We start from the raw sequence: 144,179 nt of genomic DNA, 5'->3' as shown, positions 1-144,179 counted from the left end.
GGGACCCCTTGCCTGGGGGGTCCACACCCTCCTATAGGGATCAGATTTTGCACTTGAATTACACATTATCCATATGTTACATTATACTGCACAGGACTATGATGTACTTTCTACAGTGTTATTGCTATATATTAACAAGGGGCCCAGAACATGCAAGCCTCTAAGCATGGGCCCCTATTGCTGTATTTCCCCGGTGGGCCCTTCATGCCCCAGTCCGACACTGAGTGGGGGTGCCCCCACCTGCCAGAACAGCCAGCGGCCACCCTCACAGACGGTAACAGACGTACTATGCACTGGAACCTAGATGGAGACATTGACCCTGTTGCAAGCGCTATGGCTACCGGGGCAGGAGAGGTGTGATGCTGACCCGCCGCCAGACCAGTGAGTGAAATGAAAGAAAAAAAAGAAAAAGTAATAAAGATAGCTAGTAGCAACCTGTAGAAAATGTAACTAAAAACAGGTCACCTAGGCTGGGGGCGGGTATAGGGGATAGGGAATCTGTGCTGCTGGGAAAATAAGAGTTATGGTAGACTTACAATGGTTAACTTTATTTCTTCAATGTCCATAGCCTCTACAGGAATACCATGGGGTTTAGGTGGCTTGGAGCGAACCGGGCACCAAACAATTAAAGCTTTTTGGACACAGAATACACTGGGTCCTCGTCACTTATAACCCCTTCCCAGCCCCAGGCCATTCAGTTTAGTAAACAATCCCAATGCAGGAGCAGGATGGATGAGAAGGAGGAATTGAGCACTCAAGAAACGCACTCATATTAGAAGAGAATTAGTGACCGAATAATAATAGTAATACCAGCAAACCAGGTGCGTCAGTGTGGGAGCTCTGTGGAGACTATGGACCTCGAAGAAATAGAGTTAACCATGCTAAGTCTACCATAACTCTTATTTTCTTCTTCAGGGTCCATAGGCTCCACAGGAATACCATGGGGATGTCCTAAAGCAGGAAGTGAGGGGCGCTCCAGAGCAGAACGGTGAACCCATCGTCCAAATGCAGCATCCTGGGAGGCAAAGGTATTGAATGAATAGAAATAGAGGAAAGTATGGACGGACGACCACGTGGATGCTATGCACAACTGTTTGGCAGATGCTCCACGACTAGCCGCACATAAAGGCCCCACAGACCGAGTGGAATGAGCCTTGAACACCATAGGAACAGGTAGATCTGCTTCCATGTATGCCTGAGCAATGATCATTCAAAGCCATACAGCCAAGGTCTGCTTGTTAGCAGCCCATCCTCTTTTGTAAAAACTATACAAAAGAAAAAGAGCATCATATTTACGGACAGACTTAGATCGCTCTACATAAATCTGAACTGCTTATATCACATCCAACAATACATCACTTGCGGAAGGGTTTGGAAATAAAAAAAGGAGAGCATCACAAAAGAAATCAGACACTCTGCAAGCAGAGGCAATAGCCAGGAGGAAGAGAGTCAGACACTTTAAATCCACAGAGTCCAATGGTTCAAATGGAGCTGCTTGTAATGACTGTAGTACCAAAGACAAGTTCCACAGAGCCACTGCAAGTCCAATCCTGGCTTGAAGGAAAGCAAGTATTCTTGCTACTCTGAAAGTAGAAGGATTGTAGTTTCTCGGTGAACACCACTGGAAATAAGTGTGAAAAATCTTGAAAGAAATCCTTGCTGAGGCAGGCTTGTGTACTTTAAGCACTGTCTGGACAACCAAGCTCGAGAAGCCCTTAGGTTTTAAAAGGGATGTCTCAAGCGCCACACCGTCAGAGACAGCTGAGCCAGGTCCTGGTGTAGACACGGACCCTGTGTCAACAAATCCTGCCTTAAAGGCAGTCTGAGAGGAGTGTTAATTAACAGACCCTACAGGTCTGCAAACCAAGGATGCCTCGGCAAGTCTGGAGCTGAGAAGTCTTGAGCCTCCCTTCTGCTTGAGCTTGCTAAGCACCCTCGGAAGAAGTGAAACTGGAAGGAAGTTGTATACCAGACTGAAGTCCCACCATACTGCCAGAACATCTACAAAGGCGTCTGAGGAATCCCTGGTCCCGTACCCATATACTGGTAGTTTGTAGTTGTGGCGTGATGCCATGAGATCCACTTCTGTACAATCCCACCTGTCCACTAGATCCTGAAAGACCTCTGGATGTAGAGACCACTCTCCTGAGTGTATGTCCTATTGGCTTAGGTAGTTCACTTCCCAATGAGAACTCCTGGGATGAACACTGCCAACATTGCTGGAAGATAACGTCCTACCCACGTGCGTCACCTCTATCATGGCTGCTAAACTTCACGTATCTCCCTGATGGTTTAAGTAAGCTACTGTAGTCGCGTTGTTGAATTGGACTTGCACTGGCCGACCCTGAAAAAGGTCCTGCGTCCGAGTGAGTGCACTGAACACTGCCCTGAGTTCCAGTATGTTGATAGGCAGTCAACTCTGTATGTTCAGTATGAATTACTGGTTCAGTATGAGTGGTTCAGTATGAATTACTGGTGGTCGGGATGCCGACCGTCAGTATACCGACAGCGGCATTCCAGTCACCGGTATGCCGGCAGCGGGGCGAGCGCTAGAAAGCCCCTTGCGGGCTTGCATTTGCCACGCCGCAGGCACGGTGGCTCGCTGCGCTTGCCACAAGTTATATTCTCCCTCTATGGGTGTCATGGACACCCACAAATGGAAAATAGCCTGTGGCACCGGTATTCCGGCGCAGCATTTCATCGCTAGTCGGGATTCTGGCACGATCATTGTGACCACCGGGATCCTGACTAGCGGTATTTTAACCGCTTCCCCTCTCAAGGACTGTCCAATGATTGTTGGCTGGTCACTTCACCCCACCCCAGGAGACTGGCATCCGTGGTGATTAGTACCCAATCCGAAATCCAAAATGGATGACCCTTGTCCAAGTGGGATGTCTGAAGCCACCACAAGAGTGACAGCCGACCCTCTTGAGACAACACCATTGTCTGGGCTCTGAGAAGATGTGTTACGTTCCTGATGCTCAGAACTAGAAAGATGTTGCGAAGTGAGTCCAGAGCACCAGGACGTGACGCTGAAATAGGGAGGGAACGGGAATAGCCCCTAGCACCCTACCTCCGTTGTTTTACCCGTGTGGTCAGTTAACGCCTGAGTGACTATGGTTTCTTGGGCCCACGGCAGCCACGTTTGAAGGGCGGATTAGGTCTGCCCAACTCCGATGCCCCCAGGTCTTAGAGTGAGACAAAGCGTGAACCGAGACAGGATAATAACAAGGGGACCTCTAACTAAAGCAAACAGAAGCTAGGGGCTACTAACTACCCTAAAACTAAATATATGTGCGGCACGCCGCCAAAGAAAAAGAACAACAAAATATATCACTGTCCACTCCCCCAGTTCCGGGGAGGACAGTGAAAAGCGGAAACCTCCGCAAAAACCACCAATACAAAAAGTACCAAAAGGACTAAGCGGCCTAGGCCGCAACACGCGGCAGAAGCCACTACTCACGAAACCGGGAGAGAACCCCAACAAACGAGAACCCCCAGATGACTGCAACAGGTTCACTTGAACAGGAAGGATTCCCAGGACCGGCTTCAGAACTCCAGGACTCAGGAGCACAGGGAGCAGGATCGACCAGATACAGCTGACCAGGAACAGACGTTACAAGGCAGGAACAGCATACAGGAAGCTATCACCGGCGTCTGTGCCAGGTAGTGAGGGAGAATATAACAGGAAGCCCTCCAATAGCTGCAGCGAAGCTTAATTAGTAATGTCGTGCAGCTGCCCTGCTGCACGACCAGAGCTAACAGGTGTATTGATTGATAGGAAGCAACGGGGAACGCGGTTCGTCTGTGGCGTCCCCGTTGCTAAGGGTCCGGCGGCTACGCGCGCATGGCGTCCCAGCGTTGCCAGGGACCCGGCGGCTCAGCACGCACGGCGTCCTGGCGTTGCCAGGGACCCGGCGGCTCAGCGCGCACGGCGTCCTGGCATTGCTAGGCGCCGGGCGGGCAGGAAGGGAGGTTCGGCGGCCGTGAGCGTCGCTCGGAAGCAGACCGAGCGGCGCCGCGGACCGCGGCACCTAACAAGATGATGCTGTCTGTTCCATCGTGACCAAATTAGGTGCTGCAGAGGTCTGGAGTGAAATTGGGCATATTCCACCATTTCAAAGGTGGAGACCATGGACCCCAGGACCTGCATGGCTGAGTGTATGGACACTAGCCGGTGTTGAAAAAAACTGCGTAGACGAGAGTGGAGTACCGTTATCTTGTCTGCTGGCAGAAAAATCCTCGGAGCCTGAGAATGTAGGATGGCTCCCAGATGTAATATTCTGTGAGTCGCAGCCAGGGAGGAGTTTTGTTCCAGTTGATAATCCAACCATGCATCTGTCATCTTGGTGTAAAGACCTGAGGGGCCGTAGAGAGCTGAAGGGCAGCACCAGACACTGATAATGCTGGTAAAGAATGACAAACCTGAGGTAATGCTGATGAATGGCATTCATAGGTACAGTACATGCAGGTTAAACATCCTGAATATCCAAGGAAGCAATAAAATTCCCACGTTCCAATGCCAGAACAATGGAACAGAGGGTTTCCATGTGAAACCCGGGCACTCGGACAAACTTGTTGAGAGCCTTGAGGTTGAGTATGGGTCGAAAAGGAACAGTGTGGAGTAAAACCCTATCACAGCGCTGTTCTCAAATCCGTCTCCAGGGATTTTTAATTGCCACACTCATATTTGAAAATACTGAATGTAATCTGCTTTTTATATCCACTTTAGCGGTTTTAAGCGTAAATAGTTCCAAAAGAGTCCAGCAAACAAAAAGGTGAAATATGCTTAAGACACACTACTTTTTTATTAAAATCCTCTGTTAAAAATCTTTTCACTTGCACAGAGCAATTCAGTCCCGCAGGACAGACGGATTACAGGTCTGGTTTAAATAGATGTTCCCAAGTGGGAGCTCACCTGATCCTCAGGACGCCGTTGATATTAGCGGTGCTTCCTACACCGGGATATACTTTACCCGTGGACACTAGCACTTCCACAGCTGGCTGCCCTCCAATCGTGAACCTCCCAGTGATGCATGCGCCACCAGACTGCTCCGCTCTCCTCCCGTCTCTGAACGCTCCCGCTGCACACAAAATAGTGACCAAGTCCACCTGCTGCCGCCGACGCATTTCCACTCTAATTGGGTCTTTGTCAAGGCACAGGTGGACCTGGTCTGGTCACTCCTTATATTCTACTTCCACAAGGATCCGGCATGCTCATTCCTGGGCACATCTATACATAGTTCAGGGTTTCATTAAAGGTACTTCATACCGTATAACATTCCAATCCCGGTTCACATATTTAAATCTACCCCATGTGTTATAAATATCTCTCCTTTTATATATGTTACAACTGCAATTCTTCTTCATCTATGCAACATTAATGAGTTATATTTACAGTACATATTTCAATTCACAGAAAAATATATACACAATGTTACAACTATTTCCTTCATATTTGAAGATACACGACTATTATTGCAAGAAAGTATCACTTTAAATGTAAGGAGCATTACGCCGCATTCTAAAAATGTATTACGTCATAAGAAGCATTTTATCTCAAAACTACCATTTAGACCCCTCGGCAGGAGTGTTTTCAGTTCATGGATCCACCACATCCTTGCTAATGCCGTGGCCACATAATTTCTGCTCCAATTCCCCTTTACATGATCAATTACTTTACAGCTTATGATACTGTCTATAGAACAGTTGTGTACTTCTTTACAGTGAGCTGATAAACAGTGTTTCTCTACCCCTTTTTAATATTTTTAACGTGTTCCCCCATTCTAGTTTTAAAAGGGCGACTAGTTCTTCCAATATACTGTTTTAGACATTTACATTGTATCAAGTATACTACATTGCCGCTTCCACACGTCACAAAATTTTCTATTTTATATTCTTTCTTTGTGCTATTAGAAACAAGTGTATCAATTTTATTCCCCTCTTTACTTTTAATACATCTGCATCCCACACACAAACCACACCGGAAAAAAACTTTTGATTTTATTCTGGTGATCATAGTGGGTTTGGGGGCGATCGCACTTTTAACTAAATGGGTTTTTAGATTGGGTACCCGCTTGTAAATTACTCTAGGCCTATCAGGCAATATTTTCTCCAAAATAGGATCTGTTTTTAAAATCCGCCAGTGTTTTCTCAGGGTAGCTTCAATCATTTATATTCACTATTATAGGCAAACCCCTTCTTGGCTCGGATATACCACTCAGGCCGTCCGGTAACTTATCCCTGCCATCTGGGGAGTGAGTGTGTGAAGTCCCGGAGCCGGAGGGGGGGGCTCCTGATTCCCTGCGGGTTGGGGCCTACGCGCTCTCTGGAGACCGGGGGCTCGATTTGTGCGGTGCATGGGACTCCTTGGAGCCTTAATGGAGATGGCTCCTACTCCTATCCAGCGCCAGTGAATATCATACCCGGCTGCATCTCCTTCAAGTTGCCCTGACTGGACTGCTGAGCCTGACCACATACCTGCAGTGTTGCGCTGGGAGAGTATGTGGCCGCGTTGGACTCTGACCTTTGCCGCTTCCATCTTCCTCCTGCTGCGGACCGCGTGCACTGCTGCCCGGGATCCCTGCCTGCTCGTATTCTCCTCAGCGGCGGCCCAGCTGTGAGTTGCAAATACACGGTGGCCATTCCTCCTACGGCCAGGATGGGTGCCTGCCGGGGCTGCTGGGGTTCGCTCGCTGCAGCGGGGAGCAGGGGGGTCTCAGCGGCTCCACTGATACTACTGATCGCATAACACTGAGCGATGGGGTCACGGCCTGGGCACGGGGGGCTGTGGGCGTGCTTCCCCTGAGCTGTCGCCCTATCTCCCAAACCAGGCTCTAGCACCCGGTACTGGAGCGGCTGTTCTCCTTTGCCCTGCTTTCCCCCATGCCCCTGACTACCCCTGCCAGAATTGCACAGATACTTTGCTTTGGCTCCATATGGGCAGCGGTTTCTCTGCTGCATCAGAACCCAGGTTCAACTATTGCTGGGGAATGCTCAGCAGGCCCGGTGCATCTGCCCCCCGGCCGCCACCTCTATACAGCCAACCTGTGAATGGCACTGCTGCTATCCCTTGAGTGACGGTCACTGCCCCTGGAGCGGACCCCCCTTGTTTACCAAGCTGTAGGTGGGCCCGGACCTCCTCTTTCCTGGCTGAAACTAACTGAGTGTGATGTGGGGTGCCTGTAATGGAGGCCGGGAAGCCTCCCCTTTGGTGGGCGGTGAGTCCAGTACATGGGATGCTCTCCCTCGCTTTCCTCCCCTCAGTGGTCCCTATATCTATATATGTAGCAGCACATTTGGGTCTCCTTTGTCCCTTAACCGGCTCTACTCCTGCAAATTACTTCACTGATATACCTATTACACTGGAGAGGCTCTCAGGAAGCTCTTTCGAGACTGTGATTTCCTTTTCTTTCATGATGTCATAAATATCTCGGTACGAGGCCCTCACATTTCTATTTGCGATACACGGATCCCTACATAAGTTCCTGAGGTCTTGCCATTTCAATACTATGCCCTGTAAAGTGAAAAAGGTCTCCGCCGCAATGACTCCTGCCATGTGTACCCCCAAGATCAAAAGTATCCTGAATCTCCACCCGACCTATCGATGGACCCACATATTCAAACGATTCTTTCCACCCTTGTGGAAGGGATCAAAACGACGTTTCAACAAGAACTTAAAAAGGCAGTGGATGACTTTAAGGTTGAACTGACCTCTCTCGGATTACGGGCCGACGCCTTGGAGACCAAAACCGATGACTTGTGCAGATATCAAGGAGTGGTGGATAGAGAACTCTCTCTTCTGCGCACAGAAATCAATGATCTCAAAGAAAAACAAGAAGATTTCGAAAATAGATCTAGGAGGTATAACTTGCGAATCCGTAGTGTACCAGAGACGATTTCTCCGTCTGCCCTCGCTTCTTTCCTCCGAGATCTGTTCAAACACATTGTTCCTGACCTGCCGGACAACAAACTACTTCTGGATAGAGCGCATCGCGCTCTCAGGGCGAAACCTACATCTGGACAACAACCGAGAGATATCATTACGAGACTACACTACTATCGCACCAAAGAGAAATTAATGGTGGCAATTAGAGATACTCCAGATATTCTGTTTAAAGGCATGACTATTCAAATATTCCAAGACCTTGCTCCTTCAACCATACAAGAAAGGAGGGAATTACAGCCGGTAACGAGACTACTCCATCAAAATAATATCAAGTATCGATGGAGCTTTCCTTTTCAGCTTCAGGTCCTGGCAGACACTACTACTCGTACAGCTAAAACCTTAGAACAAGGGCAGAAGCTGTTGTTGGACTTAAATATTCTTCCGGACCCCCCCATGTCTGCCTCTTCGCAAGGGTCACCCAAGCCTCAGCGTTCCCGTCCTCCGCAATGGTCCACGGTTCGTCGCGGCAGACTGGACGATGCTAATCCCTGTGAGCTGATGAAATGGTATTGCCTGGGAAATACTTTTTCCCTTTGATTTACTCTTCCTCTGTGATAGCTGGGACTGTTTAAATCTGTTGCTTTCTAAATGCTAGTGTTAAGGGTTAATCCCCGATCTGCAACTTTTAGTGTGGATCCGTTACTTCTTTTAGAATTCTAGTTTTGATTTGAGGGCCTCGTATAGGTTTATAATCTTTGACATAAACCGCCCCTTACCCTGATATATGTTTATAATATTTCTAATGTATGTTCTGGTTGGGCCCCTATGTTGTTTTTTTTTCTACAGGGTTTTGGCCTATTTAGGCCGCCTTTTGTCTCTCTTCTTTTTCTCTTCTTTTCTTTCTCTCTTTCTGACCCTCCTGTCTCGCCCCCCTTTCCCTGAAACCGACTGGTCTCCCCCTATTGGGCATAAACTGATATCTGAGCCCTATCTGTGTTTCCCATACTCAAAGTATCATGGGGATTAAAATAAGATTTTAAACCTACCGGTAAATCTTTTTCTCGTAGTCCGTAGAGGATGCTGGGGACTCCGTAAGGACCATGGGGATAGATGGGCTCCGCAAAAGACATGGGCACTTTAAGAAAGACTTTAGGTATGGGTGTGCACTGGCTCCTCCCTCTATGCCCCTCCTCCAGACCTCAGTTAGAGAAACTGTGCCCAGAGGAGACGGACAGTACGAGGAAAGGATTTTTGTTAATCCAAGGGCAAGATTCATACCAGCCACACCAATCACACCGTATAACTTGTGTATATACTAACCAGTTAACAGTATGAAAACAACGTAGCATCAGTCCAAAACCGATGAAAACTATAACATAACCCTTATGTAAGCAAAACTATATACAAATCTTGCAGAAGTAGTCCGCACTTGGGACGGGCGCCCAGCATCCTCTACGGAGTACGAGAAAAAGATTTACAGGTAGGTTTAAAATCTTATTTTTTCTTACGTCCTAGAGGATGCTGGGGACTCCGTAATGACCATGGGGATTATACCAAAGCTCCCAAACGGGCGGGAGAGTGCGGATGACTCTGCAGCACCGATTGAGCAAACAGGAGGTCCTCCTTAGCCAGGGTATCAAACTTATAGAACTTTGCAAAGGTGTTTGAACCCGACCAAGTAGCAGCTCGGCATAGTTGTAGTGCCGAGACCCCTCGGGCAGCCGCCCAAGACGAGCCCACCTTCCTAGTGGAATGGGCCTTGACCGATTTTGGTAACGGCAATCCAGCCGTAGAATGCGCCTGCTAAATCGTGTTACAGATCCAGCGAGCAATAGTCTGCTTTGAAGCAGGGGCGCCAACCTTGTTGGCTGCATATAGGACAAACAGTGCTTCTGTTTTTCTGACTCTAGCCGTTCTGGCCACGTAAATTTTCAAAGCCCTGCCTACATCAAGGGACTCGGAATCCTCCAAGTCTCGCGTAGCCACAGGCACCACAATAGGTTGGTTCATATGAAAAGATGACACCACCTTAGGCAAGAATTGAGGACGGGTTCGCAATTCCGCTCTATCCATATGGAAAACCAGATAGGGGCTTTTATGAGACAAAGCCGCCAATTCCGACAGTTCTATGTGTGTAAGATTGAAGGAGAACGCCTATAAACTTTTCTATAGGTGGTATTATGTCCCAACTAGACTTAACAAAATGAATCCCGAGATCTCTCCACTGTGTTGGAGATGCAAGAATATGGATGCCACATTCCTACATATTCTTGCTCCCTTGTGGAGGGAGATGGCGGCATTGGCCTCTGCAGTCCTATTTATCCCAATTCCTTTTAAGGCCAGCTATTTCCTTTTATCAATGGACATTCCTGAGACTACACGCCACCAAAATAAATTATTTACTCACATGGTCCTTGCAGCTAGATATTGTATAGCAGCGCAGTGGCGGTCCTCGGGACTTCCCAAGATAGATGAGATAATAGGTAAAATATGGCATATTTATTCAATAGAACATGTTACTAGTATTCTGAAGAACTCTTCTGTTTCATTTATTAAGGTTTGGAGCCCATGGTCCACATTGTTTAACACTCCCCTCGCCTTTAATTAAAGGGGTGGCATACTATCTAGAGTGTATTAAACCAGTTTAATGTGTCCAAATCCCCTGGGCATATCGGTTGGAATTTAGGATGACCAGTCGGATTGTTCCCTCCCATTCCTTTCCCTTCCCTACTTTTTATCTTCTTCTTTCTACGTTTTTTCCTTTCCTGTCTCTTCTCTGGACCTGTCACTCTGAGCTTTAGTTTCTCTAGTGACTCCTTCTCTTTAAAGGCCAGTACTCACTGGCCGATTTAGGGAGAGATGTGTGCTGAGCGAAACGCTCAGCACACATCTCTCCCGCCGCTCAGCACATCGCGATGTGTGCTGAGCGTGCAGGGGGAGACGGGGGGCCGTTCATTTCACCCAGCGGGTGAAGTGAGCGACCCGCTAGATTGGCCTGCACGGCAGGCCAATCTAGCACTAGCGATAGCGATGCGCGGGGCTACGCATCGCTATCGCTGTGGGGGCTACACACGGAGCGATCCTGCTTAAAATCTAAGCAATCTAGTCAGATTGCTTAGATTTTAAGCAGCGATCGCTCCGTGAGTACCCCCCTTAACTGTTTTTTACAATATTAACATAAAATGTGAGAACGACATAAAGAAGTATCACCAACAATTCTTTTATTAGTTTTGGTATATTCTTAGATCTGTGCCCAAACGGCCTACTAGGATATTCTAATTAGGCTTTGATGTAAGCTGTTTGTTCACATCTTCAATGGCCTCTGTGTAGGTCATCTGTGTTTTTCATTTATGTTCATGTCTTCTCACAAATAAAATTTATATTGAAAAAAAAAAAAAATAAGATACATACTGTATCTCAGCATTTTAATAAAAAAAAAAAAGAAGAAACATAAAAACAAAAGAAATGCAGCGCTTAAAACTATTAAGAAATGGATAGTCTGTCAAGTTTGTACAATTTAATAGATATAAACATACATATGTCTTAATAGACTGCTAAAAAAGAATTAATAAAAAAATTGATGTAATAAATTCTACACCCTTTGATCAACGGTGTGGACCAAATTACATCTCTAAGGGATTATAGAGTGATGACAGAGCATTCATCAGTAAATTGTTGTTTGTTTGTTTTTAGTCTCATGTATGTTTGATTGCACATTGTTTTTAATGTACTGCAGTGGTTCTCAAACTCGGTCCTCAGGACCACACACAGTGCATGTTTTGCAGGTATCCCAGCAAGTGCACAGGTGTATTAATTACTCACTGACACATTTTAAAAGGTCCACAGGTGGAGCGAATTATTTCACTTGTGATTCTGTGAGGAGATCTGCAAAACATGTACTGTGTGGGGTCCTGAGGACCGACTTTGAGAACCTGTGATGTACTGTATATGTTGCATACCCTCCAACTGTACCTGTTTAATAGGTACAGTACCTTTTTTTAATGGTCTGTACCGATTTTTGGCTCTGCAGACTTCCATATGAAAGTATAGGAAAATGGGCGTAGCCACGCCCCTTTACCCATGACCACGCCCCTTTTGGGATTTTTTTTTTTTTTAACCGCTTTTTATGTGTAAAATGTTGGAGGGTATGAAATTGTAACTATGGCTACTGACAGTATTTCATGTTCAGACGTCTGAATGAATAGGACGTGGGGGGGTGGCCAGCAGGTGGTGGGTATATAAAGTTGTGTCAGCTTGCATTGCATATATTTGGCTTGATAAAGGCACTGAAACATTGCCTACCAAGCTGTAGCCTGAGTGTTTATTTATCTATCAAGAATGCCGCCATTAGAGCATACCTCCAAACATGACCCTCTCCAGGAGGGACACAATGCTCTGCTCCTGGACTTTTCTCTTAATAATAAGATTTTACTTACCGATAAATCTATTTCTCGTAGTCCGTAGTGGATGCTGGGGACTCCGTCAGGACCATGCTGGGGACTCCGTCAGGACCATGGGGATTAGCGGCTCCGCAGGAGACAGGGCACAAAAATAAAGCCTTAGGATCAGGTGGTGTGCACTGGCTCCTCCCCCTATGACCCTCCTCCAAGCCTCAGTTAGGATACTGTGCCCGGACGAGCGTACACAATAAGGAAGGATATTGAATCCCGGGTAAGACTCATACCAGCCACACCAATCACACCGTACAACTTGTGATCTGAACCCAGTTAACAGTATGACAACGTAGGAGCCTCTGAACAGACGGCTCACAACAATAATAACCCGATTTTTGTACCAATAACTATGTACAAGTATTGCAGACAATCCGCACTTGGGATGGGCGCCCAGCATCCACTACGGACTACGAGAAATAGATTTATCGGTAAGTAAAATCTTATTTTCTCTAACGTCCTAGTGGATGCTGGGGACTCCGTCAGGACCATGGGGATTATACCAAAGCTCCCAAACGGGCGGGAGAGTGCGGATGACTCTGCAGCACTGAATGAGAGAACTCCAGGTCCTCTTTAGCCAGGGTATCAAATTTGTAGAATTTTACAAACGTGTTCTCCCCCCGACCACGTAGCTGCTCGGCAGAGTTGTAATGCCGAGACCCCTCGGGCAGCCGCCCAGGATGAGCCCACCTTCCTTGTGGAATGGGCATTTACATATTTTGGCTGTGGTGGGCCTGCCACATAATGTGCAAGCTGAATTGTACTACACATCCAACTAGCAATCGTCTGCTTAGAAGCAAGAGCACCCAGTTTGTTGGGTGCATACAGGATAACAGCAAGTCAGTTTTCCTGACTCCAGCCGTCCTGGAAACCGATATTTTCAGGGCCCTGACAACATCTAGCAACTTGGAGTCCTCCAAGTCCCTAGTAGCCGCAGGTACCACAATAAGCTGGTTCAGGTGAAACGCTGACACCACCTTAGGGAGAAACTGGGGACGAGTCCGCAGCTCTGCCCTGTCCGAATGGACAATCAGATATGGGCTTTTGTGAGACAAAGCCGCCAATTCTGACACTCGCCTGGCCGAGGCCAGGGCCAACATCATGGTCACTTTCCATGTGAGATATTTCAAATCCACAGATTTGAGTGGTTTAAACCAATGTGATTTGAGGAATCCCAGCACTACGTTGAGATCCCACAGTGCCACTGGAGGCACAAAAGGGGGTTGTATATGCAGTACTCCCTTGACAAACTTCTGGACTTCAGGAACTGAAGCCAATTCTTTCTGGAAGAAAATCGACAGGGCCGAAATTTGAACCTTAATGGACCCCAATCTGAGGCCCATAGACACTCCTGTTTGCAGGAAATGCAGGAATCGACCGAGTTGAAATTTCTTCGTGGAGCCTTCCTGGCCTCACACCACGCAACATATTTTCGCCACATGTGGTGATAATGTTGTGCGGTCACGTCCTTCCTGGCTTTGACCATGGTAGGAAAGACCTCTTCCGGAATGCCTTTTTCCCTTAGGATCCGGCGTTCAACCGCCATGCCGTCAAACGCAGCCGCGGTAAGTCTTGGAACAGACATGGTACGTGCTGAAGCAAGTCCCTTCTTAGGGGCAGAGGTCATGAGTCCTCTGTGAGTATCTCTTGAAGTTCCGGGTACCAAGTCCTTCTTGGCCAATCCGGAGCCACGAGTATAGTTCTTACTCCTCTACGTCTTATAATTCTCAATACCTTGGGTATGAGAAGCAGAGGAGGAAACACATACACCGACTGGTACGCCCACGGTGTTACCAGAACGTCCACAGCTATTGCCTGAAAGTCTCTTGACCTGGCGCAATACCTGTCCAGTTTTTTGTTCAGGCGGGACGCCATCATGTACACCTTTGGTCTTTCCCAACGGTTCACAATCATGTGGAAAACTTCCCGATGAAGTCCCCACTCTCCCGGGTGGAGGTCGTGCCTGCTGAGGAAGTCTGCTTCCCAGTTGTCCACTCCCGGAATGAACACTGCTGACAGTGCTATCACATGATTTTTCCGCCCAGCGAAAAATCCTTGCAGTTTTTGCCATTGCCCTCCTGCTTCTTGTGCCGCCCTATCTGTTTACGTGGGCGACTGCCGTGATGTTGTCCCACTGGATCAATACCGGCTGACCTTGAAGCAGAGGTCTTGCTAAGCTTAGAGCATTATAAATTGCCCTTAGCTCCAGTATATTTATGTGTAGAAAAGTCTCCAGACTTGATCACACTCCCTGGAAATTTTTTCCCTGTGTGACTGCTCCCCAGCCTCTCAGGCTGGCCTCCGTGGTCACCAGCATCCAATCCTGAATGCCGAATCTGCGGCCCTCTAGAAGATGAGCACTCTGTAACCACCACAGGAGAGACACCCTTGTCCTTGGAGATAGGGTTATCCGCTGATGCATCTGAAGATGCGATCCGGACCATTTGTCCAGCAGATCCCACTGAAAAGTTCTTGCGTGGAATCTGCCGAATGGAATCGCTTCGTAATAAGCCACCATTTTTCCCAGGACTCTTGTGCAATGATGCACTGACACTTTTCCTGGTTTTAGGAGGTTCCTGACTAGCTCGGATAACTCCCTGGCTTTCTCCTCCGGGAGAAACACCTTTTTCTGGACTGTGTCCAGAATCATCCCTAGGAACAGCAGACGTGTCGTCGGAAACAACTGCGGTTTTGGAATATTTAGAATCCACCCGTGCTGTCGTAGAACTACTTGAGATAGTGCTACTCCGACCTCCAACTGTTCTCTGGACCTTGCTCTTATCAGGAGGTCGTCCATTTTCTTCGAAGAAGAATCATCATTTCGGGCATTACCTTGGTAAAGACCCGGAGTGCCGTGGACAATCCAAACGGCAGCGTCTGAAACTGATAGTTACAGTTCTGTACCACGAACCTGAGATACCCTTGGTGAGAAGGGCAAATTGGGACATGGAGGTAAGCATCCCTGATGTCCCGGGACACCATATAGTCCCCTTCTTCCTGGTTCGCTATCACTGCTCTGAGTGACTCCATCTTGATTTGAACCTTTGTAAGTGTTCAAATATTTCAGATTTAGAATAGGTCTCACCGAGCCTTCTGGTTTCAGTACCACAATATAGTGTGGAATAATACCCCTTTCCTTGTTGTAGGAGGGGTACTTTGATTATCACCTGCTGGGAATACAGCTTGTGAATTGTTTCCAATACTGGCTCCCTGTCGGAGGGAGACGTTGGTAAAGCAGACTTCAGGAACCTGCGAGGGGAAACGTCTCGACTTTCCAATCTGTACCCCTGGGATACTACTTGTAGGATCCAGGGGTCCTGTATGGCTCCAGCGTCATGCTGAGAACTTGGCAGAAGCGGTGGAAGGCTTCTGTTCCTGGGAATGGGCTGCCTGCTGCAGTCTTCTTCCCTTTCCTCTATCCCTGGGCAGATATGCTTATGGGGACGAAAGGACTGAGGCTGAAAAGACGGTGTCTTTTTCTGCTGAGATGTGACTTAGGGTAAAAACGGTGGATTTCCCAGCAGTTGCCGTGGCCACCAGGTCCGATGGACCGACCCCAAATAACTCCTCCCCTTTATACGGCAATACATCTTTGTGCTGTTTGGAATCTGCATCACCTGACCACTGTCGTGTCCATAAACATCTTTTGGCAGATATGGACATCGCACTTACTCTTGATGCCAGAGTGCAAATATCCCTCTGTGCATCTCGCATATATAGAAATGCATTCTTTAAATGCTCTATAGTAAATAAAATACTGTCCCTGTCAAGGGTATCAATATTTTCAGTCAGGGAATCCGACCAAGCCACCCCCGCGCTGCACATCCAGGCTGAGGCGATCGCTGGTCGCAGTATAACACCAGTATGTGTGTATATACTTTTTAGGATATTTTCCAGCCTCCTATCAGCTGGCTCCTTGAGGGTGGCCGTATCTGGAGACGGTACCGCCACTTGTTTTGATAAGCGTGTGAGCGCCTTATCCACCCTAAGGGGTGTTTCCCAACGCGCCCTAACTTCTGGCGGGAAAGGGTATACCGCCAATAATTTTCTATCGGGGGAACCCCGCGCCTCATCACACACTTCATTTAATTTATCTGATTCAGGAAAAACTATAGGTAGTTTTTCCACACCCCACATAATACCCTTTTTTGTGGTACTTGTAGTATCAGAAATATGTAACACCTCCTTCATTGCCCTAAACAAGTAACGTGTGGCCCTAAAGGAAAATACGTTTGTTTCTTCACCGTCGACACTGGAGTCAGTGTCCGTGTCTGTGTCGACCGACTGAGGTAAAATGGGCATTATAACGTCCCTGACGGTGTTTTAGACGCCTGGACAGATACTAATATGTTTGCCGGCCGTCTCATGTCGTCAACCGACTTGCAGCGTGTTGACATTATCACGTAATCCCTTAAATAAGCCATCTATTCCGGTGTCGACTCCCTAGAGAGTGACATCACCATTACAAGCAATTTGCTCCGCCTCCCAACATCGTCCTCATACATGTCGACACACACGTACCGACACACAGCACACACACACAGGGAATGCTCTGATAGAGGACAGGACCCACTAGCCCTTTGGGGAGACAGAGGGAGAGTTTGCCAGCACACACCAAAAACGCTATAATTATACAGGGACAACCTTTATATAAGTGCTTTTCCCTTATAGCATTTTAATATATGTAGTCATATCGCCAAATCAGTGCCCCCCCTCTCTGTTTTAACCCTGTTTCTGTAGTGCAGTGCAGGGGAGAGCCTGGGAGCCTTCCCACCAGCATTTCTGTGAGGGAAAATGGCGCTGTGTGCTGAGGAGAATAGGCCCCGCCCCCTTTTCGGCGGGCTTCTTTTCCCGTTTTTCTGAGACCTGGCAGGGGTTAAATACATCCATATAGCCCCCAGAGGCTATATGTGATGTATTTTTAGCCATAAAAAATAAGAATTTACTTACCGATAATTCTATTTCTCGGAGTCCGTAGTGGATGCTGGGGTTCCTGAAAGGACCATGGGGAATAGCGGCTCCGCAGGAGACAGGGCACAAAAGTAAAGCTTTTACAGGTCAGGTGGTGTGTACTGGCTCCTCCCCCCATGACCCTCCTCCAGACTCCAGTTAGGTACTGTGCCCGGACGAGCGTACACAATAAGGGAGGATTTTGAATCCCGGGTAAGACTCATACCAGCCACACCAATCACACCGTACAACTTGTGATCTAAACCCAGTTAACAGTATGATAACAGAGGAGCCTCTGAAAGATGGCTTCCTAAACAATAACCCGAATTAGTTAACAATAACTATGTACAAGTATTGCAGATAATCCGCACTTGGGATGGGCGCCCAGCATCCACTACGGACTCCGAGAAATAGAATTATCGGTAAGTAAATTCTTATTTTCTCTATCGTCCTAAGTGGATGCTGGGGTTCCTGAAAGGACCATGGGGATTATACCAAAGCTCCCAAACGGGCGGGAGAGTGCGGATGACTCTGCAGCACCGAATGAGAGAACTCCAGGTCCTCCTTTGCCAGGGTATCAAATTTGTAAAAATTTACAAACGTGTTCTCCCCTGACCACGTAGCTGCTCGGCAGAGTTGTAATGCCGAGACCCCTCGGGCAGCCGCCCAAGATGAGCCCACCTTCCTTGCGAAATGGGCCTTAACAGATTTAGGCTGTGGCAGGCCTGCCACAGAATGTACAAGTTGAATTTTGTTACAAATCCAACGAGCAATCGACTGCTTAGAAGCAGGTGCACCCAACTTGTTGGGTGCATACAGTATAAACAGCGAGTCAGATTTTCTGACTCCAGCCGTCCTTTAAATGTATATTTTTAAGGCTCTGACAACGTCCAACAACTTGGAGTCCTTCAAGTCGTCTGTAGCCGCAGGCACTACAATAGGCTGGTTCAGGTGAAACGCTGATACCACCTTAGGGAGAAAATGCGGACGCGTCCGCAGCTCCTCCCTATGTCGAATGGAAAATTAAATAAGGGCTTTTATAAAACAAAGCCGCCAGTTCAGATACTCTCCCGGCCGAAGCCAGGGCCAGTAACATAGTCACTTTCCATGTGAGATATTTCAAATCCACATTCTTTAGTGGTTCAAACCAATTGGATTTGAGGAAATCTAAAACTACATTTAGATCCCACGGTGCCACCTTAGGCACCACAGGAGGCTGTATATGCAGTACTCCTTTGATAAAAATCTGGACCTCAGGGACTGAGGCCAATTCTTTTTGGAAGAATATTGATAGGGCCGAAATTTGAACCTTAATAGATCCCAATTTGAGACCCATAGACAATCCTGATTGCAGGAAATGTAGGAAAACGACCCAGTTGAAATTCCTCCATCGGAGCACTCCGCTGCTCGCACCACGCAACATATTTTCGCCAAATACGGCGATAATGCTTCGCGGTGACTTCCTTCCTTGCCTTTATCAAGGTAGGAATGACTTCTTCTGGAATGCCTTTTCCTTTTAGGATCTGGCATTCAAACGCCATGCCGTCAAACGCAGCCGCGGTAAGTCTTGAAAAAGACAAGGACCCTGCTGAAGCAGGTCCCTTCTCAGAAGTAGAGGCCACGGATCGTCCGTGACCATCTCTTGAAGTTCCGGGTACCAAGTCCTTCTTGGCCAATCCGGAGCCACTAGTCTTACTCCTCTTTGCCGTATAATCCTCAATACCTTTGGTATGAGAGGCAGAGGAGGAAACACATATACCGACTGGTACACCCAAGGTGTTACCAGCGCGTCCACAGCTATTGCCTGCGGATCTCTTGACCTGGCGCAATACCTGTCCAGTGTTTTGTTGAGGCGAGACGCCATCATGTCCACCATTGGTTTTACCCAACGGTTTAATAGCATGTGGAAAACTTCTGGATGAAGTCCCCACTCTCCCGGGTGAAGGTCGTGTCTGCTGAGGAAGTCTGCTTCCCAGTTGTCCACGCCCGGGATGAATACTGCTGACAGTGCTATCACGTGATTCTCCGCCCAGCGAAGGATCCTGGCAGCTTCTGCCATTGCCCTCCTGCTTCTTGTGCCGCCCTGTCTGTTTACATGGGCGACTGCCGTGATGTTGTCCGACTGGATCAACACCGGTCTTCCTTGAAGCAGAGGTTCCGCCTGGCTTAGAGCATTGTAGATTGCTCTTAGTTCCAGAATGCTTATGTGAAGAGACTTTTTCAGGCTCGACCACACTCCCTGGAAATTTCTTCCCTGTGTGACTGCTCCCCAGCCTCTCAGGCTGGCATCCGTGGTCACCAGGATCCAATCCTGCATGCCGAATCTGCGGCCCTCCAATAGATGAGCCTCCTGCAACCACCACAGAAAGGATACCCTTGTCCTCGGCGACAGGGTTATCCGCAGGTGCATCTGAAGATGCGACCCTGACCATTTGTCCAACAGATCCCTTTGCATGGAATCTGCCGAAAGGGATTGCTTCGTAAGAAGCTACCATTTTTTCCCAGGACTCTTGTGCATTGATGTACAGACACCTTTCCTGGTTTTAGGAGGTTCCTGACCAGGTCAGATAACTCCTTGGCTTTTTCTTCGGGAAGAAAAACCTTTTTCTGAACTGTGTCCAGAATCATCCCCAGGAACAGCAGACGAGTTGTCGGCATTAATTGGGATTTTGGAATATTCAGAATCCATCCGTGCTGCTTTAGCACCTCTTGAGATAGTGCTAAACCCATCTCTAGCTGTTCTCTGGACCTTGCCCTTATTAGGAGATCGTCCAAGTATGGGATAATTAATACGCCTTTTCTTCGAAGAAGAAATATTATCTCGGCCATTACCTTTGTAAAGACCCGAAGTGCCGTGGACAAACCAAACGGCAGCGTCTGAAACTGATAGTGACAGTTTTGTACAACGAACCTGAGGTACCCCTGGTGTGAGGGGTAATTGGAACGTGGAGATACGCATCCTTGATGTCCAAGGATACCATAAAGTCCCCTTCTTCCAGGTTCGCTATCACTGCTCTGAGTGACTCCATCTTGAACTTGAACTTCTTTATGTACAGGTTCAAGGACTTCAGATTTAGAATAGGCCTTACCGAGCCATCCGGCTTCGGTACCACAAAAAGAGTGGAATAATACCCCTTCCCTTGTTGTAGAAGAGGTACCTTGACTATCACCTGCTGAGAATACAGCTTGTGAATGGCTTCCAAAACCGTCTCCCTTTCTGAGGGGGACGTTGGTAAAGCAGACTTCAGGAAACGGCGAGGTGGCTCTGTCTCTAATTTCAACCTGTACCCCTGAGATATTATCTGCAGGATCCAGGGATTTACCTGCGAGTGAGCCCACTGCGCGCTGTAATTCTTGAGACGACCGCCTACCGCCCCCGAGTCCGCTTGCGAAGCCCCAGCGTCATGCTGAGGCTTTTGTAGAAGCCGGGGAGGGCTTCTGTTCCTGGGAAGGAGCTGCCTGTTGCTGTCTCTTCCCTCGTCCTCTGCCTCGTGGCAGATATGAATAGCCCTTTGCTCTCTTATTTTTAAAGGAACGAAAGGGCTGCGGTTGAAAAGTCGGTGCCTTTTTCTGTTGGGGAGTGACTTGAGGTAGAAAGGTGGATTTCCCGGCCGTAGCCGTGGCCACCAAATCCGATAGACCGACCCCAAATAACTCCTCTACGCATCGCCTGTCCACTGTCGTGTCCATAAAGCTCTCCTGGCCGAAATGGACATAGCACTTACCCGTGATGCCAGTGTGCAGATATCTCTCTGTGCATCACGCATATAAAGAAATGCATCCTTTATTTGTTCTAACGACAGTAAAATATTGTCCCTGTCCAGGGTATCAATATTTTCGATCAGGGACTCTGACCAAACTACCCCAGCACTGCACATCTAGGCAGTCGCAATAGCTGGTCGTAGTATAACACCTGCATGTGTGTATATACCTTTTTGGATATTTTCCATCCTCCTATCTGATGGATCTTTAAGTGCGGCCGTCTCAGGAGAGGGTAACGCCACTTGTTTTGATAAGCGTGTTAGCGCTTTGTCCACCCTAGGAGGTGTTTCCCAGCGCTCCCTAACCTCTGGCGGGAAAGGGTATAAAGCCAATAACTTCTTTGAAATTAGCAGTTTTTTATCGGGGCACCCCACGCTTCATCACACACGTCATTTAATTCTTCTGATTCGGTAAAAACTACTGGTAGTTTTTTCACACCCCACATAATACCCTGTTTAGTGGTACCTGTAGTATCAGCTAAATGTAACATCTCCTTTATTGCCAAAATCATATAACGTGTGGCCCTACTGGAAAATACGGTTGATTCGTCACCTTCACCACCGGAATCAGTGCCTGTGTCTGGGTCTGTGTCGACCGACTGAGGCAAGGGACGTTTTACAGCCCCTGACGGTGTTTGAGGCGCCTGGACAGGCACTAATTGAGTGTCCGGCCGCCTCATGTCGGCAAACGACTGCTTAAGCGAGTTGACGCTATCCCGTAATTCCACAAATAAAGGCATCCATTCTGGTGTCGACCCCCTAGGAGGTGACATCCTCATATTTGGCAATTGCTCCGCCTCCACACCAATAACGTCCTCATACATGTCGACACACACGTACCGACACACAGCAGACACACAGGGAATGCTCTATACGAAGACAGGACCCACTAGCCCTTTGGGGAGACAGAGGGAGAGTCTGCCAGCACACACCAAAAAACGCTATATATGACAGGGATAGCCTTATGATTAAGTGCTCCCTTATAGCTGCTTTTATATTAATATATTGCCATTTATTTTGCCCCCCCTCTCTGTTATACCCTGTTTCTGTAGTGCAGTGCAGGGGAGAGACCTGGGAGCCTTCCTGACCAGCGGAGCTGTGACAGAAAATGGCGCCGTGTGCTGAGGAGATAGGCCCCGCCCCTTTTTCGGCGGGCTCGTCTCCCGCTATTTAGTACATTTAGGCAGGGGTAAATATCTCCATATAGCCTCTGGGGCTATATGTGAGGTATTTTTAGCCTTTATAGGTATTCATTTGCCTCCCAGGGCGCCCCCCCCCCAGCGCCCTGCACCCTCAGTGACTGCCGTGTGAAGTGTGCTGAGAGGAAAATGGCGCACAGCTGCAGTGCTGTGCGCTACCTTAAGAAGACTGCAGGAGTCTTCAGCCGCCGATTCTGGACCTCTTCTTGCTTCAGCATCTGTGAGGGGGCCGGCGGCGTGGCTCCGGTGACCATCCAGGCTGTACCTGTGATCGTCCCTCTGGAGCTTCATGTCCAGTAGCCAAGAAGCCAATCCATCCTGCACGCAGGTGAGTTCACTTCTTCTCCCCTCTGTCCCTCGTTGCAGTGATCCTGTTGCCAGCAGGAATCACTGTAAAATAAAAAACCTAAGCTAAACTCTCTAAGCAGCTCTTTATGAGAGCCACCTAGAATTGCACCCTTCTCGGCCGGGCACAAAAATCTAACTGGAGTCTGGAGGAGGGTCATGGGGGGAGGAGCCAGTACACACCACCTGACCTGTAAAAGCTTTACTTTTGTGCCCTGTCTCCTGCGGAGCCGCTATTCCCCATGGTCCTTTCAGGAACCCCAGCATCCACTTAGGACGATAGAGAAAAGGTATTATACATTGCTGCCCAGGGCGCCCCCCCAGCGCCCTGCACCCTCCGTGACCGCTGTGTGAAGTGTGCTGACAACAATGGCGCACAGCTGCAGTGCTGTGCGCTACCTCAGGAAGACTGAAAAGTCTTCTGCCGCCTGCTTCTGGACCTCTTCCATCTTCGGCATCTGCAAGGGGGGTCGGCGGCGCGGCTCCGGGACGAACCCCAGGGTGAGACCTGTGTTCCGACTCCCTCTGGAGCTAATGGTGTCCAGTAGCCTAAGAAGCCAATCCATCCTGCACGCAGGTGAGTTCACTTCTCTCCCCTAAGTCCCTCGATGCAGTGAGCCTGTTGCCAGCAGGACTCACTGAAAATAAAAAACCTAAAAACTTTTTCTAAGCAGCTCTTTAGGAGAGCCACCTAGATTGCACCCTGCTCGGACGGGCACAAAAACCTAACTGAGGCTTGGAGGAGGGTCATAGGGGGAGGAGCCAGTGCACACCACCTGATCCTAAAGCTTTATTTTTGTGCCCTGTCTCCTGCGGAGCCGCTAATCCCCATGGTCCTGACGGAGTCCCCAGCATGGTCCTGACGGAGTCCCCAGCATCCACTAGGACGTTAGAGAAATATGATTGCTGCAACTGTGCTGCAACACCTTTCTTATCCATTACCCTGTTCACTAAAGGTGCCGGCAATCATAAATTAAGAGAAAAGTCCAGAAACAGAGCATTGTGTCCCTCCTGGAGAGGGCCATGTTGGGAGGTATGTTTAGAGGTTATGTAACACGCAGCCCATGGCCTGATGTTGAGGAGTGCACTGGATACAGTATTCTGCTGTTGTCAGTGAGTGCTGGAGCTTGGAGAGTGTATGTATATAATCCCCTATACATACACACACAAAATCAATAGTTAATACTGTTTGTGCAGTGCATACTGTACAACAGAGTTCCCTGCACTGCATCACCACGGCGGTAATATACTTTTAGCTGGTAGAAAAGCATTTGCCCCACCGGCTAAAAGTTGCCAGCCAGCCCCGGTGTGGCGTCATCACTGTGCCATACACATACTTGCCTACCTGCCCCTCTCCATGAGGGAGAAAATGCTCTGTTCCTGGACTTTCCTGGTAATGTATGATTGCCATCACCTGTGGTGAGCTAGCTAATTGATAAGAAAGGTGTTTCACCACAGGTGATGGCAATCATACATTACCAGGAAAGTCCAGGAACAGAGCATTTTCTCCCTCATGGAGAGGGGCAGGTAGGCAAGTATGGCCATACACCAGGCTCACACACACATATCGCACAGCAGCACAGCGCTGCCAACTGACTGTGACCTGCCAACCAACCGGTAGCTAGCCATGTGCTCCATCATGTGACCCATGCCATCCCGCCCACTCCTCTCTCACCGTACCGTGACGTGGCGGGGCGATGCGGCGTGACGCGGGGGGCGTACTCCGGTAGCACAGCAGGACACAGGAGGCCGCTGTCAGACAGACATGGAGGGTCGCTACAACCTGAAGAGCCCGGGTAACAGGGGAGCGGGTGTGATGCGTGCTGTGACCGGGTGATTAGGTGGTTGTGCCCCTTAGTGCTATGGCTGTGTGTGTAGGGTAACCCCAGGGGGCTCCTCTGCCGCGGTGTCAGCTTGCTGCTCTCTGTCATTCTTTATTGAAGTGTGTGTCTGTCAGTGAGTGTGTCAGCCTGTGTAATGCCCATGCTGGGGGTCAGTCTGGCAGACCTGGTTTGCCCCATAGAGGCGGAGGGGGGTTTCCAGGCTGAGTCTGGGCATTGTGGTTCTTTAGTGACAGATGTGATGAGTTGTACAGTTTGCATGGCCTGTCCCTTTCTCAGGTCACACCATTTCCTTTGTAGCTTTTTTGGGGGGATACAGCTATAATTTTAAGTTAATATATAGTTGCATTGGAGCAGCTAAAGGGATTGAGAGCTAAGTTAAGATATGAGACATTAATGTCATAGGTTTCATTTTCACTGGGCGTATTTTACTGGTTGGACGTGTGCACCGAGTAAATAAACATGTTTGCATGTGCCCATCACCCTTTATGTGGCTTCCTCTGATTGGCTTGTATAATATTGTGGCTTTCAGTGCCAGTGCTTCCCATGTAACCACAGTATGTTTTCCGGTCCTCACTAATCTGCTTCTGTAAAATGTTACTGGTTTTTTAAGCATTTTCAAAATGAGGACTATTCTGTAGAAAACTATGGAAGAGCAAGGTCATATCTAGTATGAAGTGTTTTTGGCCTACTGGCCTATCACCTGTTCTGTGGGAAAAATAACAGCAGGATACTCTGGTAGATTATTAATGCTTTATTTATATTGTCCCGTCTCTATTATCAAAGGCTATTTTCTGATATTCAAGTGTTTGTGTACTGTACCGTATACTTGGTCTTTTTATATAATATTCAGACTGAGGATTTTGCCTTAAATACTTAATTTTTCCATAATGTATGACAGACACATGGAGTCTCTATATAATGTATAATGCTTTACAATATCTGAACAAAGGGTATTCAACTAGTACCTTTTTGAGTGGGCCACTCCAAAAGTTAGGGAGATTTGGGCGACCGGACATTACAGTTTTAATACAAAAATCCAAGTAAACTTTAAAATACGTATTAGTATACTTTTTTTTTAAGTAGAACTTTTCTTGTCGATGTAGTTCAGTTTCAAATTGAATAATGTGCCTCAATAGCATTGCCTCTATACTGCTGTTTTTTTTTCTCCCTCTTCTCAGTTATTGTAGCCTATGCATATTACAGTAACCCATTGTTATTTACAATGTGGTAATCTGATACTCAAATACTTTTTTTGAACATTAAGATAACCGATAGGAGGGTCATTATGTTACCATCTTGTTATCTAGATTGCTTTTCACCTTCCCTTTCGAGTTATTTCCAAAGGGTTTAATTCAGCTGACCCCAATATTAGTATCTGCCACCCAGTATCACCTTGCCCCATAATACATGTAGAATGTATTCAAACATTCACACTGTGCATCATTGCTTACTGCAGTCATACCTTGGTTTGGGAAAGTGGGCGAGTGGGCTAACCAAGTTAGCCCAAATTGGAGGTTGTAGTGGCATGTCATTTACTGGTGGCTATGGCTCATCCCTTTACTCTGTCCCTCACTGTCTGGGGACCAGAGCCGGCCTTAGCTATAGGCAGGCTAGGCATTTGCCTAGGGCATCCAAGCATGCTAGGGGTATCCAAGCATGTCCCTGCAGTATCTCATGCTGGGAGGGACAGTCTGCAAACTAACTGTTACGTTCCAAATGTATTCAATCAGTACTTTTATACACTGCTGTTTACATTTGTCAAATAGAATGCACACTGTCCCTTAAAGTTCATTAAACTCCCTATGACATGTTGAATGCCCCTGACTTGTGAGTAACTGCAATTACTGGACATGTGACATTTTCACTGACTATATAAGATTACTGGATGGCTCCTTATGATACCACGTGTGTATTTTGGAAGACTGCTCCACATAAATCTGACATCACCTATACTGCTTGTGCACATGGGGGAGGGGGACCCTGCCATCCTGTGTGTGTCCCTTATCCCTGTGCAAACTCCAGGTGTCTGCAGGGACATAACATTGGCAGTGTTCTCCCCACACTATATTTCCTAGTCAGTCCATGCCGTAAAATTCCCCTGCCATACGTGGTCAGTATTTCTACATGAAACATCAATGCAGCGTGACTTTCGGACACATCAGACTGGAAGGCAGAGCATATCATGCCCACAGTATAAAATAAAGGGCATGCAGTTGCCGTGAGTAACAGACACCAGCAAACACACTGAGCAGTGAAGAGAATGGATAGTTGCTACATGTTTGATACTGGTCTTTTTGTATAACCAGCAAGTGTGGCAGTATCTAGATTTCTCTGACGTCCTAGTGGATGCTGGGGACTCCGTCAGGACCATGGGGATTAGCGGCTCCGCAGGAGACAGGGCACAAAAATAAAGCTTTAGGATCAGGTGGTGTGCACTGGCTCCTCCCCCTATGACCCTCCTCCAAGCCTTAGTTAGGTTTTTGTGCCCGTCCGAGCAGGGTGCAATCTAGGTGGCTCTCCTAAAGAGCTGCTTAGAAAAAGTTTTTAGGTTTTTTATTTTACAGTGAGTCCTGCTGGCAACAGGCTCACTGCAACGAGGGACTTAGGGGAGAAGAAGTGAACTCACCTGCGTGCAGGATGGATTGGCTTCTTAGGCTACTGGACACCATTAGCTCCAGAGGGATCGAACACAGGCCCAGCCATGGAGTCCGGTCCCGGAGCCGCGCCGCCGACCCCCTTGCAGATGCCGAAAAGTGAAGAGGTCCAGAAACCGGCGGCAGAAGACTTTTCAGTCTTCATGAGGTAGCGCACAGCACTGCAGCTGTGCGCCATTGTTGTCACACACTTCACACCAGCGGTCACTGAGGGTGCAGGGCGCTGTGGGGGGCGCCCTGGGCAGCAATGAAATACCTATACTGGCTAAAAGATACATCACATATAGCCCCTGGGGCTATATGGATGTATTTAACCCCTGCCAGGTCTCAGAAAAACGGGAGAAGAAGCCCGCCGAAAAGGGGGCGGGGCCTATTCTCCTCAGCACACAGCGCCATTTTCCCTCACAGAAATGCTGGTGGGAAGGCTCCCGGGCTCTCCCCTGCACTGCACTACAGAAACAGGGTTAAAACAGAGAGGGGGGGCACTTATTTGGCGATATGATTATATATATTAAGATGCTATAAGGGAAAAACACTTATATAAAGGTTGTCCCTGTATAATTATAGCGTTTTGGTGTGTGCTGGCAAACTCTCCCTCTGTCTCTCCAAAGGGCTAGTGGGGTCCTGTCCTCTATCAGAGCATTCCCTGTGTGTGTGCTGTGTGTCGGTACGTGTGTGTCGACATGTATGAGGACGATGTTGGTGAGGAGGCGGAGCAATTGCCTGTAATGGTGATGTCACTCTCTAGGGAGTCGACACCGGAATGGATGGCTTATTTAAGGAATTACGTGATAATGTCAACACGCTGCAAGGTCGGTTGACGACATGAGACGGCCGGCAAACCAATTAGTACCTGTCCAGGCGTCTCAAACACCGTCAGGGGCGTTAAAACGTCTTTTTACCTCAGTCGGTCGACACAGACACGGACACTGACTCCAGTGTCGACGGTGAAGAAACAAACGTATTTTTCTTTTAGGGCCACACGTTACTTGTTAAGGGCAATGAAGGAGGTGTTACATATTTCTGATACTACAAGTACCACAAAAAAGGGTATTTTGTGGAGTGTGAAAAAACTACCTGTAGTTTTTCCTGAATCAGATAAATTAAATGAAGTGTGTGATGATGCGTGGGTTTCCCCCGATAGAAAATTATTGGCGGTATACCCTTTCCCGCCAGAAGTTAGGGCGCGTTGGGAAACACCCCTTAGGGTGGATAAGGCGCTCACACGCTTATCAAAACAAGTGGCGGTACCGTCTCCAGATAGGGCCGCCCTCAAGGAGCCAGCTGATAGGAGGCTGGAAAATATCCTAAAAAGTATATACACACATACTGGTGTTATACTGCGACCAGCGATCGCCTCAGCCTGGATGTGCAGCGCTGGGGTGGCTTGGTCGGATTCCCTGACTGAAAATATTGATACCCTTGACTATAGAGCATTTAAAGGATGCATTTCTATATATGCGAGATGCACAGAGGGATATTTGCACTCTGGCATCAAGAGTAAGTGCGATGTCCATATCTGCCAGAAGTTGTTTATGGACACGACCGTGGTCAGGTGATGCAGATTCCAAACGGCACATGGAAGTATTGCCGTATAAAGGAGAAAAAGACAACGTCTTTTCAGCCTCAGTCCTTTCGTCCCCATAAGGGCAAGCGGTCAAAAGGCCAGTCATATCTGCCATGGGATAGAGGAAAGGGAAGAAGACTGCAGCAGGCAGCCCATTCCCAAGAACAGAAGCCCTCCACCGCTTCTGCCAAGTCCTCAGCATGACGCTGGGGCCGTACAAGCGGACTCAGGTGCGGTGGGGGGTCGTCTCAAGAGTTTCAGCACGCAGTGGGCTCACTCGCAAGTGGACCCCTGGATCCTACAAGTAGTATCCCAGGGGTACAGATTGGAAGTTCGAGACGTCTCCCCCTCGCAGGTTCCTGAAGTCTGCTTTACCAACGTCTCCCTCCGACAGGGAGGCAGTAGTGGAAACAATTCACAAGCTGTATTCCCAGCAGGTGATAATCAAAGTACCCCTCCTACAACAAGGAAAGGGGTATTATTCCACACTATATTGTGGTACTGAAGCCAGACGGCTCGGTGAGACCTATTCTAAATCTGAAATATTTGAACACTTACATAAAAAGGTTCAAATCAAGATGGAGTCACTCAGAGCAGTGATAGCGAACCAGGAAAAAGGGGACTATATGGTGTCCCGGGACAGATGCTTACCTCCATGTCCCAATTTGCCCTTCTCACCAAGGGTACCTCAGGTTCGTGGTACAGAACTGTCACTATCAGTTTCAGACGCTGCCGGTTGGATTGTCCACGGCACCCCGGGTCCTTACCAAGGTAATGGCCGAAATGATGATTCTTCTTCAAAGAAAATGGACGATCTCCTGATAAGGGCAAGGTCCAGAGAACAGTTGGAGGTCGGAGTAGCACTATCTCAAGTAGTTCTACGACAGCACGGGTGGATTCTAAATATTCCAAAACCGCAGCTGTTTCCGACGACACGTCTGCTGTTCCTAGGGATGATTCTGGACACAGTCCAGAAAAAGGTGTTTCTCCCGGAGAAGAAAGCCAGGGAGTTATCCGAGCTAGTCAGGAACCTCCTAAAACCAGGAAAAGTGTCAGTGCATCATTGCACAAGGGTCCTGGGAAAAATGGTGGCTTCTTACGAAGCGATTCCATTCGGCAGATTCCACGCAAGAACTTTTCAGTGGGATCTGCTGGACAAATGGTCCGGATCGCATCTTCAGATGCATCAGCGGATAACCCTATCTCCAAGGACAAGGGTGTCTCTCCTGTGGTGGTTACAGAGTGCTCATCTTCTAGAGGGCCGCAGATTCGGCATTCAGGATTGGATGCTGGTGACCACGGAGGCCAGCCTGAGAGGCTGGGGAGCAGTCACACAGGGAAAAAATTTCCAGGGAGTGTGATCAAGTCTGGAGACTTTTCTACACATAAATATACTGGAGCTAAGGGCAATTTATAATGCTCTAAGCCTGGCAAAACCCCTGCTTCAGGGTCAGCCGGTGTTGATCCAGTCGGACAACATCACGGCAGTCGCCCACGTAAACAGACAGGGCGGCACAAGAAGCAGGAGAGCAATGGCAGAAGCTGCAAGGATTCTTCGCTGGGCGGAAGATCATGTGATAGCACTGTCAGCAGTGTTCATTCCGGGAGTGGACAACTGGGAAGCAGACTTCCTCAGCAGACACGATCTACACCCGGGAGAGTGGGGACTTCATCCAGAAGTCTTCCACATGATTGTGAACCGTTGGGAAAAACCAAAGGTGGATATGATGGCGTCTCGCCTCAACAAAAAACTGGACAGGTATTGCGCCAGGTCAAGAGACCCTCAGGCAATAGCTGTGGACGCTCTGGTAACACCGTGGGTGTTCCAGTCAGTGTATGTGTTTCCTCCTCTGCCTCTCATACCAAAAGTACTGAGAATTATACGGCAAAGGGGAGTAAGAACGATACTCGTGGCTCCGGATTGGCCAAGAAGAACTTTGTACCCGGAACTTCAGGAGATGCTCACGGAAGATCCGTGGCCTCTACCTCTAAGACGGGACCTGCTTCAGCAGGGACCGTGTCTATTCCAAGACTTACCGCGGCTGCGTTTGACGGCATGGCGGTTGAACGCCGAATTCTAAGGGAAAAAGGCATTCCGGAAGAGGTCATTCCTACACTGGTCAAAGCCAGGAAGGAGGTGACTGCACAACATTATCACCGCATTTGGAGAAAATATGTTGCGTGGTGTGAGGCCAGGAAGGCCCCCACGGAGGAATTTCAATTGGGTCGATTTCTACATTTCCTGCAAACAGGATTGTCTATTGGCCTCAAATTGGGGTCCATTAAGGTTCAAATTTCGGCCCTGTCGATTTTCTTCCAGAAAGAATTGGCTTCAGTTCCTGAAGTCCAGACTTTTGTAAAAGGAGTACTACATATACAGCCCCCGGTTGTGCCCCCAGTGGCTCCGTGGGACCTTAATGTAGTTTTGGATTTTCTCAAATCCCATTGGTTTGAGCCACTCAAATCGGTGGATTTGAAATATCTTACATGGAAAGTAGCCATGCTACTGGCCCTGGCTTCAGCCAGGAGAGTGTCAGAATTGGCGGCTTTATCGTATAGAAGCCCATATCTGATTTTCCATTCGGACAGGGCAGAACTGCGGACGCGTCCTCCAGTTTCTGCCTAAGGTGGTGTCAGCGTTTCACCTGAACCAGCCTATTGTGGTGCCTGCGGCTACTAGCGATTTGGAGGATTCCAAGTTGCTGGACGTTGTCAGGGCATTGAAAATATATATTTCAAGGATGGCTGGAGTCAGAAAATCTGACTCGCTGTTTATACTGTATGCACCCAACAAGCTGGGTGCTCCTGCTTCTAAGCAGACGATTGCTCGTTAGATTTGTAGCACAATTCAACTTGCACATTCTGTGGCAGGCCTGCCACAGCCTAAATCTGTCAAGGCCCATTCCACAAGGAAGGTGGGCTCATCCTTGGCGGCTGCCCGAGGGGTCTCGGCATTACAACTCTGCCGAGCAGCTACGTGGTCGGGGGAGAACACGTTTGTAAAATTCTACAAATTTGATACCCTGGCTAAAGAGGACCTGGAGTTCTCTCATTCGGTGCTGCAGAGTCATCCGCACTCTCCCGCCCGTTTGGGAGCTTTGGTATAATCCCCATGGTCCTGACGGAGTCCCCAGCATCCACTAGGACGTCAGAGAAAATAAGATTTTACTTACCGATAAATCTATTTCTCGTAGTCCGTAGTGGATGCTGGGCGCCCATCCCAAGTGCGGATTGTCTGCAATACTTGTACATAGTTATTGTTACAAAAAAATCGGGTTGTTATTGTTGTGAGCCGTCTGTTCAGAGGCTCCTACGTTTGTCATACTGTTAACTGGGTTCAGATCACAAGTTGTACGGTGTGATTGGTGTGGCTGGTATGAGTCTTACCCGGGATTCAAAATCCTTCCTTATTGTGTACGCTCGTCCGGGCACAGTATCCTAACTGAGGCTTGGAGGAGGGTCATAGGGGGAGGAGCCAGTGCACACCACCTGATCCTAAAGCTTTATTTTTGTGCCCTGTCTCCTGCGGAGCCGCTAATCCCCATGGTCCTGACGGAGTCCCCAGCATCCACTACGGACTACGAGAAATAGATTTATCGGTAAGTAAAATCTTATTATTGCTGCTATGTTTCCAATGAGCAAGTGAAAATAAAGGATAAGCCTTGCAAAGGACATACCCTGTGAGGTCACATCCCTTCTATGGGTGACCCTTTAACGGGTGCGGGCGCAAGCATGCACCCACCCATCCTGCCACCCCCTTCTCACAAAATGCAGTCAAAAGTTTTATAAAAAAAAGCTACTAGCATTACTAATGTGGGGCATATGTGTACGGCGCATTACTGTGTGGCATTATGTGTATTATGTGCATTACTAATGTGGGGCATATGTGTATGGGGCATATGTGTATGGTGCATTACTGTGTGTGGTATTATGGGCATTATGTGCATTACTAATGTGGGGCATATGTGTATGGTGCATTATTGTGTGGAATTATGTGTATTATTGGCAATACTAATGTGGGGCATATGTGTATGGTGCATTATTGTGTGGAATTATGTGTATTATTAGCAATACTAATGTGGGGTATATGTGTAAGGTGCATTACTGTGTGGAATTATGTGTATTATGGGCATTACTAATGCTGGGTACATGTGTAAGGTGCATGACTGTGTGGAATTATATGTATTATGGGCATTACTGTGTGGCATTATGCAGGGTTGAAGTGGCCCACAGGGTAAACTCCCGGTGGTCCCCACTGCCCGAGTGTTGCTGGGTCAGGTGCAGAACTAGCGGCGGTGCTATGGGGCACCAGACAAAATTTTGCCTAGGGCATCAAATTGGCTAGGGCCGGCTCTGCTGGGGAACATTTGGTGTGGAAGTTGCAGGCAAGTGCACCCACTCCAGTTGTGCATGTCGATCTCAGGAAATGCTTTGGAGATTTATATAGATTTTACAAACTGTAATCGGTGTGTATATTTCTACCGAATTGGATTCAACCTAAAAATGCCTCCCGACTGTACAGCCTAGTAATGCCCCTAACTGGTAATATGCCACACAGAGCCCCCTCAGTCTTGTCCTTTTGTATACTAGCCTCCAAGCATTTTCAGTCATGCCCCTTCATATGATCATAGATGCCATTATATGCTAATACAGAGCTTCCTCTAATGACTCTCTTGCCTTACCTTCATCGCCAAAGTGCTCCTCTCCACTGTCCATGGCTACCCCAAGCCTCTGACTCCAATCATACCTGCGGATTCCTCAGAGGAGGTGGCTGCAGGGCAGACTGGAGGCTGAGCAGAAGAGAGGGCTAGCCCAAAAGTGACACCACGCTGTTCTAAGGCAAATCTGTTATACACCACCTCTGGTCTGGAGGAATCCCTGACGTTCTTTCCATATATAATAAATTATGGAAACATTAAGCAAAAAAAAGAGGCATCTGAAAGCAAAATCTTCAGTCTAGTAATATCCAAATTACATTTTATATGAGATCTAGCAAGATTAAACTCTCTGTAGCTTGAACACTGTGTAGTTTTATTATAAAAAATCCATTGCCTTGGTTTTGCGATGATTCTTCTTTGTACTGTTGCTTTTATTATTATTATTTTATCCTTTATATGGCGCCACAAGAGTTCCGCAGCACCCAATTACAGAGTACATAATCAAAACAGGAAAACAGTGACTTACAGTTGAAGACAATATAGGACAAGTAAGGGTAACTAAGCATAACTACATCAGTAGACGACACTGAGATAAGTATCAAGGTGGCCGAAAACTGCAGGATTTGGGCAGTTGAGGGTTATAAAAGTAAGAAAAGGATAAGCACATGAGGGAAGAGGGCCCTACTCGTGAGAGCTTACATTCTAAAGGGGAGGGGCAGACAGACAGGGGTGACACAGATGGTGTGTATATAGAAGTGTTCCTTATGGAGTTTTATTTTGTAGTGCGTTAACTGCCAGTACAATAGATTGTAAAGCATGAAAAAGCAATTTTTTTTATTGCATTTGAGTCCATTTTCACATCTTATATGTAACATACCCCTATTGTTTTTCTTGAATGCCATTGGTAAGTTACTAGTTTTCATTGTTGTCTTTGTCATTCCTTCCAAAATCTTTGCCAGTTTACAGTTTGATAAAGGACATAATTGAAGAGTATTTTATGATGAAATGATTTAATGTTTAGTGTATATAGGGCCTTATTCTGGTTTGTTAGCAAACCAATAAAACACACTATTGGGCAAAACCATGTTGCACTGCATGTGGGGTAGATATAACATGTGCAGAGAGAGTTATATTTGGGTGAGGTGCAAACTGAAATCTAAATTGCAGTGTAAAAATAAAGCATCCAGTATTTACTATGCACAGAAACAATATAGCCCAAACAAATCTTAATCTCTGCACATGTTACATCTACCCCACCTGCAGTACAACTTCGTTTTGCCCATTAGTGTGCTTTTTTTGGTTTGCTAACAATCCTGAATAATCCCTGTAGGGCTCGGTTCATTTACTCACAATTGTAAGTGCAACAATATGCAGCATTTAGGGTAGTTCCTGGCCTGCGGATTTTGCATCCCCATTCGTCTGTGTAAAAAAACAAAAAAGGAGTTTCAGTACCCTAACCCGAGTTTGTTTAGCATCTTTGCGTGGCTAACCCCAAGGATGAAACAATCTAATTGCTCCAGTGGGCGCCCACAAAACAATTGAAATACCTCCCAGGTGGCAATTCATTTGTTTTTTGGGCGGCAATAATAAATGGCGGCCCGATGGAGCAATTAGATTATTTTGAATGCCCAATAACTGTCTCGCTTGTTGCTCCCAAAACCACTGGGTTTAGCTGCGTAAACCAGCTAATCCGATCTAAAGTACTGGTTAGGGTGCCCAAACCACATACCTTTTGCTCATTTTGTGCACCTTCTCAGTAGGCTCTGTTGGCACCCATTAATTAGCGCTGCCTAAAAAACAATTTAATCACCCACATAGAATCATTTGCTTGATACATTTGTAGCCCATCTTTTGTAGATGTAACTGCCGATCTCACTTGTGTCATTGTTTTTACAATGGATATCAAATTTTGTTCAAGAATTTTTCCCAACACTGTTGTAGAAGTCCTCACAAGTGTGTTACACTTGTAGGGTTCCAACCAGGATTTTTTCAGGGCAGGGCACCAGTACTGCGGGGGCACTTCACGCACACATGTAAAGGGGGGCGTGGCCAGCCTGGGAGGGACACTGCCCCGCTGGCATCACAATTAGGTGCTCAGCCCGTCGTGTCACTCGTAGGGTAGGTGCTGGGCTTCCCCCGAGCTCTCACTTGAATGTGGATAGATGCCATGTGCACGGCATCTATTCACACAGCGGCATCAGGCACTGGGCAGGCTGTGTTAGCTGGGGTGGCAGAGCACATTTTGCCCTCTAAAAATCGGGCGCGGCGCCCTGCTAAAACTGCCTAACGTGAACACTACACTTTTAGCTTACTTTGCTTTCTTCGCATGGAATGCAGTTACTCTCTATAGGCAATGAGTGGGTACTACAGGACACATTGTGGCCAATCTGATCTTCCCATTCAATTGCTGCCTCAGGCCTGCCTGTCGTCTCACACAGATCCTGTGCTGTAAGGAGCTGTCGCCACTACTGGGTTATAATGATAAAACCTCTCCTTTAAACAAAACAAAAAAGTGTACTTTGCCAATGTTAGCATCTAGTTCAGTGGCAGTGAGTGTAAAAATGTGGAAAATCACTGCCTTAGCAGTTAACCGCTTACCTTTGTACCATTTCAGGTTATTCACTGATCTTCAGTTGCTTAAATGTCAATAGAAACTGGAAAAATTGGGGTGTTCTTAAACATACGCTTGATATTTGCGTGTGTGTATTTTCTTCTCTCGTATATCTTTTAATACCATGTTAACTATTACAATGATCTTTGGAAGTTCTGCTTAATGGTGTGCTATGTTTCAGAATGCCAATATGTGACCATTGATTCAAACCCAACCTGATGTGTGCAGAATGATAGAGCGGTTATGCGGAGTGTCACTCAATGACCTAAATCATCGTTTCATAACTCGGGTGATAACAGACACCTTCTGCATAACCTTGGGTTTATGCTCTAATCTGTCAAAAATAGTTTTTCCGAGAGTTTATCACGTTTCATCAACCAATCTTCATGTGTGTATGTGCTTTTGTGTTACAGTGTTTATTTTATTCTCAAGGATAAATTGTATATATTTTGATGTGTTTTTTTTTTTTTCTTCCCCTCAGCGGTTAAACGACTGATGAAGGAAGCTGCAGAATTGAAGGACGCAACTGATCACTACCATGCTCAGCCTCTAGAGGTATAGTATGTGCAATATTGTTACTGAACTGTACTGGTAAATAAAGTATACTTGTACTTAAATCTAAAACAACATGTGTCCCCTTCACACAGTGGATGTATATTACAATGAATCTTGCAGAATTTGCACCAGTTTACCTCGGGGATCCATCCTCTACACTTCAGTTAGCATGTCTACTCTCCCCTCTCCAGAGATATTGGAGACTCTTCAAAAGAGGCTTTGCACAAAAGTGTAAATGCCAAGAGTCAACTACTACTCTCCTGGCAAGTCTGTCTGATTCGATAATTGAAGGAGAGTGTTTGTAGACTTTTTTTTTTTTTTCACCATTTTATTGCTGAAACAATTATAACCTACAGACTACACAATAGAACAAATCGATTACCTGATTATTTCCAAATCGTCCCAATAATTGTATAGTGTGTACCTAGCTTTAGATATGGCGTAAGCTGTCCAGGAGAGTGAGAAGGGACATGTGGCAATTCTGTGACCCCCACCCCCCGACCCATTAGCTGCCTGGCATAGTCGCAGCAGACGCGACTATGCCAGTTACACATTGTTTACAGTTGCAGGAAAAAATAAAATGTGAAAAAGAGAAATATCCCTCTGCTTCTGCTCTCGGAAGTATCGGAAAGGTCCCTCTGACTCCCTCCCCCCAGTGTTTGCTATGCTGCTGATCCTTGCTGATCGGTCAGCACGGCAGGGCCCCCCACACAGCGGCTGCATTGTAGATGAAGTGTAAATTAAACCCCCCCCGTGTACCTGGCGGCTGCTTGGGCTGTTAAAACTAAAGTCGCAATGTTTCCAATGTTAAATACATGAACTTCACCTAATCACTCATAAAAAACCCCCAGACAATTTCTGAGAGTTTTTTTGGAGAAAAATTGTCCGTTAAGTGGTTAAAGTATAGGATGAGACCTGATATTTACCAAATTTATTTTATTGCAAAACGCAAATCCTTTTGCGTAGTTCAGATTGTCATGTGCTTCCTCCACTGGTTAATGATTGATAAAATTGTTTTCTAAAATCATATACCGATGTAGTTGTTCTCTGTGCTAGCATTTTATTTAATATTAACTTTTCTCTATCATCCATAAGGGATACTGGGGACACTTAGTACGATGGGTATAGATGGGGTCCAAAGGAGCCGGTGCGCTTTAAATTTCTTCAAACAGGGTGTGCTGGCTCCTCCCCTCTATGCCCTCACCCACAGCTCAGTTTAGAAAAATGTGCCCTCAGGAGAGGATGCACGCCCCCAGTACAGAGCCTGAAGATCAGAAAAGTGGTGAGTGCTGCCAGGGGGTAGGATTCCACTAGCGGGGAGCCCCCTGGTTCTTTGTGCGGCTCGGACGCGGAACGGGCACATGGACTCCCCCTGGGGTGATCCCATAGCCCCCCCCCCCCCGGGCAGACTGGCAACGCTGTGGAAATAGGTGTTGGGGCCTCATTTCACACTCTATTGGGAGACTTTTGCCAGTATACAGATTACTATAGCTCTGGCTCCATTGCAGGGGGTGGTGCTATCTCAGAGCAGGACCACAGGCTTCCTGGCGCCATTTCTCTGCATGCAGCACTGCAGCAGATTGCCTGCTCCTCAGGGATACTCTGACAACCTACACTTGGTACAGGAGTTATTATTAAGGGGAGAGCCGCTGTAGGAACCTTAACATTCTTACTGAGTTTAAGGCTGGTGTGCTGGTCCCTCCTCTCTGGGTCTTTCTCCACACATACTGGACTGGGCAGACTTGCTTGTACCTCTGTCTGGATGTCTCCCTGTCAGCATGGTGGTCGGCATATCACTCCAGGTTTCTCCCCCACCCTTGCTGGGTGACAAAATTGGATAAATCTAGCTCAGACTGGTTTTTCTCCTAGATGGTGTGGTGTTCCCACCTTATAAGTGAAACAATGTTGTCTAGCCTACAGAGGATAGACAAGGCAGCAGTGGGAGGGGGAAATACACATGGCTCTGAGTGCCTGTTGTCTTCAAATAATATAATGTCTGACATGTATACTAACTAGCTGCTGTTAAACAAGGAGTTTTTAAAGTCTGTTACTAATCCCAGAGGTGTGTGTTATCCACTGTCCTCCCCTAAACATATGAGTTGATGCCAGAGATGTGTTAAATATAATTCTCTACAGGAAAATCTCCATTAAGGAGTTAACTGATTCTTTCAGACCTTCCCATGCCCTACTGAGGATGGAAAGTTCTGGGAAATCTCCTTACAGTGGATACCTCGATATCATTACTGTCTAAATAAACAGTACTACCGGTTCAAGGGGTTATTTCCATGTCCAAACTGCGGCCATCCAGCTGTTGTGAAACTACACATCCCAGCATGCCCTGACACAGCTTTAGCATTCTCTGACGGCAAAACTGTGTCGGGGCATGCCGGGATATGTAGTTTCACAACAGCAGGAGGGCTGCAGTTTGGACATGCCTGCTCTAAGAGAACCTGCTAACCAAAAAAACCCAAAAACCCTTGATGTATATTTACTCTGTAGGCTGCTGGATTATGCAGGCCATTTGTATATGGGCCGATAACCTTTAACAGTGTTTAAGGGGGAAGCATCACCAATATGTCATTGTGGTGCTTATGCTGCATACACAGGAGTTTGCAAACTTCCTATGCGAGGCAATCTAGGGCTTCGCCTGCCGGAAATATAAGCATTATAAATGCTGAGCTACTACTACGGCAGTCTCTTTAGCAGAGCCTTGTGGTTGCGTCAGTGGTTAGTGGACACTGAGTACATGTGGAAGGTTTACCTGTTACAGGTGAGATCGTATTCGGAGGCAAATTAGATAAGTGGATCTCACAGAGCACTGCTAATAAGTCAAAGTACCTACCGTCCGCTGGTACGCCTGCCAGAAGCGCTTACCCGGGACCATCGCTGTGATCCTTCGGAATACAGAATTTAAGGGCAGAGCCAGGGGTGCCTAATTCGCAGCAAGAGACTCTAGAGGGGAAGCACGCAGACCTGTTGCACAGGAACAGAGTACCAGCTCTGCTCCCACAGGAACTTCTGCATGACTATTGTCCCTCCGCTGCTGAGGGATCTCAGGGTAGGAACCTGTCTAAAATATTTCAGCCATATTGGCAAAGCTCCTGCCAGGATCCCTGGGTCGTTTGGGGAGACGGGAGTTGGCAGACAACATTGAAAACTGGAGAACAGGGTATTGGTGCGGGTGGCTGACTAAACCCGGGTATTCCATCTTCAGAGACTCATGCGCTTTAAGGACTGTTCGTTAACAGCCCTATTACCCAGCCGGTAATCATTAAGTTTGCAGCCCCTTAAGGATCTGTCATTGCTATATATGCATTTGCACTTAACATCTAAATGTCTGGAGTTTTTACTGTGATTGATTTGTTTATGAATTTTTGTTATTAAATTGTGCTTCACCATATGGATATCTTTCCCATTTTTTCCTTACATGCACATGAGGAAAAACTGCAGTTGCAGTAGTGGAAACAGGATAAAACGGTGAATTATCGATTTTATATTTATGTACTTCCCTAAAGCGCCCTAACCTGTATATGTCATTTGTTGTGTATGTACTAGTTGGTGGTGGAGGTTGAGAGTATCCTCCCAGACACAGTATGGGTTGATTGGCTGTTAACGAGCGCACCTATTCCCTTTCTCTCACTTGTTTTTTCTGCTAAAGAGATCTGTTTACCCAGGAATATGAGACTGTTTGTGTTCACTCCACTGCACAGTTTTGTCAAGTCAGGCTTACCAGTTCCAAAGAAACTCCGAAGACATTATAAGAGGCTATACTAAACCTGTGTCAGACCTAGGTTATAGTTCCAGTGCCGCCTCATCTAGAAAACCGGGGATACTACTCCAGCCTGTTGTGGTACCGTAACTGGACAGTTCGGTGAGGCCAACATTTAATCTCAATTGCTAAACCCATATCTGAGTGTTTTCAAATTCCAGAAGGAATCTCTGTGAGCAGTGATCTCAAGTCTAGAAGAGGGAGAATTCCTAGCATCCCTGGATATCAAGGATGTTTATCTCCACATGCTGATATGGCCACCTCATCAAAGTAAGTATTCCTGCCCATGGACAAGGAATCACTTCAGACAAGGGTCCGCTCGGTATTGAAGCCGAACCGGATCTCTGCACATCTTTGCATACGCTTACTGGAAAAGATGGCGGCCTCCTATGAGAAAAATCGGTACGGAAGATTCCAAGCGCAGATTTTCCAGCTGGATCTTCTCATCAAATGGTCAGGTTCACACTTATTGCTGCACCAAATCATACGCCTCTCACTGCAAACAAGGTTTTCCCTCCTGTGGGGGTTACAGGCCTCCCACCTGGTGGAAGGTCAACGTGTTGCAGTTCAAGTCTGAATTCTGTTGGGGAGCAGTAACCCAAGGGGCTACAATTTCAGGGATGGTCAGGCTAAGAAGCTATTCTTCTAATAGATATCCCAGACTTCGGAGCAATGTACACATTGCTCTCCTTCAGGCCTGTCTCCTGCCTCAGGATCAGGCCATACAAGTTCAGTCGGACAAAGCCTTGGCAGTGGTGTGTAAATCCAACGGCAGGAAGGAACAAAAAGCAGGGCATGCATCCGAGAGGTTTCCAGGATAATCCTCTGGACGAAAGGGAATGTAGGGCGCTATCGCCCATATTCATTCTGAGAGTAGACAACTGGGAAGCGAACTTCCTATGCTGACTCGACCTACACCTAGGGGAGTGGGGTATCCAGCCACAGGTGTTCCTACAGATAACAGACCAGTGGGGTTGTCCATAGATAGATCTGGTGGCCTTTCGTCTCTACAAGAAGCTTCAGTGTTCTTGTTCCAGAACACGGGACCCTCAGGCGACAACAGTGAACGCACTGACGACACCGTGGATTTACCAGTCGGTATATCTGTTTCCTCCAGTTCCATTGCTTCCCAGTGTTCTGAAAAGAATGTCAGGAGAGAGTTCAGGCAATTCTGATTGGCCACAGAGGGCTTGGTATGCAAACCACCTTACCATGTCAATAGGAGGCCCCTGGCCTCTGCCACTACGGGAGGATCTTCTTCGATAAGGCCTGTTCGGCTTCGTTTAATGGCATGGCAGTTAAAAGGGAAATTCTAGATCCCAGACAGGGTTAATTACAACCATGATCCAGGCCAGGAAGGTGGTCACGTCGAGACGTTACCATCGTATATGGAAGAGATTTGTCTCCTGGTGTAAGGGCAACAATATCCTGCAGCGGATTTCAAACTTGGTCGTTTCTTACAATTATTACAGGCAGGAGTGGACATGGGCCTATGTTTAAGCTCCATAAAAGTTCAAATCTCTGCCTTGCCTATCTTTTTTTGCAAAGATAATTGGCTTAGCTCACAGGAGTCCAGACATTCTGGAAAGGTGTCCTGCGCGTATAACCGCCCTTTGTGCCACAGCACTTTGGGATCTGAACATGGGTTTGGATTTTCTACAGTCCTCTTGGTTTGAACCCTTGATGACAGTGTACCTTGCGTGGAAGATGCTGCTGGCCTTAGCCTCGGCTTGGGGCATTGTCATGCAAGAGCCCTACTTGGTTTTTCATGAAGATAGGCAGAGCTCGGGACTTGTCAGAAGTCTCTGGAAAAAAAAAAAATGGTTTCTGCGTTCCACATTAATCAACCAAATGTGGTTCTGGACTATTCTGCCACGTCTTCAAATCCCGAGTCCTTGGAGGTTGTGAGAGCCTTGAAAATCTGTGTCAGGAGACCGGCTCGTGTCAGGAAATCGGATTCCTTTTTTGTGCTGCATATAGCTAAAAAAAAAGAAAAAAAAAAGTTGTCCTGCTTCTAAACAGTGCATTGCTCGCTGCATAAGGCTTACTATCCAACAGGCCTACACCTCGGCAGCCTTGCCTGTTCCACAGTCTATCAGGGCCCATTTTACATGGTCGGTGGGTTCCTCCTGGGCGGCTACCCGTTGTGTCTTGGCTTTGCAACTATGCCGGGCCGCTACCTGTCACGGACAAACACGTTTGTCATGTTCTACAGGTTTGATAACCTGGCTTCAGAGGATGTCCAATTGGACTTACGGTGCTGCAGGCGTCTCAGCATGTTCCCACCCATTCTGGGAGCTTTGGGACGTCCCCAGTATCCCTTATGGATGATAGAGAAAAGAGGATTTTAATTACCTACCGGTAAATCCTTTTCTCGTAGTCCATAAGGGATACTGGGCTCCCGCGTCGGTGCTTCGACTTTTCCTGCAAGTTATTGTTGTTGTATGAAGTGGTTTACATCAGCTGTTGCTGTTTCTGGTTTCACTAGCTGTTGCTAGTATGTTGTTCTGCTGTGTGCTGGTTCGTTAATCTCCCTACCTATTGTCTTGTCATGTTTCCTCCTCTCAAGTATGTCCATCTCCTTTGGGCACAGTTTTCCTAGACTGAGCTGTGTGGGAGGGCATAGAGGGGAGGAGCCAGCACACCCTGTCTGAAGAAATTTAAAGTGCACCGGCTCCTTTTGGACTCCATCTATACCCATCGTACTAAGTGTTCCCAGTTTACCTTATGGACTACGAGAAAAGGATTTACTGGTAGGTAATTAAAATCCTATTTTTTTTATTTTTTTTATTACTTATATTTTTACAGGATAATCTTTTTGAATGGCACTTTACCGTTAGGGGCCCTCCAGAATCTGATTTTGATGGTGGCGTTTACCATGGCAGAATTGTCCTTCCACCAGAATATCCTATGAAACCTCCAAGTATCATTTTATTAACGGTAACTACACTGTCTTGTCTTTAATTATAGTGTGGCCTTATTCTCTGTTACCAGAATACTCATCTAAGTCAGTTAATTTTAACAGGCTAATGGTCGGTTTGAAATTGGAAAGAAAATTTGCTTAAGTATTTCTGGTCATCATCCTGAAACATGGCAACCATCTTGGAGCAGTGAGTACCTTCCTTTATATTCACATTAATTTTGCCCGTTTATGTGCAATCAGTAACTGTTATGAACATGCAGACCAATAGTTATGCTCATACTAGTATTTTGAACCCAGGTCTCGCCAGTTCGCTAGCTGTAATGCCCAGCATTGCAGGTGTGTCCCCTCCCCCTCACCTTCCCACCTCTCTCCCACTTTTGCCATTTCTCTCTCTATTTTTATGTTTTTATCCCATCTCTCTCTCCTTTTGCTTTTGTGTATCTTTTCTCCTTTCTCCCATCTCTCTATTTTTTGATCCTTATTTCGCCTGTCTCTGTCTTCCCTTTACCTTCTTATCTCTCTTCTCCTTCTATTGTCCATTGAATGTTCTTTTGTGTCCAGGGAAAGTTAGAGAGCGTATAATTGCAATTTTTGCTGCGGGGTACACTGGGCTCCACAAGGAATGGACAATGGGGTCTAGAGTAGGATCTTGATCTGAGGCACCAACAGGCTCAAAGCTTTGACTGTTCCCAGAATGCATAGCGCCGCCTCCTATATCACCCCGCCTCCCTGCACAGGATCTCAGTTTTGTAGTTGGTGCTGCAGTAGCAGGCACTTAACAGAGGGGCTGCTCCAGGCAGCCCTAAGAAGAGCTTTTTTTCTGAGGAAAAAAGTGAAGACTTCAAGGGCAGCAGCAGTGTTACATGTCAGTGGACATTCACGCCTGCAGCTCCGGCTCTCCCCAGGGGCGCTGTACACTCCCAAGCCCTGGTTGCCGGGTAACTACAGCAGGAGGCTCCGGTTTTCTTCTTGTCAGGCACACACGACGGGGGCTCTCCGGGCTCGCGTGGCCGCGCTTCGGGCGGTGGTAAGTGGGTCCCGCTTGTGGGACCCGGTCTTTATCGCGATCTGGTTCGGTCAGTGGGAGGCGGGCCGCGCGCGCTGGCGGTGGACACTGTGGCAGTACAGGCGATTCCACTAGATCACCAGGGCATGGGACAGGTCAGGTTTTCTCTATAAACCGTTTTATTAGAGCCCGCAGTACCCGGTGGTTTTGCCAGCAGGGGGATAGAACTTGGACCTGAAGCCCCTCCCCCAGCCCCAGGGCGCCATTTTCTGCAAATGTTCCCGCCCTGGAGCTGCATATCTGTCTCTCCCTCACTCCCTGGCTGTGTCTGCGGCGCCATTATCCCTCAGCTCACTGTTCCTGGGAATGCTTGGGCAAATCATCCTATGTAAAGCCGCCTGGTTGTCAGTGCTGTGACTTTACAAGACACTTAAGTATTCTACCTGCCTTTTTTAGTCAGTGTTAGTTAAGAAAGAGTGCATTTAGTCAGGGTTTCCTAGTACAATTACCCTGTGATATACATCCAGTTCTTACTGTGTACTGTTATATCTATTGTTATATAGCTGTGTAAGCTAGTCCAGTGCAGTATTATTGTTAGTAATAACCTCTACATTGTACAAACTGTGACTATTTGTGTGTACATTTGATAGCTGAGTGGTGTCCATTTCGTGTCTTTCACTCAACCTGCTCTCCCTATATTCTATAACCTGAGGGGGCTTGGTGCGTCAGGTTTTATCTAATATAGGATTTTCACAAAGATATACTGTATTACGTATTTTTCTCTGTGATTTAGTCACCATATCTCTCCTTTATCTCTGCTGGTGCTGACTACACTGCGCAGGGGTTTGGGCTAGAGATATTGTGCTGCTGACAAATTGTACTGTGTTACCTCACACTGCAAGTTATATCATGTCTGCTTCTGAGGGTAACGGTTCTGGGGCTGAACACACTGCCGGTGTTGCTGAAGCCGCAGATACCTATGAGGAGAATACAGCAGCTTTGGGCTCTGGTTCTGGGGGCTCCTCGCCCCCCAGTGGGACAGTGGCAACGGGGGCAAATAATGACCCGCCGTGGGCTGCTTTTTCCACGCTTCTGCATACGCTAGTTCATAAACTAACACCCCCTATGGGACCCCCAATGCCGGTACAACCGTTTGTGGTCCCTGCAGCTAACCTAGCTGTGGGCGGACGATTTATCTGCTCAAATAAAGAAGAAGTTGAACCAGTCCCTGACTACTAAAAAGTCTGACCGTCGCTCGCCTACGTCCAAGGGGTCCTCTAAGCGAGCGCTTGTCTCCTCACAATCCACTGCTGTCACTGACAACTCGTCGGATGAAGACGGCACTTACTCTGACCCCACAGGTTCTGACTCAGATACGGCTGATGGGGAGGGTGGTTCACATGTGGATGTTCCTGATCTTTTGGAGGTTGTTAAGTTAATTTTACAGATTACGGATGATCCCGAGCCATCCGTTCCTCCTAAGAAACCAGATAGGTTCAAGCGTCAGAAGGTGATTAAACAAGTTTTACCTCACTCTGACCACCTAATTGATATACGTCAGGAACCCTGGGAAAACCCGGGTACGAAGTTTGTGCCTCAAAAGAAGATGCTGGCTCGCTATCTTCTCGCGCCGGAGCTGTCTAAGAATTGGTTAACGCCTCCTCCAGTGGACTCGCATGTGGCTAGGATGGTGGTTTCCTCAGCTCTGCCGGTCACCACCGTCACGTCTCTAAAAGAGCCTACGGATAAACGTGTGGAGGGTTTTCTGAAAGCGATTTACACCCTCACTGTGCTGCACAAAGGCCCACTATTGCAGCTACTTGGGCTGCAGAGGCCATTGAAGCATGGGCCTTGGAGTTAGATGCTGAAATCTCCTCTGACCATGCTAGACAATGCTTGTCTTATATTGTCACAGCTTCTCGTTATATTAAAGAGGCGGCTTCTGATGCCGGTATCCTGGCAGCCAAGGCCTCTACTACGTCAGTCCTGGCTAGCCGGATATTGTGGCTGAGATCCTGGTCTGTGGATCTGGACTCTAGAAAAACCCTGGAGGTACTCCCTTTTAAGGGAGATATTCTGTTTGGGGAGGATTTAAATAAGATTGTTGCTGACTTGGCTACTGCCAAAACTGCCTGTCTGCCAAGTACTGCTCCTTCTGTGTCGTAGGCCAAAGGTACTTCCTTTCGCCCCTTTCGTCCTTCTGGTAAAGCAAAAGGTCAGGCGTACAACAAGCAGGCCCGCACTTCCAAACCTGGTAAGCCTAAACCCAAAAGAGCCTGGGCGGCCCGTCAGCCAGCTTCCAAGAAAGATAAGCCTGCCGCATGACGGGGCGGGCCTCCCTCTGGGGGATCCCAGGGTGTGGGGTCGGCTTTTAGGTTATACCTAGGAATGGTTGAACACCACTTCAGATGCCTGGGTACGGGAAGTCGTCACTCGAGGTTACACCATAGCCTTCAAAAGTCGACCCCCTCATCGACTTTGCCAGACAGATGTCCCTTTGGACCAGACAAAGGCAAACACTTTACATTCGGTGGTACAGACCCTCCTGGATACAGGAGTCGTAGTACAGGTGCCTCTTGCGCAGAGGGGCCGGGGGTACTATTCTCCGCTGTTTCTAGTCCCGAAACCGAATGGGTCCTCCCGGCCCATTCTCAGCCTCAAGGCATTGAACAGGTTTGTGAAGGTTTCCAAGTTCCGGATGGAAACCCTTTGCTCTATAGTTCTGGCCTTGGAACCTGGGGACTTCATGGTCTCCCTGGATATACAGGATGCTTACCTGCATATTCCTATAGCAGTGTCTCATCAGCAATACCTGAGATTTGCGATTGGCAATTGCCATTACCAGTTTCGGGCGTTACCTTTTTGGTTTAACAACGGCTCCGCGAGTCTTTACAAAAGTCATGGCGGTGATGGCAGTGGTACTCCGCCGTCAAGGGGTCAGGATACTGCCGTATTTGGACGACTTGTTAATCCTGGCAAATTCCCCTGAACTTCTCCTGCGTCATCTAGATGTGACGGTCCGGTTTCTGCAAGCCCACGGGTGGCTCATCAACTGGAAGAAGTCATCCCTGATCCCTGCTCAGAGCATGGTGCATCTGGGAGCACTATTGGACACTCACAACCAGCGGTTGTTCCTGTCTCAGGAGAAAGTCCTGAAACTTCAGGACAGGATTCGTTGCTTCCTATCTCGTCCGCAAGTGTCGATACATTCGGCGATGCAGGTGCTGGGCCTCATGGTGTCAGCATTCGAGATGGTGGAGCACGCTCAATTTCACTCTCGCCCTCTCCAGAGGCTGATTCTAGCCAAATGGGACGGTCGGCCTCACCGGATCAGGTCTTAAATGATCTCATTGACCCCGGAGGTCCGTCTGTCGCTGCTCTGGTGGCTCCGGGACCAACAACTGTGCAGGGGCCGTCCGTTCTGGATATCCGACTGGGTCCTGTTGATGACCGATGCCAGTCTAAGAGGTTGGGGCGCGGTGCTGGAGCAACACTCCCTTCAGGGGCGGTGGACCAAGGAGGAGTCCCTCCTCTCGATCAATATTCTGGAGTTGCGGGTGGTCTTCAATGCCTTGAACCTAGCCCAGCATTTAATTCAGAACCGTTCTTTTCAAGTACAGTCGGACAACGCCACCACAGTGGCTTACATAAATCATCAAGGCGGCACTCGAAGCCGCCTAGCAATGAGGGAAGTCTCACAGATTCTACAGTGGGCAGAACGCCATCTACCGGCCATATCGGCAATATTCATTCCGGGAGTCCTGAATTGGGAAGCGGACTTTTTCAGTCGTCAGGACGTGCATGCCGGCGAGTGGGGCCTCCATCCAGAAATGTTTCAACTCCTAGTGGAAAGGTGGGGCCTTCCAGAAGTAGATCTGATGGTGTCTTGACACAATCGCAAGGTTCCGGTCTTCGGAGCAAGGACAACGGATCCTCAAGCAGCATTCGTGGATGCGCTGGCGGTACCATGGAGGTTTCGGCTGCCGTACGTGTTCCCTCCGGTGTCACTCCTGCCCAGGGTAATTCGGAAGTTCAAGCAAGAAAAAGGAATTCTGCTTCTCATAGCTCCAGCGTGGCCCAGACGGCACTGGTTCTCAGACCTGCAAGGCCTATCGTCAGAGCGTCCAATTCTACTTCCACAACTCCCAGACCTCCTCGTTCAGGGCCCCTGTGTCTACCAGGACATAGCCCGGCTGTCTTTGACGGCGTGGCTCTTGAAGCTTCCGTCTTAAGGGCTAAAGGGTTTTCTGAGGCGGTCATTCAAACTATGTTGCGGGCCTGGAAACCGGCTTCGGCTCGGATTTAGTATAGGGTCTGGCATTCTTACTTTGTTTGGTACGCATCTAACGATTATGACGCTTCCAAGTTTAGTATAGCCAAGTTGTTGGCTTTTCTTCAGCAGGGCCTGGACTTAGGCCTGCGTCTGGCCTCCCTCAAGGTTCAAATATCTGCCTTGTCAGTGTGGTTTCAGAGAAAAATTGCGACCTTACCTGATGTGCATACCTTGACTCAGGGCGTGTTGCGTATCCAACCTCCCTATGTCCCGCCTGTGGCTCCTTGGGACTTGTCGGTGGTTTTGGAGGCGTTACAAGAGTCTCCGTTTGAACCTCTTGGTTCAGCTGACCTTAAGTGGCTTTCCCTTAAGGTGGTGTTTCTGCTGGCTATTGCTTCAGCTAGATGAGTGTCGGATTTGGGTGCCTTGTCCTGTAGTTCCCCATATCTGATATTTCACCGTGACCGGGCGGTTCTTAGGACTCGTCCTGGCTATCTACCTAAGGTGGTTTCTTCGTTCCACCTTAATCAGGAGATTGTAGTTCCGGCACTTGTTACTCCTGATCTGTCTCCCAAAGAGTGGTCTTTGGATGTGGTACGGGCTCTCCGTATCTATGTGAAGAGAACTGCTCCTATTAGGAAATCTTATTCTCTTTTTGTTGTGTTTGGGTTTCACAAACGTGGCTGGCCTGCTCACAAGCAAACTCTGGCCAGATGGATTAGAATGGTGCTTGCACATGCTTATGTGAAGGCTGGTCTCTCTGCTCCTGATCACATTAAGGCCCATTCTACTCGGTCTGTTGGACCTTCTTGGGCGGCCCAACGTGGTGCGACCCTTGAACAATTGTGCAAGGCGGCTACGTGGTCCTCTGTGAACGTTCATAAGGTTCTATGCCTTCGATACTGCCGCTTCCCAGGATGCTTCCTTTGGACGCCGGGTTCTTGTGCCCGCTACAGTGCTTCCCCTCCCATAAGGAACTGCTTTAGGACATCCCCATTGTCCATTCCTTGTGGAACCCAGTGTACCTCGCAGAAAGAGTTTTAACAAAGGTAAGTTCTTACCATAAAACTCGTTTTCTGCTGCGAGGTACACTGGGCTCCACAGGGAATAACATCGGGGTGTAGAGTAGGATCTTGATCCGAGGCACCAACAGGCTAAAAGCTTTGACTGTTTTCAGAAAGCATAGCGCCACCTCCTCTCTAACCCTGCCTCCGTGCACAGGAGCTCAGTTTTGTAGTTGGTGTCATGCAGTGCAGGCATACAACAAGTAGGGCTGCTCCAGCAGCCCTCAGAAGAGCTTTTTTAAGTGAAATCTGAAGACTTCAAGGGCTGCAGCAAAGACAATGTGTGTGTTAGATGTCAGTCAGACATCTCCTGCTGCAGCTCCATCACCTCCCCCAGCGGCGCTGTATACTCCTGCGCCCTGGTTGCCGGGTACTTACAGCGGAGGCTCCGGTTTGCTCCTGTCAGTCACACACCCCGCCGCAGCTCTCCAGGTGTTCTCCAGTGGCCGCACTTTGGATGAGGTAAGACCTGGGACCGCTGGAAACCGCGATCCGCCGCAGCCGGTGGGAGGTGGGCCGCGCGCGCTGGCGTAGACACTGTGGTAGTATAGGGACCCCACTAGACCACCAGGGCAAGGGCACAGGTTGGTTTTCATAAAAAACGTTTATTACATAGCCGACAGTACCCGGTGGTGAAACCCAGCAAGGGGATAAGAGTTTGACCTGTTGCCCCAGGGCGCCATTTACAGTAAATGTTCCCGCCCTGAAGCTGCATCTCTCTCTCAACGTTTGGGTGCCCTTACCTCGAGCTGATCCTGGGACTGTTTGGGCAAATCCTCCTCTGTAAAGCCGCCTGCATGTCAGCGCTGTGCATATTACAGGACACTTAACTAACACTGTCAGCAGACATGTAGAATACTTAAGAAATAGTGCATTTAGTCAGGGTTATTTAGTACAAGTACCCTGTCATATACATCCAGTCTTTACTGTGCATTGATATGTCTATTGATTATATAACTGTACTTGGTATTACTCTGTATTGCTAGTCCAGTGCAGTTTTATTGCATGTCATAATTTCTGCATTGTACATGTGACTGTGTGTGTGCATATAGCTGCTGCGTGACCTCCATCTCGTGTATCTCACTCAGATTGCTATCCCTATATTCTGTAACCTGAGGGGGCTAGGTGCGTCAGGGTTATTGTTTAATATAGGTGTTTCACAGGATATACTTACTGTGTATTTTTCTCTGTGGTTTTAAGTCACGATATACCTCTTGAATTCTCTGTTTGTGATCATACACTGCACAGGGGGTTCTTGTTAAGGTATTAGGCTGCTGATATTGTACTGGGTTACCCGTGAATTGAGCTTTCAAACATGTCCGCTACAAGGGGCGACGGAGCTGGGGCTGATCCCACATTGCGTGGTGGTGACGCTGCAGACATATTAGAGGAAAACAAAGCAGCAGAGGGTTCAGGTTCTGGGGGCTCCTTACCCCCCCAGTGGAACTGTAGCAACGGGGGTTCATAACGACCCACCTTGGGCTACTTTCTCCACGTTATTAAATACGCTAGTGACTAGACTTGTGCCCCCTATGGGACCTCCTGTGCCGGTACAACCGCTTATGGTCCCTGCGGTTAACTGTTCGTTCAGTTACAGCAATTAAACAACTCACTGCCTAAACAGACGTCTAACCCTTGCCCGCCTAAGACCAAGGGGTCCTCTATGCGGGCCATTACTTCCTCACTATCCACACACATCCCAGACACCTCGTCTGACGAAGAAGGCATATATACTGACCCCACAGATACTGATCCTGATAGTTCTGATGGGGAATCGGTCTCTCAGGTGGATGATCCTGACTTATTGGAGGCTATCGGGCTAATTCTTCAAATTACTGATGACCCAGAGCCTGATGCTACCTCCAAGAAACCGGACAGATTTAAACGTCATTCTGACCATTTAGTTGAAATATGTCAGGAATCCTGGGAAAATCCAGGAAAGAAATTCACACCTCACAAGAAGATGCTGGCTCGCTATCCCCTCGCTGCGGAGCCAAGTAAAAATTGGGAAACACCCCTGCCAGTGGATTCGCAAGTGGCGCGGCTGGTGGTGTCCTCGGCTCTGCCTGTAACTACAGTCACTTCTCTGAAAGAACAGACTGATAAGCGCGTGGAGGGTTGCCTAAAAGTAATTTACACCCTAGCAGGTGCTGCGCATCTGCCCACTATTGCAGCAACATGGGCTGCAGAGGCTATTGAAGTGTGGGCTCAGGAGGTAGAAGCTGAGCTGCCATCCAACTTTTCTGATAATGCTAGACAATGTGTCTCGTATATTGTCACAGCATCTCATTACATTAAGGAGGCGGCCTCTGATGCCAGTATTCTGGCGGCCAAGGCTTCTATTACGTCCATTTTGGCTCTCCGGATTCTCTGGTTACGGTCCTGGTCTGTGGATCTAGACTCTAGAAAACCCTGGAGGTGCTCCCTTTTAAGGGAGACATTCTTTTTGGAGAGGACCTCAACAAGATATTGGCTGACTTAGCTTCTGCTAAAAACAGTGTGTCTACCTAGTACTGCTCCTTCGGTACCGAAGGCTAAGAGTACTTCCTTTCGCTCCTTTCGTCCTTCAGGTAAAGCAAAAGGTCAGGTGGTACCCGAAACGGGCTCGCACTTCCAAAACGGCTAAGCCCAAACCTAAACGGGCCTGGGCTACCCGTCAGCCTGCTTCCAAAATGGACAAGCCTGCTGCATGATGGGGTGGGGATCCCAGGGTAGGGAGCCGACATCTAGGGTTTACTCATGAATGGTTGAAGACCACTTCCGATGCCTGAGTACGGGAAGTCGTCACTTGAGGTTACGCCGTATCCTTCAAGAATCGTCCCCCCTCATCGGTTTTGCCTGACAGACGTCCCTTCGGATCAGTTGAAGGCAAAAACTCTTCATTCGGTGGTACAGTCCCTCCTGGACACAGGAGTGGTAGTACAGGTGCCTCTAGCTCAGAGAGGCAAGGGGTACTATTCACCGCTATTCCTAGTCCCGAAGGACTAGGAATTAAGGACCAGCCAGGATTAAGGACCAGCAAGTCCGAAACGCGTTGGAAAACAATCTGTGAGTGAAGCCCTGACGTCATCCCACCTGCGCCGAACAGGTGTAAAGACGGGGAGCGCGTGCACCAGCATTGGGACCAGCCGGCAGGACGCGATCCGCAAGAAAGAATTACAGTCTGGACGTGACTGAAAGGTAGTCAGCAATAGGGATAGTTAGCTAGACGTCCCAACTGCAGCCGCAGTACGGACAAAAGTGCCGGCATTTATAAAAAGGACTCCCACACAGGACTACTCACATTAGCACGAAAGTGCTGTAAACATTTCTCACTAACCATTTTTTCTTTTCACAGGTGTTTGCAGAAAAATTCTTTTTCATTTAAATTTATTATTATTTTCTTTTTCCCTTATTATTATTTTTTTTTTTTTTTTTTCATACATCTTAAGCGCTCCTTTCACTCCGTTTTATTGTTACCATTTTTTAAAGGAGCAGCTCCACATTATTTCTAAAGCGCGGGTTATCCATTACATATACTGCATTGGGCTGGTTAACAAAACTGAGCTCCTGTGCACGGATGCGGGGTTATAGAGGAGGCGGCGCTATGCATTCTGGGAACAGTCAGAGCTTTTAGCCTGTTGGTGCCTCGGATCAAGATCCTACTCTACACCCCGATGTTATTCCCTGTGGAGCCCAGTGTACCTCGCAGAAATAGATTTAACAACGGTAAGTTCTTACCATAAATCTTGTTATTTAGAGGTAAAATCCAGAGGTAGAGCTTTGTCCAAAGAGAGATCCTTTAGGGTGCTGAGTACTCTCAGAAGTCTCTTGCGCCCGTGTGTGCAAATGAAGTCAGAATTGGTTGTGGTGCTGCAAATTACTTTGTTATATAATATTGGGGCCATAATACAAGGATCCCTCTGAATTTTTGCATGTTGTGATCAGGCAATCTTCCCAAGTTAATTTGAATTCAGTGATGTCCAAAGATAAAAAGTGAAAAAATACTGAAGTGGATGTATACTTAATAACCACTGTTTTATGTAATGTGCCATATTCTAAAAGCTCTAAAGTATACACTTATGGATTTCTTTTATTGAGTCAAATATATTTTATTGATTTTCGTGAGAAAGAAACTAAACAAAAAAACGAACAACAAAAACAATAGGCCTTACATCATAAAAAGTACAATTCAGACATACACAAAATGTTAAGGGCAAGATATTCACATAAAAATATACAAATGAACATACCCACGATGTGGTGAACTAGCAGCATATACAGATTTGTAAATCTTGGTGCAAGTGAGTTTAGCATTACAACATATCTACAATCGGTCAAAGCTTTCTGGCCTCCCAGCATGCAACAGGCCCGTCCTTATATATCCCCGCCTCCTGCTCAGGCAAAGCAGTTTTTTGTTTGGTGCGGCAGGAGCCGGACCATGGTCAGAGGGCTGCTGGTTTTAGCAGCCCTAAGCTTTCTTATTTTATTTTTATAGTCTTACTATTTTTTTCTGAGCAATCTTTCTAAACAGCGTCTTATACGTACCTTAGAAAGAGTCGCTCCAACAACTCTCCGCCAGGTCGCGACAACGCTTACCCATGAGTACAGTGCTGTTTCGGCGGGCGTCTATGTCGGATGTACTTGCAGGTCCAGCAGACGGTACCAGGCTGTGGCTGGAGCACGGGGAGAAGGTAAGGCATCGGTTCTGCTTAGAAGGGCAATACGGACACAGCCACACTGTTTTGGGAGGAGACTACTAAACAGTCGCTGACGTGGCTTACACCTCGGGTGCACAAACGCTAGGCCTTAGGGATCATAGGCTCCAGGAATAGTATGAGGCCGCTATCCCTAGGGTTGATGTCAGCAGTGGGTAGTCAGACGCTCTCCTGGTCGCCCCTCCCCCGGTTCATGACCAGTTTCTTCCGAGTCTCCCGCCATGAACTGTTTCCTGCTTCTGTCTCAGATGCTGTACACGAGGTGACCCAGTCGCAGCATAGGCGGCTGTGTGACTGGTGCATCTGTGTCCACTGATCGTCTGTGTTCACTATAGGTTCATGGAGCGACAGTATACACTAGTAGCGTCTGGATACACTCGGCATTCGCTAACGTATTGATCAGTCCTGGAAGCGAGGTGAGTCTCCCTGTATCCCACTCTACTGAGTACGAGTAGTACAGCACTTAAGGGGGTCATTCCAACCCGATTGCACGCTGCACTTCTTCGCAGCCGTGCGATCGGGTTGGAACTGCACATGCGCGGCAGTCGCATTGTGCAGGTGCGTCATTGCCCGGTGACGTCCGTCACCAGGCAGTGACGCTGCTGCCGAAGAAAACGGTCACAGCGGCGACCGCAAGAAGATTGACAGAAGGTGGATCCGGGCGGCAACTCAACAATTTCGGGGAGTGGTGAGTCCAACGCAGGCGTGTCCAGGTGTTTGGAGGGCAGATGTCTGACGTCAATTCCGGGACCTGCATCGTTGGATCGATCACACAGGCTAAGTAACCCTTAACCTGGTCTTCTTTTACAGAAACCTTTTTTTGCATAGCAGGGCTGCACAAGCGTTCGTAGCCCTGCTATGCAGAAATACACTCCCCCATAGGCGGTGTCTAGTTGCTCGCACGGGAAGCAAAAAGTTGCTATGTGCGATCAACTCTGAATGACCCCCTAAGTCTCTATCTACCTTTTTGAGTATGAATAGTTAGATAAGTGCCTATAGGAGTCTGTATACATATACTGTGGTTTCTTTTGCAATGCGTCTGAATACGGTAGTTCTGTTTAAACATGATTCAGTAATATGTTCTCCTACATACTTGAAATGTAGTTGTAGTTGATGATGTGCTCATATTGCTTATTATATTAATGTATAACATGTTACGGACTGCTAGTGTGATTGCTGACTTTACTATATTCCGTCAGTTTTGTTTTATTCTGATCCTCAATGCTGGTGCATGGGTAGGGTTGGATTGTATGTCACTTGAAAAAACTTAAAGTGATTACAGTAACAAATTGTGTAGTACACTGTGAAAGTGTTGATTATTTATCATGTCTAAGAGTGGCAAAGGTGAAGAAGATACACTCACAGCAACACCAACACTCATATGTTTGTCTTGCAAAGCTGTATTATCCTCTCCGGATCTGGTTCAGAATGGTTTGTGTGCAAATTTTTTAGCTTTCACCAGGGGTTCTTGAAAAATACAAAGCAGTTTCAGGTGCAGGTTGATCCACCTTGGGCTATGGGGGTAATTCCAAGTTGATCGCAGCAGGAATTTTGTTAGCAGTTGGGCAAAACCATGTGCACTGCAGGGGAGGCAGATTTAACATGTGCAGAGAGTTAGATTTGGGTGTGGTGTGTTCAATCTGCAATCTAATTTGCAGTGTGAAAATAAAGTAGCCAGTATTTACCCTGCACAGAAACAAAATAACCCACCCAAATCTAACTCTTTCTGCACATGTTATATCTGCCTCCCCTGCAGTGCACATGGGCAATGGATCAAGGAAGAAGGTTGCCTGCCAATAAATATATTGGAACTTCGGGCCATATACAGGGCACTGATTCAGGCAAAGAACATTCTTCGGGGGAAACTGGTCCAGATCCACTCGGACAATGCGACGGCAGTAGCGTATCTCAGCCATCAGGGAGGAACTCGCAGCCGAAAAGCGATGATGGAGGTAAGTCACACACTAAAGTGGGCAGAACTTCGTCATCCAGCCTTGTCCGCAGTATTCGTTCCGGGAGTCCTAAACTGGGAAGCGGATTTTCTCAGTCGACACGCCATTCGGGCAAGCGAATGATCTCTACATCCAGAGGTCTTCCAGACTCTAGTAGACAAGTGTGGGTTGCCAGAGATGGATCTCATGGCATCCCGTCTGAACAACAAAGCGCTCGCATATGGGTCAATAACAAAGGATCCCAGAGCAATCTTTGTGGATGCCCTGTCTGTGAGATGGGACTTTCATCTGGCTTATGTGTTTCCTCCAGTCACCTTATTACCCAGGGTGGTGAGAAAAATAAAGCAAGGCAAAGGTGCCTTGATACTAATAGCTGCGGCCTGGCCCTGAAGGCATTGGTACACAGATCTGCAGAGAATGTCGATGGATGCTTCACTTCTGCTCCCTCCACGTCCAGATCTACTGATGCAGGGTCCTTGTTATCACAGACATCTGGACTGTCTTTGACGGCGTGGCTCTTGAAAGCTCTATCCTGAAGTCAAGAGGATTCTCACAACAGGTAATTCAAACTATGCTTAGAGCAAGGAAACCTTCCTCAGCTCGCATTTATCACCGAATATGGCAAACCTATATTCATTGGTGCAGTGAACGGAAAATGGACCCCAAGTCTTTCAGAGTTTCCAGGGTCCTTCAGGCAGGAATGGATAAAGGTTTGAAGGTGGCTTCCTTGAGAGTGCAAGTGTCGGCATTGACTGTATGGTTCCAAAAGAAAATTGCAAACTTACAGGATGTACGTATTTTTTTTCCAGGGAATGCTGCGCATTCAACCTACTTTTGTTTCTCCTACAGTGCCTTGGGACTTAGGTCTAGTCCTGAAAGTCCTTCAAGTTGCCCCGTTTGAACCACTTAATAAACTGGATCTTAAATGGTTGACAGCTAAAGTTCTCTTTCTACTGGCTATGGCGTCAGCTAGAAGAATATCCGATTTAGGGGCATTATCATGTCGTTCCCCATTTCTGATATTTTATGCAGATAAAGCAGTTCTCAGAACTAGATCTGGGTATCTTCCGAAGGTGGTGTCTAAATTCCACCTTAATTAAGAAATTGTAGTCCCGGCTTTTTTAGGTACCGGGCCTTTCTGCGGGAGATGCGTGGTCCATGCATTAAGGGTCTACGTGGATCGTACCAGTGCCATCAGGAATACAGATTCTCTTTTCAAAATCTACGGATTTCACAAGAGAGGATGGCCTGCTGATAAGCAGACACTGGCAAGATGGCTTTGGATGACTATTTCTGAAGCATATTCTCAAGCTGATCTCCCTGTTCCAGCAAATGTCTGCTCACTCTACTTGTAAGGTAGGTCCATCATGGGCAGCACAATGTGGTGCTGCAGCAGAACAGATATGTTAAGGCAGCCACATGGTCTTTCATTAACACATTCATTAGACATTATGCCATGGATACCTTTGCCTCTCATGACGCTGAATTCGGGCGAAGGATTCTCCTGTCCAATAAGGAGCGTCCCCACCACTAAATTGCTTTGGGAAATCCCATTGTTATCCTGTGGATAACCTGTGGACCCTGCCGGAGAAATATACGTTATGGTAAGAACTTACCGTTGATAACAGTATTTCTCCTAAGTCCACAGGGATCCCACCCTGACACACCTGATTTGAGGATCCTTTTACTCACTAACCACTTCCTTCTTGTACAGAAGGGTGTGCATGTGTGTTCTATTCGCCTGATTAGGGCTATCTATGATGTTCCTGCCTTGATCTTTGGAATACAACTGATTTGCCTGAGCCAGGAGGCGGGGATATATGGATGGGCCCTTTGCATGCTGGGAGGCCTGAAAGCTTTGACCGATTGGTGCAAATCCGCTGTCGCTTCATCATATCCCCATTGTTATCCTGTGGATCATGTGTACTTAGGAGAAATACCGTTATCAATGGTAAGTTCTTACCATAACGTGTATACAGGTTGAGTATCCCATATCCAAATATTCCGAAATACGGAATATTCCAAAATACGGAATTTTTTGAGTGAGATAGTGAAACCTTTGTTTTCTGATGGCTCAATGTACACAAACTTTGTTTAATGCACAAAGTTATTAAAAATATTGTTTTAAATGACCTTCAGGCTGTGTGTATAAGAAGCATAAATGAATTGTGTGAATGTACACACACTTTGTTTAATGCACAATGTTATTAAAAATATTGGCTAAAATGACCGTCAGGCTGTGTATATAAGATGTATATGAATCATAAATGCATTATGTGCTTAGACTTGGGTCCCATCACCATGATATCTTATTATGATATGCAATTATTCCAAAATACGGAAAAATCCGATATCCAAAACACTTCTGGTCCCAAGCATTTTGGATAAGGGATACTCAACCTGTATATAAGAGAGTTTAGCCTAAAGGCGTGTACAAATGGTGAGATCCTTGCTATGGCCGAATTTGACTATGCTATTTCTCTTGAACTCCCCGGACCCCAGCACCACCGATTTTGACTAACTTTTCTTGAGATATGGACTATGTGTGCTTAAGATTTTGGCTTACAGTATGTGAGATTTTAGCTTATGTGAGATGTTATTGACATGAGAGATGAACTAGATGGTACACCAATCTAGCAAGGATTGACTTGCCTGCACAGTCTATCTTTTCTTGCGATGCCGACCTGGCAGGACCGTGCATCGGGATCGCAAGGTGACTTTCACCTTGCGATCTGCACTAACTTTTCTTGTGATTTTGACTATGTAGTCAAAATCGAAAGAAAATATCTCACCGTGTGTACACACCTTTAGTGCCAGGATCTTTTCTAAGATCTTGATGTCAGTAGAAAGCAGCGAGATAGGTCTATACGAATCCACCCTCCCTGGATCCTTATCTGGTTTTAAAAGCACACAGAATCAGGCAGTGAACCGAATTCCAATAAGTCATTGAACAGAGTAAGCAATTTGGGGCCATAAAAGTCGATATACTTTTTATAGAGCTCAATAGGTATTCCGTCTGGCCCTGGTGCCTTGTCTCCAGGAAATGTTTTGATGGCAGTGTCAATCTCTGCCAGTGACGAAGGGAAATCCAGGAATTCAGCCGCCTCATTAGGGAGTGAGGGCAGTGGTATACCATCAAGATAATTACTTATTTCTGTAATATCAGCTGTCCATCTCGTACTGTACAGGGTTTTATAATAAGCAACAAATTGGTCCGCTATTTCAGGGGTTTTCACACATGTTACATTATCATCCCCACGTAATGCAAGGACAGTGTTAGAAGTTTTATCTGTCGCCGCTAAATGTGCTAGATAAGTACCAGGTCTGTCGCCTGTGGCATAATATGAATGTTGGGCAAGCAACCAGGCGTACTTAGAGGATACCAGCCCATCATGTAAATATTGTATTTCTAGGGACCTGCATGACGCTTCAAGCTCTAGTTCCTGGCGTTTATAGCCAGCTTTTAAAGTAGAAACCCGTCTAATTAAGGAGCCACATATATAAAGGCTTTTAATGCGTTCCATAGGATTGTTGGCCAGCAGTACCCCCATTCAGCTTCAGGAACCCCCACCATGCGAGTTCAAGCTCCGCACCAGTGCCCATCTGTGAAAGCCAGAACAAGTTAAATTTCCAAAATAATTGCCCCCGGGTACCCCCAGTATCCAAATTCAACAGTATTGGTGAGTGGTCAGAGATACCTGAACATCAATAATTTTAGGAAGTAAACAGGGGGAGACCAGGGCCATATCAATCGTAGAAATGGAGGAGTAAGTGGGTGAAAAGCACGAGACCTGGCGAGCAGCTGGATGCCTTGCCCTCCAGACGTCCACCAAACCCATACCCTCCACTAACATTGCAAAGTTACCCGGATGTGGACGGGACACAGTAGTTTTGGTGCTGAATCTATCCACACCTACATCCATGACATTATTAAAGTCTCCAGGGCAGATAGTGGGAATGTTGGGGTAAAGGGCCATAAAATCGGCAGCCTTACGCAGAATCTCCGGAGAGTACCGTGAAGGAATGTAGATGGCTAACAATAATAAAGACATAGAATTTATCTGACATTTAAGAAAAATATATCTACCCCACTGATCCACCTGAATCTGACCAAAAACAAATGGAACAGATCTGCGAACCAGGATGGAGACGCCTCTGGAATGGGAGGTATGTGTGGAGTGGTACGACCACCCGACCTACGGCTTTTTAAGAGACAAAACTTTGGCTCCCTCCAGGTGCGTCTCCATAAGACAAATATCTGTGGATACGCTTAATTTGCCTAATCACTAAGGCCCTTTTAATTTTATCATTAAGGCCCACACATTCCAGGATAAGAATTTATGACTAAGCGACGCCATAACACATAATAGTATGGGGTACTAAATCGGCCCAAAATATCAAAGCGACTTGAAATAAATAGAAAGTTAACGCTTAAAAAAACAACAAACTAAGTCCTCCCCCCTTCAATAAACCCCCCCCCCCACCCTGTATATCGGCGCAAACTTAGGCATAACTAATCCCTAAGAACCTCCCACGGACTAAAAAACTAGTAAAGAGGACAAAAAATACAGTGGTCAAAGGCATGCATTGCTCCCCCGCCTTATTCTAACCCCCTAGGGTCAAATAAGCACCCAACACCTGAAAATACAGGGGCCCAATATCAAGTGTAACGGTTAACATACGAACAATGAAATCTATATTGTCCCCCTAGAAAGAAGAAATGCAGTAAACATTAATGCAACAGTCGTGTACATATATACTTATCAACATAAACTGCAGTCCGGACAGCGGTAGCAGTCAGTCATTTGCCAGAGCGTGCCTTGCCGGGAACTGCCTCCCGTGGGGTCAAAAATAATTTGGTTCTCCTCCCGCAACCACCCGCAATTTCGAAGGAAAAAGCATAGCATAAGGGATATTGAGTTCCCGGAGACGTCTCTTAATTGGAAGGAATTGGGCTCTCTCCTTCTGAATATCAACCGCAAAGTCAGGGAAAACTGCCAGGGTAAGAACCATATTCTGATCTTTGTAATGAAGGAATTTAGCTATAAATGTACAAGGAGGAGACCCCCCGATGGTAGTGGTCGCATAGGGAATCTATGTGCTCGTTCCACTGCGTATTGTGATGTAAAAGCATCCGTTCCAAAGAAATCTGTAAGCCATTCTCCAGAAACTGTTCAGGTGCATACCCCTCTTCCTTTTCAGGCAAGCCCACAAAACGAATGTTATTTCTCCTTAGACGCCCGTCCATATCGGTTAACTTTTTCTGCTCCTCCGTCTTCTGGGATTCAAGGGTAGCTGTGCGTCGGCCAAGCAGAGCCACAGTGTCCCCAACAGTGGAAATGCGGGTTTCCACCTCCCCCACTCTCTCTAACTCATTGCAACTCCTGATGGAATATAGACAGATCCAATTGCACTTAAGTGATCTTATCAGCCAGCCTGCCTTCGCTGGCATTAACTGCATCCAGTACTCTTTGGATTGCATCCTCTGAAGCCTCAGGGGGTTTGGAGCCAGCACTCGTAGCTGGAGAAGGGGGGAGAAGGAACAGTCTTGGGACCCCTCTATTCTCTTAGTTTGCGCAGGGTGATTTCTAGCTAATCTTTCCAGCTTGGCCGCAGCCTGGCGAGTCTTCCCCAAAATGATTAGTATTCTATATAGTCACCCCTAGAGGTAGCTGCAGCACTAAACGAGAAAAGTATGGTGAAGCAAGCAGGCAGGACTCCAAGCACACTATGTTCACATATGCAGAATTCCGCACTACTTAGAACAGCAGGAGTACCAAATTGAATGTGTGCCACGTAATAAAGAAGAGTCAGTGTTGTATCAACAAATCAGGAAACGCACGAATGGTGGGCAGACAGCCTCCAATTGAATATATATAATGAAAGGAGAAAAAAGTCACAGCAATATATTCCAGTTCGATAATATGCAGCAGGGAGCCTTTGCACAGGCAATACTGAACAGCTGGAAGAACAAGGGGGTGGGAGCTTTGTCCCTGAGCTCCCAAGCCCTCTAGTGGCACAGGAGAGAGAGAAGAGGAAGGGGGGCCTCTGTGCAGCTTGTCTTGCCGCCCAGTTGTAAGGGCACACAGGGGCCGCCCTACAGAGGATCACCCCTGACTTGGAAATGTACCTGAAGGCTGTGGAGGGGAAGTCCCAAAGCAATAGCACCGGCAGTGGTGCTCAGAGGCTGCAGCTGGAGGTTCCAGGGAGGTTTGCTGGCGTTGCCACATCCCCCCCCCCCTCCCCCCGCAGTACCCCTGTGTGTGCAGCAGGAGATCCAGGGCTGCAGGGAGCGCGGCTCCACCAGCGCTATCCGGAGGCAGCGGACAAGAGGGGACACAGCCCAGTGGACGGCAGCAGACACCCAGGGCAACCGCTACGGCGACCGGAAGTAGTGCAGTGCGGCCAGAGTTAGTCGTGGCCTGAGCAGGGGAGTCCGGAGCCGCGCACACAGCAGCGGTCCAGGGCAGTAGTGGGAAGCCAGGGAGCGCCCTCCACACACAGCCGCAGGGTCCCTCTCGGCAGCCCAAAGGAGGATGTAGTGGCAGCGCACAGGGCCCCGCCGTCACGGATACAGCGTCCCACGTGGCGTGGCAGTAGCTAGGCCGGAGTCATCCTGCCGGTCCAGACACCCGAGCACAGGAGCAGACCGGGCCAGAAACACTCCGGCAAGTGCACCCCAGATCAGGCAGCTCCGGGTCACTTTTTAACCCAGGGGGGGCCGTCAGGATTTGTTGTAGGATGTGGAGAGCTCAGCACAGTACGTGCTTCTCCATGCCTATCGTAGCCACACCCCCGAGCAGGGCCCTCTTAATGATCAGTCTCATTTTATTACTGTTTTTGTACCCAGTTGGAAAGTGTAATGGAATAAGCGGACACTAAAAACAATAGATGCTTCTAAACGCACAGTGGGAGTTGGCACCAAACCTATAACAGTAGCTCTTCTTCTGGATCGCTAATCTCAAATAATCATACATGAGATAAGGAATTCCAACTGGTTTACACTAACATCAGAATTACAGAGGAGTATTAAAACCTACTGGGTGGCAACACATTAAGTAGTTCTAAGGTGTAAGGGATTTGCCTGAATTTTCGAGTTAAGAATGACTGTTGGAATTCCATTTTTAAAAATAATTCTTACTATTGATTAATACTCTTTCGAATTAATATTGTGGATCCTATTTGAGTGAGATGAGTGGCCAATACATTGCTAGTACATCGGCAGAATCCTCAATATGACTGTCCGTACAATTGCTGCACAGGCCGCCGGTGACCGACAGTCCAACTGGGTGCCACATGTAAATCCCCACCCAGTTGTGACGTAAGACACAAAACATCGGGCTGGCGATCTGTAAGTGTGTATGCACTTACCGATCGTCAGATAGGTCTGTCCGGCCGACCCGTCAGGCCAGTGTGTACCCAGCATTACGCTTTAGAATCTGGTGCACTTTTATAGTGGTAATTGCAGTTGTGATGGACTATTCCTGATTGATGTGCTGTTATTATTTGGCTTAAGACTCGCTTGATACGTTGATTGTATCGGAACTACATATATCATGTATAATTATCTCACGTTAAAATCTATCCAGTGTAAGTGGTGCTGTAATGTGTTTTGAGAGAAGACTTGCATGATTTAGAGTTATGCCTGTTTTGAAGCATCTGCTATTTTTATATAGCTATTATTTGTTTTCTAGTAACACAATTCATTTGATATTTTTAGTACGAACTGCTTTGTTGGCTATAATTGGATTCATGCCTACCAAAGGGGAAGGTGCCATAGGTTCTCTGGATTACACACCTGAAGAAAGGAAAGCACTTGCCAAAAAGTAAGCCAATGTATGCTCTACTTGCACAATAGTCTTCACTGGGAAAAAAATAACTTTTTATTTTTTTTATTACTCACAGTACTGTTTTAACGGGTTGGGAACCGGCGACCAGTGGTCGGGATCCCGGCGGTCAGCATACAGACGCCGAGATCCCGGCTGCCAGAATGCTGGCAGGGGGGCAAGCGCAACAAAGCCCATTGCGGGCTCATTACGCTCGCCACGCTGCAGCTCTGTGGCTCGCTGTGCTCGCCGCAGGTTCTATCCCCACTCTGTGTGTCGTGGACACCCACGAGTGGGAATAGTCCTGGGCCCCCTGCCGGCATACGGGCAGCCGGCATCCTGGCGTCTGTATGCTGACCGCCGATATCCTGACTGCCGGGCTGATAACTACATCCCGTTTTTACTATTGTGCGGAAATACTGTGATTTAATTTCAAATATAAAGTTGTTGAGGCTGCATAATAGCATACCTCCCAACTGTCTCGGTTTTCACGGGACAATCCTGTTTTTTGGGAGCTGTCCCGCTGTCCCACCCACGGGCCGCAGTGTCCCGTGGTGGGGTGGGGGCAGTTGGGAGGCTTCTGTCACTGCTGCTCTGCTTAGCAGAGCAGCAGTGAATAGACGCTGTGCGCATGCGCACAGCGTCCATTCACTGGAGGCAGAGGGAGAGGGGGCATGCCAGCAGCTCACAGAGCGCTGAGCATGCCCCCTCGGTGACTGAATCAGGGGCGTGGCTCGCGATTGCGGCTTTCCCACGAAGCCATGCCCCCTTTTCACAGGTCACGCACCTTTTTCAAAATCGGGCGCGGCTACGCCGCGCAGATGTCCCGCTCTGCTTGGAGTAAATGTTGGGAGGTAGGTAATAGCTAGTGTTTATAACACAGTTTTTAGAAAATAAGACTCATGGAATACTCCTTGGTACCATTCCTTATTGTAGTGTATTCTATCCTTAGGTCTCAGGACTACTTCTGTGAAACATGTGGGATGAGCATGAAATCTGCTCTGCTCCCATTGAATTCAGAATCCAGCTGTGATGACCGAGAAGCCCGGGAACTTGCTAGACAAATCAGCTTTACGGTACATACACCAAAATATTCATTGTGACCTGCTTTATCTTTCTACTGGTGTGGATGAATGATACGTACGCATATAAAGATTACATTAGGTTATATGTCAGACGGAGTGCCATCCACCTGGTACAACATATTCTGCTAGTGAGCTTCACCTTTTGTTTATGATTATAGTCACTTCTGTAGTACTAAATTAGTGAGAAGAGTGCAAGCCTAAATGAGGTGAAAAATGCACCTGATGGAAGGGATCACATTGGAGGCTCTTATATGTAAAATAGTGCAGTCTGAATAAATGAATTACGATTTATTCTATTTTATGAATTTAATTAAATCCTAATTCTCCACTATAAGTGTAAAACCTGATTACCTGCTTCGGTCTCTGTGATGGGTGATGGGGTATATATTAACTAATGCTTTTCTTGATGACTCCACTCCACTTATGATATCTTCTTTATCTGGCTGGGTCTACGGGTTATCCACAGGATAACGTTGGGATATGCCGGAGCGACAGCGGAAATGGCACCAACATGGTCACAAGCTTTCTGGCCTCCCAGGATGCATCGGGGCTTCACCATATAGTCCCGCCCACTGACTCGGTCAAATCAGTTTTTTGTTTGGTGCGGCAGGAGCCGGACCATGGTCACAGGGCTGCTGTGAATAAAGCAGCCTGAAGCTTTTATTATGTTATTTTTATAGTCTTACTATGGTTTTTTGAGCGACTTTCCTTAACAGCGTCTTAAACGCATACTGGAAAGAGTCGCTCCAACAACTCCCCACTGGGTCGCAACAACGCTTACCTTCGCGGTACAGTGCTGTCTCGACGGGCGACTGTGTCTGATGTTCTAGCAGGTCCAGCAGACGTAACCAGGCTGTGGCCGGAGCATGGGGGGAAGGTAAGTCTATGGATTTCCTCTTACTAGGGGGGTCCGGACACAGCTACACTGTATTGGTGGAGACCTACAAACAGTGTGTTGATGCGCCGAACATCTTGAGTGCGACAGCGCTACGCTCTAGGGATCATAGGCGCCAGGACTAGGTAGAGGCCGCGATCCTTAGAGTTTAAGTCAACAGGGGGATTCAGACGCTCTCCTGGCCGCCCCTCCTCCGAGTTCATGACCAGCTTTCGCGCGTCTCCCGTCCATGAACTGAATGACCTCACTTCCGTCTCAGACGCTACCACGAGGGTACTCGGTCGCAGCTTAGACGCTGCGGTTGTGTACACTAGAGATCCCGCCTAGACCGAGTCGCAGACCTTAGCGTCTGCATACACGTGGAAGTCGCTGAGCGTCCATGTCCGTCAGTGAGCGACTGTGTCTTTCATCAGTTATCAGGCGCGGTAGTGTACATCAGTAGCGTCTGAATCCACTCGGCGTCTTGCGAGCATATTTGCTTGGATATGGAAGTGTGGTGAGTCTCCCTGTATCCCGCTCTATGGAGGAAGGGTATACAGTACTAAAAATTCTCTCTACTTATTAGTATGAATTGTTAATTTTAGTACATATTGCATATGAGATCTGTAGAATTACTGTTTCTGCATATTATGTTTGAAAAAAAACCCCAGTTAAAAACAGAAGTACAATTTTCCTGCTTACTTGTAAGTTGTTATGGGGGTTGTATTCTCATATGACAATGTTTAATGCCTTAACATGTGACTGACTGCTAGTATGTGTGCTGACTTTTCTATGTTGTCAGTCCTGTTCTGACCCTCAATTCAGGTGCACGGTTGTGGTCAGATTGATCTCACTTCTATATATCCATATATAGGTGATTTTCAGTCACAAATTGTGTAGTCATTAACAGAATATTACCATGTCTGTGAGCGGCAAAAGTGACGAGGAGAATTTATCAGGCACTCCTACATCACTAACATGCTTATCTTGTAAAACTGGGTTAATTGGAATGGACCAATTGGTCACTTATTAGGGGTTGTGTGCGAACTGTTTTGCTTTTCAGCAAAGTAAAAGACATGAGTTGGTTCAACCACCAACAGAGCCACCATGGAATATGTTCGCAAAGACTTTATCTTCAATAGCGGATAGGTTAACTCCAGTAGCACCACCTCAAGTGTTAGGTTAAACTATTAACCCATACATGCAGCTCCCTTCCTACGGCTTGGTTCCAGTAGCCTCTACAAGCAACCAAGGGACAGGTAAGACTAAGACAGATGCGTCTATGTGGCAGACTACACAAGATGATACAACAGATGATGATACAGTATATTCAAATACTCCGTATGATGATCAGTCGCAGAGTTTTAGTTTAGAGGATGTAGCTGAACTGATTGTTGCTGTGAAGGCTGTTCTCTCTTTGGAAGAGCCAGCCAAGACAGTGTCAAAATCTGAAGCACCTGTGTTTTAAACGAACAAAAGCAGTTAAAGCTGAATTCCCAGCGTCAGATGAACTGACGGAAATGATGGAAGAATCCTTGGCGACGCCCAGTAAAAAGTATAAGATTCCGAAAAGATGGAATTCTTATCCATTTCCAGCTGCGGATTGTTCGAAAAGAGAAGTTCCTCCAAAAGTAGATGCACATGTGCTGCGACTTGTGCATAAATCTGCTTTACCACTGTCATCTACCTCACTAAATGATGTCACAGACAGAAGGGTAGTTAGCTTCTTGAAAAATATATTTTCTCTCAGCAGCAGTGGTAAGACCTGCTATGGCTTCGGCTTGGATAGCAAAGGCAATGGGCGAATGGATAAAGGAACTAGAGAATGACATCTCTTCTCCTAATAGGGAGCCATTTAAGACAATCTGCCCAATACTTGGAAGAAGCGGCAATTGACATGGGTACAATCGCTTCTAGTTGTATTTGGATATATACCGCACCGGTGTATAAAAATTATAGTAATGAATATACTAAACCAAAATTAACAGTTATAAGGAAAGCAACGTTTTCCAGTCATAGTTTGGCGGTGCACCCTGAGTCAATAGGGCTGCTAACAGAAACAGAGAAGAAAAAAGACTCTTTTCTGGGCGCACTCTTTACTTTTTAAATAATAATATAAATGTTACATAGATAAGATGAAAATAAATCTAAGTATAAAATATAACTTTTATTAACATCTTGGAATAAAAAGGTTCTAAATCTGTTTCATCAATTTTTGGCATTCTTATTATATTGATACAATCGGGACCGATTACACTAAATTCAGCACTGATTTGTTATTAATTGAACATTTATTTATTCTTACATCATAAGTTTGTGTTATTGAGGATTGATACAATTTTGTACTAATTCCATCATTCATTGGATTGTTACCTAATTTTTGACTATTTTATATCTTTTTATTCCAAGATGTTAATAAGTTATATTTTATACTTAGATTTATTCTTATCTTATCTATGTAACATTTATATTATTATTTAAAAAGTAAAGAGTGCGCCCAGAAAAGAGTCTCTTTTTTCTTCTCTGTTTCTGTTTACAATCGCTTCTAGAGCATCATCCTTGACGGTAGCCGCTCGTAGAGCAATTTGGCTGCGTACTTGGAAAGCAGATTCAGAATCCAAGAAGGAATTGGAAGCATTACCTTTCATGGGTAATATATTGTTTGGGAAACGATTGTCAGACATTCTAGAATCGGAAGCTGAGTCGAAGAAGGTCAGATTTCCGACTAGTTATAACCCTAAGTCTAGGGGTTAAAAGTTTTGGCCATTTCGATGGCAAGGCAAAGCAAAGGCTAAAGAGGAGTCTAAGCAACCCCAGTTCAAAACTAGGGGTAGGAAGCAATGGGCTACCAAAAAGCCAGCTTCAAAGCCTGAACAGAAACCATCAGCCTGAAGAGACGGGCCTCCGCCTGGAGGATTCCAGGGTTGGGGGCCGACTCCTTCGTTTTGCACACATATGGCAGCAGTCGACAACAGATGCTTGGGTGCAGAAGGTGGTATCTCAGGGTTATGGGTTCCCATTCAGGAGGCAGCCTCCTCAAAGATTTTTTTGCACCAGCCCGTCTCCTATAGAGTTGAAGGCCAATGCCCTACAAGCAGTCCAAAAATTACTGCAGTCAGGTGTGATTGTCCCAGTACCGCCATCACAAAGCGGACAGGGGTTTTACTCCAATCTATTTCTGATCCAGAAGCCGAATGGGTCATTTCGACCAATTCTCAATCTGAAAATGTTAAACAAATACATTTGGATCCCAAGATTCCACATGGAGACATTACGGTCCATAATGTTGGCTATGGAACCGGGAGATTACATGGTATCTCTGGATGTACAGGATGCTTACCTACATGTGCCTATAGCACTGTCTCATCAGTGTTACCTCAGGTTTGCCATCCTCCAGGAACATTTTCAGTTCCAAGCTTTGCCCTTCGGGCTAGCAACAGCACCCAGGGTGTTTACCAAAATCATGGTGGTTATGGCAGCTTGTCTTCGCAAGCAGGGGATAAGAATATTCCCATACCTCGACGACCTGTTAATCCTAGCACAATCGCAGGAGTTACTTTTGAGCCATCTTCAACAGACAATAGTTTGTTTATAGAGACACGGGTGGCTCATAAATTGGGAAAAGTCGTCTCTGAATCCGTCACAGCAGATGGTTAATTTGGGGGCCATATTGGATTCAGACCTACAGAAAGTTCTCTTTTCAGAGAAAAAGATAGTCATGACTCAGGAAGCGTTGCACACCCAGACAATGTCAGTCCATGCAGCAATGCGACTGTTGGGTCTGATGGTATCAACCTCCAGACCACTACAGCACCTTATTCTGACCAAATGGAACGGAAATCATCAGACGATAAAAAAGCAGATGATAAAGTTTCCAGTAAACGTAAAAAGGTCTCTAGCGTGGTGGCTACAGACAGACCATTTAAACAAGGGGAGAATGGCAAGTCCTGACAACAGATGCCAGTCTGTAAGGCTGGGGTGCGGTACTCGGAAGCCTTTGGTTCCAGGGAAAATGGACCATAAGGGAAAGTCGCCTGCCAATAAATCTGTTGGAAATAAGGGCCATTTATATGGCGCTAGTTCAGGCAAAGGACAGTCTTCAAGGAAGACCGGTCCAGATTCGCTCAGACAATGTGACGGCAGTAGCGTACCTCAATCATCAAGGAGGAACTCACAGCAAAAGATTGATGGAGGAAGTAGCCCCCATTCTAAGATGGGCAGAACTCCATCTTCCAGCGTTGTCAGCAGTGTTTGTCCCAGGTGTTCTGAACTGGGAAGCGGATTTTCTCAGTCGACACACCATTCAGGAAATCGAATGGGCATTACACCCAGAAGTGTTTCAGACAATAGTGAACAGATGGGGTCTACCAGCGATAGACCTCATGGCGTCTCGTCTAAACAACAAAGTTCAGAGGAACGGATCGAGAACAAAGGATCCCGGAGCGGTCCTTGTAGACGCACTGTCAGTAGAATGGAAATTTCATCTGGCATATCTGTTCCCTCCAATAGCTCTGTTACCCAGAGTAGTGAGAAAAATAAAACAAGCAAAGGGAGCAATAATTCTGATAGCTCCAGCTTGGCCAAGAAGGCATTGGTACACAGATCTACTGAGAATGTCCGTGGAAGCACCGATACTGCTCCCTCAACATCCAGATCTGCTAATGCAGGGTTCTTGTTGTCAGTCATCTGGATCGTCTGTCTTTGACGGCGTGGCTGTTGAAACCTCTATCTTAGAAGCTGGAGGATTTTCAGAACAAGTAATCCAAACTATGCTTAGAGCAAGAAAGCCTTCTTCAGCTTGTGTGTATCATAGAATATGGCAAGCCTATATTCATTGGTGTACTGAAAAAAGTTTGAATCCAAGATCTTTTAAAGTATCCAGAATTTTGGATTTCCTTCAAGCAGGATTGGATAAAGGTTTGAAAATAGCTTCCTTGAGAGTTCAAGTATCAGCGTTAACTGTATGGTTTCAGCGAAAGATTGCTGATTTACAGGATGTACGTACTTTCTTTCAGGGAGTTGTACATATTCGTTCCTCTTGCAGCTCCCTGGGATTTTAATCTAGTTCTTAAATTCCTTCAGGGACCTCCGTTTGAATCACTTAAGAGAGCAGATCTTAAATGGTTAACGGTTAAAGTACTTTTTCTACTGGCAATGGCGTCAGCCAGAAGAGTGTCAGATTAAGGAGCGTTATCGTGCAAGTCTCCTTTCCTAAGTTTTTTTCCAGACAGAGCAGTTCTCAGAACGAGATCTGGTTATTTTCCGAAGGTGGTTTCAAAGTTTCACCTTAACGAAGAGATTACAGTCCCAGCTTTTCAGGTATCGGGACTTTCTGCGGGATAAGCGTTGCTGGACGTAGTCCGAGCATTAAGAATCTACATAGATCGTACTAGTGCCATCAGAAAAACAGATTCTCTCTTCATCCTCTACGGATTTCATAGAAGAGGATGGCCTGCTAGTAAACAGACGCTCGCAAGATGGCTCCGAATGGTAATATCAGAAGCTTATTCTCATGCAGATCTCCCTACTCCGGCTAATGTCTCTGCTCACTCTACACGTTTGGGTAGGTCCTTCATGGGCAGCACAACAAGGTGCTTCAGCAGAACAGATTTGTAAGGCAGCCACATGGTCTTCCATAAACACATTCATTAGACATTATGCCTTGGATACTTTTGCCTCTCATGACGCAGACTTCGGGCGAAAAGGTCCTCCTGTGTAATCGGGAGCGTCCCCACCACTAAAACTGGCTTTGGGAATCCCAACGTTATCCTGTGGATAACCTGTGTACCCAGCCATAGAAATAGACGTTATGGTAAGAACTTACCGTTGATAGCGTGATTTCTCTTATGTCCACAGGTATCCACAGGGGTCCCACCCTGACGCACCTGATTTGAGGCTCTTGACAATCACTAAACCTCTTCCCTCTTGTATGGAAGGGTGTGCATGTGTGTTCTTATCTCCTAAATAGGTTTCTACCTGATGCTCCTGCCTAATCGCTGTGGAAAGAACTGATTTGACTGAGTCAGTGGGCGGGATTATATGGGGAAGCCCCGATGCATCCTGGTAGGCCAGAAAGCTCGTGACCGTGTTGGTGCCATTTCCGCTGTCGCTCCGGCATATCCCAACGTTATCCTGTGGATACCTGTGGACATAAGAGAAATCACGTTATCAACGGTAAGTTCTTACCATAACGTCTATTTTGTCTTCAAAGAGAAGTGTTAACCAGGGGTAAACTCGGGAGTGTAGGCGCAATCAATCCCGTTTCCTACCCTTATCTGTATAAGATAGAACAAAATTACATGGAATATAAAAATAAATAAATAAGGGTGGGAGTATTTATTAAGGAAAAAAACTGTAATAGAATGCAAGTTGTTACCAATTCCTGAGGAATTTTATTTCTTAACTCGTATCATAATATAACTTTACATGAATACATTTAGGCAATAGATACAAATATGCATCAGCTGTGCACTGCCCCAAGCAATGTCACAGACTCCTCACCTAGCAACACTTAAGTCACTTGCCTAGATTTTTAATTCTTATTTGCAGTTCCAACCCTCTCTAACCTAATATCTAAATGACTGTTGAATCTGGACCCTGATACCCAATAACACCTGTGCCCCAAATCCTAAATTCCCTTACCTAACCCCTTAACAAACACGAACCCTTTTTACCACACTCCCAACTCCATTCTCTCGGTCTCCCTGCCACTAACACTCTAATAAATACGAAGTATAAATTAACTTCCACTTTAAAGGTCATAAATTCAGATAGTCTTAACATCTTATGGCCTCTTTCATTGGTGCACTGTCTGGATTATGAAGTTGTTTCTCTTTTAACCTTTGTATAGTAACTCAAGTGGAAAGTCTGTTTCCTTACTGCCCCAGCTAGCAACTAATGAGCTGCACACTATTAATATACACAGCTGTGTCTGTGTATTCTCTACAGAACTGTTACTTTAATAAAGTTTCTGTGGTAACTCGCCTGTAACATATACACTTCTGTGTCTGTGTGGTGGCATACAATAGTAAGATAACACTGCAGGGTTTTGGAGACTGCCCAGCAAGGTGTTAAACAGGGTACTACTACCATAGGGGTAATTCAGAGTTGATCGCAGCAGCAAATTTGTTAGCAGTTTGGCAAAACCATGTGCACTGCAGGTGTGGCAGATATAACATGTGCAGAGAGAGTTAGATTTGGGTGGGTTATTTTGTTTCTGTGCAGGGTAAATACTGGCTGCTTTATTTTTACACTGCAATTTAGATTTCAGTTAGAACACACCCCGCCCAAATCTAACTCTCTCTGCACATGTTATATCTGCCCCACCTGCAGTGCACATGGTTTTGCCCAACTGCTAACAAATTTGCTGCTGCGATCAACTCTGAATTAGGCCCATAGTCCTGACGAGTCTAAGGTTCAGAGATTCAGACTCGTGGCTTTGGGCTGCTGTGAGGCTGATCGGTAGCACAGACATCCTCTGCTGTCGCTTTCCAAAATATCTCAGTCACTCGTGGTTGAATTTCGGCAGTACCACCTCCAATCACCCCCTATAGCTGCTTATTATCTTTGTGCCTTTACCACTCTAGTATCACTGGGATACTCTAAAGCAAATCATTGCCACCTTACAGATTGTTGACGCTTACTGAACGTGAACTTATATCTGGGGTATGCTCTCTTTTCATGCCCCTCTTTTTCATGCCCCTCTCCTTTTCCCGCTCTCCTGAAACTTCTGAGCCAGCGCAAAAGTTATTGTCTCTACCAGTGTATGCAGTAAAGCTCAGGAGCATCTGCAAATTGGAGATGCAGGGTTGCAAACCATAGTTCAGTCTAACTTTGATTAGACCAGTGGTTCTCAAACTGTGTGCCGTGGCACCCTGGGGTGCCCTTAGAAACTTGCAGGGGTGCTTTGGATTGGTGGTACAGGACCAACTCAAATATTTTATGGTCCATGTAATAGGCAAAACCAGTGCTGGTGGCTGCCAGTCATAAAATATGTGGTCAAACAAAAGCAAATCTTGTCCGTCACCACACAATAGAACCTGAGGATGACATATAAACACAATTTGCTTAATTCAATGTTTCTTTCAAAATTTCTCAATAAGACATTTATGCCCTAGGGGTGCCATGAAAAAAATTCTGATGCTGTAGGACGCCATGATTCAAAAAAGTTTGGGAACCTCTGGAGTAGACATTTACTTGTCTTAGATAATGAAAGTTATAGTTGTTACCACACTGGAGTGGTGTCCTGCTAGATTTCTAAACAAGGTTGGTTACAATTTGCCGGTAAAATTAAATTAGTTTATATCCACCCGTATTCTGTGCCCAGCTGGGTCTCTCTGTGTACAGGTTGATCTTCATTTTATCTGTCCAAAGAATGCTGTTTCAGAGCTGGGCTGACTTTTTTTAGATGTTTTGGCAAAGTCTAATCTGGCGTTTCTATTCTTGTGGTGAACCATCTGTATTTGCTTTTGTGAAGTCTTCTCTTTATGGTAGACTTTGATAATGATATCCCTACCTCCTGGAGAGTTTTCTTCACTTGGCTGGATGTGTTTTTTCTTTACTATGGAAGGTTCCTGTAATTATCCATCACTGTTGACTTCTGTGGATGTCCAGGGCTTTTTGTGTTGGTGAGATCACCTGAGCATTCTTTATTTTTCAGAATGGACCAAACTGCTGATTTGGCCACTACTAATGTTCCTGTTATCTGATGGATGGTTTTGTTTTTGCAGCCTACCGTTTCACTTGCATTGAGAGCTCCATTGACCGCATGTTATGGGTACATAGAAACAGCTTTCAAATACAAATGCCACGCTTGGAATCCGCTCCAGATCTTCTGCCTGCTTAATTGATGAAGAAGTAGCAAATTCATAACCCAGACATGTCCATGAAACCGCTTTTGAGTCAGTTGTCCAATCACTTTTGGTCCCTTGAGTAAGAGGAGGCTGCATAAAAAATAGCTAGAATTCCTAAGCCCTTCCTCTAATTTGGATATGTATACGCTGTAATTAAAGCTGATAGTCTGCATTTTAAACCACAGTAATTGTATACTAAAATTTTAATATTTTTTTGTAAACAGCTAAACTAACAATACTTGTGTCAGTGTCCACAGGACAGAGGGTAAATATGGTTTAGATAAGGATGGCTCCAGACCTTGTATTTGGTCATTTCCCAAACACACGAATATAGTTTAGGTATATCTGGACATTCAGATGAGCATGCAATGGACATTTTATTCATACATGCCTATGTATTTGTATGGACAAATATGGGTGAGAACTGCCGCTAATCTATAAGATTAGCCAATGTATGACCTGATATAAAGATGGGTAGGTAGTTTTCTATATATAGTAAAAACCAAAAACAAAACCGTCAACCACAGTACTTTGTCCTCTTTTTTTTTTTTTTTCCCCCTTCAATTATGAAAAAGCTCCTGAAACATTTCAGTGCAAATATTCTTAAGGACTCTTTAATATAAGTCAAACTTTTATCTATGGTTTGGATGCAACAGTATGTACATAGAGCATAAGATAAACGGTAGAGGTTAATAGAAATGATTTACTGCGTTCAATACAAAGTTAATCAAATATAAACGGGTCATTCCATGTCAGTCAACCAGGCGTGTCCACCACCCGTCTCAGATTTTTATGAATTTTTTTTACTTAAGATATCAGGTATTTTCTTTCACCTGCCTCAGGCGGGCGAAACCAAATCCACGGAAACTAGGCTGTTTCTACCAAAAAGGCGACATTAGATAGCCTGTAAAAATACGGGTGAAACTTTGGAAAAATTGCCCGATGTATTTTCACCTATAATTGGATACCACCCCAAACTGTGGGTCCTGCTGTCTTCATGTCGTCTGATGACAATTGGAATATGTGTAGTTTATCATAACTAATAGGCCGAAATTGGTGATGAGCAAGTGTGTCTACCACGTCTTTGCTGTTTCTAGTAGGCTATGCAGCTTGGTTTTGCAGTCTTGTATTTCATTTTGTGACACACAGAAAAACTTTATGCCATGTATCTTTTCAGCCCAGCTATACAGGTCCAGAGGTATCACGATGTGATGAGTTTCCACTGCTTGCAGACTGGTGCGGGTGGCTAGACATTTACTAGCACCATCATTAAAGTAGTGAACATACTCCAATTTTAGTAATAGTTCCGCTAAGTGTTTCATAAGTACCATAATGAAGGCATGCACAGTTAAGGCTACATGGTCATGGGTATCACTTATAACACACAGACTCACACAGTTTGAAGTGTCACACAATCATCTTGCCTAAAAAACAGATGTAGCCACACTAATAGTTGCCTCGCGGCAAGTGTGCCTGCAAATGAACGAGTATGCACGCCAATGGAAGCCTATGGAGCGAACGCCGGCTGTGATTAATCGCAGCACAGCCCATTTGCACTATGCCGCGATGCGTATGCCATGCGCATGCATCACAGCATCGATGAGCGTTGCTCTGTCTGTATGCAGAAAATGGGTGAAGTGTTGCTTGTGAAGTGTTCCTGTGGAATCCTTGAATTGCATCCTGACAAACAAATTAATACTTTTCTGCACGGAATTGTTCCACAGTACTAGTGATTGTAACCAATTTACTTTGGTCAGTGTGGACCCACTGCTTATAAACAATTGTGTGCTCATCATCCATGTCACTATCATGAAAAAGTTTTTCAACTATTTTCTGAAGTGCTTCCAGACATGGGCATTTATCACATCGATGAAGCTTACAAGGATTTCAGTTAGGTCTTTGTAGTCCATCTTTAGTTGTAGAGCAGCAACCAATAATTTTTAACGTTTTGGTGAGTTTTGCAAACACACAGAATGCATACCTCTTGCAGCAATGCTAACACACCATGTAGGTTTGTAAGAAACAAACCTTAGACAACCCAACTTGAATGTCTGGAAAACAGTATTTGAAAGCAAGATAAAGATCTTTCAAGTTTACTAGGAGTGGCCTTTTCTATTTGTGAATCCTTTTTCCTACTGGAACATTTACAGAAACAGACTTTCTTTCCAGGACACATCCCAGAATGTTCATCATCTTCGCAAAACCTGCTGTACTTGATCAACAATTTGTATAGGAAGGGCTTTCACTCTATATTTTTCTAGTTCTGCCAGTATGCTATGGGTTTCTTTAAGTTTTCCTGATTGTTGTACCATGTATTCTGTGACATTAAATAAGTTAGGTACTCAAGTTACTATATGTTTACGTTTTTACATTTCATAATTTCTTGTATTAATTATGTATGCAGTACTTGAACGTCAACTTCATATTTTTTTTTCTTCACTATGAAACACAGTACCATGCTGATTTTGTGTGGTAATAACGTATACCTTTTGTTAAGCACCTAAAAAAAAATTGGGATATCTAATTTTGATTGAACCTAGCGTTTTTAAGCATTTTAAAAAAACTAGTGTTTTTACCGTAACTCAAAATATAAAGCAGGTAAAGTAATTTGGTTTGGATTTTTAGATTCGGGAGGATGAGTTACCTTAGGGTTAGAAATTTCATGGTGAATCCTTAATAAACACTCGTGATACTTCAAATAAACTGGATAAAGAAGCCGCGATTAGTAAATAATTTAATAAATTGAAAAATCAATATTTAATAAACAAATTGCCAGACAGTCAAGATATGTTTCAGACATAGTTGTTTTGACATCCTCTCTATACTTAAAAAAAATCTTAAAAATCTGAGATGGGTGGTGGACATTTCATTTTTTTTGTGTGGGGGGGGTGATTTGATGTGGAATGACCCAACCACGGTTTAAATAATGAACAACCTGCACAAAAATAAACCTGGTCTTATTCTAGTTCTAGCCAATGTCTATTAACTGTGACCCCATGTAGTGTTATGCTCAGCAAATATTATGTATTGATCTCAGAGTACCGTCCTGCATTAAAAAAGTACTTTGACTTTTGAGTTGCTGCTTGGCATATGCTGTACAGGGTGTAGTATGAGTAGCCGGGTCCTGGCGGCCAGCATACCGGCGCCGGGATCCCGACCGCCGGCTTGCCGACAGCGGTGCAAGTGCAAATGAGCCCTTTGCGGGCTCGCTACGCTGCGTGCACAGTGGCACGCTATGTGCGCCACGCTATCTATTCTCCCTCGAGGGGGGTCATGGACCCCCAAGAGGGAGAAAAGGTGTCGGTGTGCTGGTTGTCGGGATTCCGGCGCCAGTATATTGTGCGCCGGGATCCCAACAAACGGTATACTGAATACCACCCAGCTGTACAGTATAATGGACAAATGAAGTGACCGTTGCGTAGCACGTTGTATGGTTTAACAAAAAAGCGTATCCTATATTAAGCATATCTTACATTATGTCATATACATTGCCCGACACACATTTATCTTTGTATATCATATGTGCATGTCCTTATAGGCTCTTGTTCTATAATGCCACCATGTGGCCCCATCTTGTTGTTTCTTTACTGGAGCTCCATGATCTAGTATGCCAACAGAAGTTTCCCTGCAATTTAAGTTACTGTGGATTATCCCAATTGATTTCCTCGCCATTAATCCTACCCCACAAGCTCGCTGCCTAGGTGTCATCCTTGACTCTGATCTGTCCTTTGTTCCCCAAATTCAATCTGTCTCAAAATCATGTTACATGCATCTTAAAATGTTATCCAAAATATGACCATACCTGACACAAGACACTGCAAAAACGCTAAACCATGCTCTCATTATCTCCCGCATTGATTATTGCAATAGTCTTTTTACGGTGCATACACACTAGACGATTCGCATCGTGAGCAATATCGTCTAGTGTTTCCCCTCCCGGGCTGGGCTGCCGACGGCGTGCATACACACTGTGCGATATCAGACAGTGACATCATACTGCGGCTGGCCTGAAGATGCAGCATCTGACGATATCGACAGATTCAGCTGCATGTACAGATGACAGCGGGGGTCGCTAACAGCACACATCGGGCATCGCTTGCAGCATACACACTGGGCGATATTGTAAACAATTTCGCTCAGAATGGTAAAAATTAGCGATATCGTCTACAAAATCACCAAAAAGAGACTCTCACCATTACAATCCATTCTTAATGCAGTTGTGAGGCTAATTTTCCTCGCTAGACGTCCATCGATTGCAGATCCATTCGGTCAGTCCCTCAATTGGTTACTTGTATTCTACCGTATTCAATATAAAATACTTTTACTAACACACAAGCCCATTAACCTTACTACAACAATGGGGGTAATTCCAAGTTGATCGCAGCAGGATTTTTGATAGCAATTGGGCAAAACCATGTGCACTGCAGGGGAGGCAGATATAACATGTGCAGATAGAGTTAGATTTGGGTTGGTTATTTTATTTCTGTGCAGGGTAAATACTGGCTGCTTTATTTTTACACTGCAAATTAGATTGCAGATTGAACACACCACACCCAAATCTAACTCTCTCTGCACATGTTATATCTGCCTCCCCTGAAGTGCACATGGTTTTGCCCAATTGCTATCAAAAATCCTGCTGCGATCAACTTGGAATTACCCCCAATGTACATCTCTATACTTATCCCAAAATATCTCCCAACCCAACTGCTCCGCTCTTCACAAGATCTACAACTCTCATCCACACTCATTATTCTCCCCCATTCACGACTGCAGGACTTTCTTTGGGCTGCACCCACTCTGTGGATTACCCTACCATGCACGATAAGACTCTCCCCTAGTCTCCAAACCTTCAAGCGTTCCCTGAAAATTCACCTCTTCAGGCAAGCTTATCAAATTCCAGAACCGCTCACTCAACCTTCATAAAGTTTCCTATCTAGTTACATCCTCTCTGTACAGTCCACACTTATCCTCACGTAGGCCCTCATTCCGAGTTGTTCGCTCGGTAATTTTTCTTCGCATCGCAGCGATTTTCCGCTAATTGCGCATGCGCAATGTTCGCACTGCGACTGCGCCAAGTAAATTTGCTAAGAAGTTAGGTATTTTACTCACGGCATTACGAGGTTTTTTCTTCGTTCTGGTGATCGTAGTGTGATTGACAGGAAGTGGGTGTTTCTGGGCGGAAACTGGCCGTTTTATGGGAGTGCGTGAAAAAACGCTACCGTTTCTGGGAAAAACGCGGGAGTGGCTGGAGAAACGGGGGAGTGTCTGGGCGAACGCTGGTTGTGTTTGTGACGTCAAACCAGGAACGATAAGCACTAAACTGATCGCAATGGAAGAGTAAGTGTCGAGCTACTCAGAAACTGCACAGATAAATCTTTTCGCTATATTGCGAATACTTCGTTCGCAATTTTGCTAAGCTAAGATTCACTCCCAGTAGGCGGCGGCTTAGTGTGTGCAATGCTGCTAAAAGCAGCTTGCGAGCGAACAACTCTGAATGAGGGCCATATTTCCTTTATTCACTTTCACATCCTCCTGGCCCCAGGCCAACATTGCTGTGTGACCTTATCATACAGCCCACCAAGAACCTTTGCAATCAATAGATAGCACCTATCCTTGTGTATCAGTGCCTATTTCCCTATAGATTGTAAGCTTGTGAGCAGGGGCTTCCTACATCTATGACTGTTATTACCCAGTTTTGTTTTATCATTGTTATTTCCAGTTGTAAAGCGCAACAGAATTTGCTGCGCTATATAAGAAACTATTAGTAAATAAATAAATAAATGCACATTGTTACAGAGGTGTCTCACCAATAAAATGTAGCTTCCCTATTTCGTAACATAGTAACAGCAACCATAATCATAATAATAACAACAACAACTACAACAACAACAACAGTGCTGACGTGTTGAGACAGCTCAGTTTTTGAATGATGCTTTTATGACAGTAGTGTGAATTTTGGATTTGATCTGTGCTTTATGAATCCTGGTGCAGGAGGCTGACTGGTGAGCTGCAATGGTTTATGCATTAGTTCACAGCTCAGCAGTTACTGTGCTATACATTCTGTAAATAAAATATGCTGGCTAATCTTGGCCTCCATTACAATACTTAAAATCATATGATAGTAGTTTGTTGGTACGCTGTACATTTTTTACTACTATTTTTTTAGACCTCTTTCTTTTGAAACACAAAGTTATTTGTCCTGAATGCGTCAAATCCTCTTTCACCATCATACACAGGTAAACCCTCCAGGAGGTTCTCGAGCAGAAGGAAATGTCTCCAGTCAGCCACAGAAGCCACCTGGAGCAGATCAGTTGTCGGACACAACTTCTCAGGTTTCATACTCAACTTTATGTAGACTCTATTTAGCCAAGTGGTTATTTTAGCAATTTATTTAATTGTATATTTTAGTATTCTGCCATAGACTTGTTCTCCATTAGTATAAATAGGCAGTACAGTACATTTTTGTGAATACCTCTTTTAGATATGGTGCAAAAAATAAGCTTCAAATTAATTAAAATCTCCATTTTTTTATTGTTTGTTTTTGTACAAGAATCTGCTCACTATAATATAGAGATACCAGAAACAGTACTTTTTGACTTTTTTATTATTTTTTTTTTTTTTTAACTCAAGTATTTTTATTGATTGCTTTTTTTTTTTGTTACAAAATAAAATAAAACCTCAAAAACCAGAGCATACATAAAGCAATGAGTATAGTCAAAGCTCCAGGATACTACAAACAGCAATTACCAGCACAGAGATAAACTGTACTTCACGCTAAAAGGTGCTCCTACAAGCTGCAAGTGGGAAGTTTTCTGTAACATTGGCAATATTACAGTTATGGCAGCACTGAGCTAGTTAAAATGCATGCTGTCCGTTTTAGTTTCCTTACATATGAACTGTAATAAGAGCTTCCTGTTTATATAATACAGCTTCTATAATTGAAAGTATTAATTTGGCATTTGCCTAATTCTCCAAGGCTATGGTTCTTATATAACCCATCCATTATGGGAGTGCATGGAGTCTGGTCCTGAGCCAAGGCAGCTGCCACTGGACTTTTTATAAATGCAATCTAAATTCAGTGATAAATTGTGCTGAAATCCTAGATAAGCTGCACTTTTATTTATTTATTTGTTTTTTTTCAGCGGTGGTGGGCCTGGGGATTGGTATAGACAAAAACACGTCTAATAACGTCAGACCATCTGTTGCAGCAGGCTTTGCATTTTACAGGCTTGGTAAATGGGGGAATACCGTCCAACGACAACTTCACGCAAAAATCAGTGCAGTGATTAATGGGCTGACCTATTCTTTAAAGCCTTTTATCTTCAGTGCTTAGTATTGTACACAGAAATCTACACAAAGAACAAGAACAGTTTCCATGTACCAAGTGACGTAGTTGATGACTGGATCTTTCCTTACTTTGCTATTTCAATAGATGTGTATTGCTGTTTTAGTCCGTGCAAAGCTTACACATAGTTCTTTCATTATCCTGCAGTTGTAAGCAAGCGTGCACCTCTGATCTGAATATTTAGTGTGTGTGTGTATGTATGTATGTATGTATGTATATATGTGTGTGTATATATATATATATGTATAATATAGCAGTTCCACCTCGAAAGGGGGAGGGTGCACTCTCCAATAAAGATCCTCACTCTCAATTTCTAAAGAATCATCAGTTTAATCCAAGTGGCCTTGAATGTTTCTCGACGTTTTGATCCAAAAAGCATGGATCTTCATCAGGAAAGGCTAGCAAAGTTCATAAATGTTCACGTGATACAACATATCGGATCCAAAGTATTCAATATCTAAAAAAGACAAAACATAAGAAAAATAAAACCAAGCCTGCCAGGCCACCTCTAAGCGTATTACATCCATAGTCAAACAAATTACCTTCACCATTAAACGTGGTCATGATTAATTAATTACCACCATTAGGTCCACTCCCAACCAAACATAGAATCCAGTGCCCAGCACGCTAACCACACAGGCCACCAAACAATTAAATATTCCACCAGCTTCAGGAATAGGGACAAACGAAGGCTCCCGACGCTGTGACCGGAAGTCACGTGCGTTCCACCGGGACTTCCGCCAGAAGTGACTCCCGCCATGTCATGCGCTCCATCTCTGTATTACCCAAACGTGTGGTGTGTTCCACTGGGACTTCCGCCGGATACAATTTCCGGCCTATGATGTGTTCCACCTCAAAATGATGCGTTCCACTGCTTGCACACGCGCACTAAGACAGCTATGCACAAAACAGTCTATTACGCGCTGTGGGTAACCTGGCCGGAGAACAAATACAACAGACCCCAACACAAAAGAAACACACACAAACACATATAGACTTAAACATATTATATAAATGGACTACATTGCACCTATTCTTTTCATACTAAGGCGAGGACTTGACAAAAACCCAGGTGATGTGTTGGTTTGAATGGTTCCTTGTTATCAGATGATGGCATCATTAGGATTTCCTGTGACCGTACAATAGCAGTGCGGTATTGAATATTGCTTATACATTTTACAGGTCCGTGAGCTGAATTGAATAGACTAGCCAAATATTTGCACCTGATGACCGTCATTCACAGCTGTGATGGGGAGTTAGTAGTGTGATCTCACAATCTCCATCATGACCCAATCATTTCCCTGTAGTATGGCATGGACAAATGTGACCTTCCTTATGTAATATTACATTTTTAAAAAAATATTAGTAAATATCTTTCTTGCTTTTTTATTTGTAACTTCTCTGTTTCAGACTGAAGACTGTCTTGCAGTTCCTCTGAAGATATAAACTGGACCATTGCAAAATCTGTTCTAAATAAATCTCTTCTTTCTTCAGGTTGAGGCTCAGTATGTGGAAGCCACCCATGGTGAAGAAGCTGCACAGCCTGCACCCGCTCTAAATGTCTCAAGGAGTCCAAGGCAGCGACGTGTAGCACAAAGTAATAACCTTCCCTCTCCAAGTCTCATCCAGGTACAGCAACATGCCGTCAATGGAAGCAGCACTGGATCCGTACTGCTGATAATTGTTCTGACCTTAGCATTTGCAGCACTTTTTTTCCGCAGAATATATCTAGCCAATGGCTACATTTTTGACTATGAACTATAAAGTTTGGTTGGTTCTGCAAGGAACTGACAGGAATGCCTCATTAAACCATGTATATCAGGTATGCGTAGACAACTGTTTACAGCAATGATTATTTGCATTTAACTTGCTGTCTGCTTGAATGACTGACTGTTTAAGGCAGTGGTCAGGGAACAGTGGTAAATTACCCCAAATGGGGTGAAAATGAAATTCCTGGGGGTAATGGACGGTCACGCTGCCGAGACACAACCCAGTTCAGCACTGGCCGGCTCGCGATGTGACATGCTGACGTCACACCGCGCTCCCTCCTGCCTGCCCTGTGCTTCTGGTCGCCCTGTGCTGTATTCCTGCCGCGCTCCCTCACGCCCGCCCTGTGCTGTCCTGTCCTGCGGCCCGCCAACCCACACACACAACTTGAAGTGTTCCGTGGCTGACCGCTGACGGAGTTCCGCAGGATCGGACAGTGTCCCACATAACAGTGGGAAATTCCCACTGACATTACTGAGGTGAGGATGTGACCATCTGTCTTCTAAAAGTCGTCCCACCCCCCCTTTTTCCCCTCATCCATCTTTCTTACATTCATTCTGGTGTTTTGGGGAGAAAGTGTTAATGAACCCATTTATTGCCAAAAAATAATTGGCGGAAAAATAATGTATATATGCACAATAATATATGATTTCCTTCCTTTCGAATCAAGGGGGTAACGTCGGCGTATCTAAATATATTTTGGGGTAAAAGGTAAAAAAGTTCCCTGACCCCTGGTTTAGGGCATACTGTGGCATTGTTGCAGGAGTTTAGTAATTCTGCTAACTGAATGACCTTTTTGTCTGATTTATCTGTGTGAGAAACTGGGAGTATTTAAAGTAGTAATTTAAATATGTACATGCTTATGTTATGTATTTACTGACAGGAATGGGTATTACACAAAAATATAAACTCTGTTGCATACTGCATGTCCAGTTGTACAGAGGAACACTACCGCACTCCTGCTGTGGATAAAATTATAGAATTATCCCGAAATTTAATTTTTCTTCACTGAGGGACATAAAAGCTTTCTGTCTGGTCTTCTTAAATTCAGTAGCTTTCCCAGGGATGAGTTAATTTTAGACACATGATTAAAAGAAATAAATGTAGATTGTCAGAAGGATTATCCATCTATATGGCCTCCATCATGCTGAACATCAATGTGCTAAAACATTGCTTCAGCATTCCTGATATTGAAATGTAGGCACAATGGCTACCAAGGGCCACCCATGAGGCTCCCTTTTCTATTTGATATTAGAATGTGGGGTGGAATTTTCCACATTCTAACTGGCTGAGGTAAATGATGACCTTGAACACAGTAGGTTAGTGAATTACCAACTAATTCTTTCTTGATTCAAGCATTGTGGCGGTCAGATGTTGCAAGGCATCCCTGTACCCCTGGCTGACCGGAAAACCTGTGCAAGAGAAGATTTGTATATTTTAGAAATATATAATTGGTTGTATTTATATGCACACAACGTAATCATGTCCTCGGGTATTTCTGCCATATCCAGGAACAGTAACGATTTTAGCGCTTTAGTGTGTCTTCTGAGGTCTGTGCCTAGAGATGGTGACCGAAAGGGACATATCTGCATTTTAAGAAATGTTGAGTCAAAGTATATAATGTATAACTTTTTTTTCTCTGACGTCCTAGTGGATGCTGGGAACTCCGTAAGGACCATGGGGAATAGACGGCTCCACAGGAGACTGGGCACATCTAAAGAAAGATTTAGGACTATCTGGTGTGCACTGGCTCCTCCCCCTATGACCCTCCTCCAAGCCTCAGTTAGATTTCTGTGCCCGGCTGAGCTGGATGCACACTAGGGGCTCTCCTGAGCTCCTAGGAAGAAAGTATATGTTAGGTTTTTTATTTTCAGTGAGACCTGCTGGCAACAGGCTCACTGCACCAAGGGACTAAGGGGAGAAGAAGCGAACCTACCTAAGTGGTGGTAGCTTGGGCTTCTTAGGCTACTGGACACCATTAGCTCCAGAGGGATCGAACACAGGACCCGACCTCGTCGTCCGTTCCCGGAGCCGCGCCGCCGTCCCCCTTACAGAGCCAGAAGCAAGAAGGTGGTCCGGAAAATCGGCGGCTGAAGACTTCTGTCTTCTCCAAGGTAGCGCACAGCACTGCAGCTGTGCGCCATTGCTCCTCATGCACACCACACACTGCGGTCACTGATGGGTGCAGGGCGCTGGGGGGGGGCGCCCTGAGCAGCAATATTAACACCTTGGCTGGCGAACTGACACCATATATAGCCCCAGGGGCTATATAGGTGTTTATTAACCCCTGCCAGAACTTTTACAATAGCGGGAGAAAGCCAGCCGAAAAAGGGGCGGAGCCATCTCCCTCAGCACACTGGCGCCATTTTCCCTCACAGCCCCGCTGGAGGGATCGCTCCCTGGCTCTCCCCTGCAGTACTGCACTACAGAAAAGGGTTAAAAAGAGAGGGGGGGGGGGGGCGGCACAAATTAGGCGCAGTATAAATATATTATGCAGCTATAAGGGAAAAACACTCTGTATAGTGATATCCCTGTGGTATATAGCTCTCTGGTGTGTGCTGGCATACTCTCCCTCTGTCTCCCCAAAGGGCTTTGTGGGGTCCTGTCCTCTGTCAGAGCATTCCCTGTGTGTGTGCTGTGTCGGTACTGCTGTGTCGACATGTATGATGAGGATAATGATGTGGAGGCGGAGCAAATGCCTGTGAATGGGATGTCACCCCCTTGCGGGGTCGACACCGGTGTGGATGGACTTATGGAAGGAATTACGTGACAGTGTCAAATCCTTACATAAAAGGTTTGACGACATAGGACAGCCGGCTGCTCAGCTTGTGCCTGTCCAAGCGTCTCAAATGTCATCAGGGGCTCTAAAACGCCCGCTACCTCAGATGGCAGACACAGATGTTGACACGGATACCGACCCCAGTGTCGACGACGATGAGACTAGTGTACCTTCCAATAGGGCCACCCGTTACATGATTGAGGCAATGAAAAATGTATTACACATTTCTGATAATACCCCAGGTACCACAAAAAAGGGTATTATGTTTGGTGACCGAAAACTACCAGTAGTTTTCCTGCATCTGAGGAATTGATATGAGGTGTGTGAGGAATTGTGGACTTCCCCCGATAAGAAATTGATAATTTCTAAGCAGCGTACCCTTTTCCGCCAGAGGATAGGTCACGTTGGGAAATACCCCCTAGGGTAGATAAAGCGGTTACACTCTTATTAAAAAAGGTGGCACTACCGTCTCCGGATACGGCCGCCCTGAAGTACCTGCTGATAGAAAGCAGAAAACTACCCTTAAAGCTATATACACACACACAGGCATTATATTGAGACCTGCTATTGCCTCGGCATGGATGTGCAGTGCGGCAGCTGCGTGGTCAGATTCCCTGTCGGATAATATTTATACTATAGATAGGGACAATATTTTGCTGAAAATAGAGCATATAAAAGACGCTGTCTTATACATGCGTGATGCACAGAGGGATATTTGCCGACTGGCATCACTAATAAGCGATATGTAAAACCATTGCCGCCAGACGGGGGTTATGGACTCTGCAATGGTCGGGCGATGCCGATTCAAAACGGCACATGGCAGTTTGCCCTATAAGGGGGTGGAACTGTTTGGGGATGGTCTTTCAGACCTCGTTTCCACAGCTACGGCTGGGAAATCAAAACTTTTGCCACAAGCTACCCCACAGCAAAAGTAAGCACTGTAGTATCAGGTACAGTCCCTTCGGCCCCAGAAAAGTAGAGGACTAGAGGCTCATCTTTTCTGCCAAGAGGAAAAGGTAGAGGGAAAAAGCTGCAGCACACAGCTAGTTCCCAAGAGCAGAAGTCCTCCCCTGCGTCCGGTAAGTCCACAGCATGACGCTGGGGCTGCTCAGGCGGACCCGGGTACGGTGGGGGCCCCTCTCAGAGATTCAGCGCACAGTGGGCTCTCTCACAGGTGGATCTTTGGGTTCTTCAAACAGTGTCTCAGGGGTACAGGCTGAAATTCGAGACGTCTCCCCCCCGCCATTTCCTAAAATCTGCCTTACCGGCAACTCCCTCTGCCAGGGAGGCAGTGTTGGTGGCTATCCAAAAACGGTATTCACAGCAAGTGATTATCAAGGTACCCCTCCTTCAACAGGAAAAGGGTTACTTTTCCACAATGTTTGTGGTACCGAAACCGGACGGTTCGGTGAGACCCATCTTAAATTTAAAATCCTTGAACACGTATAACAAAAGATTCGAGTTCAAGATGGAATCGCTCAGGGCGATTATTGCGAACCTGGACGAGGGGGATTACAGGGTCTCTCTGGACATAAAGGATACTTACCTGCATGTCCCCATTTGCCCTCCTCACCAGGAGTACCTCAAGGTTGTGGTACAGGACTGTCACTATCAGTTCCAGATGCTGCCGTTTGGATTATCCACGGCACCGAGGGTCTTTACCAGGGTAATGACCGAAATGATGATACTCCTTCGCAAGAAGGGAGTTTAATTATCCCGTACTTGGACGATCTCCTGATAAAGGCGAGCTCCAAGGAACAGTTGGTAAGGGGGTAGCACTTTCTCGGAAAGTGCTGCAACAGCAGGGCTGGATTCTCAATTCCAAAGTCACAGCTGGTCCCGACGACACGTCTTCTGTTCCTGGGAATGATTCTGGAAACAGACCAGAAAAAAGTGTTTCTTCCAATGGAAAAAGCCGAGGAGTTGTCATCTCTAGTCAGAAACCTCCTAAGACCGGGACAGGTGTCGGTACATCAATGCACACGAGTCCTGGGAAAAATGGTAGCTTCGTACGAAGCAATTCCATTAGGAAAGCTCCACGCAAGGAATTGCCAGTGGGACCTGTTGGACAAATGGTCCGGGTCCCATCTCCAGATACAGCAGCGGATAACCCGGTCGGCAAGAACCAGGGTGTCGCTGCGGTGGTGGCTGCAGAGGGCTCATCTACTAGAGAGCCGCAGATTCGGAATACAGGACTGGGTCCTGGTGACCACGGATGCCAGCCTTCGGGGCTGGGGTGTAGTCACACAGGGAGTGAAATTCCAAGGACTGTGGTCAAAACATGAGATTTCACTTCACATAAATTTTCTGGAGCTAAGAGCTATTTACAAGGCCCTAATCCAAACAAGGCCCCTGCTTCAAAACCAGCCGTACTGATCCAATCAGACAACATCACGGTGCTCGCCCATGTAAACAGGCAGGGCGGCACAAGAAGCAGGAGGGCAATGGCAGAAGCCACAAGGATTCCTCGTTGGGCGGAAAATCATGGGGTAGCACTGGCAGCAGTGTTCATTCCGGGAGTGGACAACTGGGAAGCAGACTTCCGCAGCAGACTCCACCCGGGAGAATAGGGACTTCATCCAGAAGTCTTCCAAATGCTGGTAAACCGTTGGGAAAGACCACAGGTGGACATGATGGCGTCCCGCCTCAATAAAAAAGATATTGCTCCAGGTCAAGAGAACCTCAGGCGATCGCTGTGGACGCTCTAGTGACACCACGGGTGTACCAGTCGGTTTATGTGTTCCCTCCTCTCCCTCTCATACCCAAGGTACTGAGGATAATAAGAAAAAGAGGAGTAAGAACTATACTCATTGTTCCGGATTGGCCAAGAAGGGCTTGGTACCAGGAACTTCAAGAGATGATCTCAGAGGACCCATGGCCTCTGCCACTCAGACAGGATCTGCTGCAGCAGGGGCCCTGTCTGTTAAAAGACTTACCGCGGCTGCGTTGACGGCATGGCGGTTGAACGCCGGATCCTGAGTGAAAAAGGCATTCCGGAGGAAGTCATTCTTATCCTGATCACAGCCAGGAAGGATGTCAGCCTGAAGTTCAGACGTTGTAAGGGAGTGCTGCATATTCAGCCCCTTTTTGTGCCCCAGTGGCACCTTGGGATCTCAATGTGGTTTTGGAGTTCCTGGAATCACATTGGTTTGAGCCACTTAAAACCGTGGATTTGAAATATCTCACATGAAAAGTGGTCATGTGTTTGCTCTGGCTTCGGCCAGGCATGTGTCAGAATTGGCGGCTTTGTCATGAAAAAGCCCTTACCTGATTTTCCATATGGATAGGGCAGAGCGAGGACTCGTCCTCACTTTCTCCCGAAGGTGGTATCAGTCTTTCACTTGAACCAACCTATTGTGGTGCCTGCGGCTACTAGGGACTTGGAGGATTCCAAGTTACTGGACGTAGTCAGGGCCCTGAAAATTTATATTTCCAGGACGGCTGGAGTCAGGAAAACTGACTCGATGTTTATCCAAGATGCACCCAACAAGCTGGGTGCTCCTGCTTCTAAGCAGACTATAGCGCGCTGGATTTGTAGCACTATTCAGCTTGCGCATTCTGCGGTGGACTACCGCAGCCTAAATCTGTAAAAGCCCATTCCACAAGGAAGGGGGCTCATCTTGGGCGGCTGCCCGAGGGGTCTCGGCTTTACAACTTGGCCGAGCTGCTACTTGGTCAGGGGCAAACACGTTTGCAAAATTCTACAAAATTGATACCCTGGCTGTGGAGGACCTCGAGTTCTCTCATTCGGTGCTGCAGAGTCATCCGCACTCCCCGCCCGTTTGGGAGCTTTGGTATAATCCCCATGGTCCTTACGGAGTTCCCAGCATCCACTAGGACGTCAGAGAAAATAAGATTTTACTCACCGGTAAATCTATTTCTCGTAGTCCGTAGTGGATGCTGGGCGCCCATCCCTAGTGCGGATTGTCTGCAATACTTGTACAAAGTTATTGTTACAAAAATCGGGTTGTTATGGCGAGCCATCTGTTCAGAGGCTCCATTTGTTTTCATACTGTTAACCGGGGTTCCTATCACGAGTTATATGGTGTGATTGGTGTGGCTGGTATGAGTCTTACCCGGGATTCAAAATCCTTCCTTGTTGTGTCAGCTCTTCCGGGCACAGTGTCCTAACTGAGGCTTGGAGGAGGGTCATAGGGGGAGGAGCCAGTGCACACCAGATAGTCCTAAATCTTTCTTTAGATGTGCCCAGTCTCCTGCGGAGCCGTCTATTCCCCATGGTCCTTACGGAGTTCCCAGCATCCACTACGGACTACGAGAAATAGATTTACCGGTGAGTAAAATCTTATTTTTTTTAAATTTAAACTCGTCTTCAAAATATTAAAAAATGTTCTAGGGAAACTTTAGGGGGGATTTCAATTCTAGGTGGAGAGTGTGAAGTGACAATGCCACAGCCTTAAAATGCCGCCAATGGCACCGTATCTCGCTTCCCTCACCATCCCCGGCCAAATCCCAATTTTGCTCAGTGCTTGTTACCTTATGGGGCTGCAACCACTTTTGTGCGAGATCGGGCTGCTGTACAATGCGGCTATTACTGTGATGATTTGTGCGATCAGATGTCTTCGTCTGGAATTGAATTTCACACTTTAACTAAATTTTGGCCTGATAATTGAAAAAAAGCTTAGCTGTGACATGAGTTGTTTTTAGGAATGGGGCCAGTAATATATAAAGAAATACTGTAATTACTTTTGTGGACATAAGTTTCATGTAGCCTTGTTATATTTTCAGATGTATATCTTGCTTTTTTAATTAAAAATAATTACTCAAGATGTTTATTCTTGCATTTGTTACATTGTACTATATGTAATGACCTAATATTATTGTTCTTTAAAAAATATATAAGCAATAAATAAAACATGTTGTGGGGAGTTTTATTTCTAATGCTTTGACCATAGATCATACAACTGACCACTTACAGCAGTGAAGGGCAACATACGGTCCTGTGGCTGCATATTGCCCACCAAGCCCCCAGTTCATCCCTACTTTGTTTTGACATTTGTTTGTTAAAGCTTTTAACACTTATTTAAAATAGTTGATGTCTCTTTCCTTAATTAAATGTATTATCTTGCTACTGATATTTAGAGTGATGTGCGCCTGTTTTGAAGGTTATAGGGTGTCCCACAAAGTTATTGGCTTAACTATCATTGATGTATGGCAATATTTACTATAGGCTAACAACAACCCGTATTTGCTTCATATTTCCATGTTAAAAGTGGGTTTTTATGTTTTATTAGATATAAGAATAATTAATATTTTATTTATATAGCACTTTACTCCAGAATGACTCAAAGTTGTTTTACAAGCATCAGAAAAATAGCAGAGATTTGGTATTACAGCAACAGGAAAACAAACAAAAAGGAGATTTATGGTAAGAACTTACCCTTGTTAAATCTCTTTCTGCGAGGTACATTGGATTCCACAGGGAATAACATCTGGGTGTAGAGTAGGATCTTGATCCGAGGCACCAACAGTCTAAAAGCTTTGACTGTTCCCAAGATGCTCAGCGCCGCCTCCGTGCACAGGAGCTCAGTTTTGTCAACCAGTCCAATGCAGTAGCAGGTAAAAGAGACGACAACAGTTAGTAGCCACAGACCCCACATTCTCACGACAAGAGAAGGTATCGGCGGCTGATGCCATACCAACCCAAAGAAGCGAAGTGTGTCAGGGTGGGCGCCCTGTGGATTCCAGTGTACCTGGCAGAAAGAGATTTTAACAAGGGTAAGTGCTTACCATAAATCTCCTTTTCTGCAGCAGGATACACTGGTATTCCACAGGGAATAATATTTGATATGTCCTAAAGCAGTTCCTCATGGGAGGGGGACGCACTGTAGCGGGCACAAGAACCCGGCGTCCAAAGGAAGCATCCTGGGAGGCGGAAGTATCGAAGGCATAGAACCTTATGAACGTGTTCACTGAGGACCACGTAGCCGCCTTGCACAATTGTTCAAGGGTCGCACCACGGCGGGCTACCCAAGAAGGTCCAACAGACCGAGTAGAATGGGCTTTGATGGTAGCAGGAGCTGGAAGGCCAGCCTGTACATAAGCATGTGCAATCACCATTCTAATCCATCTGGCCAAGTTCTGCTTGTTAGCAGGCTAGACACGTTTGTGAAAACCAAAAAGAACAAAGAGAATCAGACTTCCTAACAGAGGCTGTCCTCTTCACATAGATACAGAGAGCCCGTACCACATCCAAAGACTGCTCTTTGGAGGATAAATCCGGAGAGACAAAGGCCGGAACCACAATCTCTTGGTTAAGGTGGAAAGAAGACACCACCTTAGGTAGATAACCATGGCGCGTTCGAAGAACCGCCCGGTCACGGTGAAAAATCAGATAGGGGACCTACAAGACAAGGCACCCAAATCTGATACCCGTTTAGCAGAGGCAGTAGCCAGCAGAACAAGACCCTGAGGGAAAGCCACTTAAGGTCTGCAGATTCAAGAGGTTCAAACGAAGACTCTTGCAAAGTCTCCAGAACCACCGACAAATTCCAAGGAGCCACAAGTGGGACATAGGGAGTTTGAATCCGTAAAACACCCTGAGTGAATGTATGAACATCAGGCAGAGTCACAGTTTTTCTCTGAAACCATACCGACAAGGCAGAAATATGAACCTTGAGGGAGGCCAGCCGAAGGCCCAAGTCCAGGCCCTGTTGTAGGAAGGCCAAAAGTTTGGCTGTACTAAATTTGTAAACGTCATGATTTTTAGATGCGCACCAAGCAAAGTAAGAATTCCAGATCCTATGGTAAATCCGAGCAGAAGCCGGCTTACGGACCTTAAACATAGTTTGAATGACTACCTCATATAATCCTTTGGCCCTCAGTACGGAAGCTTCAAGAGCCACGCCGTCAAAGCCAGTCGGGCCAAATCCCTGTAAACACAAGGGCCCTGAACGAGGTGGTCTGGTCGTTGCGGAAGCAGAAGAGGACGCTCTAGCGAGAGACCCTGTAGGTCTGAGGACCAATGCCGTCTGTGCCACCCTGGAGCTATTGGAAGAAGGATTCCTCCTTCTTGCTTGAACTTCCTCACTACTCTGGGCAGGAGTGACACCGGAGGGAACATGTACGGCAGCCGAAAGTTCCATGGAATTGCCAGTGCGTCCATGAACGTCGGTTGAGGATCCCTTGTTCTTGCTCCGAAGACCGGAACCTTGTGATTGTGTTGAGATGCCATCAGGTCTACATCTGGTAGGCCCCACTTGTCCACTAGGAGTTGAAATACTTTTGGATGAAGGCTCCACTCTCTGGTGTGTACGTCCTGACGACTGAGGAAGTCCACTTCCCAGTTGAGGACCTCCAGAGTGAACACTGCCGATATGGCTGGCAGATGGTGTTCCGCCCATTGAAGAATCTTTGACACTTCCACCATTGCCATGCAGCTTCAAGTGCCGCCTTGATTTTTGTACGCCACCGTGGTGGCATTGTCTGACTGTACTTGAACAGGCCTGTGCAGTACCAGATGCCGGGCGATTTTCAGAGCATTGAACACTGCCCGCAATTCCAGAATGTTTAGCGAGATGAGAGACTCCTCCCTGGTCCACCGACCCTGAAGAGAGTGTTGCTCCAACACCGCGCCCCAACCCCTCAGACTGGCATCCGTCGTCAGAAGGACCCAGTTGGAGATCCAGAAGGGACGACCCCTGCTCAATCGTTGGTCCTACAGCCACCAGGTCAGTGACAGACGGACCTCCGGAGACAAGGAGATCATTTGAGACCTGATCTGGTGAGGCAGGCTGTCCCATTTAGCAAGATTCAGTTTCTGCAGAGAGCGGGAATGAAATTGAGCATACTCCACCATGTCGAAAGCCGACACCATGAGGCCTAGTACTTGCATCGCCGAGTGTATCGACACATGCGGACGAGAAAGGAAGCAACGTATCTTGTCTCGAAGCTTCAGGACTTTCTCCTGTGACAAAAACAACCTCTGGTTGTGTGTGTACAGCAATGCTCCCAGATGCATCATGTTCTGGGCAGGGACCAGGGATGCTTTCTTCCAGTTGATGAGCCACCCGTGGGCTTGCAGAAACTGGACCGTCTGATCCAAATGACGGAGGTGAACTTCTGGGGAATTGGCCAGAATCAGCAGGTCATCCAGATACGGCAGGATTCGGATGCCCCCGACGGCGAAGTGAAGTCATCATAACTGCCATGACGTTGGTGAAAATTTGCGGCGCCGTGGTCCAACCAAACGGTAAGGCCCGGAATTGGTAATGGAGATTGCCAATAGCAAACCGCAGGTATTGCTGATGTGACATTGCAATAGGGATATGCAGGTATATCCAGGGATACCATATAGTCCCCTGGTTCCAAAGCCAGGACAATAGAGCGAAGGGTCTCCATACGAAACTTGGAGATGCTCACAAACTTGTTCAAATATTTGAGGTTGAGAATGGGCTGGGAGGAACCATTTGGTTTGGGGACTAGGAACAGCATTGAATAGTACCCCCTGCCCCTCTGAGCCAGAGGCACTGGTACTACCACTCCGGAGTCCAGGAGGGATTGTACCACTAAACGGAGAGTTGTTGACTTCACCTGATCCGAAGGGATGTTCGTCAGGCAACAGCGAGGAGGGTGACGTGTCGTGAAGGATATAGCGTATCCTTGAGTGACGACTTCCCGTACCCAAGCTTCTGAAGTGGTCTTCAACCATACCTGGGTGAACTGTAGAAGTCAGCCTCCCGCCCTGGGATCCCCCAGGGGGAGGCCCGCCCCGTCATGCCGCAGGCTTGTCAGATTTGGAAGCCGGCTGACAGGCAGCCCAGGTACGTTTAGGCTTGGTGATTTTGGAAGTGCGAGACTGTTTCGGGTACGCCTGACCCTTTGCTTTACCCGGAACGCGTAAGGAACGAAAGGAAGTACTCTTAGCCTTCGGGGCCGAAGGAGTAGTACTAGGTAGACATGCATTCTTGGCAGACACAAAGTCAGCGACAATCACCAAAGATGATGTTTCCTTTAAATGGGAGCCACCTCCAGGGAGTCCAAGTCCACCGACCAGGACCGCAACCAGAGAATACGGCGAGCCAAAATGGATGTGGTAGCAGCCTTGGCCACCAGAACACCTGCATTTGAATCTGCTTTTTTAATGTAATGAGATGCTGTGACAATATAAGAGAGACATTGTCTGGCAAGTTCAGAAAAATTGGACGGAAACGCAGCCTCTATTTCCTGACCCCACGCCTCAATAGCTTCTGCGGCCCAAGTAGCCGCAATGATGGGCCTATGCGCAGCCCCTGCAAGGGTATAGATAGCTTTTAAGCAGCCCTCCACACGCTTATCCGTCGGCTGCTTGAGAGAAGTGACTGTAGTGACAGGCAGAGCAGATGACCCCACCAGCTGAGCGATTTGCGAATCCACTGGTGGTGGCATTTCCCAATTATTACTCAATTCTGCCACAAGGGGATGGCAGGCTAGCATCTTCTTGTGCGGTGTGAAGTTTTCCCAGGATTCTTGACGTATGTCAACCAAGTGGTCAGAATGAGGTAAAACCTATTTAGTAGCCTTCTGACATTTGACCCTGTCCGGTTTCTTAGATGTAGCAGCAGGCTCAAGATCATCATCAATCTGAAGAATGAGCCTGATAGCCTCTAATAGATCAGGAACATCCACCTGTGAAAGAGATTCCCCATCCGAAACGTCATGATCAGAGTCTGTGGGGTCAGTATACACGCCATCTTCATCGGAAGAGGAATCCGGAACATGCGTGGATTGAGAGGAAGTAACTGCCCACTTACAGAACTTCTTAGGTTTATTCTTAGGCGGGCGAGGGTCAGGAATACGTTTATCCAAAGAGTTATTAAAGTGCTGTAACTGAGTGAACAGAGTCTCTGTCCATGGCGGATTAACCGCAGGGACCATACAGTATAAGGCTGATAAGGCGCAGGAGGTCCCATAGGGGGCGTAAGTCTAGTTACCAGCGTAGTCAGTAAATTAGAAAAGGCAGACCAAGGCAGGCCCTGATGCAGGGCCGGATTAATAATGGGGCTGATGGAGCTGCAGCTCCAGGCCCACCAGCAAAATAGGCCCAGAGCAAATGCATATACTACTGTAAACAGGAAAAAAATCCTGCTACAACAGACTCTGTGACGCTGCAGTCTAGTGGGCACAGCTGGAGATACACCCCGCCTGCACTTCTATTCACTGCGGGGCGCTGCAGGGCAGTGGGACTGCCGGCCCCGCTGCAGTGTAGGTGGATGAGTGGGAGGGGACCAGGGCCGGCGCTACTATTACAGCGCGTATGACTATGTGGCTGATATGGCGCCACCGTGAGAAGGACACCGGTCATCCTGGACCATGCCCCCAGCCTACCTGGAAGGTGAGCCTCCCTGCATCCCCGGCTCTGGCGGCTCCCGTGGAGTTCCTGTCCCAGCCGCGTCTCCATATAGATGCGTCTCCATATAGAGGCCCGGCCTTCCGCGGCTGCCAATCGCCACACAGCCGCGGAAGGCCGGGCCTCTATATGGAGACGCACCCGTGTTACGAACACTGTATCCCATGTTTGATCAGATAAACCTGAGACCTCTATTGCTGCATTACCGGAGTCGCCATCTGTCAAGTAATACACGGAATATATTATATAGCAAGCCCAGAGGTCTGCATTATGCAGTTAATGTGCCTCCTGCAATTCCCCGTCCTCCTTCCTAACCAGACTAATCCCTTCTCCTCCCCTTGTCACCAGGCCAACCCCTCCTCACCCTGTTACCCTGCTTATCCCCCCTGTCACTAGGCTAACCCCTCCTCACCCTGACCCTGCTAATTCCCCCCTGTCACCAGGCTAATCCCTCCTCACCCTGTTACACTGCTAATCCCCCCCTGACACTAGGCTAACCCCCTCCTCACCCTGTTACCCTGCTAATTCCCCCCCTGTCACCAGGCTAATCCCTCCTCACCCTGTTACCCTGCTAATCTTCCCCTGTCACCAGGCTAACCCCTCCTCACCCTGTTACCCAGCTAATCCCTTCTCACCCTGTTACCCTGCTAATCCCCCGTCACCAGGCAAGCCCCTCCTTACCCTGTTACCAGGATAACCCCTCCTCACCCTGTTACCCTGATACAGTGCCGTAACTAGGCATTTTAGCGCTGTGTGCAAGAAAAAGCATTGGCACCCCCCCTACATGCAAGATAGGAGCAGTGCGAGCCGCAGGCGCACAAAAACAAAAAGGGCATGGCTTCATGGGGAAGGGGCGTGGCCACAAAATAATACCAATTCATACTGTGCACAGTAGTCTCCATTATTCAAATCACGCTGCACAGTAGCGCCACTACACCAGGTAGTGCCCCTTTTTACACATTACGGCAGACAGCGTCCCCCTTTTTACATGTTACGGCAGACAGCGTCCACCTTTTTACACATTACGGCAGACGGCTTCCCCCTTTTTACACATTACGGCAGACAGCGTCCCCCTTTTTACACATTACGGCAGACAGCGTCCCCCTTTTTTTACACATTACGGCAGACAGCATCCCCTTTTTTACACATTACGGCAGACCGCGTCCCCCTTTTTACACATTATGTCACACAGAAGAGAGAGAGTGAGAGCGATACTTACCATCTCTCCCTGCTGGCAGCCAGGCTCCTCTGTGCTGGCAGATCCATTCCCGGGCAGCGGAGAAGGAGGGAGGGGGACTGGAGCCGCAGCAGCGCTATGTAATTGGTGGTGTCGCCGCTGCAGCTGTCCCTCTCCTTCCACATTGGCTGCCCGCCGCTGTGAATGCTGGGATAAGGGATGCGCATCCCAGCATTCACAGCAGCGCCGGGCAGTCAATACGGATGGAGAGGGTACTGCTGCAGCGGCGCTACTGCCAATTACATAGTGCTGCTGCGTCTCCCTGCTCCTCCTCCTTCCCTGCCTCCGGCGCTACTGCTCACCTCCAGCGCGGCGCACGGCACAGAACAGCCGGCTTGTAATGAGTCAATTTGACTCATTACAAGCCACTGGCCGTGCGCCCTCAGGGCAACTGCGCTGTGTGCCAGGCACACCTGGCACACAGGTAGTTACGGCAGTGCTATACCCTGAATCAGTGCTGCAGTATACAGGGTGTAGTTTATGACCTGCTCAGCAGTAGTAGCAACAGCACACATGTGCAGTAGAACACAGTGCCATTACCTCTGCAGGGTACCGACCTCCTGTTGGGGCAGTGAGCAGGGGCAGGGGGGGCTCTGCACACCAGGCTCCTCCATCCTTCCGACCTTTCCTTCTATCTGTGTTGGGGTGCATCATGCTGCTGGGACTAGGAGCCTCCTACACGTGGTGGATGTGCACAACAGGCAACAGGGGGTCCTCCAAGGGGCTGCTGAGCAACAACAGCAGAGGCTGCAGCAAATCACTTATTTGCTGCAGTCACTGTAGTCTATGCTCAGCAGTCCCCCCCACATACTCCCCGTCCATGTTACTTTCAGTCACTGCTGCTGCTGGTTATCTGAGGCTCTCCCGGACTCCCGTTCACTGTCCTCACAGTGACAGCCGCTCTGCCCCCCTCTCTGAACGGCTGCACACTGTCTCCCTCCATCTCCTTAGCCAGGGTCCCGGAAACAATCAGAGCACTCAGCAGAGCACTGAGTCGCTCTATTACAGCAGGGCACGGCACGGGGGACAGTGGAGGAGGTGCCCCCTCTCCGGCAGTTCCGCCCCTGGAGGGGAGGGAAGGAGAGACCCGGGACTCGGCCGGAAGGTACAGTGCAGGGAGAGCAGGAGGAGGGGGGGCAGAGCAGAGCACGGGGGAAGAGAGACTCGTTTCACAGACTGTCCAGCCACAGCGCTGCCTGCTGTGCATGTAATGTATATTAGCAGCGCTGCCTCCGGCAGGGAAGGTGCTGGGCGCAGCACTACTAATCTACATTAGATGGACAGCAGGCAGCGCTGCAGCTTAGGCGGCCAATCAGTATGGATGCGGATGGTGCGCCCACAGAGACACTGCGCTGTGTGCAATGCCCCATCCGCACACACCTAGTTACGGCTCTGCCCTGATAATCTTCCCCATCATCAGGCTAACCCCTCCTCACCCTGTTACCAGACTAATCCCCCATGTCATGAGTCTAACCCCTCCTCACCCTGTCACCAGGCTAATCCCCCTGTCACCAGGCTAAACCCCCTCACAAAATGAACCCCCCCACCACCAGCCTAATCCCCGTCCTCCCCCTCTCACCAGGCTAACCCCCCTCCAGACAAATCACCCCTGTCACCTGGCTAAACCCCCCTCACCAAATCACCTGACTGTTCTTCCCAGTCTTCCTCCCATCTTCCATTGTTCTTCCCCATATCTAACCCATGTTCTTCCTCCCATCTAACCCCTGTTCTTCCACCTGTCTCCCCTCCTTTCTTCCTCCCATCTTCCCCTGTTCTTCCACCCATCTTCCTCCCTTCTTCCTGCCATCTTCCCTTCTCTCTCCCATCTCCTGTTCTCGCACCCCCTCCCATCTTCCTCCCATCTAACCCCTATTCTCCTCCCTGTCTCTCTCCAGTCTTCCTCCCATCTAGACCCTGTTCTTCCTCCTGTTTTACTCCCATCTTCCACTGTTCTTATGCCTTTTTTCCCTCCCCTCTTAAGTAAAATAATTATTGCATATAATAATATAAGCACTGAGATTTTTCTGTTTCACACACATACATACACACACATATATATATTTATAGAGCACTGGTCACACCCCCATACCATTAGCACACAATAGGCCCTTCATAAATTTCAGCTCCAGGCCTATGAGGACCTTAATCTGGCACTACCCTGATGTGCCCCCGTTGTTACAAACTGACTGGGGAGTACAGAGCCCCCAAAACCTGAACCCTCCGCAGCCATGTTATCCTCAAATGCATCTGTGACATCATAACCGCGCACAGTGGAATCAGCCCCAGACCCATCGCCCCCTGTAGCTGACATGATATGAAAGCGTAAACCACGGGCGACACAGTACAATATCAGCAGATATAATACCTAACACAACCCCCCTGTGCAGTGTGACAGCACAAACAGAGGATTTCTGAGGTAAAATGTTACTGAAAAACACAGAGAAAAATACAAAATACGTATATCCTGTGAAATACCTATATTATCTAAATAACCCCGACGCACAGGGCCCCTCAGGTTACAGAATATAGGGATAGCAGTAGGAGTGAGTTACACGGAGTAGAGATCACCCAGCAGCTATATGCACACACACAGTCACATGTACAATGCAGGAATTATGACAAACAATAAAACTGCACTGGACTAGCAATACTACTACTGAGTAAAGCTATGTATATAAACAGATACAGTATATATCAATGCACAGTAAAAACTGGATAAATATCACAGGGTACTTGTACTAAATAACCCTGAAGTATGCACTTGTTCTTAACTAACACTGTCTAAACGATATGTAGAATACTTAAGTGTCCTGTAAATGCACAGCGCTGATGAGGCAGGCAGCTTTACAGAGGAGGCGTCACCAAGCAGTCCCAGAATCAGTGCAGCTGTGTGTAATGGCGCCCAAAAGCTGACAGGGAGTGAGGGAGACAGAGAGATGCAGCTCCAGGGCGGGAATATTTACTCTAAATGGCGCCCAGGGGCTGGGGAAGGGGCCACAGCCTTATCCCCTTGCTGGACTTCACCACCGGGTACTGCGGGCCTTAATAAAATGGGATTATAGCCTAATCCAACCTGTGCCCTTGCCCTGGTGGTCTAGTGGGGTCCCTGTACTGCCTCAGTGTCCACGCCAGTGCGCGCAGCCCACCTCTTAATGGCCGCGGTGGATCGCAATTTCCAGTGGGTCCCACCTGGGGGACCCTCTTATCTCCTCCCTGAGTGCGGCCACGGAGAACTTCGGTTAGTGTGTGTGCCCTGAGTGAAGATTCCCCGCTGTAAGTACCTGGCAACTAGGGACGCAGGAGTATACAGCGCCGCTGGGTGAGGTGATGGAGCTGCAGCAGGAGATATCAGAATGATATCTAGCACTAAAGTGCCTCTGCTGCAGCCCTTGAAGTCTTCTATCTTCATTAAAATAGCTCTTCTTAGGGCTGCTGGAGCAGCCCTGCCTGTTAGCTGCCTGCCCTGCATGCACCAACTTACAAACTGAGCTCCTGAGGCGGGGTTATCAGTGATCGCAAAAACGCGATATAGCGTGTATTTTACCCCAAAATTGATGGTGGGGACACAAAAATATAAAAAAACGATGGGTCCCTCAGGACGCGCTCTCACACGCAGCGCTGTCCTGTGTTGTCAGTCAGGCATTGTCTCCACAGCAACACAGGGAAGAGGCGGAGACCATGAAGAGTGTGATAATCCCCGCCCTCCCCTCATCTTCTGCTCCGCATGCTCCCCCCCCCCCCCCCCCCCACGAATAATGGCTGCAGGTGCCCTCCCTCCGCAAGTAGCGTAGCCGTGATTCAACCGCTGCTCCCTGACAGCCCACTGGACACCTGCCCGGCTGAGTCCGCTGCTGCATATACCCAGGTGGAGGCAGATGGTTCCCTGTGCCCCTGGCTGGATGCTGCCGCTCCCCGCGCTGATTCCCCTCTTCTCACCACCCAGGCGGCCGCCCCCACCGTGTTTTCCGCTCCCCCCTGGCCGCATCCTCTGACTCCGGTGTAGGCCTCATGCCGATCCCCGAACTGCCCTGAGTGCTGCGGCGCGGCCTGCCTGAGTCCTGCGGGGCCGAGGAGGGAGAGCTCCGGTATGGAGACAGACCCCCGGCGTGACGCCGCTGCAGCTGGCAGTGTCCATGGAGGAGCCCAAACTGTTCTTTTTACAGGTATGCGGTGGGGGCCTGGTCCCTGGAGGGTGTTGGTATGGTGGTGCTCCCCAATGGGAGTTCCAGGCTGCACTCTCTCCTACCTCTCTGTCCCTACTCCCTGGTGCCCCTCTCTGTCCCTACTCCCTGGTGCCTCTCTCTGTCCCTACTCCCTGGTGCCTCTCTCTGTCTCTACTCTCTCTGTCCCTACTCCCTGGTGCCTCTCTCTGTCCCTACTCCCTGGTGCCTCTCTCTGTCTCTACTGTCCCTACTCCCTGGTGCCTGTCTCTACTCTCCCTGTTCCTACTCCCTGGTGCCTCTCTCTGTCCCTGCTACCTCTGTCCCTACTCCCTGGTGCCTCTCTCTGTCCCTGCTACCTCGGTCCCTACTCCGTGGTGCCACTGTCTGTCCCTACTCCCTCTGTCCCTACTCCCTGGTGCCACTGTCCCTACTCCCTGGTGCCTCTCTCTGTCCCTACTCCCTGGTGCCTCTCTCTGTCCATGCTACCTCTGTCCCTACTCCCTGGTGCCACTCTCTGTCCCTACTTCCTGGTGCCTCTCTGTCCCTACTCTCTCTGTCCCTACTCCCTGGTGTCGCTCTGTCCTTACTCCCTGCTACCATATAAAACGTATATAACATGCTCTACCTGGCGCAATGTGTATAACGTGCTCTACCTGGTGCAATGTCTGGAACATGCTCTACGTGGTGCAATGTGTATAACGTGCTCTACCTGATGCAGGGTGTATAGGGTGTTCTAACTGGCGCAATCTGTATTACGTGCTCTACCTGGTGCAATGTGTATTACGTGCTCTACCTGGTGTAATATGTATAACGTGCTGTACCTGGTGCAATGTGTGTAACGTGCTCTACCTGGTGAAATGTGTTTAATGTGCTGTATCTGTGTGTTGTAATGTGAATTGGTACTATTATGTTGCTATGCTCTTTCCCCATGAAGCCACGCACCTAAATTTTTGGTGCGCGCCTCCGGCGCGCACTATCCTTGATTTAAAATATGGGAGGAGGAGCACCAATTTACTTTCTGCCAAAGGGCACCGAAATGTCTAGTTACAGCTCTGGTGCAGTGTCCTGTATGCTACACAGCGCAGCAGCACTATCACCCCATCCTCCCCTTTGCAGCACTTTTGTAGTGTCCAAGTCAAGTCTGTTTTTTATATTTGAATAATTAATAAGATTAATATGAACCTTCTTTCCGATGGGACCCAGAAAAGGACAGATAGGACCCCAAATTTTAAAAGCGAGGGGCCCGTGAGACCCACTTTTTTTGGGGCTCAGCGCGATCACTGGTTATAGAGGAGGCGGCGCTGAGCATCTTGGGAACAGTCAAAGCTTTTAGCCTGTTGGTGCCTCGGATCAAGATCCTACTCTACACCCTGATGTTATTCCCTGTGGAATACCAGTGTACCCCTCTGCAAAAAAAACAGTGACCATAGTGTACATAATGAACTTAATGCAGTATTGGTACTGTCATTTTGGGAAATAAATTCCACAAGTTACAAAACCCACCCATGAAAGGTACCAGGCCAGGTAGCCATTTTGGGTGCATTACATAGGTTACCGTGGGTAGAATAGGCAATGCCTAGAAGTATTTTTTCATCCCACCCACCGGTGTACCAGGTGATGAAGCCATCTTAGGTGCACTACAAAGGTTACAATGTGTTAGATAAACCATACGAGCCGCTGGATGGAATCACCACTCAGGTGGTGGTCCACGCCACCACCCAAGGGGGAATATAACCCTGTGGCGACCGAACGTCACCACCGGGTCCAATGCGTGGTGAGCGCAGCGAGCTTGCGATGCAACACACTGCATTCGATGCCGGTACACTGACCGCCGGGATCCCGGCGTCCGTCTCCTGACCACCAGGATCCTGACAGCCGCGAAATCATTGAACCCGTTCCACGTGTTGTGCGTCCCGCCTAAGATTTACCACTAGTAAGTAATAATTACTATAGGCTAGTAACAGTTACTTGCGTGAACCATTTATACCAATATCTTTGTATGCTGTACTGTAGTTTGGCAACATTCAAGTAAATATTGTATCTGCTCTCCGTATTCTGTATGATCTGCAACTTCCAGCGACTCCTGCAACTCTGCTTGTAAACAACTGTACATAAATATTGTGACCTTTTATGCCAGTAGATGGCAGTTTCCACTAAAAAATAAAACTAATATTCCAGTTAGAGTTTTCATACAGATTCAGAATCCTCATACTGTACTTGTATGAAAGGACCCATTTTGTGGTAATTTGCAATTCATAAAGTGTGAAATCATGGCACACACATATAGTTTCAGCATTGCGTTGCACAGTGGATAGGTTTGTTAGCGCCCATTGCCGGTGTCATAGGTGTGTTTCTGACCTGACCTCTATCTGTAGTGAAACATACAATCTCCCCATGGTGGGAGGTGCTCCTGTTTTAATTCCACACTCCAAAGATATACCAATAATAAATGTTAGCCCAGTGGGACAAGGTCTGATACTAACAATTAAATACTTTCTGTAAAGCCCAGAAATGTAAAGTAACCATTGTTAGCATTATTTGCCTTATTAGATGTTCCATATTCAAAATTATCAAGTAACGAGGTTTGCTCTAAAATAATCCTACAAGTAAGAACGAAAAGATCCATAAGATGTCTGTCTCTGATTCCTGTGAACTGAATGTTTTACAGTATGTTTATTTCTAACTGATGAATCGTGTTTATGCTGGGTACACACTATCTAATCAAGGCATGTCCAAACTGCGGCCCTCCAGCTGTTGTGAAACTACACATCCCAGCATGCCCTGACACAGCTTTAGCATTCTCTGACAGCAAAACTGTGTCAGGGTATGCTGGGATATGTAGTTTCACAACAGCTGGAGTGCCGCAGTTTGGACATGCCTGATCTAATCAGCCGATATAGGCCTATTGGATAGTGTGTATGCAACAGCGTTGGAGTGTTTGAAGCTGATAAATGGTTCCAAACACTCCTGCAACAGTCAGATCGGGGGAACGACATAGGGTGTGCTGCACACTCGATCTTGTTCTCAACCTACCGAACCTGTTCAAGAGATGAAAGGGAAAGTACACACTGAGCAAGAAATTTCTCAGTGTGCTCAGGTGTGCACCGATGCGATAATCACTCTGTCTGATCAGAGGGTTCATCGGATCGGCGGCACCTGTTTGGGAGTGTGTATCCGGTTTAAATTTCTTTTTTGGTTTAAAAAATAAATAAAAATAAATGACTACTACTGCCTTTTCTAAAAAAAATGTTTTATAGCACCTGAAATTATTCCTAAAGTGCAATATGAGCTTACAGTCTGCAGTAGTTGTTAACTTTTTGGCAACGTGAGCCACGAATGATCTATCAAAGCTGATGCAGAAGAATAATAAACTTCTTCTTATTTATTTTTGTACAAATATACATTTTAACAGTTTTCTATGAAATGCAGAGGACTCTGTCACACACAATTGCAAATATATGATAAGCCACCAGCCACATCCAGGCACCTCTGCTCAGGTGTTCCTATGCTGCATAATAATAGCACCGCTTTGGTTATACTGTATATTCATATGTTTCTAAATTGAGAGACAGCTTACATGGAGGCACCCTGAGATCTTCCTATATGTCACTAGTATTTCAGAATTTAATCTTGGTGACCTGCAACAAGGGGCTATTCTCTGTACTGTATAAAATACATGTAGCATTTAAGTGATCAATATGTAGTGCAAACAGTATTCTATTGTGTATAAAACACACCGTAGTACTGACTGCTAAACAAGGCTAATTATGTCCTGGTGGCTACTATATAAGTAGCTAGCAGCTGTACAATTATGGCCCTGAAATCTCTATTGACATTACAATATAGACACTACAAAAGTCTTGTGGCTTTACAATGCATATCATTTTATGGTGACATTAGTGTATAGACACTACACTGCAAATTCATTTAGATAATGGCATGTTGGGCCTAGCATTTAATTGTGTTGGAAGGCAGCCATGGCCAACAGATGGCTGGCCAAACAGATTTATTTGACTCGCCTACCAGAAAACCTCTCCCAGCACTTTGATTGGTGAATAGCGCTAGTCATACAAAAATAATTGGAAATCACCCAACATTCTCTGTCATAAATTGACAGCATTATTCATTAATTAGTGTTGGGAGCAATTTACTAGATCTGATTAACCACCGAACCTGGTAGACAGCTCATTGTAATCATTGTGTCCATTCAACAATCACATATTTAATATAAACTGTACCTTCCTATTTAAGTTATATTGTGGAATAGTGTTTCATTGTCAGCATAGTTAAAAGTAAGTATGGGGAGGATTACTATGGTTCTAATACTCTAATGCCTATAAAAATAGGATTTTATTTATTTATTAACAGTTTCTTATATAGCGCAGCAAATTCCGTTGCGCTTTACAATTTGAAATAACAATAACAAAATGGGTGATAACAAACAGTCATAGAGGTAGGAAGGCCCTGCTCGCAAGCTTACACTCTATAGATTTTGGTACTTACCAATAAATACTTTCATCCAAATCCATAGGGGACACTGGAGCATAGACGGGTGGATAATTGGAGCCTTGCACTTTAATTTTTTTAGAGAGTGTAGCTGGCTCCTCCACCTCTATACCCCTCCAGGCCCAGTTTAGATAAACCAAGCCAAGAGGAGACTGAGAGCAGAGATAACAGAGGAAGGAGAGAAAGGAAGAAGGAACCAATTAAGCAAAAAGTCCAAAGACTGAACAACGGGAAATGCTGCAACAACCAAGATGCAGCAGACAACCAACTGCAATGACTACGGATACGGCTGTAAGGAACATCACCAGGAGGGCGTCCATTGCCCCCTATGGAATCGGAGAAAAGGATGTAAGTACCAAAATCCTGTTTTCTCCTTCATCAACTAGGGGACACTGGAGCATATAGACAATGGGGACATCCCAAAGTTGACCTACCGGGTGAGAAGGCGCTGAGAAATCACAGAACACTACGACCAAACTGAACAGTGGTCACAAGGATGGAGACAGTGATCACCAAGGAAATCATATGCTAAACCTTGACCTACAGACAGGGTAGTATCCAACACAGAAACTGAAAAACTCTGGCCAACTGTACGCCCAAGAACAGATCAATTAAGAACCGCAGACCAAAAAGAAACAGAGAAAAATTGAGAAGCGGAAGCATTCCACCTGGCAGCCCACCAGGGCCTCCTGGAATGCCCAGAACGAGCAGAGTCAGAACAAGGGGAAAAATACTAGCAATGATATTGACAGAGAAGAGCCACCCAATGGGAGACTTTTGAGGAGACAACTAGCTTTGACTGGGGGAATGATAAAGCACAACCAAGGAATCTGATGTGCACATAGAAACAGTACGAGAGATACGCGAAGAGGGCTAACCATGGCCCTCATTCCGAGTCGTTCGCTCGGTAATTTTCTTCGCATCGCAGTGAAATTCCGCTTAGTACGCATGCGCAATATTCGCACTGCGACTGCGCCAAGTAATTTTACAATGAAGATAGTATTTTTACTCACGGCTTTTTCTTCGCTCTGGCGAACGTAGTGTGATTGACAGGAAATGGGTGTTACTGGGCGGAAACACGGCGTTTTCGGGGCGTGTGGATAAAAACGCTACCGTTTCCGTAAAAAACGCAGGAGTGGCCGGAGAAACGGGGGAGTGTCTGGGCGAACGCTGGGTGTGTTTATGACGTCAAACCAGGAACGACAAGCACTGAACTGAACGCAGATGCCGAGTAAGTCTGAAGCTACTCTGAAACTGCTAAGTAGTTTGTAATCGCAATATTGCGAATACATCGGTCGCAATTTTAAGAAGCTAAGATACACTCCCAGTAGGCGTAGGCTTAGCGTGAGCAACTCTGCTAAATTCGCCTTGCGAGCGATCAACTCGGAATGAGGGCCCATGTCCAGAGATGGTGAAAATGCATACTGTAGTCAGCCGACAAACAGAAAGCAGAATGGTTGAGAAGAGTGGAAGCAAGGAGCCAGTAGTGGCCAACTGCCATAAGCAAGTGCCATAAGGGATAGTGACAGGACAGAGCACCAAACCCTGGCACCTACCTCCCATAAAAGACCTGTCTGTCAGGACCATTGTGGAGATCCACCAAGACTAGGAAGTCCAACACAAAATAAGTGTTGTGTACCGGTCCTGGAAGTACTACAATACCAGCTCAAGGCGTGGAGTGGAAAGAGAAAGTTTTTCTTTCTTCTCCTTATTCTAAAATTCCCTTTAATAAATGGGCCCCAGAGAGGGGGCGTATCGGATAGTAAAACTGGTAAGAACAGATACTACATCCGATCTTATCCAAAGGACCAAGAAGTGATGGGAAGGTACCAAGTGTATGAGCAAACCTAGTCGAAGACCAGAATATTACTCCTTTCTGGACTTTACCTGAATTAGAAGGAAGAGAAAGCCACAGGAGAACACTGTGCTGCAGGAAAGATGGCCTCAACAGGCATCCTGTAACAAAAATATTCCAACTGCTATGGTAACAACCACAGGCTGACTGCAAGAAGATACTGGATCCAGTACCAAGCTCAGGAATCAAACCGGAGCTTGAAAGAGTAATGCTATGGTTTAAGTCAGGCATGTCCAAACTGCGACCCTCCAGCTGTTGTGAAACTACATATCCCAGCATGCACTGACACAGTTTTGCTGTCAGAGAATGCTAAAGCTGTGTCAGGGCATGCTGGGATGTGTAGTTTTCAACCGCTGGAGGGCCGCAGTTTGGACATGCCTGGTTTAAGTGATACCTTGAAAAATCAGGGACAACTGGACACCTAGGAATGTCGGCTGCATAGGAGAATCTGCTGTGTAAGGACAGAATTCTGCTGTCTATGTGCGCTCTTGCACAGTCAAAAGAACATGAAGTTCTCACTCTGACCCAAAACCTGCATTCACAGAGGTAATGGAAAACCCTGAGCGAGTGACTGTGGCATACAAGAGTGGACCAAGCGAAAAACACCCTCTGGAACACTAGCAAAAAAAAGCATTCTAGAAGGAAATCCAAGTTAGAACGTAGGGCTATACGTAAAAACCCTCCCATACAATCACAACCCCCTGATAGAAGAAATAAGGAGGTAACGAGGTGAGGGGACTGCAACCCTCACCTATACACCGGTAAACCATGTCTTGGACTGCTGTCCTACCTGTGAGGCAAGAGCAGAGGAAACAATCCTGGAAGACAAACCTCCAACAATGACAAGTATCTAAATAACATGCCAAGAGTAGCGTGTAGAGTCATAGAAACCACGACCTGCAGATCAAAAACCCTGTTACATAGCAGCGAGATAACAGAGGGAACACACAGAAGAGCCCCTTCGTTGCTATTTTTGTCTCTTCTACCCTTGACATTCCTCACTCTAGTGCAAAGCTCTAGTAATCCAATTTCTCTACACCAGGCCTGGCCAACCTGTGGCTCTCCAGATGTTGTGAAACTACACATCCCAGCATGCCCTGCCACGGTTTTAGCATTCCTTAATAGCAAAACTGTGGCAAAGCATGATGGGACTTGTAGTTTTAAAACAGCTGGAAAGCCACAGGTTGGCCAGGCCTGCTCTACACTATACCGGCGAATAGAGAAAAACAAGGAGCTGACCAACAGCTGCCGCTGTTACCATAATCCACTTCTATGGTGAGGCTAAAGATGATGGTACTAAAGTACCAACAAACCATATCTATATATGTAGCATTCTGTCCACTTCCCTTCAGAAAATAAGAGACATTGTGGAAGAGTGACTGCATACGAATGGAGGAAAACCTTACCTGCAAACGTCAATGGACACCTTGTAGAGGAACTGACCTGTTTTGAACACCACAGACTGAAGCACCTTCAGGTCACAGAATCTAAAGCCCAGTTGTGCAAGACCCAACACTATACATCGTGATCACTGGCCAGGAACTACCGTACTAGAAAGGGCATCCTTTGTAGACAAAACTGCCGAAGGTGTTAGTGCATCGTAACAGAGGTGTCAGCGGAGAGATGTATGGTTATAGAATAGACCACTTTCTATGCTTCCCAGAATAACAATAGCCCACAAAGCCAGCTAGAATATCATCTACGCACCTGAGAACAGAAAAGGAACTGTCAGTCAAAACATAACTGGATAACCGAACAAATCCAGGGATACAGCTCTGTAACCAGAATTACCACTAGTGTATATTGAGTCTGAATATGTCTAGATATATAAGACTAATGTGGTGTTCAGCCAATGCTAAGGGCCTGTATACCATTTCCCTATGAAAGTGCATATGTGAAGCTATGATATTCATGATAATGGTCCCATACCACCTTATAATTACTAACACTTAAACAAAAGTAGAAAAATAGTGACCCTCCTCTAAGGAGAAACAGAGCGTAAGAGAAGCCTTATAAACGGTATATAACAGAATAGTAATTATACCTGAAAGGCAAAACCTACGGATATTTAGAGAAAAACAGAAAACCTTTTGAATTATCTACCACATATTAACATACACCTGCCCCCGGTAAGTGTGAATGTGAGCATCTCTATTATATTATGCCACACCCTACCTGTGGTGAAGTGTTCCCATATTACACCTCAGATAATATCCTTGATAGATGCTATTGGAGTGGGATGTTTACCTATATTTCTCAGAGCCCATAGTGTCCCTGATGAAGACGTTGAGGATTCCTGGTATAGTTAGTGGTCGGATCCGGTCTCAAGTACTGTAGAATGTGTGTGTGGTTTTTTTTATGTGTTTGTGTTGGGGGCAGAGCAACAGGAGCACAGCAACTGGGGGGCACAGCAACTGGGGCACAGCAACTGGGGGGCACAACAACAAGGGGAACAGCAACAGGGGCACAACTATAAGGGGCACAGCAACAGGGGCACAGCAAAAGGGGGGCACAACAACAAGGGGCACAGCAACGGGGCACAACTATAAGGGGCACAGCAAAAGGCACAACTACAAGGGGCATAGCAACTTGGGGGCAGAACTACTGGGGGCAAAGCTACAGGTGCACAGCGACGAGTCACAGCTACTGGGGGCAAAGCTACAGGGGGCACAACTACTCGGGGCACAGCTATTGGGGGCAAAGCTACAAGGGGCACAGCGACTGGGGGCAAAGCTACAGGGTGTACAGCGACTGGGGACACAGCTACTGGGGGCAAAGCTACAGGGGGCACAACTAGGGGCACAGCTATTGGGGGCAAAGCTACAAGGGGCACAGCGACTGGGGTCACAACTACTGGGGGCACAGCGACTGGGGGCACAACTACTCAGGGCATTGCTACAAGGGGCACAGCTACAGGGGTCACAACTACTGGGGGCACAGCCACAATGGGCAAAGCTACAGGGGGCACAGCTACAAGGGGCACATCGACTGGTGGCACAACTACAGGGGTCACAACTATTGGGGGCACTGCTACAGGGGCAAAGCTACTAGGGGTATAACTACTAGGCTCACAACTATCGGGGGCGCCTGCTCCATCATCCCAGCTAGCAGCAGCACTCTCCCGTCTGTGCTAACGTCCTCCCACGTCAGCGAGTGTATAATATTCATTAATTTCTCTCTCTCCTCCTGTGGATTACTTTGTTTGTAAGTATAATTTTCATTTTTACAGGTACCGGCCCTGTTGGATTCTACTGGACAAGTGGACGTGACCGGCGTGGGATGTAGGTAAGTAATCTCTCATTTTTACAGGAACCACCTATTGGATTCTACATGGACAAGTGGACGTGACTGGCGTGGGATGTAGGTAAGTATGTGTGAGTGTGTATGTGTGTTTTAATAAATTTTTACTTTCACGGTGTGTGTGTTGTGTTTTTATTTGGGTATTTTTTGTTGTTGTAGAACTACAGGTACCAGCGGGCCCGTTATTTCCCCGCATGCTGGTACTTGAGGTTCTCCAAGTACCAAGAAAAAAAGCCATTTGTTTCCCCCAGCACCCTGAATGATAACCGTAACCAGATTTAAATTCCACATAATAATAGAATTCAGAGATCTTCGTTACACATATTTGCGCAGAGAGGTTCCTGCATTAGGAGGAGGTGCAGGCCCTGACATGCCACATGGAGCATTATGGGGTTGCTCCAAGGTAGGTAGCTCTTAGCTTAGACATATTGTAGTAAGGAGCCATTATCATGTGGCTCCTTGCTGGTTAATCTTAGACCCAGATTGGGGTAATGGAGGTGTGAGGTGTGGTGCCTCTGGACTGGCTGAGCTGGATGGCCTTCGTGTGGCATACCCTTACATTCTATTAACACTTTTCACTTACTAATTTTTTAACACTATTTCTCTATTTTAATTGCATTTCATTTTTGTATCACTTTCTCTTTAGCTTCGGCTTCCTAAATACTAATTTATTAACACTATAGTTTTTTCACTGGTATGCTACGCTGGGCTTTCTGGCTTATGCTGGTGTTTTGGGGTGCCACACCCTGCACCTAGATATAGCGCTAGGGACCCCAAATATACAGAGACGCCTTGATGCGGCTTTGGGGCTTATTCACACATTTGCGCAAATATGTGTAACGAAGATCTCTGAATTCTATTATTATGTGGAATTTAAATCTGGTTACGGTTATCATTCAGGGTGCTGGGGGAAACAAATGGCCTTTTTTTCTTGCTTAGAAATACCCCTCCCTTTCGAGCACCTGAATGATATCACTAAGCTAATTGAGCATCTACCAATATATATGTTCTCCAAGTACCAGCAAGCGGGGGAGGCTTGCTGGGCCTTGTAGTTCCACAACAAAAAACAATATTCTTTTTTATACACACTTATGGCTATCAGCCCGGCACCCACCGCCCAGGGGTGCTGGGGACAGCCTCGGGCTTCACCCCTGGCCCTTGGGTGCCTGGAGGGGGGGGACACCTCTTGATTTAAGGGGTCCCCACTCCTCCAGGGAACCCCGGCCAGGGGTGACTAGTTGGGGGGGTAATGCCACGGCCGCAGGGACCTACATAAATGTGTCCCCCGGCTGTGGCATTATGTCCCTGGCTAGTGGAGCCCGGTGCTGGTTTTAAAAATACGGGGGACCCCTACATCTTTTGTCCCCTGTATTTTTGGAACCAGGACCGGTCTAAGAGCCCGGTGCTGGTTGTCTAAATACGGGGAACCCCTGTCCAATTTTTTCCCAGTATTTAAACAACCAGGACCGGCTCAAAGAGCCCGAGGCTGGTTATACTTAGGAAGGGGGACCTCACGCATTTTTTTTTTACATTTTTTAACCCATTCAGACCCTTCTTTATTAAGTTAATGGAAGCCCTGGACAACAAAATTGCATTCATGTTCTCCTCCCACTCCCTTCCCAAACACTAATTTTTATGTTTTTTCTATAAAAATGTACAATATATCACAAGTATGATGAGCAGGCAGGCAGCGGGCATTGGCGGCATCGGATTGAGATGCAAATTAGTGGCGGAGGGTTGGGTCAGTTGATGGTGGGCAAGTTTGTAAGCCATTGGCGGTGGCAGCAGGCATCGGCTCAGAGGCAGTCGCTGGCATTGGCTCGGCGGTGGTAGGGGTCATCGGCAGGATTCGGGGGACATTATGGCTGTAGTGCCTCACCAGCCTCTGACCTCACCGCACGCCACTGCCCTGCAGTGCACATGGTTTTGCCCAACTGCTAAAAAATTTCCTGCTGCGATCAACTTGGAATTACCCCCATTGGCAGTCACCAGCACTGGTTATGCCTATTACATTGACCATATATAATTTGAATTGGTCCTGGACCACCAGTCCAAGGCACCCCTGCAAGTGCCCTGAGGCTTCCCAGGTTGAGGACCACTGCTATAGTGAATATTCACAGTGCATACACTAATTTGAGTAGCAGAATAGACTCAGAGAAGGGAAGAATATCCTTTTGCTGATATTGTTATATTCTTTTTGGAGTTATGGACACTAACCAGTGACGTGCGGTGGGGTGAGGCAGAGCCTTTCCTGTCATACTAACGTTTGTGCCAGAGTTTTGACTGTATAAAGTATATGAAAAATACAAAGAATATGTTTGAAATATCTTCTTTGCATTATTCTAATACTTTTTATAGCCAAAACTCTGGAGTAAAAAGTCTATGGCAAGTGCCTCACCTGGCTAACGTTTCCGCACATCTCTGATCAAATCTCACCAAATTTCCAGGAGTTTATACTGCTGCACCTGTGTATACTGCCCAGATGTACCGTTTGGCTCATATATTGCATGTAAATCTGGCTCTGGTTCTAGCCAGTGCCTCCTGAGCTATTTAGCTCACCGCACATCCCTGACACTAACAGTTATTCAAGTAATAAGGATCTAGTATACTAAATGTCATAGATACTGTACCATAGTAGGTACAGGCAAACACGGGCATGAGAGAGTGGATACACCAACACGGAACAACAAACACACCTAATAATGGAGTGCAATACCAAGATATCAGACACAAGGATGCACTAGCAGTTCATATAGTCTAGTAAACATACATAGACCCACTTCTCTTAGGTATAAACCTGCTACAGTCTGTCACTCCAGTACACTGAATTGTACAGGCCTATGGCCCTAAATACTATAATAGGGAACCTACTGTATATAGGCAAACAAAGCAAAGGCTAACGACTGAGCAGCTCGCAGCAAACAGCATACCTGCTTGACAGGTAGTTGTACAAACATGCAGAATAATGAGACTTTGCCATTTAAAAACGACACAGTCTAACACTATAGCCTTAACAGTGTACAGTATGTATTAGCTCCAGTCTGCATGCAAGAGAGAGTTACAGTAGCCAGCTTGCCTAGTGCAAACTAGTCTGCCCTGCCTTGCCCACACAATGCAATAAGACAAAGATACCCACTGCATGAGAGGGGTCTTACAGAGAAATACACATAATATTAACAATTAGTTCCTGATCGATTTAGAGGGGTCTAAGTCAGCAAGCGCCAGAAGAGAATCTGAAGCTGGCCACTAATGTGGCTGTAGATGACAATGCAGAATTTTTGAGGTGTCTGTCTCCTGGGGTTCCGGTATGAATGGTCGACCATGTTATGGTCGACAGTCATTAGGTCGACCACTATTGGTCGACATTGACATGGTCGACATGGAGAAAGGTCGACACATGAAAAGGTCAACATGAGTTTTTTTTTGTGTCATTTTTTGCGTAAAGTGACTGGGAACCCCAATTAGTGCACCGCGTCCCCTCGCATGGCTCTCTTCGCTCGCCATGCTTCGGGCATGGTGCCTTCGCTCCGCTACCGCTTCGCTCGGCACAGATTACCGTTCCAATCGTAGTCCACGTGGATCGTAAAGTATGGAAAAGTTCCCCAAAAGAAAAAAAGTTAAAAAACTCATGTCGACCATTTTCATGTGTCGACCATTCACGTGTCGACCATTTTCATGTGTCCATGTCAACCATGTCAATGTCGACCAATAGTGGTCGACCTAATGACTGTCAACCATAACATGGTCGACCATCGGAACAGATACCATCTCCTGGTGGGTTAACAGGACACCAGGAATCCTGGGATCTGCAATACTGAAGTCCCAGTACAGCCCCTGAGAGAGGGCAACCCCTTCAATGGGTGCCAACCCTTGGCCCTGCCTCCCAGCAGTCCCATCAATTTTCAAATAATGGCAGTAATTTGGTGCAGTTATTATCTGGAGCTGATGCGGAGCTGGACAATTAGATCCAAGCAGCGCTGTCAGGTTGGCTCTGCCAGTGCCTGGTAGTGGCAGAAGCAGAGAGCAGCCAGCAGTTAATGCTGCCCTGCAACGTCACTAGTGCTGAGATTGCAGGTACAAGGATAGGGCATCTGGAAACGCCAGCACAAGGACCTAACCACACTGGGAGGCACCCGCAGCTTTGGAGCCCACAATGGTGGGATACTCACCGCTTTCTACGCCATCCGGTGTGCGGGAGGCCGCGGGACCAGACAGCAGCTTCTCAATAAGCTGTGTTGGGTCCCCAGTGTCAGCTGATCCTGTGGCCGGAAACCCGGACATGAACTTTTCAATACGTAGTGAAGGGTCTCCCTGGAGGCTTTCCCTGTTGCATACAGATTGCAGCAGCATACAGAGGGGGAGGAGCCAGCTACACTTCCTGAAAAAATGAAAGTGATAGGCTCCAATTATCCACCTGTCTATACCCCAGTGTCCCCTAGTGTTATGAAGGAGAAATAGAAATGAAAAGATGTATTTCAAGCAAATATCCACATAAAAGTTAAATGGATTGCGCTCCCCAGACTGGAGAGACGTTCAGCTTATTTATTTCAGCAATCCATGTAGCTGTCCAGAGGACTTTGATTTGCACCTGTTTGTAACCTAAGAGGAGAGTGCAGAATTACTGATGTACTGTAATATATCGTGGTGAATATTGTGTTTCTTGTGATGCTACTTGGTCATTTGCCCAGTCAGCAGGTGACTGTTCTGACCAGTTGTTTAATATAAGTGACTGGAGCTCATGGTCAGTCTCCTCTTCTCATACTAGATTGAATTTAGATTCACTTTATTTTGGAGATGTAAGTATGGGGGAACTCATCGTCCATCAATGCATTTGGATTAAGGTCATAGTTATGCCTAACCAGCAAGGTAGTGCACATTCTACAAAGTATTTGTTATTTGCATTATTAATAGGAGTGTTGTTAGACAACATCACATCATTCTTTATGATATTAATAGGCTCCTGTAAGATAGAGGGCTACTATTAATAGCCTTCCAGATTGTAGCACTTGGTTTCTAGCTAGTCTTGTTTCACTAGTGAATATATTCCACAATCATCTGTAGTTTATAAGATCATAAACAGCATCACTTTAGATTATATTTCTTCCACAAGCCAACTCCAAATCATTAGGTTTCAATGAGAACTGAAGTAACCTTAGGAAGGTGAACTAACACCGTGACTTAACTCAGTGTTTGGGACATGGTTGTCATATAAAGCAAGACTGAAATAAATTTAAAAAGATAGCATCTGAGTCAGGTACCAAGGTGATTCTATATTGGGGGGACATTTAGTAAAGGCATTAAGTAAGTGTTGGAGGCTGAATGTTATCGTTTAAAAGATTATTGGACTTTGGTTTGATTTTTTTCCCTATTACGTCCTAGGGGATACTGGGAATCCATTTAGTACCATGTGGTATAGACAGGTCCACTAGGAGCCTTGGGCACTTTAAGAATTTGATAGTGTGCGCTGGCTCCTCCCTCTATGCCCCTCCTGCCAGACTCAGTTTAGAAAATGTGCCCGGAGGAGCCGGTCACGTCTCTGGAAGCTCATGCAGAGTTTTCAGCATTTATTTTATCTGTTTGTTATTTTCAGGCAGGACTGGATGACACCAGCCTGCCTGCTTCGTGGGACTTTGGGGGTGAACGGCCCAACCTCTTGAAGGGTTACTGGTTCCGTACCCCGCTGACAGGACACTAACTCCTGAGGGAACTATTTGCAAGCCCCACCACGGCGAGCATATATTCCCGCAGCACGCCGCCACCCTCTAACAGCCAGAAGAAGAAGAGTGGTAAGTACTAAGCCGGCGTCCCAGTTAGCGGGTCGGCGGCCATTATGGCGGCATGAGGGTACGGAGTCGCTCGGCTTCTACATGGGGAGGCTGGGGGCAGCTAAGTCTCCAGACTCAGTACACAGTGCAGATGCACAGCTTCTTAAGGGGCGAACTGAGTCTTTGCACACTATATGTGTACACAGTACCCAGACTGGCATTTCAGACTTAAAAGGGGACTGACTCCATTTTAGGCACAAAATTACCTCAATTAATTTAATTAAAGTGGAAAGACCACCCAAATTCCTGGTGCAAATATAATCAATGTTTCTGCTGCGGGGTACACTGGGCTCCACAAGTCTGGACAATGGGGTGTAGAGTAGGATCTTGATCCGAGGCACCAACAGGCTCAAAGCTTTGACTGTTCCTAGTATGCACAGCGCCGCCTCCTATATCACCCCGCCTCCCAGCACAGGAGCTCAGTTTGTCAGTTGGTGCTGCAGTAAGCAGGCACTTAACAGAGGGGCTACTCCAAGCAGCCCTGAGAAAAGCTTTTTATGAGGTAAAAAGTGAAGACTTCAAGGGCAGCAGCGGTGGTAAATGTCTTGTGACATTCACTGCTGCAGCTCCAGCTCTCCCCAGCGGCGATGTACACTCCCGAGTCCTGGTTGCCGGGTACCTACAGCGGAGACTCCGGTTTTCTTCATGTTAGACACACACGACTTGGGCTCTCCAGGATCGCGTGGCCGCGCTTCGGGAGGTGGTAAGTGGGTCCCGCTCGCGGGACCCGGTCTTTATCGCGATCCGGCGCGGTCAGTGGGAGGCGGGCTGCGCGCGCTGGCGGTGGACACTGTGGATACGATCCCACTAGATCACCAGGGCATGGGCGCAGGTCAGGTTTTCTCTTAAAACCGATTTTAATATCGCCCACAGTACCCGGTGGTTTTGCCAGCAAGGGAGATAAGGCTTAGACCTGAAGCCCCTCCCCCAGCCCCAGGGTGCCATTTCCAGCAAGTGTTCCCGCCCTGGAGCTGCATCTCTGTCTTTTCCTCACTCCCTGTCAGTGTCTGCGACGCCATTACTCCTCAGCTCACTGTTCTTGGGACTGCTTGGGCAAATCCTCCTATGTAAAGCCGCCTGGTTGTCAGTGCTGTGACTTTACATGACACTTAAGTATTCTACCTGCCTTTTTAGTCAGTGTTAGTAAGAAAGAGTGCATTTAGTCAGAGGTTTATAGTACAATTACCCTGTGATATACATCCAGTTTCTTACTGTGTAGTGTTACAGTATATCTATTGACTATATAGCTGTGTAAGCTAGTCCAGTGCAGTATTATTGTCTGTAATAACCTCTGCATTGTACAAACTGTGACTATTTGTGTGTGCATTGATAGCTGAGTGGTGTCCATCTCGTGTCTTTCACTCAACTTGCTATCCCTATATTCTATAACCTGAGGGGGCTTGGTGTGTCAGGTGTTATTTAATATAGGATTTTCACAAAGATATACTGTATTACGTATTTTTCTCTGTGATTTAGTCTCCATATCTCTCCTTTATCTCTGCTGGTGCTGACTACACTGCGCAGGGGTTTGGGTTTAGGGATATAGTGCTGCTAATAATTGTACTGTGTTACCTCATACTGCAAGTTATATCATGTCTGCTTCTGAGGGTAACTGTTCTGGGACGGAACACACTGCTGGTGTTGCTGAAACCACAGGCACATATGGGGAGAATATAGCAGCTGTGGGCTCTGGTTCTGGGGGCTCCTTGCCCCCCAGTGGGACTGTGGCAACGGAGGCACATACTGACCCTCCGTGGGTCACTTTTTCCACGCTTCTGCATACGCTAGTTCATAAACTAACACCCCCTATGGGACCTCTAATGCCGGTACAACCGTATGTGGTCCCTGCAGCTAACCCGCCGTGGGCGGACGATTTATCTGCTCAATTAAAGAAGTTGAACCAGTCCCTGACTACTAAAAAGTCTGACCATCGCTCGCCTAAGTCCAAGAGGTCCTCTAAGCGAGCGCTCGTCTCCTCACTGACACCTCGTCTGATGAAGACAGCACATACACTGACCCCACAGGTTCTGACTCAGATACGGCTGATGGGGAGGGTGGTTCACATGTGGATGTTCCTGATCTTTTGGAGGCTATTAAGTTAATTCTGCAGATTACGGATGATACCGAGCCATCCGTTCCTCCTAAGAAACCAGATAGGTTCAAGCGTCAGAAGGTGATTAAACAAGTTTTACCTCACTCTGACCACCTAATGGATATACGTCAGGAACCCTGGCAAAGCCCGGGTACGAAGTTTGTGCCTCAAAAGAAGATGCTGGCTCGCTATCCCCTCGCGCCAGAGCTGTCTAAGAATTGGGAAACGCCTCCTCCAGTAGACTCACATGTGGCTAGGATGGTGGTTTCCTCAGCTCTACCTGTCACTAACGTCACATCTCTAAAAGAGCCTACGGATAAACGTGTGGAGGGTTGTCTAAAAGCGATTTACACCCTCACGGGTGCTGCACAAAGGCCCACTATTGCAGCTACATGGGCGACAGAGGCTATTGAAGCATGGGCCTTGGAGTTAGAAGCTGAAATCTCCTCTGACCATGCTAGACAATGCTTGTCATATATTGTCACAGCTTCTCACTATATTAAAGAGGCGGCTTCTGATGCAGGTATCCTAGCAGCCAGGGCCTCTACTTTGTCAGTCCTGGCTCGCAGGATATTGTGGCTGAGATCCTGGTCTGTGGATCTGGACTCTAGAAAAACCCTGGAGGTACTCCCTTTCAAGGGGGATATTCTGTTTGGGGAGGACTTAAATAAGATAGTGGCTGACTTGGCTACTGCCAAAACTGCCTGTCTCCCTAATACAGCTCCTTCTGTGTCGAAGGCCAAAGGCACGTCCTTTCGCCCCTTTCGTCCTTCAGGTAAAGCAAAAGGTCAGGCGTACCATAAGCAGGCCCGCACTTCCAAACCTGGTAAGCCGAAGCCCAAAAGATCCTGGGCTGCCCATCAGCCAGCAGCCAAGACCGATAAGCCTGCTGCATGACGGGGCGGGCCTCCCCCTGGGGGATCCCAGGGTGGGGGGCCGGCTTCTAGGGTATACCCAGGAATGGTTGAAGACCACTTCAGATGCCTGGGTACGGGAAGTCGTCACTCGAGGTTACGCCATAGCCTTCAAAAACCGACCCCCTCAACGATTTTGCCAGACAGACGTCCCGTCGGACCAGACAAAGGCAAACACTCTGCATTCGGTGGTACAGACCCTCCTGGATACAGGAGTCGTAGTACAGGTGCCTCTTGCTCAGAGGGGCCGGGGGTACTATTCTCCGCTGTTTCTAGTCCCGAAACCGAATGGGTCCTCCCGGCCCATTCTCAACCTCAAGGCACTGAACAAGTTTGTGAAGGTTTCCAAGTTCCGTATGGAAACCCTTCGCTCTATAGTTCTGGCCTTGGAACCTGGGGACTACATGGTCTCCCTGGATATACAGGATGCTTACCTGCATATTCCTATAGCAGTGTCACATCAACAATACCTGAGGTTCGCTATTGGCAACCTCCATTACCAGTTTCGGGCGTTACCTTTTGGTTTAACAACGGCTCCGCGAGTCTTCACCAAAGTTATTGCAGTGATGACGGCGGTTTCCGCCGTCAAGGGGTCAGGATACTGCCGTATTTGGACGACTTGTCAATCCTGGCAAATCCCCAGATCTTCTCCTGCGTCATCTGGATATGACGGTCTGGTTTCTACAAGCCCACGGGTGGCTCATCAACTGGAAGAAATCCTCCCTGGTCCCTGGTCAGAGCATGGTGCACCTGGGAGCGCTGTTAGACACTCACAACCAGAGGTTGTTCTTGTCTCAGGAGAAAGTCCTGAAACTTCAGGACAGGATTCGTTGCTTCCTTTCTCGTCCGCAAGTGTCGATACATTCGGCAATGCAGGTGCTGGGCCTCATGGTATCAGCATTTGACATGGTGGAGTATGCTCAATTCCATTCTCGCCCCCTCCAGAAGCTGGGACGGCCTGCCTCACCGGATCAGGTCTCAAATGATCTCTTTGACTCCGGAGGTCCGTCTGTCGCTGCTCTGGTGGCTCCAGGACCGACAATTGTGCAGAGGCCGTCCCTTCTGGATATCCAACTGGGTCCTGTTGATGACAGATGCCAGTCTAAAAGGTTGGGGCGCGGTGCTGGAGCAGCACTCCTTGCTGGTTAGGTGGACCAAGTAGGAATCTCTCCTCTCGATCAACATTCTGGAATTGCGGGCGGTCTTCAATGCGTTGAACCTAGCCCAGCATTTGATTCAGAACCGTCCTGTTCAAGTACAGTTGGACAACGCCACCACAGTGGTTTACATAAATCATCAAGGCAGCACTCGAAGCCGTTTGGCAATGAAGGAAGCCTCACGGATTCTACGTTGGGCAGAACGTCATCTACCGGCAATATCGGCAATATTCATTCCGAGAGTGCTGAATTGGGAAGCGGACTTTCTCAGTCGTCAGGACGTGCATGCCGGTGAGTGGGGCCTCCATGCAGAAGTGTTTCAACTCCTCGTGGAAAGGTGTGGTCTTCCAGATGTGGATCTGATGGTGTCTCGACACAATCACAAGGTTCCGGTCTTCGGAGCAAGGACAAGGGATCCTCAAGCAGCATTCGTGGATGCGCTGGCAGTGTCGTGGAGGTTTTTGCTGCCGTACGTGTTCCCTCCGGTGTCACTCCTACCCAGGGTAATTCGGAAGTTCAAGCAAGAAAAAGGAAATCTGCTTCTCATAGCTCCGGCGTGGCCCAGACGGTACTGGTTCTCAGACCTGCAAGGCCTATCGTCAGAGCGTCCACTTCTACTTCCACAACGCCCAGACCTCCTCGTTCAGGGCCCCTGTGTCTACCAGGACCTAGCCCGGCTGTCTTTGACGGCGTGGCTCTTGAAGCTTCCATCTTAAGAGCTAAGGGTTTTTCTGAAGAGGTCATTAAAACTATGTTGCAGGCCCGGAAACCGGCCTCTGCTCGGATTTACCATCGGGTCTGGCATTCCTACTTTGTTTGGTGCGCATCTAACCATTATGACGCTTCCAAGTTTAGTACAGCCAAACTTTTGGCTTTTCTACAGCAGGGCCTAGATTTAGGCCTGCGTCTGGCCTCCCTCAAGGTTCATATTTCTGCCTTGTCGGTGTGGTTTCAGAGAAAAATTGCGACTTTACCTGATGTTCATACTTTCACTCAGGGTGTGTTGCGTATCCAACCTCCCTATGTTCCGCCTGTGGCTCCTTGGGACTTGTCGTGGTTTTGGAGGCGTTGCAGGAGCCTCCATTTGAACCTCTTGGTTCAGCTGACCTTAAGTGGCTTTGCCTTAAGGTGGTGTTCTTGCTGGCTATTGCCTCTGCTAGAAGAGTGTCGGATTTGGGTGCCTTGTCTTGTAGTTCCCCAAATCTGATTTTTCACTGTGACCGGGCGGTTCTTAGGACTCGTCCCGGATATTTACCTAAGGTGGTTTCTTCGTTCCACCTTAATCAGGAGATTGTGGTTCCAGCTTTTGTCTCTCCTGATTTGTCTCCCAAAGAGCGGTCTTTGGATGTGGTGTGGGCTCTCCGTATCTATGTGAAGAGAACTGCTTCTATTCAAAAGTCTGATTCTCTCTCTGTTTTGTTTGGATTTCACAAACGTGGCTGGCCTGCTCACAAGCAGACCCTGGCCAGGTGGATTAGAATGGTGATTGCGCATGCTTATGTGAAGGCTGGTCTGTCAGCTCCTGTTCACATTACGGCCCATTCTACTCGGTCTGTTGGACCTTGTTGGGCGGCCCAACGTGGTGCGACCCTTGATCAATTGTGCAAGGCGGCTACGTGGTCCTCCGGGAACACGTTCATAAGATTCTATGCCTTCGATACTGCCGCTTCCCAGGATGCTTCCTTTGGACGCTGGGTTCTTGTTCCCGCTACAGTGCGTCCCCTCCCATAAGGAACTGCTTTAGGACATCCCTATTGTCCAATCCTTGTGGAGCCCAGTGTACCCCGCAGCAGAAAACGAGTTTTATGGTAAGCACTTACCCTTGTTAAAACTCTTTCTGCGAGGTATACTGGGCTCCACAAGGCGCCCACCCTGACGCACTTAGCTTCTTTGGGTTTATATGGCATTAGCCGCTGACACTTCTCTTGTCGTGAGAGTGTGGTGTATGTGGCTACTAACCGTTGTCGTCTCTTTTCCTGCTACTGCATTGGGCTGGTTAACTAAACTGAGCTCCTGTGCTGGGAGGCGGGGTGATATAGGAGGCGGCGCTGTGCATTCTGTGAACAATCAAAGCTTTGAGCCTGTTGGTGCCTCGGATCAAAGTCCTACGCTACACCCCATTGTCCAGACTTGTGGAGCCCAGTGTACCTCGCAGAAAGAGTTTTAACAAGGGTAAGTTCTTACCATAAAACTCATTATAACAAAGTCAGATAACCATAAGCTGCACATAATTAAGACTTTTGCAAAGCCCCAAAATTGACAGTAAAAAAACAGAAAAATGACTGCGCTTGATATGCTGACAATAATAGAAAATATAGAAATTTGTAAATTAAATAATTGCGTCTGAATTCATTCAATTGCACTAGCGCACGCAGGGGGGGTTTCTGAGTACCTAGAAACCCCCCCTGGCCGCAGATTCATCGCCGCAGTTGACTGATTTTTTTTTTTTTTTTGGAGACGGAGTGATGCTGCAGCTGCCTCCATGAAACTACAGAGACAGCTTGCAGTGGCAGATAGCTGAAGCTAGGGGGAGCTGAAGTGCGCAACTCCTCCCAAGCATTTTCTAATGGGTAGATGCTAGAATCAAGTGGGCTAAGGGACCTTTTCCGTAAGGGGGAGGAGTTACGACGCAAGGGGGAGGAGCTAGGCCAGCGGGATAGTTCCTCTACTATCCACGCCACCAACTATTACCTTTAGTAATTAGGTGGTGAGCGAAGCGGAGCGAGCCACCGTGCCCGAAGCGTGGCGAGCGAAGCGAGCCCGCGAGGGTACTTTTCGGGTACCCTGTTCGCCCGTAGCTCCTCCCCCTGGTGACGTAGCTCCTCCCCTCAATACGTCACAAGGTCCCTTCAGCCCCTCCGATATAGAACCAACCTTTTCTAATGGGCTGTGAGAGACGGCAGAGTGAAGCACTCTCTCTTCAAAACGTCTGTCCCGCTCGATATCTACGGTAGGAAAGTGCATGCATCTTCTCCTGCTGTCTGAATCATACAGAGACCATAACAACACCCTAGTAGTGATTACTACAGAGAAGCAGTGAGTTCATAGAGGTTGGATGCACTCCTGAACAGCTCAAGCGAACATCTTAAAGTTTAACCCCATTATTTCCAACCCTGTGTAAGGTCCATGGGACTTGTTCCAGCACACCTAGTATCACCATTCTGCAAACTGATTATTATATTGGCATTTTATGTATGTTTTTAACCTAAGGGTATATAGTGTATAAGTGTCAATATATGGGTATATACAGGGCCAGTTCTAAGAGTTGTGGCGCCCCGGGCAAAATATGGGGGCGTGGCTTCAATTGGGGGCGTGGTCACGACGCTGCAATAAAATAAATAAATAAAAAGAATGCTTACCATCCCCGTTCCTGATCCAGACCCCCTCCGCCGGCGGCACCGCTCTTCTCCCCTCTCTCTTCTCTTCGATCTATGGGAGAGACGTTATTACGTCTCTCCCATAGAACAGCATAGACACTAGAGGTCAATTATGACCCCTAGTGTCTGTGCCACTATGCTGTGCGGTGCGCGATGACGTCATCGCGCATCGCACAGCAAAGGTCCTCTACACGAAGGGAAACTAGACCGTAGCGTCTAGTTTCCCTTCATGGAGAGGACCTTTGCTGTGCGGTGCGTGATGACGTCATCGCGCACCGCACAACTATGGTCCTCTCAATGAAGGGAAACTAGACGCTACGCGTCTGGTTCCCTTCAAAGCAGGGGGGCACAGCAGGGCGCTGCGGGGGGCACAGTGGTGGATCTTGCCCTGGTGCGGCGCCCTCCGGATGGCGCCGGCGCCCTCCGGAAGGGGGCGCCCCGGGCAAAAGTACCGCTTGCCCGTGGCAAGAACCGCCGCTGGGTATATGTGTGTATATATATATATATATATATATATATAGATATATAGATATAGATATAATGTATGTATATTTACACATTCAGTATATATATATATATATATATATATATATATATATATATATATATATATATATATATAATGGGGTTCAATATATATAGTTAGTAAGTATGTGTATTTAAATGGTTGCTCAGGGACATTCATCAGCGAAAAATGAAGGCCCACAGACACCTGCAGGCTATTCCAGTGTTTCAGTTTATAATAACCTTTGTTAGGGATACCTTGCCTAAGATTTTAAAAACCAAAACGTAGTAGCCTGCGGGTGTCTGTGAGTCTTCATTTTTGGGTGATGAAAAGTCCATTAGTACCACCATTTCTGTAGACAGCGGCACTCAGGGACTTCCAATGTGAAAAAAATCTGTTTCAAAGTGTCACATATCAAAAGCCAATGTTTCGGGGCCTGCAGCCCCTTTGTCAAATTGGAAGTTCCTGAGTGCCGCTGTCTTTTTTTTGTTTGTGTCCCACTATCTACGGAAAGCAACGGGGCACAGTATACAAAAGTGAGTGGAGTGCCGGACTACACTATACATACTGTATGTATATATATTGTGTGTGTATGTATGTATGTATGTATGTGTGTGTATATATATATATATATATATATATATATATATATAATACGTACGTACGTGTGTGTGTGTGTGTGTGTTTATGGTCACCTCAGCCCCCCCCCACCGTGCTTGCCTCCACGTCCTCTTTGGAAACCCCTCTTCACAAATCCTGCGTTTGCCCCTGAATTGATACACGAGAAACTTGCTTAGAATAAATAAGATTTTACTTACCGGTAAATCTATTTCTCGTAGTCTGTAGTGGATGCTGGGGACTCCGTAAGGACCATGGGGAATAGACGGGCTCCGCAGGAGACATGGGCACTTAAAGAAATAATTTAGATTCTGGTGTGCTCTGGCTCCTCCCTCTATGTCCCTCCTCCAGACCTCAGTTAGAGAAACTGTGCCCGGAAGAGCTGACAGTACAAGGAAAGGATTTTGGGAATCCAGGGTAAGACTCATACCAGCCACACCAATCACACCGTATAACTTGTGATAACTTTACCCAGTTAACAGTATGAACAATCACAGAGCATCAGATAAACTCTGATGCAACTATAACATAACCCTTATTTAAGCAATAACTATATACAAGCATTGCAGAAGAAGTCCGCACTTGGGACGGGCGCCCAGCATCCACTACGGACTACGAGAAATAGATTTACCGGTAAGTAAAATCTTATTTTCTCTAACGTCTTAGTGGATGCTGGGGACTCCGTAAGGACCATGGGGATTATACCAAAGCTCCCAAACGGGCGGGAGAGTGCGGATGACTCTGCAGCACCGAATGAGCAAACACAAGGTCCTCCTCAGCCAGGGTATCAAACTTGTAGAACTTTGCAAAGGTGTTTGAACCTGACCAAGTAGCTGCTCGGCAAAGCTGTAATGCCGAGACCACTCGGGCAGCCGCCCAAGAAGAGCCCACCTTCCTTGTGGAATGGGCCTTAACTGATTTAGGCAGCGGCAACCCAGCCGCAGAATGAGCCTGCTGAATCGTGTTACAGATCCAGCGAGCAATAGTTTGCTTTGAAGCAGGCGCCCCAAACTTGTTGGAAGCATACAGGATAAACAAAGATTCTGTTTTCCTGACCTAAGCCGTTCTGGCTACATAAACCTTCAAAGCCCTGACTACATCCAGTGACTCGGAATCCTCCAAGTCAGTAGTAGCCACAGGCACCACAATAGGTTGGTTTATATGAAAGGATGAAACCACTTTCGGCAGAAATTGTGGGCGGGTCCGCAATTCTGCTCTATCCGCATGGAAAACCAGATAAGGGCTTTTATGTGACAAAGCCGCCAATTCTGACACACGCCTAGCCGAAGCCAAGGCTAATAGCATGACCACCTTCCACATGAGATATTTTACTTCCATCGTTTTGAGTGGTTCAAACCAGTGTGATTTCAGGAAACTCAACACCACGTTAAGATCCCAAGGTGCCACTGGAGGCACAAAAGGGGCTGAATATGCAGCACTCCCTTTACAAACGTCTGAACTTCAAGCAGAGAAGCCAGTTCTTTTGAAAGAAAATGGATAAGGCCGAAATCTGAACCTTAATGGAACCCAATTTAAGGCCCAAAGTCACTCCCGACTGTAGGAAGTGAAGGAAAAGGCCCAGCTGGAATTCCTCCGTAGGGGCATTCCTGGCCTCACACCGAGCCACATATTTTCGCCATATACGGTGATAATGTTGAGCCGTCACATCCTTCCTAGCCTCTATCAGCGTAGGAATGACCTCATCCGGAATGCCTTTTTCTGCTAGGATCCGGCGTTCAACCGCCATGCCGTCAAACGCAGCCGCGGTAAGTATTGGAACAGACAGGGCCCCTGTTGCACAAGTCCTGTCCTAGAGGCAGAGGCCACGGGTCCTCTGTGAGCATTTCTTGCAGATCTGGATACCAAGTCCTTCTTGGCCAATCCGGAACAAAGAGTATTGTTCTCACTCCTCTTTTCCGTATGATTCTCAGCACCTTGGGTCTGAGAGGAAGAGGAGGAAATACATAGACCGACGGGAACACCCACGGTGTCACCAGTGCGTCCACAGCTATCGCCTGAGGGTCTCTTGACCTGGCGCAATATCTCTGCAGCTTTTTGTTGAGGCGGGATGCCATCATGTCCACCTGTGGCAGTTCCCACCGACTTGCAATCTGCATGAAGACTTCTTGATGAAGTCCCCACTCTCCCGGGTGGAGGTCGTGCCTGCTGAGGAAGTCTGCTTCCCAGTTGTCCACTCCCGGAATGAACACTGCTGACAGTGCGCTAACGTGATTCTCCGCCCAGCGAAGAATTCTGGTGGCTTCTACCATCGCCACCCTGCTCCTTGTGCCGCCTTGGCGGTTTACATGAGCCACTGCGGTGATATTGTCTGACTGAATCAGAACCGGTTGGTCGCGAAGCAGGGACTCCGCTTGACGTAGGGCGTTGTATATGGCCCTTAGTTCCAGGATGTTGATGTGAAGGCAAGTCCCCTGACTTGACCACAGCCCTTGGAAATTTCTTCCCTGTGTGACTGCCCCCCACCCTCGGAGGCTTGCATCCGTGGTCACCAGGACCCAGTCCTGAATGCCGAATCTGCGACCTTCGAGAAGGTGAGCACTCTGCAGCCACCACAGGAGAGACACCCTGGCCCTGGGGGATAGGGTGATTAACCGATGCATCTGAAGATGTGATCTGGACCACTTGTCCAGTAAGTCCCATTGGAAGGTCCTCGCATGGAACCTGCCGGAGGGAATGGCCTCGTATGATGCCACCATCCTTCCCAGGACTCGAGTGCAGTGATGCACTGACACCTGTTTTGGTTTTAATAGATTCCTGACCAGTGTCACGAGCTCCTGAGCTCTCTCTATCGGGAGATAAACCCTTTTCTGGTCTGTGTCTAGGATCATGCCTAGGAGAGCCAGATGAGCTGTAGGAACCAACTGCGACTTTGGAATATATAGAATCCAGCCGTGTTGCCGTTACACTTCCAGAGAAAGTGATATGCTGTTCAGCAACTGCTCTCTTGATCTCGCTTTTATGAGGAGATCGTCCAAGTACGTGATAATAGTGACACCTTGCTTCCGCATGAGCACCATCATTTCCACCATTACCTTGGTGAATATTCTCGGGGCCGTGGAGAGACCAAACGGCAACGTCTGAAATTGGTAATGACAATCCCGTACCGCAATTCTGAGGTACGCCTGATGAGGTGGATAAATGGGGACATGAAGGTATGCATCCTTTCTGTCCCGAGTCATCATAAAATCTCCCCCTTTCAGGCTTGCAATGACCGCTCTTAGCGATTCCATCTTGAACTTGAACCTTTTCAGGTATATGTTCAGGGATCTGAAATTCAATATGGGTCTGACCGAACCGTCTAGTTTCGGGACTACAACATGGTCGGATAATAACCCCCTCCTTGTTGAAGGAGGGGAACCTTGACCACCACCTGTTGAAGATACAATTTGTGAATTGCAGTTAACACTGTTTCCCTCTCGTGGGGGGAAGCCGGCAGGGCCGTCGGTGAGGGGGATTCTTCTCAAAGTCCAGCTTGTATCCCTGAGACACAATATCTATTGCCCAGGGATCTAACAGGGAGTGAACCCACTTGTGGCTGAACTTACGAAGGCGTGCCCCCACCGGGCCTACCTCCGCCTGTGGAGCCCCAGCGACCTGCGGTGGATTTTGTAGAGGCCGGGGAGGACTTCTGTTCCTGGGAACTAGCTGTGTTGTGCAGCTTCTTTCCTCTGCCCCCGCCTCTGGCAAGAAAGGACGCACCTCGGACTTTCTTGTTTCTTTGTTCGAAAGGCTGCATTTGATAATGTCGTGCTTTCCTAGGCTGTGCAGGAATATAAGGCAAAATATCAGAATTACCAGCTATAGCTGTGGAGACCAGGTCCGAGAACCCTTCTCCACACAATCCTCAGCCTTCCATATGCTTCTTAAGTCGGCATCATCTGTCCATTGCATATTCTACAGGACACGTCAAGCAGAAATCGACATAGCTTTGACTCTAGGACCCAGTATACTCATGTCTCTTTGGGCATGTTTTATATATATATATATATATCTCTTAAGACAGCATCTTTAATATATATATATATATCCATCCAGTAAATACCGGCACTCACAAACAAACATACAGCTTCCTCCGGTGCATGTCGATATCAAAGATAAATGTCCAGTTGTAGTGTTTATTCTGAGGACGGAGCGTGTTGCTCCGAAACGTCAATTATTCTAAATACACTTGTATCTGCTGAAAAAATCTCTGTGTGCTGTTACTGCTGGACATTTATATATATATATATATATATATATATATACATACTAGGGTCTCAATCTCTGCTGATAAGGTACCTGTCCACGCTGCCACAGCGCTGTAAACCCATGCCGACACAATGCCGGTCTGAGTAGTGTACCAGAATGTGCACGCTATCTACAGGATCCCTGAGAATAGCTGTTACGTCAGGGCTACTTTTTGGGCAAACGTGACACCCTAGGGGAAGATTCCCATCATATCCTGGCCCTAGTGGGGAAAGGATACTGCCTGAGAATTCTTTGTGGGAAACTGCAGTCTCTTGTCTGGAGATTCCCGCTCTTTTTCATCATGAAAGGAGGGAAATTTACCTCAGCTTTCTTCCCCTTAAACATGTGTACCCTTGTGTCAGGGACAGATGAGTCATCAGTGATATGCAAATCATCTTTTATTACAATAATCATATATTGAATACTTTTCTGCCATTTTGGCTGTAACTTTGCATTATCGTAGTCGACACTGAAGTCAAACTCCGTGTCGATATCAGTGTCTATTATTTTGGATAGTGAGCATTGAGAGACTCTGAAGGTCTCTGCGACATAGGGACAGACATGGGTAGATTTCCTGTCTGTTCTCTAATCTTTTGTGCAATAAATTCACCTTAACACTTAATTACACATATCCAAACAGGTGTCGGCGTTGTCGACGGAGACACCCTCTCACACACACACTTGCTCCATCTCCTCCTTAGGGGAGCCTTTTACCTCAGACATGTCGACACACACGTACCGACACACCACACACTCAGGGAATGCTCATCTGAAGACAATTCCCCCATAAGGCCCTTTGGAGAGACAGAGAGAGAGAGAGAGAGTATGCCAGCACACACCCCAATGCTATTAACCCAGGAATAACACAGTAACTTAATGTTAACCCAGTAGCTGCTGTTTATATTGATTTTTGCGCCTCTTCTACCGTGTAACTGCAGGGGAGAGACTGGGGAGCTTCCTCTCAGCGGTGCTGTGGAGAAAAAACATGGCGCTGGTGAGTGCTGAGGAAGAAGCCCCGCCCCCCTCAACTGCAGGCTTCTGTCCCGCTTTCATGTACAATTTTGGCGGGGGCTCATACATATATACAGTGCTCAACTGTATATTATGCAAACTTTTGCCAAAGAGGTCTCTAATTGCTGCCCAGGGAGCCCCCCCCCCCTGCGCCCTGCACCCTTACAGTGACCGGAGTATGTGGGTGTAGTGTGGGAGCAATGGCGCACAGCTGCAGTGCTGTGCGCTACCTCATATGAAGACTGGAGTCTTCTGCCGCCGATTTCGAAGTCTTCTTGCTTCTTTCACCCGGCTTCTGTCTTCCGGCTCTGCGAGGGGGACGGCGGCGCGGCTCCGGGATCGGACGACAAAGGGTGAGATCCTGTGTACTATCCCTCTGGAGCTAATGGTGTCCAGTAGCCTAAGAAGCAGGACCTATCTTCAGAGAGTAGGGCTGCTTCTCTCCCCTCAGTCCCACGATGCAGGGAGTCTGTTGCCAGCAGAGCTCACTGAAAATAAAAAACCTAACAAAATACTTTCTTATAGCAAGCTCAGGAGAGCTCACTAAGTAGCACCCAGCTCGTCTGGGCACAGATTCAAACTGAGGTCTGGAGGAGGGACATAAAGGGAGGAGCCAGAGCACACCAGAATCTAAAATCTTTCTTAAAGTGCCCATGTCTCCTGCGGAGCCCGTCTATTCCCCATGGTCCTTACGGAGTCCCCAGCATCCACTAGGACGTTCGAGAAATAACGGTTTTTACTATGTTTCAGGTAAAAATGATACATTTTAAAATACTTTGTAACAACATTTAGTTTAACAGATATATTGTTATTAATAAACAATGAAGCTGGACAAATAGTGTATGTCTTGGACCGCAGCCAAATGTATTACTGAAGACTCCACACGCCGATTACTTATTAGCAACAATGTGTTACTTTTTTGTAAAAAGCTAACAAGTTCAAATTTCTGTATAGAAATAGTAGCACCACAGATGTATTTCCAAATGCTTAGCAGTAAATGCACACACACTAGTGTAAACCCGCACCAATATAGTGCCAGCAGCTGATGGTGGGCTCCACTCTCAAGCTGAGCGTATACCTGTTCGTTTACCTGCACTGCCTAAGTGACGGACCGCTGCACTGACGTTTCTCTTACGTCCTAGAGGATGCTGGGGACTCCGTAAGGATCATGGGGTATAGACGGGCTCCGCAGGAGATAGGGCACCTAAAAGAACTTTGACTATGGGTTTGCACTGGCTCCTCCCTCTATGCCCCTCCTCCAGACCTCAGTTAGATTCTGTGCCCAGAGGAGAAAGGGTACAAAGCAGTGAGCTCTCAAGAGTTTGCTGTTTTAAAGAATTTTGTTAGGTTTTTTTATTTTCAGGGAGTCCTGTTGGCAACAGGCTCCCTGCATCGTGGGACTGAGGAGAGAGAAGCAGAGCTGGCTTGTAAGGTTGGGCACTGCTTCTAGGCTACTGGACACCATTAGCTCCAGAGGGAGTCGGAACACAGGTCTCACCTGGGGTTCGTCCCGGAGCCGCGCCGCCGTCCTCCTCACAGATGCCGAAGATAGAAGCCGGGTGAGTATTGAGGAAAAGACTTCAGGCGGCAGAAGACATCAGATCTTCATGAGGTAAGCACGCAGCGGTAAGCTGCGCGCCATTGCTCCCAGACACACACACACAAGAGGCACTGTAGGGTGCAGGGCGCAGGGGGGGGCGCCCTGGGCAGCAATAAACCTCTATTTGGGCATAAATATATTGGATTAGGCTGTGGGACAGTAAATCCACGGACCCCCGCCATTTTCTTACAATATCATGAGGGGACCGAAGCCCGCCGTCGGGTGGGCGGGGCTTGATCCTCGGCACTAACCAGCGCCATTTTCTCCACAGAGGCTGCATGAGAAAACGCTGGCTCCCTGTTCTCTCCCCTGCTGAGCTTCACAGGCTGGAAAAAAAGAGGAGGGGGGCACATTGGTGACGCAGTGAGTGGAGATTAACATTATAAATATATAAAAGCGCTATCTGGTCATATATTCCAGTGTTTGGGCGCTGGGTGTGTGCTGGCATTCTCTTTCTCTGTCTCCCCTAAGGGCCTGGTTGGGGTTTTGTCCCCTTATAGGTAACCCCCTGTGTGTGTGGGGTGTCGGTAAGTGTGTGTCGACATGTCTGAAGCGGAAGGCTTCTCCAAGGAGGAGGTGGAGCAAATGAGTGGTGTGTCCCCGTCGCTGGTGCCGACTCAGGATTGGATGAGCATGTGGCATAGGTTAAATGCAAGTGTGACATCTTTACTTGAAAGGCTTGATAAGGCTGAATTAAGGGGAACATCAGGTGGTCAATCCTCGGATTGGACCGATTCACAGGGCCCGTCGGGGTCTCAAAAACGTCCCTTAACACAAGACACTACTACCGACACGGACTCTGATTCCAGTGTCGACTATGATAAACTTGCACCCTAGGGTGACTAAAACCATTCAGTGTATGATTGTGGCTATTAGGGATGTCTTGCATATTGAGGATGAACCCTCGGTCCCCGACACAAGGGTACACATGTTTAGGGAAAAGAAACAGATTATTAATTTTCCCACATCTCATGAATTAAATGAATTCTTTATAAAAGCTTGGGAGACTCTGGAGAAGAGGCCGCAGATCCCCAAAAGAATTTATATGGCATACCCCTTCCCTAAACAGGACAGGGAGATTTGTGAATCACCTCCCACTGTGGACAAGGCACTGACGCGCTTGTCCAAGAAGGTGGCGGGACAGGGAGATTTGTGAATCACCTCCCACTGTGGACAAGGCACTGACGCGCTTGTCCAAGAAGGTGGCGCTACCGTCTCCTGACACAGCTGCCCTTAAGGACCCTGCAGATCGCAGGCAAGAAACTACCTTAAAGTGTATTTATTCTCATACGGGTGCTGTACTACGACCGACGATTGCGTCGGCATGGGTGTGTAGCGCAGTTGCAGCTTGGGCAGATGAGCTGACAGATAATTTTGAAAATATGGATAAGGATACTATATTTTTAACTCTAGGCCATATAAAAGACGCAGTCTTATTTATGAGGGATGCTCATAGAGACATTGGATTGCTGGCTTCTAGGGCCAATGCCATGTCGATCTCAGCGAGACGATCCTTATGGACTCGCCAATGGACGGGTGATGCGGATTCCAAAAAGCATATGGAAGTACTACCCTATAAGGGTGATGTATTGTTTGGGGATGGGCTGACGAACCTGGTTTCCACAGCTACAGCAGGTAAATCAAATTTTTTACCATATATTCCCCAACAGCAAAAGAAAATGCCACCCTATCAGATGCAGTCCTTTCAGTCGCACAAGTCCAGAAGAGGTCGGGGATCCTCCTTCCTTGCCAGAGGTAAGGGCAGAGGCAAAAGAGCACCTGCTTCGGCAGGCGCCCAGGAACAAAAATCCTCCCCGGCTACTCCAAAACCCACAGCATGACGCCGGGACTCCCCTGAGGGAGTCCGCACCGGTGGGCGCACGTCTTCGACTTTTCAGCCAGGTCTGGGTCAGCTCAGACCTGAATCCCTGGGTGTTAGAAATAGTTTCCCAGGGTTACAAACTGGAATTCGAAGAGGTGCCCCCGCGCCGATTTTTCAAGTCGGCCCTACCAGTTTCCACGTCGGAATGGGATGTAGTGTTAGCTGCAATTCAAACGCTGTGTATACAGCAAGTGATAATCAGGGTTCCCATGAACCAGCAGGGAAGAGGTTACTATTCAACCCTCTTTGTGGTCCCGAAACCGGACGGTTCGGTCAGACCTATCTTGAATCTGAAATCCCTAAACCTGTACATAAAAAGATTCAAATTCAAAATGGAATCGCTCAGAGCGATAATAGGCAATATGGAGGAGGGGGAGTTTATGGTGTCTCTGGACATAAATGATGCATACCTTCATGTCCCCATATATCCCCCCCATCAAGAATTCCTGAGATTCGCTGTACAGGATTGTCATTACCAATTTCAGACGTTGCCGTTTGGACTTTCCACGGCCCCGAGGATTTTCACCAAGATAATGGCGGAAATGATGGTGGTCCTGCGCAAGCATGGAGTCACAATTATCCCATACTTGGACGATCTCCTGATAAAAGCGAGATCAAGGGAGAAATTGCTGAGCAGTGTGGCGCTCTCTCTGAAAGTGCTCCAGCAACACGGTTGGATTCTAAATCTACCGAAGTCACAGTTGACTCCGACAACTCGACTACCGTTCCTAGTTATGATACTGGATACGGAACAAATGAAGGTTTTCCTTCCAATGGAGAAAGCCCAGGACATCCAGAACATGGTCAGAGACCAGCTGAAACCGAAAAGGGTGTCTGTTCACCAGTGCACTCGAGTTCTGGGAAAGATGGTGGCGGCCTACGAGGCCATTCCATTCGGAAGGTTCCATGCAAGGACTTTTCAATGGGACCTTCTGGACAAGTGGTCCGGGTCCCATCTACACTTACATCGAAAAATTACTCTGTCCCCAGGGGCCAGGGTGTGATAAAGCTAACTATTTATCTTACTTAAAACCCTTTAAGAGGTCAGAGAACACAGTACGCTATTGACGTATGGAATACCGTAAGGGTACGCACGTTGCGTAACAATCGCTTAGCCGTAGTCGAGACGCTCAAGCGTCACGTTCGCTCACGGCCAAGAGATCGCAGGTAGGCACGCTATTGGCTGCCGACTAACGTAATGTTTCGCTATAGCGTAGCGGACGCTCGGGACCACGAGATCACCAGCGGCGCTAACGCTCACAATGTTAAACCTTTATATGTAAACCATGAACAATGTATTATACAGGAAAACCTTAGTGTAGTGATAGAGTGTAGATGCAACACAGTGTAACCTTATTAACTTAAAAACTGTTTGAGCGCCACCGACGCTCTGAGAATACTTAACACTATAAGAAATACACAAATACCGGGCTTAGGGTCTAACGCCTTATGTGAATGTTATACTTGAAAAAGAATAATACAATACAAGTCATACACTACAATATAACATAGACTAACTAACCAGATAACTACACAGGAAATACAATACAATACAATTACGTTTAAGGGAAAATGAGAGAGAAAGAGGAGGAGAGAGAGAGAGAGAGAGATATGGCTCACAATAACAATAAAGACAATATGATTGCGGAGAAAACTTACGCACAAGGGGAACGATCGCATGCGCCTTTCTGAATATCCAGCTCCCGATTATCAGTGATGAGAACCGTTGAAGAGAGTGAGCTGGATCAGGTCGGCTTGTCTATTTATGCCCCACACACAATACAATTCAATGGTCCCTACAATCTCATTGTTCATTGGACACAGGAATTCGTCTTCGCATTATAACAAAAGGTCATAGGTTGATTCATACAGGTGGGCTGAGACCATTTCCAACTGCTCAGGTGGGTGGGAAACTAGGTTTCCCGCCGCATGGATAAGTAAGTGCAAATAATAGTAAAAGTACATAAACTTCTTATGTCCATAACTATTCGCACGAGCGATTAATCCGCTTCAAACCAACACCGGAATATTGCTAATTAAATACTCTTCCGATGGATACTAAACACCACTGTATGACCCATGTCTGACCCTTCGTATCAAACAAAGAGGGATCTCTTTGTCCATGAGCATGCTATATTAACTAAACTTTCAGAATCTATCAAGGGGACCATGATCTACAAAATACATTATATAGTTAAATATGTAACGAACGAGTCGCCCGCTAGACGCACATAAACTTTACCGTAAATGCGCACACCGTGCGCCTGCGGGTGCCCGCAGCGGCGAGTATGCGCACGCACGGCAGGGCTCATGAACGTGCAACAGGCACTCGCATGAGGTGCAAATATGGCAGTGTGTAGCGTGATATTTTTCTGACTTTGACAGGTGTCTCTCCTGTGGTGGTTGCAAAGTGCTCACCTACTGGAGGGTCGCAGATTCGGAATTCAGGATTGGATCCTGGTTACCACGGACGCGAGCCTCCGAGGATGGGGAGCAGTCGCACAAGGAAGAAATTTTCAAGGACTTTGGTCAGACCAGGAGTCCTGTCTACACATCAATGTGTTGGAACTCAGGGCCATATACAACGGCCTTCAACAAGCGGAGAGTCTTCTTCGAAACCTACCGGTTCTGATTCAGTCAGACAATGTCACAGCAGTGGCTCATATGAACCGCCAAGGCGGGACAAGAAGCAGAGTCGCGATGGCGGAAGCCACCAGGATTCTTCACTGGGCGGAAAATCACGTGAGCGCTCTGTCGGCTGTCTTCATTCCGGGAGTGGACAACTGGGAAGCAGACTTCCTCAGCAGACACGATCTCCATCCAGGAGAGTGGGGACTTCATCAAGAAGTCTTTGCAGACATAATACGTCTTTGGGGAACTCCTCAAATAGACATGAGGGCGTCACGCCTCAACAAAAAACCTCGGAGGTATTGTGCCAGGTCTCGGGACCCTCAGGCAGTAGCAGTAGACGCTCTGATAACACCGTGGGTGTTCAAATTGGTCTACGTGTTTCCTCCTCTTCCTCTCATCACAAAAGTGTTGAGGATCATAAGACGAAGAAGAGTACAGACGATTCTCGTTGTCCCAGACTGGCCTCGAAGGGCCTGGTACTCAGATCTACAAGAGATGCTCACAGGAGATCCCTGGCCTCTTCCGTTGAGGGAAGACCTGTTGCAACAGGGGCCCTGTGGATTTCAAGACTTACCGCGGTTATGTTTGACGGCATGGCGGTTGAACGCCGAATCCTAGCAAAAAAGGGAATTCCGGAAGAGGTCATCACTACTTTAATAAAGGCTAGGAAGGAGGTGACGGTTAAGCATTATCACCATATCTGGCGAAAGTATGTGTCTTGGTGTGAGACCAATAATGCACCTACGGAAGATTTTCATCTGGGTCGTTTTCTCCACTTCCTACAAACAGGAGTGGATATGGGCCTGAAATTAGGCTCTGTTAAGGTGCAGATTTCGTCCCTCTCGATTTTCTTTCAGAAGGAATTGGCTTCTCTTCCAGAAGTCCAGACGTTTGTAAAGGGAGTGCTGCACATCCAGCCCCCTTTTGTGCCTCCAGTGGCACCATGGGACCTCAACGTGGTGTTGCAGTTCCTAAAATCACACTGGTTTGAACCGCTTAACAAGGTTGAGTTGAAATTTCTTACTTGGAAGGTGGTCATGTTGTTGGCCTTGGCATCGGCAAGGCGAGTATCAGAATTGGCGGCTTTGTCACACAAAAGCCCCTACTTGATTTTTCATGTGGATCGAGCTGAATTGATGACACGTCCGCAATTTTTGCCTAAGGTGGTTTCTTCATTCCATGTGAATCAACCTATTGTGGTGCCTGTGGCTACAAGTGATCTGGAGGATTCCAGATCCCTGAACGTAGTCAGGGCCTTAAAGATTTATGTAGCCAGGACGGCTAGAATTAGGAAAACAGAGGCCCTGTTTGTCCTGTATGCGGCCAATAAGATTGGCGTACCTGCTTCGAAGCAGACTATTGCTCATTGGATCTGTAATACGATTCAGCAGGCTCACTCTACGGCTGGATTGCCGGTACCAAATTCGGTTAAGGCCCATTCCACTAGGAAGGTGGGCTCTTCTTGGGCGGCTGCCCGAGGCGTCTCGGCATTACAACTTTGCCGAGCGGCGACTTGGTCGGGGTCAAACGCTTTTGCTAAATTCTACAAGTTTGATACCCTGGCTGATGAGGACCTAGCGTTTGCTCAGTCGGTGCTGCAGAGTCATACGCACTCTCCCGCCCGATTGGATGCTTTGGTATAAACCCCATGGTCCTTACGGAGTCCCCAGCATCCTCTAGGACGTAAGAGAAAATAAGATTTTAAACCTACCGGTAAATCTATTTCTCCTAGTCCGTAGAGGATGCTGGGCGCCCGTCCCAGTGCGGAAACTCTGCAAGACTTGTATATAGTTGTTGATTACATAAGGGTTATGTTACAGTTGGAATCGGTCTTGGACCGTTGCTGTTTTTTGTTCATACGGTTAACTGGTTATGTATGTTCCAGGTTACATGGTATGATTGGTGTGGGCTGGTATGAATCTTGCCCTTGGATTTCCAAATCCTGCCTTGTAGTGTCCATCTCCTCTGGGCACAGTTCTCTAACTGAGGTCTGGAGGAGGGGCATAGAGGGAGGAGCCAGTGCACACCCATAGTCAAAGTTCTTTTAGGTGCCCTATCTCCTGCAGAGCCCGTCTATACCCCATGGTCCTTATGGAGTCCCCAGCATCCTCTACGGACTAGGAGAAATAGATTTAACGGTAGGTTTAAAATCTTATTTTCCATTACCTGCGGCCGTCTCCATTCGGATATAGGAGCGCTATTCTTTCCGCCCGCCAGGACAGGTTCTCTGCACCAATACAGTGCAGTGGATAATTCACTATTTATCCAGCTTCATTGTTTATAAATAACAATATATCTGTTAAAGTAATTGTTACAAAGTATTTTAAAGTGTATCATTTTTACCTGAAACATGGTAAAAACCGTTATTATTCTAAGCAAGTTTCTTGTGTATCAATTGAATGAATTCAGACACAATTATTTAATTTACAAATTTATATATTTAATATTATTGACAGCACATCAAGCACAGTAATTTTTCTGTTTTTTTATTGACAAAATGACCTCAGCCAGTATATGAAAGAGCGGGAAGACCGCGCGCCATTGTAGGGGCGGGGCTTCACTACGAGCGGATCCAGCAGCTCACCAGCGCCATTTTCCCTCTGCAGCGGACACAGACGCTGACTGACAGGGATGCGCAGCTCCTCCGGAGAGACTCCAGATTACCTCAGTGGTACCAGGGGGTCATAGCAGACAGGGAGCGATTATTAGTGTACTGAGTCCCTAATCTAGGCATTTAGTCTGCGACCAGGCTAAGCTTGGCATTAGCGGTAAGGGCGCCGTGTGCTGGCTCCAGACTATCTCTGTCTCCCTGGAAGGGCTCTTTGTGGGTTAATTGTGCAATTTAACCTTTTCCTGTGTTTGTGTGCTGCCACTATACAGTGTGTCAGACAAAGAGCGTGTTTCATGTAAGGCACAGTGTTCCTCTTCTCCAGGGGGCTCACTCCTGTGTACTCAGTGTAGTGTACCTTCCCAGGCTAGCAGGGCAGAGCCAGCTTGGCTGGACTCCATTAAGGGAATGATTTCCAAATTTTCTACTTAATTGTCCCGCAATGAGAGAGAGATGCAATACTTAAGACAATCGATGACTGAGTTTATGAAAAGGGACTCAGTACCCAAACCAGCGTCTCAGTCCCCTGTCATTTGTCTGCAAAAATGTACTTTGGCCATATCTTCCTCCCTGTATGCCCTTCCTACCAGACTCAGTTTAGAAAATGTGCCTGGAGGAGCCGGTCACAGCTAGGGGAGCTCCATAAGAGTTTTTCTAGTTTTGTTATTTTTCTTAGCGTTAGGCACAGGGAGGCTGCTGGCAACAGCCTCCCTGCTTCGTGGGACTTAGGGGGGGGGAGTGTCACGTCTAGCAATGTTTGAGGATCCGGCAGCTGAGATTTGCCCGAGGAGGTAGCAGGCTGTGGATGAACAAGATGAGGGGGTTGGGTATAGTTCCTTCGCATGGGACACGGAGCAATGAAGAACATAGGCGGGGTTTGAGAGTCAATAGAAAGTATTTATGTACAGGGCTGAGGTAGAGAACTGAGGCTGGAGCACGATGGTTAAGGAACGTAATTGCGGATAAAGAACTGCGGGTTGTGGCTTGAAAGACGAGGTTGTGATTATTGAACTGCGGAACTGTGGATAGTGGTTAAAGACGTGGCTAGAGGCGAAGAACTGTGGACTGTGATTTGAAAGACGAGACTGTAGATGATGAACTGTGGAACTGTGGATGGTGGTTGAAGACGTGGCTGGAGACCAGGACTGTGGACTGTGGTTTGGAAAACGAAGCTGAAGATAATAATCTGCAGGCTGTGGTCGGTGGTACAAAGGCGTGGCTGGTGAAGGAGATCTGTGGAGTGTGGCTTGAAAGACTAGGCAGAAGACCCGGGGCCGACTGTGCCCAAAGAGTCTTACTGGACCAGGTTTTCCAGGAGCGCTTCCACAGGCAGTAGCAGGCTAGAAACGGCAGGGCTGCAGCAGCAACAGAGAACTGACCAAGCAGGATCAGGAGGAACCAGAATACAGCAGGAATCCTGGGAGCACAGGCTAAAGCACCTACAACAGGGTTGTAACTTGAAGCACTTGCGTCCCTGTCATAAAACAGCCCCCTTTTATAGGGAGAGCTTCCCCTGGATTGGCTGGAAGAAACAGGAAACATGAACTATGCTTAAAACTTGGTCTCCAACATGGTGGCGCCCAGTAATGCAGACCTTTTTGCAAAGCCACATTGCTCACTGCCCCTGGTCTCCTAGCAACGGCTCAACAAGAGCGACCCACTGTAGCGGCGTCCCACCGCCACGAGCGGACCCCCTCACCGCCGCTACTGCTGTCCACGGATCCGGCGCAGCAGCCCACCTCCGACGCTGCCAGCACATCACCAAGGAAGCCAGCCCCGCGGCCCCAGCGTAACGGTAAGACTCCGGACGCTGACGGGGAGTAGTGTCCAACCCTGAGAGGTTAATGGCAACTATCTCTGCTGACAGGACACTGAGCACCTGAGGGTGATGATCGTTAGCTGCCCGAGGCGAACGCTCACTCCCGCAGCATGCCGCCACCCCCTAACATAGCCTGAAGATTCCAGTGGCGAGTGAGTCCCCGGCGACCCGACAAGCAGGGAGCCGGTGTGAATGGCGGCAACAGGGTAGGAGCGCAGTACTAACTGCGCTCCGGAGAGCTCAGCGGTACACAGTGCGGCGCTATGAGAGGCGCCCTGAGCCAGCGCAAATATCCTACACTGGTCATTCAAGGCTATCAGGGACCTCGGTAACGCTGCTAGCAACATCCTCAGGCCAGTATAAAAATTTGAAAGTGCGGGAAGACGCGGAGCTTCTCAGAGCGGACCCAGCAGCGTTCAGCACCATTTTCTACCTGCAGATACAGCTACAGAGACACTGACAGGGAGTGCTGTCCCCCCACACGACTACAGCTATCCTGTCGCGGTACCAGGGGGATGTAGAAGGGGGAGGCTGTGTATTACTGTGTAGCCTATTAAGGGTACACAGTCAGCGCCAGGTTGGTTATACCTACTCAATTGAGTGCTGTGTGTGTGCTGGCTCCAAGCCCCGTGTTTCTCTGAAGGTACTTGGGGGGGAACTGTGTCTGACATTTTCCTGTGTGTATGTGGGTGTATGTTTTCTCACATAGCCATGTCCAGGGACTCTGTGTCTTATGCTGCAGAGGACGTTTCTTCTCCAGAGGAATCCATTCCATGTACCCAGGAATGTAATGTCTTGTCTCAGATTCCTATTACTGAGCCAGAATGGCTGACTTCTATTAAGGGAAAGATCTCTCAGATCTCTACTAGGGTAGCTCATACTGAGACGGAAACTCAGGTTTTAAAGAATTCTATGGCAGTTTGGTCAGGTTCTGTTCCTATTCCTTCTAAATCCCCTAGCATATACCCAAAGAAACGTGCACTTGCCTAGATTATGCAAGCCGACACGGATACCAACTCTGACACGGCAGACGGTGATGGAGATGTGCTGAGGGGGGCGTCATCCCTCGCAAAGGGGGTGCAGCTCATGATTGAGGCCATTAGAGATGTTGTTAAACATTACTGAAACACAACCTGAGCAGGTTGAGGAGGCTTACTTCACAGATAATAAGAAAGCCTCGCTAACCTTCCCTGCGTCTAAAGAATTAAATGCTCTATTTAAAAAATCCTGGGAAAACCCGGAGAAAAAAATTCCAGATCCAAAAAAAGGGTTCTGATTGCTTTTCCCTTCCCTGAGGAGGATAGAAAAAAATGGGAAATCCCACCCATAGTTGACGCATCTGTCTCCAGACTGTCAAAAAAGGTGGTTTTACCTGTCCCTGGATCTACTGTGCTAATCGTAAAATTGAGACTACGCTCAAATCCATATACACTGCTTCAGGATTGGCGTTAAGGCCAACTATTGCCTGTGCATGCATTTCTAAAGCTATAGTAAAGTGGTCAGGCACGTTACTGGAAGACTTAGTTCAATGTCACTTCTATCCATTGTATCTGTTTTTACGTAACATACAGGATTCTGCGGGTTTCATGGTGGAGTCCATGAAGGACCTGGGTACGCTGAATGCAAGGATATCTTCCATGGCTGACTCAGTTCGCAGGGGACTCTGGCTACGCCAATGGTCTGCAGACGCGGAATCCAGGAGAAGTGTGGAAACCCTACCCTTCACAGGTCAGGCTCTATTTGGGAAAGCGTTGGATGCGTGGATTTCAACGGCAACCGCGGGTAAGTCAC

General features: G+C 47.2%; 1 protein-coding gene and 1 non-coding gene across 4 annotated transcripts; one reads left to right on the top strand and one right to left on the bottom strand.

Moving 5' to 3' along the window:
• Positions 1–23,469: 23,469 nt before the first annotated feature.
• UBE2J1 (ubiquitin conjugating enzyme E2 J1) lies at positions 23,470–91,482 on the top strand. Of its 3 annotated transcripts, none has more exons than XM_063916975.1 (8): positions 23,470–23,627; positions 36,410–36,483; positions 43,061–43,192; positions 43,278–43,362; positions 63,888–63,993; positions 64,946–65,069; positions 81,041–81,136; positions 83,644–91,482. In XM_063916975.1, the coding sequence occupies exons 1-8, from the start codon at positions 23,618–23,620 to the stop codon at positions 83,911–83,913; spliced, it is 897 nt and encodes a 298-aa protein (XP_063773045.1). In that variant the 5' UTR covers positions 23,470–23,617; the 3' UTR covers positions 83,914–91,482. The 3 variants fall into 3 exon arrangements, with proteins under 3 accessions (XP_063773045.1, XP_063773044.1, XP_063773046.1); XM_063916974.1 differs by lacking the exon at positions 23,470–23,627 and adding an exon at positions 24,138–24,390; XM_063916976.1 differs by lacking the exon at positions 23,470–23,627 and adding an exon at positions 24,404–24,427.
• Positions 91,483–108,574: 17,092 nt separating this feature from the next.
• On the bottom strand, positions 108,575–108,766 carry LOC134913230 (U2 spliceosomal RNA). Its single transcript, XR_010177040.1, has one exon. It is a non-coding gene; the product is annotated as a U2 spliceosomal RNA (small nuclear RNA).
• Positions 108,767–144,179: the final 35,413 nt, after the last annotated feature.

The sequence above is a fragment of the Pseudophryne corroboree genome, chromosome 4 (assembly GCF_028390025.1).
Source record: "Pseudophryne corroboree isolate aPseCor3 chromosome 4, aPseCor3.hap2, whole genome shotgun sequence".
NCBI lineage: Eukaryota > Metazoa > Chordata > Amphibia > Anura > Myobatrachidae > Pseudophryne > Pseudophryne corroboree.
The sequence above is the reverse complement of the archived record's forward strand: the minus strand, read 5'-3'. Positions and strand labels throughout refer to the sequence as shown.

Excerpts from the sequence above, each read along its gene's own strand:
- UBE2J1 (XM_063916974.1), top strand. The coding sequence starts at position 24,360 with ATGGAGGGTCGCTACAACCTGAAGAGCCCGG. Across the intron at positions 36,484-43,060 it reads ACCATGCTCAGCCTCTAGAG|GATAATCTTTTTGAATGGCA; the intron begins GTATAGTATGTG and ends ATATTTTTACAG. Across the intron at positions 81,137-83,643 it reads TGTCGGACACAACTTCTCAG|GTTGAGGCTCAGTATGTGGA; the intron begins GTTTCATACTCA and ends TTCTTTCTTCAG.